Below are 143728 nucleotides of genomic sequence, written 5' to 3' on the forward strand. Positions count from 1 at the left end.
CCAATCCCACCCTTCTCCTGACATTGACGTGTTTGAGGGATGTCGAATGCTTGGCTCTCTGCACCTGTCTGGTCCTTTCTCCCGGTGTCCTTTACCAGATGCTCTATCCCTTCTTTTTCCTGTAACCTGGAAGTGAAGGCTACAGGCTTGGCCTTTGACTCAAGGGAAGTATTTACTGCAAGAACACAGCAACGGTGGTTTCGTGTGCTGGATTTTGCATCCCCTGATGTCAGGCTGGCCCCACACGGGTGATGCTGAGTTTGAATCCCCGTGAAGGCGCTGACAGATGTCTCCGATGGAAGTGGAGCGTGTTTTTTCTTTCCCAGGTAGCACTGTGTGATTGACATGCTTTCACACTGCCTCGTTGTTCCACTCGGTAATTTCACTGAGGAATCCAGAATGCAGAGCTCCAAATTCCCCCATTCCTTCTACATTTATGAGCTGGCATTCCCTGTAAAGAGCTTTCCCTCGTTAATTAGGGAGGCAGAGTGGGAGACTTATCCAGCAGACCCTTAGGGAGGCCTGGTTTTCTGGAGAGAAGTAGAGAGAGAATATGGTCTCTCAGGGCTGTGTGGGGGCCCAGAGGGCCCCCCAGTCAGGGTCCAGTGTCTGATCCTGATAGCCCAGGGAGGGAGGAGCAGGTGGGGCACCGCTTCAGTGAGAGAGGTGTGTGTGGGGAGAGCAATCAGGAGGGGAATCTTTGGGGGAAAGGAGTATTTTTGAAAAAGGATTTTTCGGAATGCCTCTATGTCAGATCCTCGTGTCTCCCTTGGGGCGCCTGCAATAAAAAGCCCCATTGTTTTTCAGGCTTTGGGAGTCCCGTTCTGAGGCTGGTTTTGGAGGCATCCCCAGACCTCAGGTTGTCCTGTTCAGTCTGGATTTCAGAACCTGCCCAGTGAATGGAGACGGGGTGCAATCATGGCAAGCTTCAGCCAATAACCAGTGATTTCATACAGTGCAAAGCAACTAGTTTAAAGAATTGCTGATGAACCAACTGACTGGTCGGGTGGAGACATGGAGGTCAGGACGCTGTACTGTCCCCTGGCTCTGGCAGGTGGCCAAAGCAGCAGGTTTCTCTTCTCCTTTGTTTGGCTTGAAGCTGGAGGAGGCGCGGTCGATCCCACTTACAATTTGGGACAGAAGTGGCTCCCCAGAGCTTGCACAAGACATGCTGAGTCCATTTGGAAGGCCACTGTGTCGATGGAACTTACAGCAGATATGGCCCACTGGATTAAGTGGCAGCAAGGACAGGGCAGGGGCAGCCTGCTCTGAGCCCCCAGGGCAGGCCAGAGCTCTGTGGCGCCCCCGCCCCATGTTCTCCAGGGCTCCAGTTTCTCTACGGGGAAAACACACAAGAGCAGCAAAGTGCAAAATATGCCAGGCGCCCATCAGGGCTCAAACTCCCCCTAAATAAGCATTTGCTCCCAGCTCTAGGGGAAGGTGGGACAGGCTTCCTTCTTTGGAAGCAGGAGGACTCCAGATCTGGGGCAGGTACCTGAGGGAGACCCTTCCCCCACATCCTCCCACCTGGCTCCTGGTACCCCTGCACCCCTATTCTGTCTGCCCAGGGAGGTGCACCCTTGCTGTGGGTAACAGGCCAGGGGTTCCCTCCTGCCTCTCTTTTTCTTCTTCCTCCCTCTCCCCACCATGCCCCAAAAGTTTCTAGGGTTGGTTGCTGTGTGCATTCACCTGGCCTTTACTTTCTTTCTCCAGTGGAAAATTCTGTAGTCTAGTCACCTCCGTGGGTATTCTTCTTTGGAAGCACTTTGTCAGGGCTATTTTATGCATCCATGCAAGAGGGTCCATCTCTGTGGGGACAGCAGCCCCAGAGATGGGCCCACAGGTCCAGGAGCTGGGCAGCCCTGTGTGGGGTGGGCCTGGGGGCCACAGCCAGCGCCCAAGCATGCTAACCCAGAACCAGTGGAAAGGCAATTTGAAAAGGAAATTATCAAGATCACTTCCACAGTAAGGATGATGATGATGATGATGATATCATCATCATCATCATCAGCCCAAACCCTTGCTAGGAGCTCGCCCAAGGGCGCAGGGTCAGAATGCCGGCCTGGGGCAGGGGCTTGGGAGCAGCTGAGGCCGGGGGACTGATGGGCCGGGAAGAGGAGTAGGAATGGTGAGGGGGGCGAGCGCAGGGGAAGGGAGAGGGAGGGGCGAGGAACGAGGAGGTGGGACCTGGGGCGGGGAGATGGGGGGGCGCGGAGAGACGGGGAGATGAGGAGGAGACGCGGGAGGTGAGAGGGGCCGCGGGGAGGAGGGTCGGGGAGGTGGAGATGGGGTAGGGGACTTGAGCGATTAGGGAGGTGGGCGTTCGGGAGCGCGGAGGAAGTAGGGAGGGGGCGCCGGGAGGGCGGGGAGCTGGGGGCGGTGGGGCGGAGCGCCGCCCCGCCCCTAAGGGCCTCTGGAAAAGTTTGCGCTCTGGCTTGCGCGCGCAGAGGCTGAGCCAGCCGGTCCTGGGGACACGCGACGGGAGCGCGGCGCCAGGAGGAGCCCGAGCGACAGCCCCGGGCCGGGACCGACTGCCCCCCTCTCCAGCCCCAAGACTCTCCCTGTGCCCCAGTCCCCGCCCCCTGAGCGGAGGAAGGGTCCCCAGGATGCGGGTGGCCCAAGTGCCCTTTCCAGACAGAGGTGAGTCGGTGGGGCAGGGGTTGCGAGTCCGGGGCGCCCAGCCTGGGTAGGTGGGGTGGGGGCCGCTGGGCCCACTTTTCTCACCAAATTCCAGCCTATCCCTGGCGTGACTGTACCTGGCCCAAGGAGACACCACGTCCCCATCAGCCCCTCATCCAGGCCATCCATTCCGGTGATGGCCCCAGCGGGGGAAAGGGAATGGTTCTTTTTTCCACTCTAGTGATGAGAGCCATTGACCAGCCAGAGCCAGGGGAGAGGGAATGGTTCCTTTTTAACTACAGTGGGAAGGTCCAGACTGAGCTGCACCTTCATGACCTGAAGGAGACATAAGTGGCTCTTCCCAGAGAAGTCCCCTCTGTCCTTTTCCTGGAATAACTGAAAAGTTAGGCAGCCTCACCCTCCCAGGATGAGGACCTGGGGGCTCTGGGAGTGTGTGGTTGTCGTCGTTCTCCTGAGAAAACCGTTCTTTTAAATGATATTCGCCACAAAATTCCACGGTTTTCTTCTGTTTCTTGAAGTAGGCAGTCAGGACTGTCAGAGTCAGGGCTGGAAGATAAAGCCCCTACTTTTGCAATCGTGAGGTTCCCACGTGCTGCATTCACAGCTGGATAAAGCCTGGAGAAGGGACGGGACATGTCCTTCTTTGGCCCGATGCTACTAGCTTTGCTGTTTCTAACCACCCCGGCTCCACACAGTCTGTGTCTCTCTCTTTCTCTCTCTTCTGGTGCTGGCCACTCCCGGTGACATATTTCTTTGTGGGTTTTTATATTTAGATGTAAGAGAGGAACTTGTTGGGGGTTTAAAGGGAACACATTTTGTTAGGAAGATAAAGCAAGGCGAGTGGCACGAACACGGGGCTCTCCTGGAGGATAATTTCAAAAGTGGAGGGTCCACCCTGCCCACGGTACCCACCCCCCCGGAGCCCTGACGACTTCCAGAATGAGGCATCTTTCTAAAGTCTGGAGGCCAGAGGCTGCAGACACTCGCTGTAGACACACACCTTCCTCATTCATCTTTGCAACATTCTTGGTCAGAAGTTGCAAACACTCAATGTAGTGGCATTCTTGCAGGCGTGGTTAAGAAAAACAGTTCCTAGAAGTACCGGGCAGGATTAGGTCCTGCGGGTGCATGATGGACACGGCGGACGGCCCTGCCTGTGGCTGGGGTGGTGGCGGGCATGTTGTCCTTGAGGAGTCGTGCAAGTGTCTGGCTCTGGAGGAGTTCTCAGGGAACTGATGCAGAGTTCCATCCAGAATGACTAATTCTGTGGCCATAGGAGGACCACCCAGTGGGTTTTCTCAGTCAGCAACCTTCACATCCTGCCGGTCTGCTTGTTCCGTCAACTGACACGAGAGACTGCACATCAGCCCTCAGGAGCCTCCTGTGAAGATGCGGCTGGGATGGATTCTCCCCCAGCCTCACCTTCGTAGATGCTGCTTTCCTCTTTAGGTTTCTGAATTTCGTAAAGTGCGTGGCTCTCCTAATTTTCTACCACGTGTGGATGGTAGAAACTGGCATCTCCTGAAGAAGGAGCCTCACACGTTGGCCTAACAATGTTCTCAAAATGCAGGGGCTGATTTCCTCCTTTCTCTGGAAATTACTGATGTAATTTCCTGCGGTGTCTTTTCCCTCCTCCTACACACACTTCGATACCTACAGTGTGTGCATGTGTTTCTGTGATGGAAAAATGAGAATTGGGGCATGCCGTCATCTTGCAGATCTGGGGCTTGCCCTACTGTGAAGCCCCCTCTCCTTCTGCAGGACTCGGCGCTGGAGCCGGGCGCTGACACCGCCGGCCGGGCCGAGGGCCGCCTGCGCTGGTAGTTGGAACCACTGCGCTGTGCTTCCCGGGGCCTTTCTGTTCCCCCCACGTGGCGTCCTCATTCCTGCCTTATCAGTCTGCAGCCACTTCTTATGATTCCTTTGCACCCATTTTCTGCTGAATTAATGAACTGCCTGAGGAGACGTTCCAGGAGCTTTCCGAGGTAACAGGACGTGCTCAGCGAACTCCATCCAGTGCCGAGACTCCGGCGCTCCGGTGACGGTGTGACCGTGCCAGGCACGGTCAGCCTCTGTTCTGTGTCGTTTTCCTCCTATCGCTGTGGCTGCGTCTGTAGGAGGCCCGGCGGCAGGCCAGCCCGGTGAGCCCCGTGCGCTGGAGCGAGGCCTGAGCCGGTCGGTGGGGCTCCTGGGCCTTGCAGATGCTGCTTCACGTCCCCAGCGTCAGGTTTCCGCTCGTGTCAGCAGTCCAGCACTTGGCGAGCCTGCTGGTGACACTCCTGTCACCGCCGTCTAGGTGAAGACCATGGCGGGGCGGGGGGCGGACGCTCTAGAAGAGTGAGCCCCTGCTGTGGCGCGTGGGAATCAGATGACCCAGCCATCCAGCCCAGCGCTGCCTCAGCTTCCCTCTGTGTACACTCAGAAGGCAGATGCCGCCATGGGGACAGACGGGGTGCCTGCAAGGGACATTGTGGGCCGTGTCACCGTGGCTCCAGGAACCGGCGGGAGGGACCCCACAGTTAGGACTTCTTGGGCCAGATGTCTCTTATTTGCATAGGCCCTTAGCTGCGGAGGAGCTCGTTCCCACACACCTTCGTTCATCCCACGGCAATCTGGGCAGGAGTCCAATCCCGTTACTAAGAACAGGCAGAGAAGGGAGAGTCTGAAAAGTCTGGTTGAAGAGCAGAGGGTAAGGCCTCTTGTGTCAAGATCGGTTGCCTTACAATGGACAAGCCCGGGCACCCAGGCGAGCGAGCACGGAGGCAGCCCCTGGGGCTTGTGCCTGGGCTCCTGCTGGCCACCCCACGTCCATGCGCTCGCGGGACTGCACCCGATCTGTGTTAACACCCGCACCTTCCCTGCCCGAGAGAGTCCCGTGCGGGAAAGCCGCCGGGGAGCGGGGAGCCCGCTCATCCCAGTGACCTCACCGGGGGCTCAGGGCCTAGGCTCCCAGCAGAGTGCAGGCGTGCGGGGCCGTGTGTGCGAGGCCTCTTGCTGGAAGCAACCTCTGAAAGCCCCGCTGGGTTGCTCAGAAATATGGGGCAAGGGGAAATATTCATTAGCAAAGGAATTTCCTGGGGCGTCGACATGGCCAGCGCGGCCTTTCTTTCCTAAATTCTTGTAAACAACAACAAAACACTGCTTTCCAGGAAATTTTGCTGGTTGGCAAATGCTTGGTGTTTCGGTTCAGTTTGGAGGATGGACTCGTTGGTTTCCCTGGGAAAACGTGCCTTTCACAAACAGCACCCTGTGTCTGATCGGGAGAAATTCCTCACTGTCCTCTCGTGCTTTTCTTGTTCGCTGTGACCGAGAGGGAGAGAGACCCCAGACTTTGTGGAAATATTTCCCTTTACTTTTTTCTTTTCCTTCTTTTTATAGTTTGTTTATTTTTCAAGTTGACATGTGTAGAGAAAGTAAGTTACTAGTGCAGAGAGCACATCTGGAACCCATCGGCCGCCCGGGCCGCCCCTCCCCGCGGACGCGCCTCCCTGGAACGGAGGGACGGCAGCCTCACCGGTGCGACGCGGTCTAACCTGGGTGACCACGGCGGGGACGCCTTCTAGAAGGTGCTTCTCCCAGTGCCCGTCCCACGCAGCAGCTTCTGGCTCAGGCCCGGCGCTCTGAGACGTACAAGACTACCGTCCTCAGCACTGGCCTCTATTTCTGACTTGTTCGGGGGAAATCAAGCAGTGATCAGACTCTTACAACAAAAAGTCAGATGGTGGTCCCTGACAGGCCCCCGATGCTTAACTTTTAAAATAAAGAAAAACGTGAGCATTTGTAATGTGTACGTCTTGCCCCCATGGGGACTTCTCCAGCTAGCCGAGTGCCGTTAGTCTCTGCGGGGACCCTCTGCACCAAAGCCCCTCCTAGACAGTAGCACGACGCTCAGAAACCCAAGGCAGCCCATGGATCCACAGACACGAGCTCACGAGGATGCCCCCACCCAGGCCCCGCAGCGCTTGTTAGGACAGCGACCTGTCGAAACCCCGTGTCCACAGACGGGAGCAGGAATTACCAGCATCCGAATGCACCTCCACCTAGGACTCGGGTGAGCATCACGTCGGCAGAAAGACGCCAGGCACGTTTGTAGGCTATGGGGCCCCACTTACGTGAAGGTCGGAAACAGGCTCCTGCCCTCGAGGGGGTGAGAAGCCAGCCAGCGGTCCCTTTGGGGGTCGGTGGTGGCTGGGACGGGTGGAACAGGCTGGCCTCCCAGGAGCTGTGCTCACAGTGCCCAGCACTCCTCAGGATGCATGTGGCCGAGAGCTGATGCCCCACCTGGTCCCAAGCCGGGCTGGCCGCTCCGAGCTGGGGGGCGGAGGGGCAGAGTGTTCTTTCCGCATATTCAGGTCCTGCTGCGCCCCTGAGAGGTGGGGGCAGAACTCCTTGATGCTTTTGACCACAAGTAACAGCACTCAGACACATCCAAAATCAACCTGGCCTTTGGCCCAGCACGTAACTCTTGGGGCGGAGTCTACGTTCTAATGTTGGTAATCCAAAGAAAATAAGCTCTTAGATTCTAAAAGAGCCAGATGTCTTCCAGTTACGAAAAATGCGGAGAGTAGCATTTAGCAAGAGATGTTCTGGAAAAAATGTGCTCTTTGAGTGATGAATATTTAATCAAGGGAAATGATAAATCAAGCGTTAGTAGGAAAAATACATTCACCCTCAAAATGCATGGTTTGGGTGGCTCTCCGGCGCATCTTACACTATTTTCATTGTGCTGGTTCTGCTGCTGGGTATCGCCTTCATTGTTTGCTTGTTTTCCTGCCCTGCTCAGTTCTTTCAAAGCCCTGCCTGTGCCGCGAAGAAAAGTCCTTCACTTGTCTGTCCTTGCTCTTTACGTCCAGGCGGTCCAGGTCCAGCGGGTTTATGGGCACACGCGTCCCTGTCCTTGCTCATGGCCCCAGCGCGGGGGTGGGGTGCGTGCAGAGGGAGGGATGTACGTGGCGGGGAGTTATCCTGGGGAAACAGGCACAGCCGAGAAGCCGAAGTTGTACTGTGGTTTCCAAACCTTTCGGATGTGGCTGCTTGGAGCGAATTCACGAACAATTCACATTCCTCGCCCTTTCAGGTAACACGCGTGTTTCTGCAATTCAGACCGTGTGGGTGCTCACTCACTCATGATCGCAAGTCATGCTCACCACATGCGTGTCGTCGTTGCTGGGACGGGAGCCCCTGGTGGGGGGGAACAGGACTAGTTGACAGAGTGGCCGCCGGCGCGTGGCACCGGGCTGCCTGGCGTGGGGCGTGTGGAGGCCTCGGGTCTGCGGCGTGGACCCAGCGCCGGCAGGGAAGTAGCCGTTCCCCGGCCGCTGCTCCCTCCGCTCTCGGTGGGGCTGGCTGTGCTCTGGGCTCTGCCCGGGGCCCGGACGGCAGAGTGAGGCCGTGGCGGCTCCATTCGCGGCTCACAGATAAAGACTCAGCTGACAAGCAGCAGGGAAGAGCAGGGCGTTCGTGGGGCACCCGTGAGCGGACGGGCGCGGTGCCCCCGATGCGGTGTGAGTGTGAAGCGGGCCCCCGCAGGCCGCAGGCTCAGAGGTGGTCAGCTGCGGCATTATTTACACTCCTGAAACGACAGCCTGCGATTTGTTGTAAAAAGTGGCGAGTGGGCTCAGGGAGGCCTGGAGGGGCTGGGCTGACTCCAGAATGTTGCAGAGCAGGAGGAATTTGACTCAGGGCGTGAAGGACAGGCCGGAGTTAGAGAAAGGCGCAGGAACGGCAGCAGGGGCCGGCGGGACAGTGGCCCACCGAGCCGACCCGTGCGTCTCCAGGGGCATCTACTGACCTGCGTGCAACGCGCAGGCGGCCCCCGGAGGCCAGGGCCCACGGGGTTTCTGGAACAGCCGCGCATGCAAGCTCCGGCACATTGGGAGAAGTCTCTGCAGCAAAGGAACAGAGCGGCTCTTTCTGACCTCAGAGAACCGAGCCCCCTGATGGAGGGGGGGATCTGACAGCCTCCCAGGCCCCACCAGTGCCCGCAGGGCCGGGAAACAGTGACCTAGAGGGAGTGGGGGACCCACGGAGTTTCTCTCCTTCTCGTCCGAGAGCAGCCACCCACGCTGTGCCCCTGAGTCCTTCCAGGACTGAGACCCTCTTGGGCCTTCTTGGTACCTAGCAAGATCCCACCACACCCCAAAATGCAGAGCCCATATCATTTGGGGAGCTGTCTGTCTCTGAACCCAACTTAGGGCTATGGCTTAAACGTTGTAAAAGTAAAAAAATACTCATCACTGGACACTCAGAGGGCTGTTTTAAGCTAATCTCATTTGATTGTAGCAGATATTGAAGCATATATTTCTAATTTAAAATCAGTGGGTCCACTGAACGCCACGTCCAGCTGTGACCTCACACGAGGTGATGAGCACGGCCCCAGGTGGGGGTGGGAAGTATCTGGAGGGGAGGGGAGATTAAATCCAAGGCCTTCGAGGGCCTGGCCCTTGGCTTCCCACCTTCACTGTGTCCCTAGACCCCCAGGTGGGTCGTTTCTTTCTGTTCGTTTGCACGGCTTCAGTTTTGGGGGTTCAGACAGTTTGATCTGAACTCTGAGTTTTCAGCCATGTCCAGAGCCCGAGTGCTCATCCCTGCCCTTCCTCCCATCACCCCTGTGGAGGTACGGGTTTGGGTTCTGCTCTGCCTCACACTGCCCTTCCTTCCGTGGCTGCGTGGCCCTGTCTCCGGCCTCTCCTGGGGGCCGTCGGGACCCGACTCTGTCCCCAGCCCTGGTCCCAGGGATGCTGTCAGGGCTGCAGGTGCTTCACCACGTGGCTTCAGGCTCACCAGGGGGGCTTCCTGGAGGCGTCATTCCGGTTCCATCCTATTGCATTGTCCTGGGATGATCCTGTCTGTCTCCTGGTCGCGGGGAATCATGGTTTGGCAGCTCCAGTGCGGTGGATCAAGGATGCACAGTTAGCACTCACGAGTGCCTTGGGATTCCCCGATGGATGTTTATTCGGTCTGTGTGTCGTTGTTACATGAGTGAACGACCGTGGCACTCACGCACTGATCTCCCTCCCGGGGGCTGCAGACACCAAGTGGCTTCCCGTGGCCGCCTCAGCCCCCGGGGAGCTCTGGGCCCCTGCGTGACCAGCCGTTTGCACACTTGCGGAGTTCGGGTGCCTTCCTCCAACTCTGCTGTGGCCGCTGCCCCTGGGTGGTCCCTGATCACCTTCATCGCTGGGCACCCCTCTTTTCTCTTTGCAGGCTCCTGCTGTGCACGCCCTGGCTGGGATCCGGCCCGGGCCACCCCTGAAGCCTGAGCCGGAGCCTGTTCTCCCGAGATGGACATGCCCAGGGCGCCCTCTGGTGGGATCCGGAGCTGAGCCTCTGTGCGCCTGAGCCATGGCCACGGTCCTGACGCCGCGCCCCAAGCCCGGGAACCAGACCCTGTACGAGCACTACAGCTATGTGGGCAAGCTGGAGGGCAGGCTGAAGGAGGCCCCCGAGGGCAGCATGCTCACCACCGTGCTGTTCCTGATCATCTGCAGCCTCATCGTGCTGGAGAACCTCATGGTTCTCATCGCCATCTGGAAGAACAATAAATTCCACAATCGCATGTACTTCTTCATCGGCAACCTGGCTCTCTGTGACCTGCTGGCCGGCATCGCCTACAAGGTCAACATTCTGATGTCAGGCAAGAGGACGCTGAGCCTGTCTCCAACGGTCTGGTTCCTGCGGGAAGGCAGCATGTTCGTGGCCCTCGGGGCGTCCACCTGCAGCTTGCTGGCCATCGCGATCGAGCGGCACTTGACTATGATCAAAATGAGGCCGTACGACGCCAACAAGAAGCACCGTGTCTTCCTTCTGATCGGGATGTGCTGGCTCATCGCCTTCTCGCTGGGCGCCTTGCCCATCCTGGGCTGGAACTGCCTGCACGACCTCCCCGACTGCTCCACCATCCTGCCCCTCTACTCCAAGAAGTACATCGCCTTCTGCATCAGCATCTTCACGGCCATCCTGGCCACCATCGTGGTCTTGTACGCACGCATCTACTTCCTGGTGAAGTCCAGCAGCCGCAGGGTGGCCAGCCCGCACAACTCGGAGCGCTCCATGGCCCTGCTGCGGACCGTGGTCATCGTGGTGAGCGTGTTCATCGCCTGCTGGTCCCCGCTCTTCATTCTCTTCCTCGTCGACGTGGCCTGCAGGGTGAAGCAGTGTGCCATCCTGTTCAAGGCCCAGTGGTTCATCGTGCTGGCCGTGCTGAACTCGGCCATGAACCCCGTCATCTACACGCTGGCCAGCAAGGAGATGCGGCGGGCCTTCTTCCGGCTGGTCTGCACCTGCCTGGTCCGGGGCTGGGGTGCCCGCTCCTCGCCTGCCCAGCCTGCTCTCGATCCCAGCAGAAGCAAGTCCAGCGGTAGCAACAACAGTAGCCCCTCGCCAAAGAGCAAGGAGGACTCTCTGCAGAGAGCCGCCTCATCCTGCGTGACCGATTGGAACAAAACGGTGCAGAATGGGACCCTCCGTAAGTGAGAGCAGCGGCCTCCAGGAACGGGGATCCTTACACATCCGCGGGACAAGGGGTGCTCTGCTCACAGCCACGGTCTTATTTATTGCATGCCTCAACCCGGGAGTTCCAGAGCTGGGGCTCGGGAAACCTATTTGCCAATAGCCTGCGTAGCATGGACGGTCACTAAGGGGGGGACCCGAGGACTCGCCAGCTTATTCCACGGTAGACAGCGTGCCTTGTCCGCTTCGGCTCCTGAGTCTTCCGAACGTCCCCGGCTGCTGATGTGATCTGCCTTCCCCCAAGTCCCAGCGGCCACTCTCCGTGGTGCCTGCAGAGGGGAGGTGGTGGTGGGCCACGCAACGTACGGCGTGCTTCCCCAGACGCCACAGTGATGTTTGGGAACTTCACACTACATTGTGCACAGCGTGGATGCTGGTGTATTCGTCACGTCTGGGCTACGGAGCACTTGGTTTCCAATGTCTGCCATCCATACATGGCTCCAGTGGGGGTACGTGGTGCAGTGTCCTGCTTGAACCACCAGGTGTAAGGACGTGGCTAGAAACCAGGTACACACTCCAGTCCCAGTCTCCTCAACTGACATGAAGTCTCGTGTTCAGCAGGCTTTGCCTGAATTCCCAGAAAGCGCTGCTCCCAGGTGGGGCTCAGGTGTGTGGGGCTGACCCAGAGAGGGCAGAGAACCAGAGAGCTTTGGGAGCGGCGTCCCTGCTTCTCCTCTGTCCTGTGTCCCTGTGGAGTCTTACACACATCCAAAGCCCCGTTCCTACAGATCCCAGAAAAGCCAGCCAGGGTCCTTCAGGAGGCTGTCCCTAGGCCAACCAGGAAAATAACCCATATGAGCAGAGGACAGACACCCTAGCCGGAAGCTGGAGGCTGCAGTCTCTTTAACGTGATGGAAAGTTTGTCCTGAATTAGGAGAGGTTTACTTGATCCTGTGTGGAGTCTGATTCACTTTGATCAGAGAAGCACCGAGTCAGTGACCCCATGCTGTCCCCGTGGAGAAGCTGGGGCGGTCGGCAGCCCCCGCCCCCGCAAAGCTGACCCTGACCGTGCTGTGTCAGGAGCGCGTCTGGGATCCGGCGGTTTGCGCATTCTTCAAGGAAATATAATGATGCCGTAACCCCCCTTTTCAGTATAGGTTGGCCATGCGTCCCCGTTGGTAGGGAGTTACTTAGAAGGCGTTTCGGTGCACGCCTTCCCCAAGGATTCCACCTGCAGGACAGACCGACGAGGAGAACGTGCACACGTCTGTAGAGATCTCATAACCACAGAGTTGACGTGCTCGGTACTTGGTAGAAGCAAAACAGAGCAACCTTCAGAAGGACTCCTACTTGGGCAAGCCCACATCAGAGCCCCTGAGGTTTTCTGATTTGCTGGATGTTTCAGCTGAGTCAAGACTCAAGAGACGGCTCGATATGTTAGCTCTCTCTCGAGAAGTTGGCTCCTGCATGCACGTCCCCCTGACGGAGGAACATTCCTGTGGGTCCTGGGGGGTCTCCACATACCCACCAAAGACTTCCCTCACTTTTGTTATTGGTGAGAGAAGTCCTGTTTGTCAGCAGACGCTTGGCGTCGGCTTCCTCCCATCACTGAAAAGAGCTTATTTTCTACTCCAGTAGCGTGTCTGGAGAGTAAAGCCTGGAGAAAGGGAGGCAGTGTTTCGGAGCCACGACCTTGGGCAGCGCGTGCTCACGTAGTGAGCAAAGTGGCCGCAGGATCCCTCCGCACTGGCCCTGAGGGGCGCCGGGGGCCCTGGGTCTCTGGTGTTAGTGTTAGTGACACTTGCCCCATAACCCAGCTTCCCGTTGCAAGAACGCAGAACTTTCAAGCAGTCTGAGTGAGAAATATGCCAAAAGAGTAATTGTGTTCGTTTGAGAGATGCAGAAGATGATCAGCCCTAATTCCGCTGTGTACGGTATCCTCAGCAGGTGGTTGGGGGCGTGTAGGAGTTTCCAGGCCACAGAGGACTCGTGCATTAGATACCACTCGGTCAGTAACCTTTCCCTGCCCCGTGTGTGTTTGTTAACAAAATAAAACCAAAAGCCTGCTTATAAACCTGTCGCTGGGGGTCGGTGTGGGGGATTGTTTGCACCAGAGCCCCTGGTGGTGTGCAGGGTGGCGGCCCAGGACGGAAGCCACTCTCGGAAGCCCACGACCGTCCCCGCTGCACGTCCCCCAGGCATAGCTGGTGTCCAGGGAAGCTTCGGTGGCCAGGTTTCGGTAGGCCGGGCCATTTTGAGGCGGTTGAACCCTTCAACAGGGAGAAAATGATGCGTCCTGGCTGAAAGAGACGGGCCGTTTGGTTCTGCTCCATTTGCAACAGGAGGGAAGAGGTCAGAACCGGCCTGCTGCCCAGCATCCTCGTCGACAGAGGGCAACTTCTAGTCTGTGTGTGTGTGCAGGTGTGTCCATGTGTGTGTGCACGTGTGTGCGTGTGCGTGTCCACGCTGCATGAGGCCTGCATTGGGCATAACTAGCCCAGGGCTGATGCTCACGGAGAGATCTCGCGGCACAGCCGAGGACCGCAGCCTGCAGCCACCGCCCCGCACTCTGCCCGACGCGACCAGGCAGACGCGACCGCGAAGCCCGCCAGGAAGGCTGCGGCCAGGCCATCACTCTGACCCCCCACCCTCGGCAGAAGGGCGAGGCTCGGCAGGCGACGGCGGTGCAACAGGTCTGGGGGTATCAGAGTACCTGCTCTCCATGGGAAGGGTCCAAACGCCCCCCTCCCTCGTGAGGCAACACAAGATCCAGCACCCAAGTGAGAGGCTTTTCACACAATCCTTTATTGCTCCCAGAGTTACACTGACAGTCGTCTGAACGGCTGACCGGAGGTTATTCCGCGCTGGTGAAGAGCCTTTCGCACACATGTAACTCGGTGCATTTTATAGAAAACGTCTAATTGAATTACCAAGTCCATGCTTTGAAATTGTATCCACGAGGACAAAACCTCAACACCCGAATGTTGTTAGTGTCTAAGTCAAAATATCAAAGGGTTTGCTACATAGTCAGAAATGCACACACCACTATCCCGAAAATGAAGGCACGTTTTCTGATAACCAGTGAGAAGGAGACGTGTGGCATGGCCCCAACGGGGTGACCCCGGGGGACGCCGCGCAGGGGTCTGTGCTCCGCGGTTGCCGGCGCGCAGGGCTCGGACCCGAAGCCACGTCACTTCCTAGGAGGGAGGGGGTGCACTGAGGGCAAGGGAGGCACGGGGGCCGCTCCCCTCCCTGCCGTGCTGGGGCCTCCCGTGTCCCCCACGCCGCTCAGGCGCTCCCAGCTTTCCCGGAACAGAGCTCAGAAAGCTCCAGATTGGTTTGGTAACTCCACTGCCCAGAATCCAAACGCCGTTGAGGCATCAAAGCAGAGAATGGTGAACTGGCGACACACCCAGACAGAGACCCTCACGGCAACCCTCGTTCGTTCCACAAAACTTAGTGGAAAACAAAACACAGAGCTCTCGGATAATATTTATCAATATATATAATTTGCTATCCAAATGCTTTTTAAAAAGTAATAAATATCTCATTATTACACATGAAATTTACATGGCGTTCTCTCCGAATCCTTGGATTTTCACATCAGATGTTTAATTCTTGTTTAATTCTGAATGCAAAGAAACATTCACATACTTAATTTTTTACAATATTTATTCTGGAACAAATTTTATTCAAAAGGCAAATGAATAGAGAACATTCCACTTGCCACCGACAGTCATTACAGAAAAAGGTAATTCAGTGTTCAAAGATGGATATGCCCATTTATTTCCGCTGTGTTGATTGCTGCTTGATTCGGTTGGACAGAAAATTTGGTGGTGGGAGAAAGATCCCAGGTGAGTGTGAGCTCCTTGGCTGTGACACGCAGGACCACACGTGCTCTCCTTACACACTGATCTCTACCTACAGCATTGCAAGGTGAGCTGCAACGTAATCTGGCACTTTGGTCCATGAGAATGGTCCTCCCAGCCCTCCAGGAGGAGCTCAAGGGTCTCCTTCATTCAGGGCATGGGGGAGGCAGGAGGAGGCCTGAGGGGGCACCGCCAGCCCCCAGTGTCCCTGCTGACACCAGCCACTGCATGTGAGGGTGTCCCGCCCCCCCGGGGCCCCCAGCCTGTCCGCCTGCTCTGGCATGCCCGCCCCACCTGCCTCCCACCTGTCTTCGAGCTCGTAAAGCCTTCACACTCTCCACATCCACCCGGGAGCCCCCGCCTCCACTGTCCTGTGGAACGTGACCATGTCAGCCATCAGGCTTGTCACACTCTCATGCCCCATGCGTGCTTGTTTCCCACGAGGAGCCAGCACTGTGCCTGCTAATAGGAACCAACGCACAGATGAGGCCAAGAGAAGTCTGGCTGGGAATCCTACAAGCCGGGCAGCGCATACAGCTGCGCTGGGCAGCCAGCTCACCCCCAGCACACCTGGGGGGGCAGCCTTGCCACACCTAACCCTTCTTGTCCTTCCGCCCTGGCCTCTGACAGACGCCGCACGCTGACGAAGGAAACCCTTCTTACCTCCATCCTCCTCCACTGTCTCCCTCCTGGCCTGTCACTTCCACAGTGCCCCCCCCCACCCCGGGGCCCTGCTCCCTTTGCACACGGGTCCCACGTCCTGCAGCATCCAGGACCCTCCCCCCATGTGTCTGCAGATGCCAAACTCTTCACATTTGCTTAACTTTCTGCTTGTCTTTGTTGGTTAAAACACCAAGACGCAGGGAGGAGTCTCGAGGTGCACGGCCAGCCTGCCCATACACACACACAGGTGTGCATCCATCCTAATCAGTGTGGGTTGACATTCAAAGTCCTGGTATAAAATTGCAGTTTTTCTGGCTGCTATAAAGTGTGCCAGTTTTAAAACTGTGCATTTGTTGCTTGCAAACTTATAAATATGTATAAACCCCATTATAAATAAATTGTGGCTGGCAGATGGCATTTTATCCTCCAGCAGTGATTGCATGGAGTTCTAAATGCTTATTAATCCTCCACTTTTAAAACTCCGAGCATGGGCTCTGGGATCTGTGACATGAGATGGTGGGAAAATAGAGTCATAAATCGGACGGGGAAAGCCCTCAGTAAGGGAGGGTTAAAGGCCGGCAGCTCACACCTGATGGTGGTTCTCCAAGTCCACGCTCCCCACCAGCATCGCTCAATTTATTAGAAATGCAAATTCTTGGTTCCTGTGCAGACCTCCAGGGGTGGGGCCCCGGGGGCACCTCGCTGCCCGTCTACTCTGGATCTGCGTAGCCCGGAGGCCTGTCGCCCTGCCGGATCCCCCGCCCCGGGAGTGTGCACAGGTGTGCACAGGGCCTGTTTTCTACCTGGGATGGGCCGGTGGCTAAATGCCGCTGGGTAAGCACTGATGTGTGTCTGGCCCCGTTTCCTGCTGTCCCTCGGCGCCATTAGTCTCCCACATCACGGTGACCTGCCCGATCATGCCCTCCTCCTCAGCTTCCTTTCCTTCCCCACCCCTGGGGTATCACCCACAGAATCGACATACAGTCAGACCCTCTTGAGGTCTGCTTCTGAAGGGCCTCAAACAGAAACACTTCCTTGTCGGTGTAAGACTCCCGTCTTTATGCCTTTTGCAAAAAGAATGAGCATAAATGCAAACCCAAGGAGGAGGGAAGAGCTATGTGCCATTTTCCATCAGGGGCTGAGCTTTATACCCAAACTGTAAAGGACCCTAATGAGTCCTGCGCTCTGTCCGAGATTCAGCCACTGTCACCACGCTCTAGCAAGTCACCTGGCCCCAGCTCCCGCACTAAAAAGGGGGTTCTGCAGCAGCACGATCCTAGAATGCTTCCTTGCTTGTTACCCTCTGGGGGGCCCTGGCACGCCCAGGCTTGCAACACCTTCCTGTAAAGTGGTTTTCCCAATTCATCTCTCTCAGGACCAATTTTTAAACTTTCACTACAGACCCAGATATTATTCTAAAACTCAGGACCGAGATTTGTCTGCGACGCACAGTGACCTAAGTGCAGTATTTCCACAATCCCCGTCCCCTTTGCTATCGGGCTGTCACCACCTGCAGAAAGGTGCAGATGGACCGCAGGTGTGTGAACACGGAGAGGGAGCCCATCACACGTGCTCATGAAGTGTCCCAGAAAGCAACTGTCCTTCCTGTTTCCGTATATTCACCAGCACCTCCGCTCCATCTCGTGGCGGGGGGGCGGGGTGCAGGGGGTGGGCCACCGCTCAGAGACACCCAGCAACAAGCGTGAGGCCACGCGGCTCTGGGGGAGGACGCCGGCGCTGCCAGGGGCAGCCTGTGATCTCGTGGGAATCGCCTTCACCTGGGGACTGATTCAGGGAAAGAAGGACCAGGACATTCGTCTCAATGTGTCACTTAAGAGAAGAAGCCACGCGGCATCTGGCAAGCCTGAAAGCAGCGCTCCATCCTTGCACCTGGGCCGTGGTCCACCCACCCATCCCAACACCCGAGATGTGAACACGGGTCACAGCCACGCGGCCGCTGGGCCCCGTGGCCTCTCGGGTATAAAAGCCTGGGAGAGGCCGCGTCCGCGCAGAGTTGGGGCGGGAGATGGTTGAATGTGTTACCAGAGAGGGACAGGGCAGTTCAGGGCCTCGAGCATCAGCGCTCGCTGAAACCACGGGTGGGCAGCCCCGCAGGGACCTGCAGGCTCCAGTGGGACGAGAAGGTCATTTGGAAGTCCCGCTCATTCACACGCCGTGGTGTGGGTGGGAGGGGCAGTGGGTGGGGGTCTCTGGGGCCACACCACAGCGGGGCCATCGTGGGCCTGTGGGACCTGCCACGCATGCCCAGCACGCCCAGAGGCCTGGGCAGGAGAGGCAGCAGGCCTCGTGCACCGAGGGCTCCGGGGGGCCGGGCACAGTGAGCAGCGAATGTACCCGGGGATTCGGGGGTCTGGGAACACAGCCCTGCCTGGCAGAGGTGCAGTCCAGGTCCAGGCAAAGGGGGGACCCAGGCTGGGCAGGGAGTAGCCAGTCTTTGCCTGGGAATCCTGAGCTCCAGGTGCAGCAGAGCCTACCTACTGCGTGGCTTAGAACGGAGGGGGGGGCACCGTGCCTCAGTTTCTCCCCCTGTGAGTGGGGCTCCCCATGATGCCCATCCCACGGCCTTGAAGGGGAGCTGCAGTGACCTGTGGAGGCCCAACACGCTTCACACAGCGGAGGGAGGAAGATGAGAGAATGGCAGCCATCTGCTGGGTCTGTTGGGTGCTCCAGCGGCTGCAGGGGTTCCCACTGGCCCTGTTGTGTTGTAAGCAATCCTGGAATCTGAACTTAAAAATACATATTTTGAATTAATATTGAAACAAATGTGATCTCCCCTCAATATTTCTAATTTTCTAAATTGATTCTCATGCAAAAAAACAGGATATATATTGCTTATCACCACTGAGATAATCACTGACTTCACAGCAGAGAGCTCTAAACCCTGCAGATGACTGTTTCTCATATCCCCAGGAGGGCAAAGAAAGCAGGTGAGCTGTCCAGGGGCTCAGGGTCCCTAACCAGCCTACTTGCCTTTAAACATTAGCATTTGGGGCGTGCCCTTAAGATTACCCAGCTGGGCCCTGCAGGCGGTCCAGAGAAAAGTAATTTTACCTATTTTTTTATATGTGTGGACACGGGCACACAGGGGTGGGACCTCTATGTATGTCTGCAGGGATGCAGGCCTTCAGAGGATGGGGCGCAGGGGGGTTCCCACAGCCGGCCCCCCACTGAACCAGCTGCTGCCCCAGCCCCGTTCAGCTCTCACTGCTTCTGGGTAACATGGAGTGGGGTATCCATACTGTGACTGAAACCAGAACCGCACCAGGAAGAGACAGTGGTCCTACATTAGTTCCAATCCATGGCAGAACATTCTGATTGAATGCCACTGTCTTCTTGGACTCACGGGATCCTCAAAGGATGAAAACTCCTAAGAAGTCCCCACACAGATCTTCGGACCTGCCCAACCCATCCTCACCCACGAGCTCCACCCCATCTACCATCCTGAACACACACCGACCCCTGAAAACAGAAATGGGGCTCATTTAACATTAGAACTTTGCAGAATCATTACTCATCAGAGTTTTCAAAATCCACCCTTAACTCCTCGTTCCTGAAGCATCGAATTTACTCCTGCCCCATGCCAGCGTGCAGAAAGTCCCGCTGCCCTGATCCAGGGCCGCCGCGGGCTGTGGGACGGCACGGGACGGGAGCCTGGGCTGTGGCCCCGCTGACAGGATGCCAACCAACAGGTAAGTCCTTCTCGCTTTTAAAAGGCGGCATCTGTTAAATCACGAGGTAACCTCAACCCAGGTGTTTTTTAAAAGTTGGGAAACACTGTCGACCTCCTGATACCAAATGACCCGGTGAGAAATCCTGGGCCCTTTCCAGGGAGCAACTGGGAAATCTGTTGCAGAGACAGCCACTTTACCCACCATCCACTCGAGAAGCAAAACCTCAAACCGATCCCCCAGACGCCCGAGTCCCCTGCCTGAGGCAAACGTGGAGCAGGAACAGCGGCCGGCGTGCGAATGTCTCGAGCGCGCACACGTGCATTTTTCTCTGCTGGACGTAACGGGGGGGCAATTTCCCGGCAGCTACCCCAGCAGCCTGCGGTCAGCCTACTGGCTAGCAGGACACAGAAACCAAGGCTTTGCCCCCACCAGCCGTCCGCACGTACCGGTTTGTCGTTACACAGATGAGAGCGAGGGAAGCATGCTCTTGGTCCCTGAGGCTCACTTTGTGCCACGTCTGGCCGTCAAACAGACCCCTGGACAACAGCGGCCAAGGCGGACAGCATTCCTGTGCTCGGCGCCACCCGAAGCAGCTGGGGCACCGCCTGCTCCCTAGCGCGGCCACACCGGCTGTCGGGCACCTTGAGCACACAGGTGCGAGGCCGACAGCGGGGGAGGCGGCATCACCGCGGAAGGGGCGCCGGCGACCAACCGTTCATGGAGCGATACGTGCAGAGCTAAACCGCTCTGGGGAGCATCCTGCCTTCTTCTGCTACAGCTCCACGGTGATTTCCAGCCCTCCTGCTTGCTTCTCTTCCCCGAGTGGGGCTTACCAGGTAAAACCTGCAGGTAACACCTTCCTAGTGGAATTTCTCAGTAGAATGGGTCAGCTGAATGAAATTTTTGCCCGGACAACTACAGTCAAGCTTTTTTTTTTCCATTAAAAACATACAGCACAGAACGTTAGTCTTACATCTTTCTTAGTCTTAAAAAATATAAATATAGAGGGATAATTTGTACAGGATGTATAGGTATGTACACCTTTAATATGCACATGAGAAAATCAGAACAAGTTTATGAAACTTGCACTTGACGGACACCTTCCTCCTGGGGATTTGGACGAGGCTCTGAGCCTGCGGGCAGTGGCCCGAGCTTCCGGAGTCCCCATGCCCGTCTCCCGGGAAGACCCAGGGCTCCTGAGCACTGGCGTGGGCTCAGGACAGGGTGGCTGGCGGGTCACAGGGTCTTCTCCACCGGCTGCTGGAGGCAGAGCTCGCTTCCGGCCGAGACGATGGGCAGGCTGTTCTCCAGGTGGTGGTTAATGAGGTGGCTGATGCTGTCAAAGACCTTGTCCTTCGTCCGGATCTGGGAGAGACACAGACAGCGGGAACGCGTGACACACAGGCAGACGAGAGAGAACACGTGTTCGGAGCCAGCCAGACCACGGGGACCCGAGCGGCGCCTCCCCGGGGCCCCCACACTCTCAGAGACACATCTGCCGGGTCCCACCACTTCCGTCTGTTCACTGGGCCTGTGCCCTGGTCCCTGAGCTGCTACACTCCCAGTGTAGACCACCCTTGAAGAAGGCAGATGAGGCCTGGCCCGGAGCAATCTCCCAGGCTGCTCTGGATACCATCCCCCTCGCGGCCGGTTCTTTTGGCGGGGGGTGAGAGATGGGGCAGGGGGCAGGTGCGTGGCTACACCTGCTGGCCCTCCAGGCCCTTAGATGACCCTCATGATGGCTCTGGGATGCCCTGGGGGCCTGGCCTCTCTCTCCAGCCTTATTGGTAGAGGCTATCCCTGCCCGGGGGCAATCAGCTCTCCCCACCTTTCCCTCGGGGACTCTGAGGGCGCTTCTGTTCTCCTCCTCCCTTATCTGTCCCAGTATTCTCACTCCCACCCTTAATGTGACCCTCTTGCCTCTCCCTCTCTACCAACCCACCAATGGGATGTCTATCTCTGGGCCTTCAGCCCTGACCTCATTCCCGCCCCCAGTCTATACTCCAGGTGGGCCCATCGAAGCCCCCAGGCCATCTGCTCTGGGCTCTACCAACAAAGGCAATAGCAGAAGCTTTGGAATGAGGATGTTTTCCTCTCCTGGGGTCCCACTCTGAGGCAGGCCCCCATTGCCACCAGTCTCTGTAAGCACCCAAGGGGCAGGGACCCTCTGGTCCATGGGGCTCCCAACTCCTGGGCATTGAGCCTCATGGAGGAGGCAACCTGATGGGCACGTTCAGAAAGAAATATTTTTGCAAGATTTTCAGGCAGTTTTTCATTGAGGTTCTTTAATCCTCCCAAGTTCCTTAGAATTCCCGTCCTAGAAAGACCCCGGGGTGACATGGGCAGGCCCCTTTCTTAGGGGTGAGGGACACTAAGAACTTAGCTTGAGACTACTGTTGGGGTGTTATCTTGATGTTGACTTCTTTTTCCCACTTTTTAGCAATTAATACTCATTTAAGTTCTGGGGCAACAGGGGTGAATGAGGATTTATGATGAGAAGTTGTCTGGGACCGTAGTGTCCACCTGGGCTCACATCCAGACCACCTGAGTGCGTTCAGTAAGCCCCAGGCCCAGGCCAACTCCCCCAGGAGCTCGGGGTGGGGCGCGGCCACCAGGGCGTTTCACAAAAACCCTGTGATTCCAACATGCCGCCCAAGCTGAGAGCTCACTGCTCAGCATCTTTGGAGTGTGTAGGCTGGAGCCATAAACACACACACATGCAAATAAAGGCACGCGGAAGAGGTAAGTGATATAAATTTGCTGCCTAAAGAAGTAGGCCAGTTTACTCTATTCCCATAAATACTTGCTGAAACTCCAGTCTGGCTCCTGTCCAGAGAACCTGCAGCCCACAGAGCTATCTGTATGGACGGAAACCCCTGCTATGTGGTTCAGAAAAGAAGAAAGATCTGAAATCAATAATCTAAGCTTTAACTTCGGAAACTAGAGAAAGAATAAAAAAAAAAAATTAGAGTGGAAACCAATGGCATTGGAAACAGGAATCAAGAGAGAAATCGATGATCTCAAAGCTGGTCCTTCAAAAAGATAAATAAAAATTAATAAGCCTCCGGCCAGGCTAAGAAAAAAATGAGAGAGGACACAAATTACTAATATCAGAAATGAAAGAAGGGCCATCACTATGGATCTTGTGGACATTAAAAGGATAATAAAGGAATATTAGAAACAATTCTAGGCCCACAAATTTGGCAACCCAGATAAAAATGGGTCCATTTCTTGAAAGACACGACCTCCTAAAACTCTTAGAAGAAGAAAGAGACGGTCTGAATAAGCCTAGGTGTATTTTAAAAACTGATCAGTCATTGATAATCTGCCAACACAGAAAGCACTAGGCTTAGATGGGTTCATTGGTGAATTCTACCGAACCCTTAAAGAAGAAATTGTACCAAGTCCCTACAATCTCACTCAGAAGACAGAAGCAGAAGGAATACTACTTAACTCACTCTTTGAGGCCAGTATTGCTCTAATATCAAAAGCAGACAAAGACACTACAGGAAAAGAGAACTACAGGCCAATATCTCTTATGAACACAGACGCAAAAATCCTCAACAAAAAACTAGCAAATTGAATCCAACAATGTACAGAAAGAATTACACACCATGACCGAGTGGGATGTGTCCTGGGTGTGCAAGGCTGCTTCCACATTCTGAAATCAATTAACGTACTCCATCACATCATTAGGCCTAAAGACAAAAAAACTGCACGATCAAATCAATAGATACAGAAAAGGCATTTAACAAAATTCAACCGATTCCTGGTAAAAACTCTCAATATACCAGGAATACAGGGGAAACTTCCTCTACTTGATAAAGACAGCTACAAAAATCCTACCACTAACATCCTCCTTCATGAAAAGAAACTTGAACAAGGCCAGGATGTCTGGTCTCACACTCCTTTTCAACACCACAGTGGAAGTCCTAGGTATACAATAAGACAAAAAAAGGAAATAAAAGCAAAGATAGCATTTTCAACAAATAGTGCTAGAATAACTGGACATCCACATGCAAAAAAAAAGAAAAGAAAAGAAAAAGAGCCTAGACCAGACCTTACACCCTTCACAAAAACGAACTCAAAATGGATCACAGACCTAAATGTAAAATGCAAAATTACAGAACTCCTGGGATGCCTGGGTGGCTCAGTCAGTTAAGCATCTGCCCTCAGCTCAGGTCATGATCCCAGTGTACTGGGATTGAGCCCCACATCGGACTCCTTGCCCTGCAGGGAGCCCGCTTCTCCCTCTCCTCCCCCCTTGTACTCTCTCACAGTCTCTCCTTCTCTCTCTCTCAAATAAGTAAATAAAATCTTTAAAAAAAACCCTACAGAACTCCTACAAGATAACACAGGAGAAAGTCTAGATGACCGTGGGTTTGGTGATGACCTTTTGGATATGGCATCAAAGGCCTGATTCATGAATGAAAGAAATAATAAGCTGAACTTTATTAAAATTAAAAACTTTTGCCCCACAAGTGACACAGTCAAGAGAGTGAGAAGACCACAGACTGAGAGAAGATATTCACAAAAGACACATCTCATGAGCTGGTATCCAAAACATACAAAGAAATCTTAACACTAACAATGAGAAAACAACCAGATCTCACCAAAGAAGATGTACAGATGGCAAATAAGCACATGGAAAGATGCTCTGCATCACCCGTCATCAGAGAAACACAAATTAAAGTGAGACACCACTACACACCTATTAGAATGGCCAAAATCCAGAACACTGACCACCCCACATGCTGGTGGGGATGTGCAGCAGGAGGAGCTCTCCTCACTGCTGGTGGGACTTGCCACTTTGGAAGATGGTTTGGTGGTTTCTTATAAAATTAAACATGTGTGAGGAGGAAGGTGTTGGTGGCTGAGGCTCGGGGGCAGGGCGAGCCATGGGAAGGAGTCTACAGGGCAGTGGGCAAGGGGGTGGAGCCCATACTTTCTGCTTTAGGCATGGTGGGCTCGAGTTGCCTGGGCAACATTTAAAGTAGGTGCCCGGCAGTTAGAAATACCATTTAGAGATTGTACATTAACAAGTACACTCCACCAACGACAGAATGATTATATCTGTTCTCTTCCAAAAGGTCACACCAGCTCAGGCAAAGCCATCTGACAGAGATGCTTCCTAATTAAAATCTGGTTCCATTGGAACAGGCTGCACACTCAGACCTGCTGCCCTTTGTCCAGTGTCTCAGCTTGGGCTGGATCCACCGGTAGACCCTCCACCCCCAGAGGATCCAGCCCAAATACAACTAGCCCAAGTGGGATATAGACCCACCTAGCCACATTGCCTGGCCTCCCCCAGATTTGAAATTAAGGTGAAGTTCAGGTCCTTCCTAGACCCAGTGGACACAGTGCCAGAGAATGCCAGGCTCACATCAGCCCGCAGGGGCTGCAATGTCAAGAATCAACCTTGCAACCTTGTATGCCAATGCTTACATCCTTCCAATCAATACCTCATCCCACATGAGCACTCATTTTCCCCAACAGCAGGAGGAAAATTTAGAAACTCACAAATAACTTAACCTCCCTTAAGACACTAAAAAAAGGAAGCACATTAACCCTGAAGCAAGCAGGAAAAAGGACACCATAAAGATTAAAGCAGAGATAAACAGAGAATAGGAATCACAGGAAATCATTGAAACCCAAAGCTGGTTCTTTGAAAAGACCAACAAATTTGACAAAGTTGGAGGACCCACACTTCCTGATTCCAAAACTGATTACAAAGCTACAGTCATCAAAGCAGTGTGGAATGGATATAAAGATTGGCATATAAGCCAGTGGAAAAGAACAGAGAGGCTTAGAAATGAACGCTGGCATATACGGTCAAGTGATTTTTGACTGCAGTGCCAGGATCATTCAATAGGAAAGGGACAATCTTTTCAACAAATGGAGCTGGGAAGACTAGATCCACATACGAAAGAATGAAGTACCCAGAGCTAATGCCACATGCAAAAATTAACTCAAAATGGATCAAAAACCTAAATGTAAGACCTAATATTCTTAGAAGAAAACACGGGGCAAAAGCTTCAAGACACTGAATTTCCAGTGGTTTCTTAGATATGGTACCAAACACATAGGAAGCAAAAGAAAAGCCAGACAAATTGGGTATCATGAAAATCATAAAGTTTTGTGCATTAAAAGACCTATCAACAGAATAAAAAGGCAACCCACAGAATGGGGGGATAAATTTGTAAATTGTGCATCTCGTCTAATAAAGGATTAATATCCAGAATATATAAAGTTCTCCTAAAACTCAACAAGGAAAAACAACCTGATTCAAAAATGGGCAAAGAACTTGAATTGACATTTCTTCAAAGAAGATCTACATATGATCAACAAGCACATGAAAAGATGTTCAACATCACTCATCACCAGGGAAATGCAAATCGAAGCTACAATGAGATACCACCTCACACCTGTTAGGATGGCTACTGTCCCCAAACCAGAAAACAGCAAGTGTTGGCGAGGATGAGGAGAAATTGGAACCCTCGCGTACGTACTGTTGGTGAAAATGGTGCAGCCACTGTAAACTGATGGTTTCTCAAAAAACGTTTGTTAATGGATTATCATATGACTCAGCAATTCCACTTCTAGGTGGCTACCTGAAAAGTTGAAAGCAGAGTCTCAAAGACATGTCTGTATATTGTGTTAACAGCAGCGTTTTCCACATTAGTTAAAATGTGGAAGCACCACAGGTGTCCATCAAATGATGAATGGGTAAGCAACACGTGGTCCATCCACACGATGCAACCATACGCAGTCTTGAAAAGGAAGGAGATCTGACACCTACTACAGTGAGGATGAACCCTGAGGACACAATGCTGAGTGAAATGGGCCAGGCACCAAAGGACAGATACTGTGTGATTCCACTCACGTGAGGTCCTTAGAGGAGTCAAATTCATAGAGATGGAAAGTAGGACAGAGGATGCCTGGTGCGGGGGGTGGAGAGAACAGGGAGTTATCTAATGGGGACAGAGCTTCGGTTTTGCAAGATGAAGAGCGTTCTGGAGACGGCTGGTGGGGCTGGTTGTATCCCACAGGCACACACTCCATACCACTGATCTCTACACTCAGCACTGGTTTCGGTGGTAAATTCTATGTTTTATGTATTTTACCACAGTAAAAAAAATCTGAAAAGAAGGAAGAAAAAAAATTGCCAAAGGATTTGAATAGACGTGTCTCCAAAGAAGATACATAAAAAGCCAATACACACCTGAAAAGATGCGTGACATTATTAGTCATCACGGAAACACAAGTCAAAATCACGATGGTGTCCCACCTCCCACCCACAAGGACGGCCAGAATCGAAACGGTGGACAATGACAAGGGTAGGAGCAGTGTGGAGAAATCGGAGCCCTTGCACGCCGTGAGTTGGAACAGAGACTGGTGCAGCTGCTTTGAAAAACCGTCTGACGGTTCCTCAAGTGACAGATTATAGAGTTAGCCTACAACCCAACAAATCCACTCCGAGGTACAGGTCCAAGAGAAATGGACACATACGTCCCCACAGAAACGTGGACATGATATTTGCAGCAACATTGCTCCTAACAGCCTAATGTTCATCGGCAGACCCGTCACAAGTAAATGTGGTCCGTCCGTAGGTGGCACGTTATTTGGCCACAGGAAGGAACGAGCTGCTGACCCACGCTACGACATGGACGGACCTGGAAAACACCGCACTCGGGAAAAGAGGTTAGTCACAAAAGTCTACATAGTCACGTGATTCTATTCCGAGGGAAGTCCAGAAGGGAGAACCCGGAGATGCTAAGGGACTAGGGGCTGCGAGGCTGGCAAGGTGACGGACGGACGCTGTCGCGTTCCTCTCGCAGGTGATAATCGTGTTCCAAGTCGACTTTGGTGATGGATGCACACATCTGTGAGTATACTGAGGAGCACTGAATCATACACTTGAAACGGGTGTGCGTGTGCATCATATCCCACTGAGGCTGTTTTTAAAGCCTCTGTGTCTATCAGTTTATAGAAAATCTGGGGGTCAGAGAAGCAGGGAAATGAAGCCACAGGGAGACACAACAACCCAAATCATAATGTGGGATATTCTATAGACAAATACATGTCTAGTCACTCAAACAAACCACTGGTGTCGGGGGAAACGGAAAGAAAATAGAATAAGATGCACCACGTGGACCACGTTTGAATTCTGATTCCAACACACGTACTATACAAAGAACGTCTTTGAGATACTCAGGGGAATTTGAATATGTGAAGTCACTATCTTTAGCTTCGTCGGCTATAACAATGCTGTCGTGTTGTTGTGGTAGGAGACCACGCTGAAGTACTCGTGAGAGGGACGGCAGGCCGCCTGGATACGCTGTCGAAAGCTCTGAGGATCTCCTCCCTCCCCTCGCTCTCCATCGCCTCTCCTTCCTGAATGAACAATCAGTCCAAACGCCAAGGAAGACAGATGACTGTGCTTTGGGTGGGGGCGCCCCCAGGGCCCCCCACGGGAGACCGGAGTCCAGGCCGAGTCAGGAGCGAGCACGCGGCAGGTGCGGGCTGTCAGAGGCCCGATGGGCATCAGGGCTGGGAGGGGGTGGTCAGAGCATGCTCAGGGGGACAGGGAGCCCACGGGGAATGGCTGCGCCGAGACGCTGCCGTCCCACAGGGTGAGGGTGGCATCCGCGAGGGGAGGGGCAGCGGCTGTGGTGGGGGGGGCATGTCGTGCAGGTGAGTTAACCAAAGAGAGGTGAAAATACTAAGGCTAAGGGGTCAGGCTTCTCGCTGTTGGAGAAGAGAGTTACAAATGTAGGAAAAGAAAAAAGTAGGATGAACTCTGCGATATCAGAGTGGAATTGGAAGAATTATTGTGAACATACGATTTCTAACACACGGAGACACAGAAATGCACACAGTTATGCACATGTGTATGCATGCCCGGGTCTGCACCAATCTGTCCATCTTGAGCTGCAGGTGCTCCACACCCCCAAGTGCAGATCTTGGTCTCCCTATGAAAAAGAGCCAGGCCGGGGTTCCTTCGGAGAAGTGGCTGATCACAGGACTGCAGCAGAGGCCATTGCGTATTTGAAGGAAGAAGGTACAAAAGAATGAGGCCACATCAGAGGAGCACTGAAACCCGCTCGAAGGAGCAGGAAGCAGATAGGGCAGCTGGTGCTAACCCCCTGAACCACACAGGGAGCCGTCAATCCACACGGGTGAAAACGAATTCATTAGCAGGGTGAAAGTTTGGTTGGATAGAGGGTGTATACGAAGCTTCACTGTGCCTCCCCCCCCCCCAAATATTTTATAATTACAAGGGAAGGAGAGAGTCTGCAGAGGAGAAGCCGGCCCAAGGTCCCTTCGTCCAGCCTCCAGGTGAACGCTCACGAACACCACTTCCTGGGGCAGCTGGGCGGAGGGGTGCAGGAAGGCAGAGCAGGTGGCGGCCCCTCGGGGTGGAGAGCCGATTCTGGTAGCTGAACGGGACCCCGGCTGTGAGTGCACGACACTCCCATTTGTACCCGAGGCAATGGCGCATTGGAGCAAGGTAGCCTCAGATCATTCCGGAAAAGAGAGCTGTCCTCTCAGAAAATATCCTCCCCACAAGTGGATGGGGTGAAGCGAGATCAGAACAACACTAGTAAACTTTGCAGCGAGTAATAGGTACATAGGAGTTCAATACTCTTGTCTCTACGTCTGTGCATTCAGAAAACACAGAAGGTGGGGATGACAGAGCGGGAGGATGGGGAGGCGGGACGGAAGGGACGGACGCTGCTGGACCAGCACAGTCTCTGTATGTTTACATGCACAGAGACGACCTGGAAAAATGGAAACACTTGTCAAAAACTGAAAAAGAGGCTAACCTTTCATTTTTTCAGAGGGAACATCAAGAAATGACACCGTAAGATATGAAATCTCTGAAGAGCCTCTTGAGCACCAAGAGGGCACCTGCAGACAGAACTTGGTGCACCTGCCGCTCGGGATCGGGGTCGGATGGGGTGAGCGGCCCGGGCTGTCGCTTCCCATCAAAGTCTCGAACGTCTTGCTCAGTTATACTTTGCAGGTGTTAGTTACATGATACAAAGTTACAAGACACGACGGCCCTACCCACCTGCTGCACCTTGCACGGCTCTCGTGTCCCCTGCAGTCAGGTCCGTGTGGGCCGAAGAGTCCCCGGCGAGGCCACCGACAGCCCTGCTCTCTCCACCCCTCTCTCCTCCCTGGAGACCCCGGGTTAACAAGGCAGACCCGGGAGACAGAGGCCCCCCAGGACCCGAGTCACCCAGCCAAGGACCTGGGGGGAAGAAGGGCCTCCTGACACACACCCGGCTCAAACCAGTCATTTGTCGATTCAGCATAGCCTAGTTGGCCTGAGACAAAGGGAATTTTAAAATAACAAGGCTTTTTTAAGCGGAGGGATAGGGCAGATTTGTTTTCTTAATTACTCTCAGAATAAAATAAAATCCTAATAAACGTGGGGTGTTGGACGGTTGGCATTGTTTTGTGATTTCCCAAATGCAAAGCCAGCTTGTGCTTTTCTAAGGTGCCACGCCCCGAGACCACATTCGGGAAGCCCACGGAACACCAGCCACGGTGCAGGTGCCTCTCATTCGAACGCAAGCACATGCCTGCCCCGCTCTGCTGGCCCTTCCCGCCAAAGGGACGAATCCAGGACGGGGGCCTCAGGGAATATCTTAGGCTCAAGAGGGCTGACTGAATGATGGTGAAGATGTTGCAGAAGAAACCCGCGCTCCAGACTCCACCTCTGGAGCCGCTCCTGCAGAGCCTGGTGCCGGCGTCGGCCCAGCTGCGGCCCCACACCTGCCCGGGACTCAGGAGCCCTGCCACTGCCCTCCTCGTGCCCCGAGGTTCCAGCGACCCCAGGAGCCCCCGTCTTGCACGACCAGTGTGCAGTGGGAAGGCGCACAGGTTGGTGTACTCTGCAGTAAATTTAGACTCAGAACTGTTTTGCATCCTTCTTTCTCTGAGTAATCTGTTCTGCCAAGTTTCCCCCTTTATAGTCAGGGACCAACCAATTACCATGAAAATCAGATGAATAAATATTGAAGAGAATGTGTTCATCGTCTATTTTGGTGTCCTAACAGCAAGGAAGCGACATTACATTTGTGATTAAGTCTTTCTCAGCTGAAGCCCTCTTCCACTGGATCAATTAAACTAGATCAGCAGATCCAGCAAAAAGCCTCCCAAAAGAACAGTTATTAGGAGGTGGGACTTACAGTTTTTCTCAGCGGCACTACAGACTTCTCCTCCGAAATTAAAGCTGCGTGGACAGCACAGCCTGGGGTCGGGGCTCGCTCCAGCACCTGGTGTGAGCTCACGGCCGCAGCCTGGCCCCCCCCACCTGCGGCGCTTTCCTGCCCCGCGTGCGCGTGTGAATGGTAGTGGTCATACCTGTCCTTCCTTAATCATCCTTGTGTCCGTAAGGACTGAGTAAATAAAACATTAACTGTCTTCGCTCTATGAGACGGTACAATTTAGGTAAACTATGAACTTCTCATCCTTAAAAAATACCTGAAGTTTCGATTACAATTTTTATCTTTTCACAGATTTGCTTGGGTGTTTTCTTTCAGAAAACAGAGATGCATTAGTAGCAGCCCTTGCAAATGGAAATCGCTCTGCACGGATTCTGTTTAGAAAAGCTTATCTGTGATGACATCCCCATCAGTAGCTTGGGCCCCTCAGCACCATGTGGACTCTGGGGCTCTCAGCTCCCGCGAAAGCCCCATGTCCCTCTGCGCCTCCTTCACCTGCCACATGCCTGTCGAGCACCCGCTCTTCTAGGTGCTGGGGTAGCACGTTGACTAGGGCTGCTCGCCTCACAGAGATGACAATCCAGGGGGGAAAACCACTTAATAAGCAGGTTAGCAAATAAATGAGCACCCGTTTGTGATAAGGGTTTCAAGGTGAAAATAAATCACGGTGCATAAATAGGGGCCCTCCAGGGGATTCTATGTGAGATGCGACGGGGAGGGAAGGCTTCTCTGATCCGGGGTGAGCCTAGCTTGTTGTAAGAGGTGAACATGACCCTATAATGTTGACACCCCAACCAGATGAGTAACACAAGCAAAAGGCAGCAAAGACCATGAAGACCAACCTCACTTAGGAAGCACAGCTGGAAACACCCTAAAGTTAGTGTTAGATCCCCAAATCCAGCAACGCAGCTCGTGAAGACTATGTCAGGACCCAGCAGGGCTCATGCCAGGACGTAGCATCAGAAAAACCTGCCTGTGCAAATCCCCATGTTCACAGACTCAAGAAAAGACATCATTATTACATTATTTCAGGCGATGCTGAAGAAGCATTTGATAAAATCCAATATCACAAAAGTAATTAAGAAATTAATACGTACAAATTCCACACAAGCGGAGGGTGCGTTTTGTAACAGGTTCTTGGCCATAGCCCAGGTGTCAAAACCAATGCCTGGATTTGGTAGCTATTCGGTGCACCATTGTGCAGTGAGCGAATGAATGAGGGAATGACATCCTTTGGGCTGATGAAGACAATCTACCCAAAGCTTGCATCATTCTTAATGGAACAAAGCCTCCAACAGCCCCTTACAGGCTGGGAACAAGACAAGGGCGCCCTCTCCCGGTCAACGCCCAAGGGCGCCCGGTGAGCGCGGTGGGGCGAGACCATCCCGCAGGGTGGGAGGCAGGAAGGCAGGAGACATGGCTGTTGGTGTTTGCCATGGCACGACCACTGTTCTGGAAAAACCTCTGCAATCAGCAAAATTTCTGGGCATGAGATCACACCACATTCCTCTCCCTGCAGCAATCATCGTTGGGAAAACGTAACCAAAATAACACACCACTTACAAAATTAAAACCAGACACTCTAGGAAGGAACCAAACAGAGGAAGCACAAGAACTTCCTGGAGAGAATTTTTAAATTCTAACAAAGGACATCTTAACACTAAATAAGTAGAGATCATGCCATGTTCGTGGACGTGATGATTTAATGCTAAAAACTATCAGCACTCCCCTGAAACTCATCTGTAAATTCAACGCCAGTCCTACCAAAATCATGCACTTTCAGTGCCTGGATAAACTGACTCTGAAACCAGAACAAAGAGGAATAAAGGTCTGAGAAAGCTACACTGGAGAACACAAAAAGGACTTTCAAGAGGAAGGTGTTAAGCCAGATGTTTCAAAGCCATAATGACCAAACGGCGTGGTACTTGTACCAGGACTGAATGGTCAGCTGGACAGAACAGGGCAGACACTTGAGAAACAGCTGGACATGCAGAGCGCAGAGTGCGTAACACAAGGACCATCCGTAATGACCCAACGTTGGCTCACTGCCTGGAGATCTAAGCAACGTGGGGTCCCTATCTTAGGTCATCTTCGAAGTACCTCTAGTGAGAATTAAAGCATAAATGTGAAAAATAAAGCTTTCAAAGCCAAACGAAGAAAACATAGAACACAGTATGTTTGTGACTGCAGGTGAGGAAATCTTCTAAAACTCAAGACCGTAAGCCTTTATAAAAGGGAATCTTCTATTTGGTGGAGAACATCACGGACAAAATGATCAGATATGTGAAAAAGTGGGAGCATTCATATGGAAATTCTATGTCTGAGAAACTCAGCAGAAGGGTCCAGGGAGACGATCAGAAGAGAAGCATGGTGGAAAGGTGGGAATGTGACGTTTCCAGGAGGAACCTGTGGACGCGGGGTCGAAGGACGACACAGCCAACAACGGAGACACGCTTTCCTCCTTGCCACATGCCCCAGATGCGCCATGCTGGGAGGACGACATGAGGAGGAGGAGGAGGAGGGAAGCCTGTGTTCGGCTGCCTCGCCCCCAGTAGTCCAGCCATTCCGGAAGCAAACACAAGCCCCTGGTAACACCATACGCACATCCTGTGAGCAAGAACCCCAGTCCTAGGATGTGCCCCAGAAAGACCATCGTGGGGAAACACGCAGGAGGCTTCCTAGTGCCTTCAGCCCTTCCCGAGACATTTCCACAAGTGACGCGTGGCCGCGGACAGGGGACGCCCGGCAGCCCAGCCAAGTGACGATTCCGCGTGTGGAAAGCACCACAGACAGATCTCAAAAACACGTGTGGAGGGAAAAACGAACGAAATGAAATGGGACTTGGGGGGCACTATCATGGTTGCAAACTTCTAAGATGCACAGACACACAGTATCTATTTTCCCCGACGTATATCTGTGGGAAAAATCCCCACGACCACCAAAGAAGGTGGGTTGGAAGGATTCACATTACGTTCCCAGGGAGGGGTCGTCCAGGTGCAGAGGGGAGAGGGGGCACAGAGCCAAGGTGCAGACACCTGAAGCCGTAAATTAGGTCCGGTCCCCCGCCACCAAATTAAATTAAATTGTGTTCAAGTCCAACCAAAGACTGAGGCTTCGTCCCTACCTGTCAATCAGGACAGGCAACGTTCTTAGCTACTATTTGATCACGTTACCTGCCTCTTTGTTTTCACTGGATAACGGGTTTTAAACAACAATCCTGGAATTTATTTAACGGTTCAGTTAATGTCATTATATTTATTCAAGCTAATAATTCTTGGACTGTGCCAAGATCAAGTCGAATCCCTTTATTGGCTGGAGGATGGGAAATGCAGGCAAACCCACAGAGCTCTTACACGCGACCGTGCTGCCAGGAAAGGCCAAACTCATTGTCACGCGGTGTGCCTTCCCCGAGTGGGAAAGCAAGAGGCTAATTAATAGGGGCTTTATGTAGGGCCTCATCACGGCGTGCACTCTAGGAACACAAACTCCGTGACTCAACTTCTAGAGATACTTGAGGTAAATACTGAAAGCCCAGGACCCCTGCCCTTCCGCATCCACTAAGAATGTATTGGACAGGAAGACTTTCTCAGTATTTGTATTTATTTATTGTAAAGGACATCAGCGTTAAAGCTGGAAACTCACGCCTCGTGATTTTCCAAGCGCGAGCCCGGTGCTGGCCTGAATTCACAAGCCCTCTGCGCCTGGGCTCCCGGGTCCCGGAGGAGTGGCCGCCAAGACCTCAGCCGGCCCGCATGGGTAGTGGAGGGAAAGTGTGGTCACCCAGCACAGAGACCAAGGGGAGACTGTTGTCAGGAGGCAGGTCGTGTCCCGCCCCGTGCTCACCGTGCCTTCCGGGTCCACGAGCAGCAGGTGCTTGGCCTGGCCGTTGTGCATTCCCGTGAGGACGAAGGAACCTGGGTTGGTGGCGCTCTTCCTGACCAGGAAGTCCCCATCGTTCTTCAGCAGCCCCTCGGCCTCCTTCCGGCTCATCTCCCCTTGGTACCAAGGCTCCCCTTCCAGCTCCACCAGCATCTTGGCATCTGGGGCTCTGGGGGTGACGGGGCTGATGCACTCCACCGAGGCTGCTTTGCTCAGCGCAGGCCCCAAGGATTGGTTCCTGAGAGCATCTTCAAAAGGTTCTGTCAACAACAATCACCAGAAACAAGTGAACCCCAAGAAGAACAAATGACAGACTGCTCAACATGATCATTGGAAATGCCAAGGCAACTTGCCCCAGAAACAAACCTACAGAAAAATGACTGGCTGGTAATATTAACCACAGCCCAAACCTTGGCATGATTTTCTGACGAGTCTGCCTTCCCAAGACAGCAGGGCGCTGTGCCTCGCACCAGGGATTCAAGCACACCCTCTGTCTAGCCAGCCAGAATGACTTCACTTCTGCACACATCACCAGGCCACGCGTATTGCAGGCCATCTACTTCTTCTGGAGCGTCAGCCAGCCTTTTAATAAATCTGTTTTCTTCTGAGTGAAAACCTGCCAATGCTAACGGAAATACACGAACAGGAAGATAATCTGCAAAGTTAGATTTAGTGCAAAACCTATACCCAACCATCAGGTGTTTGTTTCAAAATTCTCGCATCAGGCCGATTTTTAAAAGAGAAGAAAACTGACATTTTTCGGGGCCCTTTTGTGTGACTTGCCCCAGGTCAGGAGTGCCACCTCCCCTTGGCCTTTGCTTGTTCCTCTGTGGAAAAAGGCTCCGTGTGAGTGTCTGAGCTCGAGCATGACTGCCCGCCCTTCAGGACACACTTCCCACCGAGGGCAACAGACAACAGCAGCACAAAAAGTCCCCAGGGACACCTGATGAAACCCCAGTTCTCCACTTTCAAATGAGGTAATATGTACAAAAGCACTCGAAAACGCACACGGTGCCGCAGAGCGTAAGGTGTGAGGATGGAGACACGTTGCCAAGCAGCACAGTGCCTGTGCCCCGGGAATGGGTTGGCTCTCTCCTGGGCACAACTACGTCCCCAGATCCAACACTGCTCCTGGGATGGAGTCCATACCCACAAATATTCAACGAATGCTCTAAAGGAGACCAGTTGTTAGTAGAGGACGGGCAGGGGTCAGGTGAATAAATGAAACCCAAATCAGGGCATTTTGATACTTGTTAAATTGTTCACAAATCTGGGAATAAAAGCAGGTTAAAACTATTGCCTAAAATTAGATTTTCTCTTTTTATCCTATTTCTTCCTGATTACCTGGAGTAGTTGAAAAGTTTTGTTGTAACATTTCTATACCATCACCACCACCACCATCACCACGAAGACCATCACCATTGTCACCATCATCACCCTCATCATCCCATCACCACCATCATCGTGACCACCATCACCACCACCATCACCATAACCATCACCATCATCATCACCACCACCATGATCACCATCACCTTCATCATCACCACCATCACCCTCATCACCACCATCACCACCATCACCCTCATCACCATCACCACCATCACCACCATCACCATAATCATCACCATCATCATCACCACCATGACCACCATCACCTTCATCATCACCACCATCACCCTCATCACCACCATCCTCACCACCATCACTACTATCACCTTTATCACCACCATCACCACCATCACCCTCATCACCATCATCATCACCACCACCTTCATCACCATCATCATCACCACCAGCACCCTCATCACCATCACCACCATCACCACCATCACCATAACCATCACCATCATTATCACCACCATGACCACCATCACCTTCATCATCACCACCACCACCTTCATCACCATCATCATCACCACCACCACCTGCATCACCATGATCATCACCACCATCACCATCATCATCACCATCCTCACCACCATCACCCTCATCACCATCATCATCACCACCACCTTCATCACCATCATCATCACCACCATCACCCTCATCACCACCATCACCACCATCACCACCATCACCCTCATCACCATCATCCTCACCACCATCACCCTCATCACCATCACCACCATCACCTTCATCATCCCATCACCACCATCATCGTGACCACCATCAACATCACCTTGCCACCACCATCACCACCACCATCACCATAACCATCACCATCATCATCACCACCACCATGACCACCATCACCTTCATCATCATCACCATCCTCACCACCATCACTACTATCACCTTTATCACCACCATCACCCTCATCACCATCATCACCACCACCTTCATCACCATCATCATCACCACCAGCACCATCATCATCACCATCCTCACCACCATCACCCTCATCACCATCATCATCACCACCACCATGACCACCATCACCCTCATCACCACCATCCTCACCACCATCACCCTCATCACCCTCACCACCATCACCCTCATCACCCTCATCACCATCACCCTCATCACCACCATCATCACCACCATCCTCATCATCACCATCATCACTGTCATCAATGCTGTCATTACCATCATCCTCACCACCATCACCCTCATCACCATCATCACCATCATCCTCACCACCATCACCCTCATCACCATCATCATCACCACCACCATGACCACCATCACCCTCATCACCACCATCCTCACCACCATCACCCTCATCACCCTCACCACCATCACCCTCATCACCCTCATCACCATCACCCTCATCACCACCATCATCACCACCATCCTCATCATCACCATCATCACTGTCATCAATGCTGTCATTACCATCATCCTCACCACCATCACCCTCATCACCATCATCACCATCACCCTCATCACCATCATCCTCACCACCATCACCCTCATCACCACCATCATCACCATCCTCATCATCACCACTGCTACCATCAGCACCAGGAGCAGCACCATCATTATTTAGCTCTGGTGGGTTTAAGAGAAACAACACAGCGTGCTGGCATAATTCTTTTTCCAGACTTTTCAATAGAAACTAGCTTCTCTAGGCCCTTTCTTCTTCTTGTCTCCCCTTCTCTGGTTTGGGAGCAGGTGGAAATGGATGGATGACAAAGGGTGGCTCTAGTTCCCACTTTTCCATCTCAAACCCTCGTCTTATCTACCTCTCCTCAGGCTCTGGGGCCAAGAGCCACTGGCAAATTGACTAAATTAAACAGTGAAAATTGACCATAAATATTGCTTCTAAACTGCTGTTGGGAAACCTCATTAGAGCTGGAATGGACGCTCAGAGAGCCGCCGCTTTGCTCCGTGTCTTGGGAAAGTCGCTTCATACTTCTGAGACCATTCCCACATTTTTTAAGAGACGGGATTTGATCTGATGACGGTTAAGGTGCCTCCAAGCCCCGAGAGTCCCCAGTTCTTCTGTCGGTGGTGATTTTTGCCAGTCAGAATGGGAATCCACTGCGTGGGAAACCAAAGCGTCCAAGGAGAAAGAGACTTTTGTGGTCAGGAGGCTGCCTGATGTTAGCAGCACTCAAGCACGTCCTCACTCACACACGGCACCATGGAGAGCGCGCGCCGCGCCCGCAAGCCTGCCCTGACCAGCCTCTAGGAGCCTGCATTTTCTCCTCCGTGACAGCGCGACAATAATGGTAGTTACCTACAGGACTGTTGCAGAAATTAAAGTAGCAGGTGCCTAGCACATGGTAGACACTTGTTAAATTCTCAAGGGATTTCTCCAGCCTGTAAAATTCTCAGGGAGCTGACAAAACAATATGGAGATGTAAAGCTCTTTGTGAACTCGGGAAGCTCCCTCAAAATTCCTAGCAACAATTCCTACTTCCATTACCAAGTTCATGGATGATTTACGCGTCTCAGTCCACACGACAAACTGAAGGTCCATAGCGTATCTCTGCACTGCTGAGAAGCTTCCTGTCACACTCCTCACCCTGTTTTGGGGTTCCCCGGGGCACTTGTTGCTACCCGTGAACACACCATGGTTACTTACGCTCCACGAGACCCTCTGTTTGGCTTTCCCGCAGACCCCAGTAAGCAGAATGGTATGTGAATACCAGGAACACGGGAGAGCGAGCGAGTGTGTGCATGTGAGGTGTATCGCCCTTTCTTGCGTACGTGTTGGTCCTGCTCAACAGACCGAGGGCTCTGTGAAGCACGGGCATGCATTTCACCTTGGCATCCTTGGCAACTGATACAGTATTTGGCACATAACAGCTGACTAATATTTAAGTGAATAAGCGAGTGCTTTGTGTATCATTTGCCTCGATGCATGGGCAGCTCTTCAAGAGGAACGTCCGTTCCAAAAAGAGGGGAGTTTACTCTGCCTCCGGACCTCAGAGAGGGCTGTCATCCCAAAGCAGAGGTCAGCCGAGTTCAAAGCCCTGAAAAGCCCAATCACAACCCAGGAAAGTGCAGACGGTCATCCCTGTTCATCAGAACCCTGCTAGCAGGAAGCTAACTGCAGAGGTTTCAACAGAAGGCAGAAAGCACCCTCAGAAGACAGGAAACCCAGACGAATGGCAACCCACTCATGTCGAAGAGGTCCTTCCGCGGGCTGCTCTCTGCGCTGCTGCCTGAGGCCGGCGTGGCCTGCGGCGGGAGGTGCTGCGCGTTCACGTAGGTGGGGGCTTCTCCAGGGGCCGCGGGAGCTCTCCCCTCCGGCATGCCGTAGATGTCCAAGGACCCTGCAACAAGAAAACGAGCCCCCTCTTCTCTTACAACGGAAAGGCTGGTCAGGGGTGCATCTGCCCGTAAACTGCCCCACCCCACACGGAGACGATCCTATGGGCTGTTAGGTAATTCCTCTTGCGGGTCTGATGCCCGTCTTCGGACCCTGAAACCGCTGTTGTGTTCTGGCCCAGACGATTTCCCAGCCTTCATGTCAAAATGCGACCGGGCAGCCCGCGAGGGTGGACACGTGATCTCTAGGGCCTGGCCCAGACTCTGGCCCTGACCTGGGTGGGGGAGCGGAGCAGGCACAGTGGGGAGGCTGCCCGGGTCCCCTTATCCCCTTTACAGAGGCCCCAAAGCAAGGAACGGAGCAGAAGAGCCACAGCCTCATTTAAATTGCCCTGTTTTGGGGTGCCTGGGTGGCTCAGTCGTTAAGTGTCTGCCTTCAGCTCAGGTCATGATCCCAGGGTCCTGGGATCGAGCCCCACATCGGGCTCCCTGTTCCGCGGGAAGCCTGCTTCTCCCTCTCCCACTCCCCCTGCTTGTGTTCCCTCTATCGCTGTGTCTCTCTCTGTCAAATAAATAAATAAAATCTTTAAAAAAAAATAAAAATAAAAAATAAATAAATTGCCCTGTTTTGCCTTTAAGCCTAAATGGGTGCTTTGTAAATCGACTCCATTCTAGCAATGCAATGCCAGGTACCCTTCCTCACAAACAGAGCAGACCTTCGTGCCCCGGGCTCCGCGCAGGAGGCCCAGGGTGAGCGCTTGATCGAGGACCCCTACCCACAGGCAGTGCCTCCAGGGGACCTCCTAGCTGGGCCAAGGATGCCCCGAGGCCAGCCCGCCTCACCCTGCCTCTCACCTTGCCTGACAGGTGTTTGCTGCCAGTCTTCGCCAAACGGGTCTCCTAAGTGTCTCCCCTGGTAGTACGTTTGCTCTTTTCCTGCAAACTATAGACACATGTAAATACATAAAGAGAAAAAGCATCCTCGTCCCCTTCCCCGTCTCTAAAAGCCACAGCGCAGTACAAGGGCCCCAACGGAGGGTCGGGTGCTTCCCCAATTACTCCCACTTTTCCCTTCATGCCTCACGGTCAGCATTAGGATTTGGGAAATAGGTTTGCGTGGGTGTGAGGAAGAGGCTGCTTCGCATCAGAACTACACGCGCCCATCCTGTTTTCATTTGCCACCACCAACCCTCCCTCCGTGTGGCCGAAATGGAGCCCTCTTAACGCAGCGCCGTCACTCGTAAAGTCAGCTTCGGCTGGTGCGTTTCTCTGTGCCAGATCATGCCTCCCACAACCAGACGCACCTGGCCAGGCCCGCCCCGTCCATCTCTGCGTCAGAGCTCCTGACTCTTGAAGTCACTGTTATTTTGCCACTTTTATTAGTGTCATTGTTATTCGCACAAAGTAGGTGACATCAAAAAACTCTCCGTAATGAAACAGAGATACTGTAACTCTAAAAAGCAATTGCCTTACTGGAAGTTGATTTGGAGGAAAAATCAGGGAAATGCGTACAAGAGAAGGCTCATAAAATTCTCATCATTTTAAGGGGCCACATCCACTCTCCTTTCGGGGAACGCAAAGCGTCCCCAAGCCTCTTTAAGTCTTGAACTCTTTCTTCTTCTCATTGGGCTCCCAGTATAATGGGATTTGTCCCAGGATGGAGAGGAGACCCCCAGACTCGTACCTCCAGAATCATAATATAGTTCCAAGACATCTGATTAACACCTTGGGATGTTAAAACAAAAGCCTCCCCTACTTGTCTGCTTTGTGTCATCCCAGGGGAGAAAACAGGTGAGTTATTCTGTCAAAGACTGGACAGAACACAGCCTGTCAATCGAGTGGAAGATGAAAGGAAATAAAGCTCAGGTGGCCACGACCCAGGCAGAAGTACACGACTTACCTGGGCTGTGTCGGGGGCGTGGGGTCTGGCGTGCAGCCGCACGTCCACGAAGCCCCCTGGAGGAGGGGTCTTGCTTGGGATGCTGTTGTAGTATGGATGGTCTGAGCCGTCCCCCTCCTCTTCCGTCCAAGGCTCATCCAGACTCTGCATTCTGTTAGAAGAGGATTTTTCAGAGCTTTAGCCAAAAGCTGAGCTTGTCGTCAAAACCAACAAACCTAATGTGAGGAGGTGCTACCCCAGAAAAGGGAATTAGTCACTGTTCCCTCACTATCTAGATCTCAACCCTAAAAAGCAGATGAATGGTTTGGCCAAATACTTCTACCTTATTTGCAGTTCTACCTCCTGGAAAATTCCAACCATATTTGAAACAGGGAAGAACTCCTTTTTCAAAAGGACATTTAATTAGGAAAGAAAGGATTTATATCTAGAGACAGATCCTCAAGGCACATTCATTTCCCTAAGTCAAAGCATAATCAACTAAAAAGTAGAGACTTTAGTGACATCAGAGAAAATGACAGAGTAAAAAATCTCTGAAAATTCTCTCTTCCATAAAACAAACAAGAAAACTAGAAAAAAAAAAGTTTTTCAAAATCAACTTTTTCAGAACCCTGGATATTAATCAGAAGCTTACAGCAAACTAATGTTTGTGGTTTTTTTTTTTTTTTTTTTAAAGCAAACAGCTGTAAGAACAGTGGCTTGTGGCATTTTAACTTGCCCTATTCCTGTCTCCATGGTAGCCGTGAAAACCAACAGCCCACAATCACAGTGAAAACCAGCAGCCTGACAGCCATAGGAGGGGGCAAAACGGCTCTGAGACCCTTTCAATGTACAATATTCTTACATGTTTTTGTACTCTTCATACACACGCATTTATCCCTAAATGCGATTTTACACGCACAATTTTATTTATTGGTCTTAAAACTTCCATAAGTGTTTCCTATCCTTTTCCATTTAAGATTTTTGAGATTTATTCTGGTAATACACCTACACCAATCTAGTCTTTTTAATGACTATGTCCCATTATATATGAAACTTAAAAGGGGCAGGAGACTAGTAAACAAACTTTCAAATTTTACATACGGTGTATACATTGTTCGGATAAATGGGTGTGTATAAAGAGTACAAAAGCCCTCCCACACTGTAGCTAACTGCGCTTCCCGCGTCTGAGCTCGGGGAAGCTTCTACCGGCTGGGAAAAGTGGGGTCTTCCCAGGCACCTCCCAAACGGATGTCTTAAAAGCCATTTCCTGGGAGATGAGAGAATGGGCTAAAAGCCTCAGTCACGAAAGGGGCAGAGCTCAGAGGGGTGAGAGACTCCTTCGTAAGAATGAAGGTGAAGGCAGACACTGCCTTCACGTGGAAGCCACAGAACGTGGCTGCGGCAGCTGGAGCAAGAGTGGAAAGCAAATTCAGGAGAAATAAGGTTTCATCGACAGCGAACACACTGTCGGAAGAGGCTTTCGTGATGTGAGCCCGAGCAAGGACAGACTATTGACGTGCCCCCTGTGACTTTCTCTGGGGGCTTTGTGCTGCGCAGAATGCTCTTCTGTCCTGAGGAAACTCGGTGCGACATCCTGAAGGTTTCCTACAATTCCTACTCGTATTTACTCTTTCATTAGACACTTGAAGGACCAATGAGCTGGAGCTGCTGGGGCTCATCCTGGTTACGGGCATGCGTGCCCAGGGCGCAGGAGGCTCGGTGTCCCCAGGCCACCCAGCTCAGGGCCTCGCGGCGGGGCCCCGCGTCACGGCCGTGCTAACCACGACGGCGAGGACAAGGAGCGCGTCGCACCTGCGCCCATGCAGACCCAAGGAGGAGACCTGCACCTGGTTGCAGAGGAAACGGCACCAAACATATTACAGTGCATTCTTGTAACCTTGGCTACCGTCTCTATAGTTTCTAGAAAACGTTCTCCTCAACATTCACTGCATCGCCCATATGTCGGCCTCCATCTGTGGGGCTCCTGAGCCTCAGCCCGGCCCCACCAGGTGCCTCCGAGCCCGGCGCCCTGTGATCGAGCACATCTGTCCAGACCACACCCCGTGGAGGCCGTTTCGTGATTTTCTCCTCTCGAGTGGCTTTAAGAGGAAAGACTGTAAAGTACAGAAAGGCCACCGCAAAGAGTGTCACAATTGCTACTCACCGGTCGTGGAACGTGGGCACCTTGGAAGGACACTGCAAATATTGCTTAAACCGGAGTTCGAAGGCCTGTCCGATGGAGCCGATGACATCCTGGGCCAGCCCGTCGCAGCACTCCAGAATGTGACAAGCTGTGAGTGCAAGCGGCAGGGCCCATCAGAGACACTGGGGCTGCCAGGCTCCGCCACGGGAGGGGCGCGTGTCCCTCATGGACTGTCCCTGCAGCGCCACCCACAGCCTGCTCCCTGCGCCACTGCGGTAGAACATCACCGCGGGGACGCATCTCTTAACGGCTCTGCTCTCTAAACTACCGTTCTATTTGTAAATACATTTAGACATTTGTGATTTCCAGTTGATCGCTCTTAGGAACTTCTTAACAGTCTATAAAGTACCAACACCGAGCCCAGCAGAGCGAACCAGGGTTTGGAAGGAAATGTTGATGGGACAGAGAGCCTGATCGTAACAAGAAGTGAGCCCCGCGAAGGCCCCGTGGGCCCGGGAACAGACCTAACCCAGTTCTCGAGGGGCAAGGACTGAGCTACTCCGTGGATGGGAGCGGCTTGTTCGCTGACCTCCCAGTGGGAGTCCAGTGTCCTCACTGAATGTGGCAACTCCAACAAATTAAAGATGAGTTTGAAGGGGTATTAATTCACGGGTCCCTCCCACTGCACGCCACTTGCACCTGCTCCAATGTGAGCCCAGATATTCGTGCAGCTTCTCAGAAAAGCAGCTTGTGCTAAATAGTAAATCAAAGTTGGGGTGGCAGTGGCCAGAAGAGGGCTCCTCGGGGGGCCTGGAGCACCTCTTAGCCGATTTGCAAGGGCACCCGCCGGCCCAGTGGGAAGGTAAGATGTCTCCTCCCAGACACACGTCCGCGGGGGCCACGGGGGTCCCAGCCCTCCCTGTGTGACCCGCAGGGTCATGTCACTAATGGGGTGAAGAATTCTCCCCAGAGAAAAGGACCAGTGTGGATGCCACACTCCACCTGGCTCCCGCCAATGGTTAGGACGTCACCGTACTTCAGGAGGGTTCCCTAGAGGCATTGCAGGGGCGGGTGGCAGGAGGGGGCATTCCACAGGGGAGCTGTCCCTGCACCTGCAACACCACCAAACCGTCCTCTTGCAGCCGGCCGGGCACGGTGCAGCTCCCTCCGACGGCCACTGCCAGGCCCGGGGTCCTCAGGCGTCTTGCCCACCCCCCTAGACTGGACGGGGGGTGCACTGAGGACACAGGATATCCCGAGAAGAGCAGAGTGACTGTATAGCAGCTCCCGATCGCAGTGCAAGCCCTTTGGGAACACTAGGGATGGCCAAGAGGTGTGTCCCAAAGACACGGATGCCCAGCTGTATTTTTGTTACTGATTACTGCTATTACTTTATTTTATTGTTGGTATTGTTTTTTATTAAACATCAACCCGGGAGCCACAGAGCAAGCCCATATTACGTAGCTGTTAGAGGTGCATGGTTGTGCATGACGCAGTAGGAGTGGAGGTCTCCCTCCAGCCCGTAAGGAGGCAGGAGCCTGGGCGGGAGGGAGGGGGACACCCGGTCCCCACCTGCCTGTTTCCAGCCACGCACACCCACCCCTGCATCCCCTCCCGCCAGGGGAGCTGCCTGGTTGATACTTCGGAGAAGAGTAGGCTGGGGAAGAGTCAAAAACGAGCAGTTTCCCTCCCTTCTGAAAAGCAGAACAGCAGAACAACACGGTTTCTGCAGAGGGGGCTGCAGGATCCATCCTCGGGGCTGCTAGTCTACACGGCAGGGAGCCGGAAGCCTGGTCCAGGCCCTCTTTAAGTGGGTTCCTGGGACATCTGCAAGAGGCAGGGCTGCAGGGGGAGCTCCCTGTTGGCTGAGGGCCGAGCCCGTTGGTCAGATAGAGAGGGCAGCAGAGCCTGCAGATGCAGACGTAAGCCACGTCTCCAGGCTCCGGTACCTCGCGGTGTTGCCTGGAAGGAGCACTTACACAGGAATGCAAATTTTTACAGCCAGACTGGGTGATGATTTGGAAGGTCCACTGACCTATCTACCATCTAATCCCTCTGCAAATGCCTCTGGGAGGGGCCGCACAACATCGTGGGGAAGAGCAGGGAAGGAGTCTGTACGCAGACCCGCGGGGGTCGGAGCACCTGGCGGACGCATCTCATCACGTGGCGTCACCTCACGGACTGTAACCTGTTCTCCGTGGGCTGTCTTGGAAACGTGTCCAAGAGGCAGTATGGGGGAGGGGGCCGAAACAGAACGCTAGGCTCTCCTTTGCATTGGAATTTTAACAGAAGAGAATATATGTGTATGTATGTAGATAAAAGTCCTGTAAAGCAAACTGGAAAATGTTAACAGGTGGTACCTGGGGTGGAGGGTGGGGGGGAGGGGAACCAGCGGCTGAGGCAGAAGGGCTGCGTTGCATTGCTAGAATCCCAGCCGCGATCTTCGGCGGCGAGTTCTACGCTGGGGCTGTGGGATGACCCATATTCGAGGGTAGCGCACTGTACTCAGCCTGCCCCCATCCAGGCTATTAGCACCCATGGGTGGGGCTTGGGTTTTGCACATGATCAAAGGAATGGGGTTGTGGGTGTGGAGGTCGGGTCTAGGAATAAAGGGTCTGGGAGGGTGGAGAGTGCTCCAGTGCCTCAGAGCCCCCATCCAGCCTGCGTCTGAGGCCCTGGCAGCATTGTGGGGTGTGGGGGGACGGTGCGAGAGCTTGGCCCCCGCGCTCCAGGGCTGTGCTGGGCAGCAGAGGCTTCTGGGGTGGTGGAGCTGGCCTCGGAGCTGGAGCTGGGCAGGAGGACAGGCGGGCTGCGGAGGGTCCAGGTGTCACCGAGGCCACGTTCAGGGCCTGCGTGGGATCTGTGATGTGCAGGCCAGGTGCACGGAGCTACAGCCATCTGCACGCAGGTGCGTGTTTGACGCTCAGGGTCGCCAGCGTCTCCCAACCCGGCCAAGGATGCTGTCACACTTGCCTGCCCACAAACCCCCACAGTCACTAACTGTGCGCCAGGACACACGCTCGGGTCGGCCAGGGGGGCGGAGATAATGAGGAACGTCTGGAGCCTGGCGTGAAGCCTGGCTGCATGTGGCTGAGAGACCGCAGGAGTCAAGCACTGCTTACCTCTGCGGTTAACGGGGTCCTTCGCCACGTACGCCACGTAGTCCGTCGTGTCCTGTAAGGAGACATGCACGTCACTAATCACAGCTGGACGCGTGGCGCACAGCCCGGCCCCGGACTCCGACGGCCCGGTGTTCCTCCGACCTCTGCGGGCAGGGATCCCCCGGCCTCGTGAAATGGGGACTCTGGCTCGGCAGGCGCGGGCCGGGGCCTGAGCTCTGCGTCCGCCCCAGCTCGCACTGACCCTGCTGTCTGTGCCCGCGCCCGGCAGCAGGAACGTGACGGGCACCCCGTCCTCTGCGTGTCGGACCCCCCGGGGGCTCTGACAACACTGATGCTCGAGGCCTGACTCCCAGATAACCTGACCTAGCTGGACTGGCAGGGAGGGAGGTCTGGGGCTCCCCAGACGGCTCTGCTATGATGGAGGATGAGGCGCCCTGCCCTCGGCTCTGCCGTGGTCCTCATCAGAGCGGGCTGAGGCCTCCCTCGCGGGGCTTATGGAAACAGATTGTGGGCCCCCACCTCGGGGTTTCTGATTCTGTGGGTCTGAGATGAGGCCCCAAATGTGCGTTTCCGAGAAGTTTCCCACTGATGCTGGTGCTGCTGGTCTAGAGGCCGAGAGGAAACCAGAAGCTGGGTGGCAAACGCCTTCCTGGGTGGATGAGATGTGATGGTGCTTTTCCTCTCGGACAGAAGCGGTAATTTTAATCCTCTTAAGACATTTCCAACACATGAGCTCCGTGGAGTAGTCTGGCTGTAACAGGGGACACACGAGTCCGCTTGGCCACACGGAGGAAACTCTGTCCTCAGAAGTGGGATGGGGTCGCCACGTGGGTTTTAGTTTCTAAACCGGCAGAGGAAACATAATTCTCCTCGTTGTTGAAAGCAGAAAAGACATCCCTGCAAAGTTGACATTTGCAACATTCAAAAAAGTCTCCGGGGGGCAACTGGTAAAGGCACATCCCATTGTTGCAGATACTTCCCAAATGTCACTGCTTCGAAGGCTCCAGAGTTACAGATGGGCTCCCCCTGCATTCAGCATCTGACAGACTCTGTGTCATGAGTTCCTCCATTACTTCTCTCCATGGGCAGGACACCACCCCTTCTCTCTCTGCTCCAGGAAGACGCTCCGACAGGAAGAGGAGGATGGTGCATGTGGGGGCGTGCAGGGGTCACAAGCACCCACTGCTGTGGTGCCAGGTGCCAGGCGCTTGTCCGTACGCCGTTTCCCAAGTCCACGGCGAGGGCTCTCCTGGCAGCTTCTGACATGACAGGCTGTTACCCGGGTCCCTCTGGCGGGCAGCCCGCCTACGCTGTTCCATCCTCCTGCTCAGGCCACTGCCCACTGGTATATTCATAGACTGAGCTGGGAAGGGTGTGGACCCGGCTTCCAGTCATTTCCATCAGGGAAGATCTGTCGGGATCTGAAGCCATCTGCAGCTTGGAGTCAACAGATGGAGTCAACATCAACAGATGTTCTTCATGGGTTCAGGGGCTAACAGCATCGGAAGGGTCCTAGGACAGCACTCGTGTCTCTCAGTCTGTGATCCGTGGAAGCCTGGGGCTGGGCAAGTATAGTCCCCATTGTTTGAGATGTCATCAGAATTTTTTTAAATTTGTGTTTTCATATCCATGATAATCTTAAAAATTAATACAAGAATATCCGGGACCACCCGAATGACCACTGTGGTGTCAGTTCTGTATGTGCTGTCAGCACCAGGGTTGTCTGTTGGGTTTCTGGTATTATGGGTGCCAGGTTTGTGAAGAATTAGAGAAAAAAGAACACTCAGACTAGATGATTTTGCCCCAACTCAAGCAATGAATGTCACATTTGTACATAATGATGTATCCCTGAAGGGCTTGCTTGAATAGAATAAATTAGTGGAAGGACTGAGTCATCCAGGCACCCAAGGTAGTAGAGAGAGGCCGACCTTGAAGGATCCTGCACCGTGGTGGCAGGTTCCAGAGGCACGCTGAGAGCAGAGACCCAAAACCATCCATCACAGCAAATTAATGTAGCTTTGAATGCTGTCAGCTTTCCCGTGTTTATCAGTATTAAATTTCTGACCTGGATTGGGGTTTAGTGTTCAATAAGAAGTTGAAACAGGAGGAGTCAATACTTGATTTATGTTTGTGCATATCTGGGTAACAAAATCAATTTGAGTCAGCATGAGTGGAAAGTGCAAGGAAATTCTTCTTTTTAAACTCTTACTCCAGCCTGAGAAACACTGCTCTGGGAAAGGAAGGCCAAGGAAGGAGCCGTGACATGTGTCCCATCCCCCAGATGGACCCAGAGCTGAGCTCTTCTAATGTCAATATTGATCATTTTCTGGCACACTGTGGGGTGGGGGTGTATTGCTATTCAGAACATTGTTCTAGACATCACACAGCCACACACTGAACACCCCAAGTTCTGAGATGGGGCTTCCAGGTGCCTGTCCAGTGCCCATCCCATCCCTGTTCCCACTCTCCGAGACCTTCTGAGCCTGGCCAGCATTCCAGCGCTCCCTGGGGGCCTTGGAACACTGTTAATTACAGTAGATTAGAATAATAGCACCTTTGGGGGAGTTGGGTTAACAGTGTTTTTCACTGTCTTATTTGATATTTCAAAATGCCATTTTCTTACTGGGTAAACCAAAGCACAAAGCAGTAAATAGATACAAACTCAGTGGCAGAACCAGGAATACAACCTGGAATTGTTAGTTTTATTTAAACATCCACCAATTATAGTGGCGACAAACCAGCTTGGAATGGGAACTCATGCACAACGTGAACACATATTTGAGTGGTTAAAATGGAAAGTAACTGGGTTTCCTGTCCTCCTAGTGACATTTTCAGCATCAGAAAAAGAAAATCAGAAGAAAATATAAACAGGTTATGAATTACTTTAAGGGTCACTGAATGCTTCCTTTTTTTTTTTTTTTTTAAATGATGAGATGAGGAAATTTGAAAGCAGCTCACAGACCTGTGTGCATCCTGGAGAGTAACATAATTTTAACACTAGCCAATGTATTTGGCTTCCAGAATTTTCCATCTCTGTACGTCCACTCCTAAAATCAGCATTAGATGAGGTTTGAGACAAGTTCTTGGAAGAATCTGTTGCCTGCAGGTGTGTCCTTTTCTTCCTTTTACTCTTCAGGCTGGGTTACCTCCCAGATTTCAGAAACTATGGCTCCAAGCATCATATCGGGTCAGCAGTTAGAGACCCTGCAAGTCGATTAGAGCCGATGCAGACACAGGGGAAGGTGTGAGGACAGTTAGGTGTGCAGGTGCAGCACAGGTGGAGAATGGCGCACCTGTCCCTCCACATAGCATCCTCAGAGACGCCCTTCAGATGGCTTTGATGTGGCCGACTCCCACTGTCTAGATGTGTGTCTCAATGAGGTCTTTCACTTTACAATTAAACGTAAGAAATGAAGGGACTGGAAAGAAAGTAGAAGGGAGGGGCGCCTGGGTGGCTCAGCTGTTAAGCGTCTGCCTTCGGCTCAGGTCATGATCCCAGGGTCCTGGGATCGAGTCCCACATTGGGCCCCCTGCTCAGCGGGAAGCCTGCTTCTCCCTCTCCCACTCCCCCTGCTTGTGTTCCCTCTCTCGCTGTGTCTCTCTCTGTCAAATAAATAAATAAAATCTTAAAAAAAAAAGAAAAAGTAGAAGGGAGGGGAGGGGAAAGAGGAGACCATGGTGGGAGACTTTTGAGGATAAGACCCTGAGTGTGGGAGACAGCATGAGTCAGTGGAAGTACTGAGGGGGGCTTGGATGGTGCCCTGTCATCCTCTGTCAATTAGGTGGGGATTTGAGGGCAAAGAACCACGTGCAGGGTGGCAAATCCCTCTCCTGCCAGCGCCCTGGGCCCCATGATGCCTCTCAGGGGGCTGCAGCAGCTGGGGTGGGGGTGGCGGGCGCAGGCTGTCTGCAGCCCGGACACCCGGGCCCGGACGGTACTGTCCTTTGGAAACGTGGAGACCAGACCAGCAGTGGAAACTGCCCCCTCGATTTCACCTTCAGGCTGGAGGCAGGTTCCCCAGGTAAAGGGAGCAGGGGAGGAAGAGCGTGTGGGATCAACACAGACCCTGGGAAATACCGCCCCCCCCCACCCCGGCCAGACCCAGACACAACCTCAGCACCAGTCACGCGGGCTGCCTTGGACCGTAAACTTCTACAGAACAAAACACCACTTCTAAACCTCCATTCTGCGATTATAGAAGACTATTTAACAGCGAAGGGACGTCTTGCCAGGATACAGAACAATTCTTCTTTTTGAGTCAATTTAGGTCCAAGAAAATACGCACCCCGTTGTTGTCCTAATTTTTAAATATTTCCCCAGATGGGTGAAAATGTTACTGGGGCCAATGAGAAATGGTGTGATAACAGTCTTGGGGGGAGGCGTGCTTTCCTCCCTTTGCTGCGGGGAGGGCTGACAGGCTCTCCTTCCCTGGAGACGATTTGCTGCCTGCGTGGTGGGCGACAGGGAGCAGCTGTGAGTGGGTGGGGGAGGAGGAGGAGGGAGGAGGAGGAGGAGGAGGAGCGGGGAGGCTTTCTGGTGACCCTGAAACTGAGCACCGACACCACCTCATAGTGCTTCTGACCGATGCAGGAGCAAATCCCTTTGTGACCCCACCTTCTTAACGAAAGAGGCAATACAAAAATAGAACATTCCCATTCTGCACGCTCTCTCGCTCTCTCTCTCTGCACTCCTTCCCTGCTGGCAAAGCAAACCAGTAAGACAACAGCATTAAATCTGGGGAGAAGAATTCTAATTCCAAACATCTATGAATAAAGCAGACTAAGTAAATTCACAGCCTTCCAGTTGACTTCAAATAGGAAATCAGAGGGCCCTCGTGGAGGCCCAACAGAAAAAAGGAACGAGGCGGGACTCGCAGTCTCCAGACGGTGACCCTGACGACTCTGAGACTGGGGATGGCCCCAGGAGCTCCTCAGAAGCCACCACTTGAAGGATTTTGGACAGTTTGGGCTGAGGAACTGAAAATTAATGGTCATCGAGAAGAGCATGTGGCATCGGGAGGGGGCAGCCGGCATCCCGGTTACCTTTCCCGGTTGTGAAGCTAGGCCCCTTCTCGGGGACTCCCAGGGAGCAAGGAACACAAGCCGCGGGCACTTACCGGGTCTCCCCCAGACGCGAAGGAGATGGACTGCATGTGGTGGTTCGCGATGATCTGCCCAGAACAAGAAACGAGACAGGTCGTCAGTACGCGGCCCTCAGCTCTGAAAACCAACTGCTTGGTGGCAGGTGGGAGGAACCCGCCAGGTGTCCTGAAGATGGGTCAAGCGGGTACCCGACGAACACGACAGTGATCAGTTATGACGGCCGCCCACCGTTAATGGGCTTTTCCCAACACGGGCCCTGCTGGTCTAGCCGCTCAGCCCGAGCCATGCCACGTGGGTCTGACGGCAGCCGTCGGGGGAGGAAGGAGGGGAGCCCGAGGCCCAGGGGCGACAGCGGGCCGTGGGCAGCACTGTGACCACACGCGGGGCTCTCTGACAAGGAAAGCGTCTCAGCCCCAAGCCGAGAAATGTCCACGGTGCGGTGTCCGTCTCCAGAGACAGCACAGGCCCGCAGCGAGCACCGAGGGGTGTCACCCACTTGAACCCCGGGCACGTACAAATCAGAAAGCCCGCATCAGACGTGGGCCATCTCGGGCACTCTTGTAATCAATGGGATCAACTTAAAGGCGGAGGACATCCCAAGTTAATTTTAAACTGGGAAATTTCCATTAGCATTGTAGACGGCTGCCTGCGGTGGGAGTCAGGAGACCCTGAGTAAATTAGGAGCTGCCCTAAATTTAAAAAGCTACGTAAGTTTTCCCCGCTATTTGTATCATTTTGAAGACAATGTAAGGACACTGAAGTAAACTCCAGGGATGAAAACAGCGGTCCTGCGCCTACCCCAATACAGCCAGTGTGGGGTTATCTCTGCACGGCCCCTCAGGCCCTCGGCAACAGGCAGGGGGAAATTATGGAGGCGACACCCCACCATCCTAGGGGCCTCCCAGCCACGCTCCCGTAACCTTCAAAGCAAGACTATGGCTGAGCTGTAAAAGAAAATCAGACAGTTAAAATGCCTACTTGGGCTGTTGACACTTGCAAACCGCTCGGGATCTAGAAAGACCTGAGCGTGTAACTGGATAAAAACAAGGAGGCCAGCTCCGGAGCCCACGCGGACCCTGCCGGATCAACCACCTGCAGCCGCGTGCAGCCTTCCGGAACCCTCCTGCCTCCCATCCCGGGCCAGGAGGCCCCCAGCATGGCAGCGAGCACCAGCAATCCCCAAGTGAGGATAAACTTCTAAAAGGTGTTGATTTTTGCTTAGTTTTTGCTCGTAAGGCAGCTCTCATACTGGGGTTTGGAAACTGAAGCGGATGTTATGACTTGGGGGATACAATGGAAATCGTATTTGGTCTCCACAATCATGCCTGAAGTTAGTGTGTGGTTGTTCTCAGCCCTTTGGCTAAGATGGAAATTAAATGGAGAGCAAGAGGTCTGGAGATGGTGAACCGAAAGCAGGTGTTTCCGTCCCTGGGAGGCTGATAGTGCTTCTCCTCCCTGAGCGCTCTGCAGAGGGGGGTGGCCGGGCCCTTTCATGGTCGCTCTGCGTGGGGCGGGGAGCGTCCAGCCGGGCCTGCTCCTAAATTGATTGCAACAGGCTGCCCGTGTACACGCCGCCTCGGGAGAGCCAGGGGATGTGGCCGGGACACGCACCAACCATCCCGGGCTGTACTCCTGTGTCTGGGAGGGTGCCCCGCCCCTGAGCCCAGCCCCACACCCATCCTCCACAGACAGTGAGGACCGGACACAGCCAACCAGCCCCCAATCCCAGCACGGCCGCATCCCTTCCCCTCTTCCTGTTTGCTGTTTTAAGGGAGAATGAGGGAGAAGGGGGGACTAGGAGGTGTAGCCCACAGAACCGAGGGTCACCCTGAGGATCTCCAGAAACGGGAGCACCATACATCGTGTGAGTGTGGATAGGGGTGTGTGGTTTGGGGCCGAGGGGACCTGCCTCCTTCGCCCGCTGGGCAGGGTGAGGGCCTTTGCAGCCTGGGCCGCAGGTGCTCAGCCCTGAGACAGCCCCGGAGCAAGGCTGAGCCCGCTGAACCCCCCCAACCCACCACCTAAATGACAGTCCCCCCACCCGTCCGTGGACCAATGTGAAAAGATGATGATTATCTATTGGGTGGGCAAGGGAAAAGGAGGGAGTGTGAGGCGTCGAAACAAACCCAGACGTTGCCTCTCGTTTCTACGCTGGATCTAGAATTTATTTCAACACTCAGGTAGGGGTTGCCTTGGACCGTATGAACAAGTGAAGCTGGGGTGCTGCTTGCTTACTTGGGAAACACTGAAATCAGTAAATATGAAGATATGTGTAGTGACATAAAGGTAACCCCGGGCATCCCTGGGAACACACGGCCAGAGTCAGGGAGGGTCGTTCGGAGGCCTGGGGCTGGCCCATCTCTGGCCGTGTGGATGCGTCCGATGTCCAGCTCACACTGCCCGGAGGCCCGGACGGAGCAGGACTCATGCCCCTGTGTGTCTATGAGCGTTTGCACCTGTGGGCACCCAGGACAGCCCCTGAGCTCTACCCACTGTTCCAGCTGAAGGAACTGAGGTCAGAGACGCCTACGACAGACGCTGCCGAGGGGCCGGCCCTCCCCCACTGACTTCACCCCTCGGTCGCTACTACTGTGTGGCCTCGGCCGGCGGCAGACCTCCCACTCCAGCCGGGCCATGTCCGCCAACCGCCGGAGGCTCCAGACGAGGAACCACGGAGACAGAAAAGACAGGGCTCATTAAGCCGCCACGTGCCATCCACTTCTGAGATGACCGAATGTGGAAGTAAGACGTGGGCTGCAGAGCCAAGGAAACGGGATTTCAAAAGCAATGAAACCCCTGGCAGCCACACGCACCTCTCCTTACACTGCGAGTAAGTCCATGACTTCAGAACTATTCTCAAGGGAAAGGTCATTTATAGCAGAATTAAAGAAAACCAGTTCCATCTATATTCTGTTGGCGACCCTTCAGAGGAGCTCAAGTTTGCAGATGAGTGGAGATTTTAGATGAACGTGCTCTGCCGCGCACACCCGTCGTGGGGGCCGTGGGCGGGCGGGGTGCCCGAGTGCCTACAGACCTGTTTGGAGTCGGGCGTCCGAAGGTTCAGGCTGGCGGTGGATATGGTCAGGGAGATGCTCATCCCCGCAAACTGGAGGTTGCTCTTGCCCAAGATGCTGGACAGCATTTTGCTGGGAGGCTGTGAAATCAAGCAGCGTGATTTTAGCTTTGGATTCCCACTGTCGCAGCCTCTCCGTGGTTCCTGTCTGCCACGCCCCCAAACCTCCACCTTCCCGCCCTCCCGGGGCTCGGGAAGGAGACTGTGGCACGAAGGAGCTGGGAGGCGGGGCCCGACGCTAACACACAAGTTCTGCAGCACGCACAGGCGCAGGGATCCGTTCCTGCGCACACGCTGCACTCTAGGATGGACACTTGCGGGACGTCGGCGCCCAGTCCGGGTCCCTCCTAAGCCTGGGGCACGTGCACAGACCAGTGCGCACAACTGTGAGCCCCAGAAACCGGTTTCCTTAAAGGACTCAGGGCCAGAGTAGGAGCGTCCAGCTCACGGGGCCAAGAGCATCCTGCGGAGTCTCGAGACTGCTCACTGCTGAGGGGTATGGAGCACAAACCCTCTGGCGGGAACATCATCCAGGCCAGAGCTCACAGACTTAGAACCTGCTGGGCCCGCACGAGGACGGACGACCCGGTTCGGCTTAACTAAAGGTCCTTCACACGGGCCCGACGGACTGCGTTTTCCCACCACACACCTTCCCCCAGGCACTGCCAAACCCGCCTCCCGTCCAGGGCCCACCACCACGCTTCCCTTTCAGATGAGAATGTGCCCTCTTTAGATATGCCAATTAACACTAGTTCTTAACCAGGCATGCACTGCTTTTTAATCTCCTGACAGAGCTATTTAAAAATAGAGACGCCCCCCCCTTCTGATTAAGTCACACCTGGGGTGGAGCCCGGAAACGCACCTTACTTCCACCACCTTCGCCTGGCTCTGAAAGAGGAGCTTCCCTAGCTCTGTGCTCACGCTCCCGCCTAGCTACTGCATGCGAGATTCAAGATCCAAAGTTCTCTGCCTGAAACCTGGCTGCCCTGTGGCTTCACCAATGTCCACAGGCCATGAAGACGAAACCCACCTGCAGCCCGGGAAGTGACAGGGGCAAACACGCAACCTGCCTGCAAACCTCAGCCTCAGGACAGACTCCGAGACACCAGAGATGCTCCCCCTGATAGAGTCTGGGCATAGACAGGCCTGATGGTGAGCACTTCGTTACGTACCTGCTGGACTTCTACCCAGAGAGTTTTTCTGAGCTTTCTTTCAATCTATATTTTCCCCTACCGACCTAACCACCTCAGAGTGAAAAGGTGGAGTGACCTGGGCTTGAGCTCAGCCCACCACCTACGCACACTGTGCCTTCTCTCTCTATGCCTCAGTTTATGCCATCTGTAAAACGGGAATATCCGTGGCATCCTGGAGCAGGCTATACCAGCTAATGAGAGACAATTATTACATTTGCAGGAATTTTATGAGCTGGGCTTTAAAAGCAGCTGCTGTGAAAAACTAATTTATGTAAACTTGCAATTAAATAAATTACATTTAAAAAACAAAAAAACATGGGGCGCCTGGGTGGCTCAGTTGGTTAAGCGACTGCCTTCGGCTCAGGTCATGATCCTGGAGTCCCTGGATCAAGTCCCCACATCGGGCTCCCTGCTTGGCAGGGAGTCTGCTTCGTCCTCTGACCCTCCCCCCTCTCCTGTGCTCTCTCTCTCTCATTCTCTCTCTCTCAAATAAATAAATAAAATCTTTAAAAAAAACAAAAACAAAAACAAAAAACAAGAAAACAATACTCAAAACTTGTCACTTTCTAGCTGTTTCTGCTACATTAACGGTCATGTGCTGTTCGGGCCACGCGCGTCTACTGCACCTGGGCACCAGGTGGGGACCCATGCAACGATGTGCCACTGCACGTCTTCAGGGATGTCACACTAGAGCTTGAAATCGGCCAGGCGGAGGACACACACCACGGAAACTGGCAAACGCTACAGATCTGGTGCTTCTTACTCCGGCCCCCGAGAGCCGCTGGTTAAATCTACCAGCACAGCAGTGGCACGTCTGTCCCAAATGCTGCTCCAGTGAAGTGAGTTCACGCCCGTAAAGGCTGAGTGGAGCTCGGGCCCTGTCTCACGTGTCTGTTCTCATCACTGACTGTAGGTTTTGGCCCCTGGGGTGCAACGGGGGTGCTGACTTGGGTCGGCCAGTGACAGCCAACTGTCCTGCCGAGCGCATGGCAGGGGGACCCTGACGGGGCCCTGACGGGTGGGGTGTGACTGAAGGTGCCGCGTGGGGAGAAGACACAGGGGACAGTACCTTTCTCTTCCTGAAGGCTCCCTTGGTGCCAGGGACGGCTTCACACACACGGCTGATGGCTTCCCTTAAGGAGGCAGGAAGAGAGATCCATTTGTCACGTTAATCAGGATTCTGCAGCCCAGAGACCACACGTGCACATCCCCAGGGAAAGCATCTGCTGTGCATTCAGTGTAGACAGCAGTCCCCTCGCCCCGCGGGGGTCACCCAGCTCCCTTTGAACAAACAGGTCATCGTGAACCTCTGACGGGCAGCGCCCTGGTTCTTCCTGGTGCTGGGGATGCATCCTGACCGTGTGACAGGTATTGATGCCACACTCCTCTGTTGTATGTTTGGTTAGGATGCCATCTAATAAACCAGTACCCGGACATGTGGCCTCCTGGTGTTCCCTTCAAGGTCACGGTCCTGGCACAGGCCCAGACCAGATCAAGTACTGCTACGGGTCAGCATCCCTCCAAAGTGGGTCAGAATGTTATCAAAAGAAACTTGGTCCTCTGAGTGTTATTCTCGGCTTCTGCAGTTGGGAAGCGTCATCAAACCAAGAGGGCTCCGAGGGAGGGGAGGCACTCCGGCGGGACACGGCTGAGCCAGACATGAGGTCTGTGCAGGGCAGCTCCCCCGAGCGCGCATTTACTGAGCAGCTACTATGTGCTGGGCGCTGCCCTGAGGAATGGAGGCAAGGAGACTTTTCGGTATGGGCGTGTGATGGGAGGCCCGGCTGCAGAGGGTCCCGCAGGCAGGAGACCTCGGGAGGTGAGGAGCATGGGGACCAGACCACATGGAGGCTGCTCTGGTCCAGATACTGGAGGCAGGGGGTGGGAAGGATGTGGCTGGCGGCAGGTGCCTGGAAGCAAACAGGTCACTCTGTGAGCTGGCCTCAGTGGGAAGTGACAGGGACAGGCCAGAGGTGGTTCTAAAGTCAGGAGCCCAGAAAGGAGCTGGGTGAACATGAATATCTCACCTCGCTCGTGGGGAAAGGACAAAATAGTAAGAGAACACAGAAAGAAAGAAACGGGGGTCTGGACACGCCAAATGACAACACAATGGCTCCTCAGAAACATTCTGCAAGTTTTCTATGCTAAATACTTCTTGAAATTATTTTCTATCGCCTAGAAAAACAATTGCCACCACAAGACAATGGTCTTGAGAGAAATCTGTCCTTGTTAAATTAGGTAAGAGACTATTCAGGTAAGCCTCGTCTTTGCTGCTGAATTCACCGCAGGCAGTGGGCAAAGACTATTCTAGAAGTTCAGATGCCATGAAGACTGTAGACTGATTCACTGTGACTCAGAAAAAGTTCATTTAAAAAGAATGAGTGTGTTTGATGTTTATGCTTCGTCATTTATTTTATAATAATGTTCCAACTGTGGTTCTATCAAAATGATCACCCAAGTACCTTCTAAAAGTAAATTCCTATTGAAAAAGGTCAAGCTGTCTCTTTAGAGAACTATATAAACCTCAGCGTCTATATTTTATCTGTTTAATTAAAAAAAAAGTTCAGTGCATCTCTGCACTGTGCTTGTTATATCAAGTGACAGATTAGGGTGAGCAAAGCCAGCCAAGTCTCTGATAGTCCCAGCAGGCCAGAAAGATATCACCCGACAGGAAGCTTCCCGTAAGTTTCTCCTTAAATATCCATAATAAGCTTCGGATCTCTTTCCTGATCTGCCAACATGGACAATGAGAGAAAGAAATCAGCCTTGGGTGACAGTTTCCCAAGAGGATAACTGTCAAGTGTCTAACTTGTATGACTTCTGCGTCTGAGTTGGTGGGCCATGAAGCTCGGGCCACAGGCCTCCCTCCCGCCTGTGTGCGGTTCGTGGGAACCACCCATGGACATTAGAATGGGTTGGGGACAGGCAGTGCAAATAATAAACCCATCTGTCAAGCAAGTCCTCCCACTGAGAGTCAGCCAGCATCCCAGGGCACATTCAGAGACTCAATCTTTTGTCCTTAAGATTTGCAAATGTCAGAAATTCCAGAAATTTCTCAGAACTTGAGCACGCAATTAAGTCCAAAGGATCCCCTTGTGAGCTTTAGAATCCCCCTACATGGTTGCAAATCAGCCTGCTCTTGGGAAAAATGTCCTCTCTCCATCACCGGCACATACTTGCTTCTGATGCTCATGGGCTAACCTGTGTGCATGTGAATGGTCTCTGCACCCAGGCTGATGGCATCCATTTCCACTTGAAATAGGGTTGTGATGCAACGTAGTAACTGCCACCCTCAGATGCCTGCTAACTCCACGGTCTAACCACAGAGGTCACGATTCTCCTCATCCCTCCTTATTGTCTAGCACAGTGCATTTGCGTGAGTGGTCCTATCTCAGTATGTTCATTTAGCAATAATTACTTCGCTTTGTGTAATCCCACTGAATTCTGGTTTGAGTCTCAGGTGGCAGTAACAGGTGGTCCCCTGTCATTAATAACAGAGATTGCGCCTCGACCACCTGTTCAGCATGACCCCACCTCAGTGAGCCAAGCCATGACCTCGGAGCTCAGCTAACAGGAATCTCTGGCACCTGTTCAGTCACCTGAAAGTAACTGATGCCTCCCTTTGTCATGGTCCCGCCACCTCCCCTCATTCAGCATGAAGTTCTCATGAGAGTCAGCACCCCCTCCCCTTATTTCATAACTGCTGCACAGAGTGTAACAGGATTTGAGAACTGGGTCCTTTGGACTCATAGAGCACCACCTTTGTCCCCATTCATCCATCTAGTGCTGCCCACTCCCCCCGCCACACACTCATTTTACAGACTAAAATCATAAAAAAATATAGGTGTCCCAAATGGTGATTTTGCAGTCATGGGGTCGTATTCTAGCAGATGGAGGGTCATCAAACACATGTGATGGCAAAGTGCCATCCATTCCATGAAGAAACAAAAAGGAGAGATAAACATGGTGAAGGGGAGCAGAACATGCCCCCCACACAGATCACGCAGGCCACGCAGGCCATGCAGGCATTGGGATTATTCTGAGCTGAAGGCAGCCAAGAAGCAGCAGGTTAAAATGTTAAAAGATACCAACAAAGAGTTCACAAGAAATAGCTCTGTTCTTCCCCCCATTTGCCTAAAAGCAGGACATAAATTTGTAGAGACAGCCCCATTCCCCTGTCTGCAGGAAGGATGGAGGTGAATCACCAGGCAGCCCTGCCCCTGCAGCCCCCACAGCCCCCACAACCCCACAACCCAGTACAGAAGTTGACACTGCAGCTAGCTCTCCTCGTTTGTGGATTTCCTCATGTACTTGCCTCCCCACAATTTGCCACCCCGGGAAACCCAAAATTCTTTTCCTGGGCTTTGTCACTTCTGTCTGGATTTCTTGTTCTTTGTTAAGATGTGCTATAAGCCCAAGTTCTAACCACTTCTTTGAGTTACTCATCACTGAGTTTCCCTGTGTGTGTGTGTACTGCATGCACTGATCACCTGCTTTTCTCCTGTTAGTCTGCCTTTTGTCTGCAGGGCCTTAGCCAGAGAACACAGGAGGGCAGATTGAAGAGTGTTTTCCTCCCCTGGAGTGACAAATACAGTAATTCATACCCAAGGGGGACAGAGTTACATGAGTGGTGTTTCAGTGTCTGGGCAGCTATCCAGGAAAAAGAATCAAACTGGGTTTCTGTCTTGTGCCTTATATACAAATAAATCCTAAATGGATTGCAAGCTTAATTTCATCATAATGAAGCCATAAAATACTTAAAAAAAAAAGAAAAGGAAAGGAAAAAGCTGGGAGGAATTTTTTAAATTTATTTGAGTGGAAGGATGATAAAAATCCAGAACATAAAGAAAATACTGACACACTCAAGAGCATAAAAATAAGACTTTATGCAGAAGAAAAAATGGTAACATCTCATACTCAAAAAGATAATTAATATAACTCAATAAGGAAAATATCAAAAGCCCAATGTAAAAATGTTAAAAGATACCAACAAAGAGTTCACAGAAAAAGAAATACAAGCGGCTCTTGGATGTATGAAAAGATTCTCGGCTTTACTCAAAATAAGAAGAATAAAGCCTCTGTTAAAATGCCATCTTACGGCCAAAGATCAGAGCTTGACGAGACATCGTAAGAAAGCCCTTCACGTGGCGAGAAGCAGCGCAGCACAGCCTTCGAGGGGCAGACTGGTGGCATCAAGCAGGACGGGCTGTGTGCAGACCCCTTGGTCCAACAGATCCACTTCTGGGCATGCACTCCCTAGCACACTGGGAGATGGCCTGGGGATATGTGTACCCACCACTCACTGCAGCCAGCTTGTAATAGGGTGGGAAACCCTCCATGGCTGTCATAAGAGCCAGCTCAATAAGTGATGGCACCGCCTCAAAGTGGACCGCCAACACCGTGCTGGAAATGGTGCCCTCTGTGCCCTCACCCCCCTTCCTCCAAGCCAGCTCTTGTTCCCACGAGCTGCCCCTGCAAATTTGCCCACACCGGCCATGGCCCCAAATGTGGTGGGCAACCTGCTTGCATGCATCTGCCCCCAGCAGACCTTTTGCTCCCTTGCCACACTCCCTTTCCTTGACACACGCTGCTCTGACATCCTTGCCCTCCTGGTGTTCTTTGCCATTGTCTTGCCTTCTCTGTGACTCAGCCTCAGGGCTCTATCCTGCCCACCTCCTCTCTGTCCTCTGTGCAATTCGGATGAGTGGATGAGCAGGGGACAATCCGAGAACCAGCTCACTGCACCCAACTCTTGTCTCTGTGCACACGGGGGGTCCCCCTCCCTGGCTCTGGATGAAACCCCAGACACACCCCATATCTAACCCACCCACTTTCAGCCAAGAAAGTGTCCCCAGGCACTTACAAGTCACTCCATTTTCCTAGTTCCAGTAATAAAGATGTCCAGCCTAGGTAACAGTAAATACCCTGAACATCACTTAAAACTAGAGCCATCCTCCCCCGCTTAGAGCTGCCTGGAGTTGAGACTCCAGAAAGCAAAGGACAGCAGGTGCCTCCCTGTAGCTTCTGACAACATGGCTGGGTGGGAACGCATGCAGAGAGGAGGTCGGGCACATGCAGCAACCCCACCAGTCCCAGGACAGGGTCCCCCAACAGGGCCGAGGGTTGCATCTGGCTCCTTGCTCCTTTGGAGGCTCCTCTCCCCAGAAATATCTGGGTGCCCATGCTGTGAAATGGATGGTGCTGGTCCTTCATCCACGCACACATCTGTCCTCTGCAGCGTCCACACCCATAGGGCAGCTGGAGCCCTCTTCCCGCCGTGGATCCAGTGGGCTCAGGGCCCACATGAGGTGTCCCCTGTCTCCAGCCCCGAGCCTGGTCATCAACAGGAGGCCGTCAGCAACAGCCATGCCTGGAATGGAGATCAACAGTGCCCCAGGCGCCCCTCACTCTAGTGACACATATGCGGAAGTCCACATCATCCCTTTGAAGACCCTCACTCTGTTTGAAGCAGGAAGGAACCACCCGGTCCCTCCCCACTGCAGGGCGGGGGGAGATCACAGGGCTCTCACCAAAGAAATAAGCTCCATAACCCCCCTCATCCTGTGAGTCCTCCCAGCTGGGTGCTGGGCAAATAGCAGCAAACTACATCTCCAGCCCATCTGGCCTTCCCAAGCCCTATCCAGTGGACTTTGCCTGTCAGGACTGCTGGAGCTGAGCCCCTGAGGCCTCTGTGCTGCCCTCCACCCACTCCTGCCCTAAGCGGTCCTACTGTCTCTGCTCTGAATGCATCCTTAGTCTTTATCTCAAGCCCCCACATCTCCTCCAGGGCCAGGATTTTGAAGACAATTCCCACACCCAACCGATAGCTCCACCCCATTGTCTCAAATCTTCTCAGACGTCCTTTAAACCAAGCCTTGCCTGGCCCCACCATGGGCTTTCCGCCCCTGGTCTTCCCGGGGGGGAAAACGGGACCGGCCTCCAAAGGGTCGCCCCCACCCCACATCTATAAGCTGTCCTTGATCCCCCATGGCCACCCCCACGCCAAACCCATCCCCACCCTGACCACCGAGGAGAAGTGTGCAAGATAGTGTGTTTTCGGGAAACCTGTGGAGGAGACCAGTGATACGTGGAATGGTCCGGAGAAGACGATGGCTGTTGTCGGACGTTGGGCACTGGTAACTACTGGACTGCTGTCCTGTCTTTCAGAGAAACTAGAGGCCAAGGACGCCCGTCGGCAAACAGGCCTCATGCAAAGGGGGCTGGAGACCAAAGGGCAGAAGAGGGAGATGTCATGAGACAATACAAACTGGATCTGGGCCCAGAGAGGAGCGTGGCTTGTGGGGGTGGGAGGTGCAGCCGCGCAGTGTGGGCTGGATTTGCAGAGCCGCGGGCGGAGGGTTCAGACCTGGGGGTGGCTGAGGAGGGACATACCACAGAGGCCCTCCACGCAGGCTGACAAGACAGACGTGGAGCTGAATGGACATCAGCCGCCGTGTGCAGGACAAGGAGGTGGCAAGAAGGGGGCAGGGAGGCCAGCCAGACATCGGTGGCAGAAGTGGCGAAGCCGACCATCAGGGAGGAAACCTGCAGGTGCCTAGCCACGGCGAGTGACCTCCCACGTGTTCGTGTCACGGGTTGGCCTCTCTCCCTTCCCAAGGACACATGAAAGCTGGTCAGCATGTCCGCCCAAAAGCCACAAGACACCGGTGGGTGATGTCGCAGAGCCAGACACCCAGCCACGCGGCGGGGACAGAGCCAGGAGCCTGCACCCCGGGGTCAAGGGGTAGAGCGACCGGCTCTCGCTCAGTGCCATCCACAGGCAAAGCGAGCCGCGTTCCCCGGTGCCTGCTGCCCAAACATCCAAATATAACTGAACCATCGGGTACACGCAGAGACACACAGTAATCTTGGCCGTCAAAAGCACTTCAGACTTAATTTCTAAAAAGCAATTCCACTGGAACGGGTTGAAACTGCCTAAATCTTCCCAACGATTAGTATGTCGCAGGTGTAAGCGGCGCCGTGCGTTTGAAGATCTGTGCAGCTCTTGGGAAGTCAGTGGGGCACCAAAGCGACCACACTGATGGCTCGTAACTTCCTGGACTCGCCCCTCCATCATGATCCCTACGTTCTCAGCGTTTGTGGTCCGCCCCCCGCACACACACACAGTAGGTGCAAATAAATACTGGCTGATGATTACCAGACACGGGCAAACACAACAGATCCTGTAAGTCCCCGTAAGAACCCCACAGGAAACTAGGAATGAGGATCCTTATTACCCAGGCAGACCGGTATCCCACAAAATGAAAGATGAACCCCCGGGAAGGACAGGAAGGTACGGACCCACGACTAAAGCCCACCTGCGGTACTACTGAAGCTAATATTCCGTTCGGTTAGAAGAACTAAGGTTAAAGTTCACTCAAGGTCACAGGGAGGTCACAGACGTCTTCGACAGATGGGGGGCTTGCTTTAGTCTTACCAACGCTTTCCCTGAATCTTCCTTTCCCCTTTAAAATTCTCACCATTGGGTTGGAAAAAGTCTTCCACTTCCAACCCAACTGCTTTGCGACTTTGCTGATGAGCCAAATCCAAGCGAGAGAAGCCCACCTTGGCTGCTCTTTTAGGCAGATGTGACTTTATAAAGGAGTCACGTCCTCAGGCGGTGGGATGGGTCCGTAGTGCTGCCCTGCGGGTCACACCGGGTGTGACGGCCACCCGACCAGAGACAAATCCAGAGACCCGTGGAAACCCAGCCATAATGCCACCGCCCCCCACCAGATTTTAGGAGCCACTTACCCGTTTGGAGAGATGCATCTTCTGAGATCAAATCTCACAAATGGAAACTAATTCTATTGAAATCTGCTTCCTGCTAGGAATGAGCAGGAATACCAGAGATGCAAAAGCAAACCTAACCCCAAAGTCTCTGGCCCTTTGGATACACACCCCAATAACAGCAGGGCACACCCTGTCAGGCCTTGTTCCCCGTGCTCTCGACCTACAGCCTCATTTAATCCACACACACCTGGAAGATAGGACCATTCATGCTGGTGTTACAGTTGGGGAAATGGAGGCAGGCGAGCTAAGCCATACAGCCTAGAGCATTCAATCAGCAACTGCCTGTCCCTCAGAGCCCAGGGAGTGGGACACTGAGACCATGAATCCACAAAGCCCGACTGCATGGGAGGTGCACAGAGATGGTTCTTCTTCTGAATTCCAGCCCGTGGACCTCCAGGCACCCTCCAACTTGTTCCCCAGGAAGACCATGCACAACGGACTTAGAATCCCGTGGTCCTCACAGAATCATGAGATCTTTGACACCCTAGATGCCATTATAATCTACCAGGAGGCTGGGGTATAGGGACCAGAAACCAGAATCTGTCCTGGGGGATAAAGAAGCCACGTGAATCTGTGCTCAATGGCAAAAGGAGCAGGCCACGGATACGCCCTGCGAAGCTCGGGGCAGGCCTCTATCCCAGTCCTCCGTGCCACCGCCTCCACCAAACACTGGTCTCCGATGTTCCTGTGTCTGTAAAACGGTGGCTCAGTCGTCACCCGGCCGTGCCTGTCCTGTCCCACTCACCAGCGCACAGGGGACAAAGGGCCACCCCCATGAAGTCCTCCCCTTGAGCTCCCGCAGCTGCAAGGGTGCAGGTCTGAGGGCCACAGCTAAAGCCAGGCGCAGGCAATGGGAGGACGCCGAATGCAGCCCTGTTCAGCAGTCACGTGCCACTCAGACATGGCCTCTGGGTCGTTTTCTGTATATTATGAAGTTTGGACATCTTAAAAAACCTTCCTGGCTGGGGAGAGATGTCCCTCTGGGCTGGCCAGTTCTCAGCCAAGGGCCTTGCCCCCAGCACACCTGTGATGTGCAAACCAACCCACCCAGAGTCAGCCCTCCTCTGTCTGGCCCATCCACGCACCCAGAACGCAACATTCCTCTTCCCGAATTGTCCGGGGGCCAGAGGCCAGGCAACCAGGGACATTGCATAGCTCGCTCTGAGCCCACTGAGATTATTCACGCTGGCTAGCCATATGCCGGTCACCTTGCCCTGCCCTTCCCGTGGAAACTGTCCCAACACACGGAGGCCTCCTCAGGGCCCATGTTTTCTTCTGACTTCTGAAGCTAAGAAGTCCTTGATCACGGCACCAACCTGCTCCCACCTCTCCATTAAGAGAAGGTTTGAAGGACTGGGTTTGAGAAGCCGCCAGGCAGCAAGCTGGGGTGGAGAGGGGCTGGGGGCCTGCAGGCGGGCGGGCGGGTGGGCCGGCAGCTCTCGCTCAGCTCCGATTGGCTTCCCACGAGGCTTTCCCAGGGACACAAGCCCACGGAAGGTAACACAGAACCCACCTCCCGAAGACACACACTCACTTTCCAAAACAGGTATGCATGGCTCCATCAACCCTCAAGGTTGTTAGCGATAGAAAAGCCTACCGAGTCCCTGCACCATCCGTGCCGGCAAGGAATAGACGTGTGTTTCTTAGCCAATAAGACCCTGTGGATCCCTGCACCCAAGGAGATTTACAGGCAGAGGTTAGGGCGCAGGTGTGAGTTCTGCCCCCGCCACCCCAGCCGCGTGAGATCATCCACGAGCCCACGGAGCATCTTCACATTCACAGTGCCTGGCATGGGCCAAACACAGCATGCCTGTCAATGTTGCCATCGGCAGTATTCATGTCAAAGCTCCAAGGACGCATCTTCCTTCAGAACCGAGAGAGGAGCTTGAACTGCTGGAGGCACGTGAACTGATCCTAAAATTGATTATACGGTTGACCCCTGGAGTTGCACAGGTTCATCGTGTGTGGATTTTTTAAACAAATACGGCACAGTCCCGTAAATGTATCCTCTCTTCCTTACGATCTTCCCAGTGACATTTTATCTTCTCTAGCTCGCTTTATTCTAAGAATATGGTATATGATATATATAACATATAAAATATGTGCTAATTGACTGTTTATGTTTTTGGTAAGGCTTCCAATCAACAGGCTATTAGCGTTATGTTTTTGAGAAATCAAAAGTTGTACATGGATTTTTGACTGTGCAGGGGATCCGTGCCCAACACCCCCGTGTTGTTCAAGGTCAACTGTCTACACATAATCACATACATGTGCACATGTAGACAGAGCGTCAGAGACAGAGAGAGAAGGAGACAACTGTAAAGTCCCAGCAGCCAATTTTGGCTCCAAACACGACGCACGTTCACGTTGACCATAATCTGATTCATTTGCAGACATATGGTCCCTAGAAACATATGGTCTCTAGAAAACTACAAGAAAATAAGTAGACCCGTGTGTAAGCATGAGCTACTGAAGAGTCCACTCTTGGAACTGTACTAACATCTTATCCTTAGTCTCCCGCGCCTAGATGGCATGGAGGGCGGGTGGGGTGGCGGGTCCCCTCCGGCAGTGTGGGTCCACTGTGCATGCGCATGCCCCTCCATGCACACGGACACACGTGTATCCAGTGGCTCCATTCTTGCCTGAGCTGCACAATTCCGCAGGAAGTTAATAATGGAACCAGAAACTAATCTTCCTGTTTTCCAGTCGAGGAGACTTGGACCCACATAATAGTAATGGGGTTGTCAGCACAGAAAATGCCAGAGGCTCTTTCCCCAAAGGAAGGAAATCGTGTTTCCCTGAGTCCTGTGGGAAAAGACCTCCCCACTTGGGCACGATTTCCCCGCCCTGGCCCCTCATGTCCGGAGGACCGTGTGCAGATACTCTGACACGGAGCAGAACAAAACACTCCCGACAGCAAATGGCACTCATGCCTCGAGGCAACTTGGGGTCCTGGCCAGCTCCCCACTCAGGGCAACTGGAGGTCAGGGGGGCCCCTGGAGTGTGGAGCCAGGCCACACCCCATACTCCCGCCTCTTCTGGGGGTGCTGCTGGTTGCCACGTTATTAATGACAACCACAGGTTATCATACACGCTAACTCTGGAAGACAAGAGACGTGAAATTTAAAAAGCCACAGAACAAAGCCCTAGGCATAAGCACTGGGCGCAATGGGATCGTCATCAAAACTGCGTTTACTCTCAGGCGAAGAGCTGCAGGGCCATCAGGCAAAGGACGATGGACGGGCAGAGCCGGCACCAAGGTGTGCATGGCCGGGAGAACCACAGACTTCGGGGTCAGGGGCCCTGGGGCAAGGCACGGGGCTCCTGGAAGCGCCCGCCCAAGTCCTGCGGGAAGCGCCCTGCAGGGAGAGAGCCCCCCTGCAAGGCAAGAAATAAAAGGCTGGTCTGACTGTTCCTCATTGAACAACGTGTTAATCGTATCCCTTGGGGCGCCTGGGTGGCTCAGTCGGTTAAACGTCTGCCTTCAGCTCAGGTCATGATCCCGGGGTCCTGGGATGGAGCCCCACATCAGGCTTCCTGCCCCGCGGGAATTCTGCTTCTTCCTCTGCCCCTCCCCCTGCTTGTGCTCTCTCACACTCTCTCTCAATTAAATAAACAAAATCTTTAAAAAAATTGTACCCCTCGTGTGGGTGGCCCGCACTCCTGGAGTATTTACTGAGGAAAGCCTACCTCCCTCTCCTGCTCACCGCAGTCTGCTCATTACAGACGGCTCTATCTGGAGAGGGGCGTCGGACGTTCTGTCCATACCTGCTTCCACGAAGATGTGAGAACAGAGCCCTCTGACTGGAGAACAGGAGGGGCCCCAGCGAAGCACAGGAGTCACCGGTCAGCCTTCGGAGAATGTGTCTGGCAGTCGCTGGGGGTAAAGGTGTCCTCGATTGAAAGGCAGCGCCGGGGGGCGTCTGGGGCCGGAGGGCAGTGTCCAGGCTCACTAAGACGGACTCCGCCGTGTAGGGGGGCAGCTCGCACACACACACGCACACACACGCATACACACACGTCACGAAGAGCCAGCACCCCGAGGGTGGGGAAGGTTGACCTCCGTCTTCATGCCCCTCATCAACCTGAGCCACTACCCCTGAGATGTAGGAGCCATTCTTCCCATTTAGAAAAAAAAAAGAATAACTAAGATAAAAGGAATTAAGTTCAGAGAAGGTGTGTAAGTCTTCCCAGACCACACTGTATTAGAGGAGTCAAAATCTGGGACGCTGAGGACGCTGTCGCAAACGCACACCATCTGACCGTGCATGAGGTGGGGACGCCCGGCCCGGATGAGCCAGGCCGGTGAGGACCTCGGACGCAGCATCTCCCCCAGACGACAAGATACAGCTGAGCACAGAATCGTCCCCGTCCATCTCGCTCTCCTCCTTCGGCCAAGACCACGGAGCCAGCACTGCCTTGGGGTCGGCCGGGTCCTTCTCTCCGTGGGGCTGGAGCATGTGCGGAGCAACCCAGACCCGCGTGCAGGGGGACGCGCGAGGAGAGGAGCCAGCCCCGCCCGTGGGCTTGGAGCTGACGAGAGAAGGCAGGTGACACCGAATGTGTGGAGTGAGGAGGAGGAGGGAGGACCAGGCAGCGGCACCGGGAGTGCTGGGAGAGGTTATGTTGTGGCAGAGACGCGGGGGAGAGACGCGGGGGAGAGACACGGGGGAAAGCCGCCGGGATGGGTGTGAGGCCTTGGGGCGCAGAGAGAAGCAGGGAAGACGCTGTGCAGGAGCAGTGGGCGCTGACGGGGCGACGGGGTGAAGGGGGTCCCGTGCATGGGGAGGCCCAAAGCACGGCCGCCGCGCCAGGCAAGGCGTGCCCGCGAGAAGCCGGCGGGAAGCAGGCTCAAGGACGAATTGGGACCCAGACAAACGGAAACGCACGCCTCATCCTGGACCTGAAGTCATGACTTCATGGAGCGAGAATTTTCCCCACTACTGACCTCTGCTAATCCCATCATAACTGTAAGCCTCAGGACAGCTTTTGGCATGAACGTGACGAAGGATTAGTTTTAGCTGATGGGAGGCCCGGCCTCGGCACCACCGGGGTCGGAACCGCAGACCGTCAGCAGGCTGACGTGAGTCCAGAGGTACGGCTGCGTGCCCGGGGGAATCGAAGGGACGATATGGCAGCATTTCAACGCCACGGGGATTCCGGGCTGGGCCCACGGCCGTCTGATCGCACAGGGAACATCCGATGTAAAAAGTAAAGGAAATAAAAATATTAGATCATCAGCATCATCCTACCATGAGGGAGCTACGCAAGACAGGAAAACGCATCTTGAGTAAACGCGCTCTAATTCAGACCTTTAATCGTAAGGCAGACGATTTCCAGCACACATCCGATGTGAGGAAGGCGCCCACGAGTTGATAAGGAAATAAAAGGAACCCAACAGAAAGCGGACAAGTGATGTCACCAGGGAGGTCGTTTCGGAGGAGATGAGACTGGCCGGCGAGTGTTGGGGAGGAGGTGCCAGACACCGAAAACAATAGCTGCAACGGTGTTTGACCATAAAACTGGTTACAGCGCAAGACGTGAAGGCCCAGCGCCGCAGACCTGTGAAGAAGGGGCCGCTCGTGCTGGGGGGAACGTCAGCAGCGGCCACGGCGGGAGCCCCGCGGGACCCAGTGCCGCGCACACGGGGACGGAGGCCCGCAGGTCCCCGCGGCGGAGCTCTCCCAGCGAAGCAACACAGGAAGGGGCAGGCGGCGGCGAGGCAGAGGCTTCGGGATTCGGAGCTGCCACAAAACGAGTCAGACCCAAACCTCCTGACCTGCTCACCAAGAAGGACACCCGGGGGGTGATGGGTCTGGTGCCGTTCCCGTTGTTAACAAAGGGGGGGTCCCTGTGTGTGTGTGATGTGTGTGTGTATGTGGGATGTGTTTGTGGGGTGACTTTATCTTTCGTTCTGTACGTCTGCGTTGTTCGACTTGTTGCAAGTTTTAATTACATTTTTTAAAAGGAAAAATATTTTTAGAATAGACCACGAGCCTCGTCCGTGTTGTCACACGCATCATCGAGTCATTCTGTTTTATTGCTGAGTGTATCACAGCCACAGGAGCAGAATGTGTTTGCCTCCAGCTCGGGTGCCGCGGGGGCGCTGACGTCCCTGGCGTGTGTCATCGGGCGGGGCTGTACGTAAACGCACGGTTAGCTTTGTAAGAAACCGCGTAGCCGCGTCCCACCCGCCCGCAGTCTCACACACGACACGCGGGACCCCTCGAGGCGCTGAGCTGCGTGAAGTTGGGGCGGCCGCTGACCGCCAACGGCACAAGGGAATTTGGAGGGGAAGGGCGTGTTCTGTGTCGCTTTGCTGTGGTGATTAGTGCCTATCTATACGCAACTGCTCACACTCATCACACGGCACACTTACGATGCTGGATTTTATTTATGTAAATCGGACCTCAGTGACGCTAAGGGGAGGTCACTGTCACAAAAAAACTTTTAATGAGACAAGAAGCATAGCCTACCCTTTGCCCATCAGTGCACCCGAGGGCCACGTCCAGGAGAAACGCGCGCACGTGGTCCCCGGAAGATATGCGCAAGAGTGAGCATGGCGCTCTGTGGCCTCGCCCTCACTGGGTGCCCGAGCCGCAGGGAAGAACACGCTGGTGGGCAGCCAGGAGCAGGACTGAAGGTCGCACACAGAAGGATGAGGGAGAGGGAAGAGGCAGGCCCCAGGGCACATGGCAACCCCCCGATTATGAGCGGTTCAAGGCGGGCCTGGGGAGGTGTGGGGTGCGTTCTGGGGCAGGGAACCGTCTGAGTCCTGGGCTGGCTGACGGCTACCAGGGAGCTGTACCCCTGAGATCTGTGCACTCGGCCACAAGAGCAGAATGTGTTTGCCTCCAGCTCGGGCGCCGCGGGGGCGCTGACGTCCGTCAGGGCATGTCGAGGCATGTCGTACCTCAGCAAGCTCATGTGTAAACACAAAACAAGCGTAGAAAGGAGAAGAAAACCAGCCCGTGGGATCGGGATAGGACCTGCTGTCCCGAGGAGCTTCTGAGGCTCCAGGAAAACATGTGGGGAGTGATTTGGGATCAGAAACGTGGTATTTTTAGGGGAGACCTGGAGGAGGGAGGGCTTGCTGGGCACATCCTCGGGGGGCTGATGTGAACGTGAGCCCCTGAGGTGGAGAGTCCCAGGAAGCCCTGGGCGGGGGAGGCGGAAGGAGGAAGGGACCCAAGAGGCAGTTCCAAGCAGAGCACACAGCATTTTAGGCGATGACTCTGTGCCCGGCGAGGGGTGACGTCCTTGCCACGGGAGAGAGGACCGTAGAACTCACACTGAAGCCACAACCAACGCTTCCGGAGTATCGACCATGTGGCCCTGCTCTACCACCGTGAGGGGGTGCATCTTCTCCTGCGGAAGGGGTCAGTGTGACCTCCATTTTGCAGGTGCAAACCTGGGACCAGGTGGCCTGCCTGGGGCCCTACAGGTGGATGGGGGAGGGGGCGTGTGGGTCGATCTGCAGCATAAGCCCTGTGTGCGGTGGAAAGCTGCAGAGTTCAGACCGGGACTCCTGGCACGCGAGTCACCCACAAACACCCACCCCCTACAGCCCCAGGTGTGAAATCAGGTGCAGCGGAGCTCTGGATAAAACGGTGAATGCTATCCACATGCAAATGATGATTTTGTTAAAACCACAAGGAGACACCCTGTCACATCCATTAGAGGTATTTGCATACCCACGTTCACGGCAGCCGAACAGTGGCAAGAGCCCAAGTGTCCACTGACCAGAAGGATGGATAAAAACGTGGTCCGTCCACACAGAGAAACACTACTCATCCTTAGGAAGGAAGAAAATCCCAACCCTTGCTCTGTCAAGGACAAACCTGGAGGATATTATGCTAAACGTAACAAGCCAGTCACAAAAAGACAAATACACTTGACCCTTGAGCAACCCAGGGGTTAGGATCCAACCCACACAGTTGAGAATCTGTGTATTCTCAACTGACTCCCCCCAGAACTTAACTATTAACGGCCAACTGTGGACTCAAAGCCTTATCAGTAATGTAACAGTGGATGCACATGAATCTTGTAGGTCACATGTATTATCCACTGTCTTCTTACAATAAAGTAAGCGAGGGAAAACAAAAGGTCATTAAAATCATAAGGGAGAGAAAGTACGTTTACAGGACTGGGCTGTATTCATTGAAAAAATCCACATCGACACAAACCCGTGTTCAAACCGATGTTCAAGGGTCAACCGTGTACTGCATGATTCCAGCCACTCAGGGTCCCTGGAGTCATCGAGATCACGGGCCCGGAACGTGGGTGGTGGACGCCGGGGACTGGGGTCGGGGGGAGTTGGTTTGGAATGGGGACAGGGTTTTAATTTGGGAAGATGAGAAAGTTCTGGAGTTGGACAGTGGGGATGGCTGCACAACGGTGTGAACGTACCGAATGCCACTGAACTATATACTTAAAAATGGTTAAAATGGTAAAATTTTAAAAAGTGGCAATTAAGTAGAAGCCAGCACAGAGTCGTTGCGGTCCAAGCCCGATGCCACAGGCTGGGTGCCCGAGCCCGGCAGGAGGCCGACCACGGGGCCCGGACGGCCGGCGGACGTGCGAACAAATGTTAATCTCTTCCTCTATTCTGGGCATGATTAAATCTTCAGTACTTCCCGTCAAGTGCATCCCCGTGTTTTCGATGCACTTTCATGCCCTATAATGACAGAACTCTTGCCTGAGGCTCTAAATAATTGAGCTAAGGCCCTTTCAAACTTACACGATAATACGCTTCTGCGGGACATCCCTCAGCACATCCTGTGCTCAGCCGCTATGAAAAGGCTCTGTGGGCGTCTGGCCACACGTCAGAATGCGCTGCCTCAGATGTAAACAAACCCCAGCTAAGAAATCATAAATAACATATGTCTGGGCACGTACATTTCAGAGGACCGGGTTCTACTCCACTACATGCAATGATGTCGAATGTGGACGAGAGTCACAGTCAGGTGAAAACAAGAACTTCACCGAGCATACAAAATGGGACCTGCTAATAAGTGGGCATAAGAGGACTCTTGCTTCCCGGAGAACCGGGACATCATTATTTGCTTGTGTCCTGGATTCGGGGAGCCGGGTGGAGTCTGCAAGGCCAGCCCCACTCCTCCCACCCCTTAGAGAGGTCTGTGCCGGACTTGGCCCCCCCAGATGTGGAGGCTTGAGTTCCTCCCCATCACCAAGAAGTGAATCCACTGGACGGGGTAACCCAGAGATCACATGTCCACACGACACACAACTCAGTTACTCTGGGAGCCCGATGACTCATTAGTACCCGTTGGATCAAAGGAAGAGCACAGAACTTTGCCTAAAACATGCTCGCGAAACGTGAAAGAAAACTGCCTCTTCTCTTTTTTTGTACTTTTGCTTTCTAACATTCTCCAGTGGACGCACACGATGTTTATCATGACACAGAATTCAGTTTGGGGGAATGCAGGTTAGTGGAATGCAGTGGTTTTAACCTGGGGACACCGGGCAAAGTCTGAAGACATCGGGGGCACATCTAGCGGGTGGAGGTCGGTGGGGGGAGTTGCTGAATGTCCTAAAATGCAGGGGAGAGCCCCCACAACAGAGCATGACCCACCCCCAAATGTCAGTGATGCCGAGGCCAAGGAGCCCTGGCGTGGAGCTCAGTTTTCATCTCTTGTCCAGGGCCCTGACCCCCAGGGCCCAGCTCCCACACCACCAGCATCAACAGGGATGGCCCATGATGCGCCATTCACACAAAAGAAGGGTGTCTCTGGAAGGCAGGCTGCGGGGACAGCCCCACCTTCACCGTCAGCTGGCTGTCCTGCAGGCCCCAGGGGTCCACAAAGGATGTGGTCACAGGCAGCTGTGCCTTAAAAGAACACCAGCCACAAAGCAGGACCTCCGAAGGCAGGGTCGGACCCACTGCGCAGCAACACGTGTCTCTCATCTGATATTTTAGCCCATTTGAATAAAAGGAAGCAACTTACAGATTGGCTCGTGGAACTTCCTCCCCAGCAGTTAAAGGCTGTAATTCAAAAGCAGTTCTAAACGGCTAATCCGGAAATCACCCACATCTTCATTCTTCCAGGTTGTAAGCAGTAAATAAAAACTTGAAGAGAAAGGACATTATGCTACCATGTCACCCTCAAAGAAAGCTGTGTTTTCTGTAATAAATTACTTTCATGCTGCTCATCACATGCAGCCACGCTAATTTTCCAAGAAAAGGCCCTGGGGGGCAGAAAGGAAGGAGAAATGATTTAATAACACATTTTCCACACAGAGTTTGTCTCACTAATCACATCCTCTGTGCTGCCACTATTAACAATCTGCTTTTTCTGATGCTTCATTTTTAGCCATTTCCCCAGACTCCTGCAAGTTTAAGATTTCAACAAATATTGATTGACCACTGACAATGTGCCGGGCCATGAGCTCCTAGAGTGCCCTTCTGTGAGTCCCGTCGCCTCAGTGGGTTCTGACAGCACCTCACCCAGACCTCATCAAGGAAACTCAAACCCTGTGTTTATTTTCTTTTATTTTTTAAAATATTTATTTATTCATTTGAGAGAGAGAGAGAAAGCCCATGTGGGAGCGCAATGGAGAGGGGCAGAGGGAGATGGAGAAAGAAACTCAAGCAGACTCTGTGCTGAATGAATATGGAACCCGACATGGGGCTCAGTCTCCTGACCCTGAGATCACATCCTGAGCTGAAAGCAAGGGTCAGATGCTTAAGCAACTGTGCCACCCAGGTGTCCCTTTTTTTATTTTTATTTTTTAAAATTTTATTTATTTATTTGAGAGAGAAGGAGAAAGAGAGAGAGCATGAGTAGGGGGAGGGGCAGAGGGACAAGCAGACTCCCTGCTGAGTGGGGAGCCCGACACGGGGCTCGATCCCAGAACTCCAAGATCATGACCTAAGCCAAAGTCAGATGCTCCACCGACTGAGCCACCCAGGCGCCCCAAACCCTGTGTTTCAAAGGCAACGTGGCTCAATCCCCCTGCTCCACTGCATTCAGACACTTTAGACTTTGCCCTTTCTCAACAATGACCAACAAATATGAAAAGATTTTGATGATGGGAAAATGCTTATGACTCTAAGGGAGGATCCATGAATATAAGCTTTTTTATGCAGTCTGAACATTATATCAAGAACACATATGAAAAATATACCTTAACTAAATCATCAAAAGTGACATCATCGCTACTGAGACAAGGTGACATCATGCACCTCCTAACAAGTGCTGAGAAGGACACAATTTCTATACAGCCAGAAATACACAACCTAAAGGCAACAGACAAATTAAAATTGAGGGAGATTCTACAAAATACCTAGTGTGTACTTTTTATAAATGTCAAGAAAGACAAAGAAAGGTTGACCATTGTGCCAGTAGAAGGGAGCCCAGAGCCATGACAACTAAATACAATGCGCGATTCTGGCTGGAGCATTACCTTGATACCTAACGAGACAAGGACACCACGAGAAAATTACAGGCCAACGTCCCCGGTGAACACAGATGCAAAGATCCTCACCAGCCAACCCAGCTCAACAGGACCTTAAAAGGATCATTCACCAAGATCAAATGGGATTTATTCCAGGGATGCAAGGATAGTCTGCAAATCAAGCAACGTGATACACCATGATTCACAAAATGAACGATAAAAGCCATACAATCATCTCAATAAATTCAGAAAAATCACTTGACAGAATTCAGCATACAGTCCTGGTAAGAACTCTCAACAAATGGGTGTGCAGGGAACGCACCTCAGCATAATTAAGGACATATGGGGCAAGCCCAATATTACACTCAAAGGTGAAAAACTGAAAACTTTTCCTCTAAAGTCAGGAACAAGATGAGGATGCCCATTCTCATCACTTTTATTCAACATACTATTGTTTTTTCAAAATTATTTTGGTTATTCTAGGTTCTTGGCTAGTCTATGTACATTGAAGAAACACCTGATTGATTTCTACAAAAAGCTGAGTGGGACTTTGATTAGAATTGTATTAAATGGGGGCGCCTGGGTGGCTCAGTCGTTAAGCGTCTGCCTTCAGCTCAGGTCATGGTCCCAGGGTCCTGGGATCGAGCCCCGCATTGGGCTCCCTGCTCGGCGGGAAGCCTGCTTCTCCCACTCCCGCTGCTTGTGTTCCCTCTCTCGCTGTATCTCTCTCTGTCAAATAAATAAAAAATATTTAAAAAAAAAAAGAATTGTATTAAATGTATAGATCAGTTTTTAAAGATTTTACATTTTTACAATGTGGAGTTTTCTAGTCTGTGAACACAGTATATATATACACACACACACATATATATATCTCCATTAATTTAGACCTTTCTCTCATCAATGTTTAGTAGTTTGTTGCATATAAATCTCACATGTTTTGTTAAAATTAACACTAATTCATGTTTTTATGCTATCTCATATGGTCCTTTTAAAATTTCATTTTGCAGTTCCTTTCTGCAACCTTGCTAAACTCACTTACTAGTTCTAGAAGCTTTTATGTAGATTCTTCAGGATTTTCTGTATAGATGGCCTCTGTGTCATATGTAAATAGAGACCATTTCAATTCTTCCTGTCAAATTTGTATGACTTTTATATTTCTCTTGTCTTATCACACTAAGATCTCTAGTACAGTGTTAAAAAAGAGCTGCTAACAATGATGTTGGCTGTAGGGTTTTGTGGATGTCCTGTTATCAGATTAAGGCCTTCTATTCCTAGTGGGGGAGTTATTATCATAAATGTCTGTTGAATTTTGTCAAAACCTTTCCTTCATATATTAAGATTTTCATATATTTTTTTCTTTTTTAATCTGCTGATATGGGGAATGACATTGATTAAATTGTTAATGTTGAGCCAACCTTACAGTCTTTGGATAACCCCTCCAGTATATGATGTATTACTATCTTTTTGATAAATTGCTGGATCCAATTTGCTACCATATTGTTAGGGTTCTGTGTCTATTTCACAAGGGTTTTTTTTTGTTTTTGTTTTTCTTTTAATGCCTTTGTCTGGTTTTGATATCAGATAATGCTGGCCTCATAGAATGAACTGGGAAGTTTCCCTCATATTTTCGGGAAAAAACTGTGAAGAATAGGTGTTATTTCTTCCTAAATGTCTGGTAGATTCTACCAGTGGAACCATGTGGCTCTAGAGCTTTCTCCATGGGAAATTTTGCTTGTTTGTTTTATGATGAATTTAATTTCTTTAATAGATATAGGTCCATTCAGGTTATTTTTTTCCTTAAGCCACTCTGGTAGTTCTAACTTTCAAGGAATTTGTCCACTTCATCTAAGTTATTCAATTTATTGGCATAAGGTTGTTCGTGATGTTCTGTTATTATCCTCTCATGTCTATAGTACCTGTGGGAATGGCCCCTCCTTCATTCCCGTTGTTGGTGATCCAATTTTTCTCCCTTTCCATGACTGATGTAATAGTTTATCAATTTTAGTGTTGTTGTTTTTTTTTAAAAAAACACCTTTTGGTTTCGAATATTTTCTCTATTCTTTTACTAATTTCAATTTCACCGATTTCCAATGCTCTTGAAATGGCTTAAAGAACAATAAAACTTAGAGAAAACATAGCCATGATTCTGAGTCAAGAAATGGTTCATGAAATTCAGACTTGAGTTGGAAAAAAGTTTTAGGGATACCTTTATCATATTGCTTATATTTTCCTTTTAACAGATGCACAAGAGTTATAATGACAGAAATCTGTGCCTTCAAAAATACAAAATAGCTTTTTCAATATATGTAAAAATTGATATGATTTTTAATATATATAAAAATTGAAGCAGTGTGTCATATTTTAATATTTTTAATATTTTCTTTTAGTGGTTTTAAAATAATGAGTTTTTTTTTTTAAACAGGAAATGGTATTTTGGGTAGATGAAATACGGTCTATGTCCTCAGAAGTCTACCACAATGTCCAATGAGGTAAGAGCAATTCAAACAGTGTGATCTTACAGCTCAGGGCTAAAGTGGACACTTCTGTAGCTGAATGTTTGGCCTTGAGGCATGTACCACGGGCCAGGAGAATGAGGTGGTAGCAGGTCAGCGTGGTTGTGCAAAGGAAGCCTAAGGGGGCGTCATGACAAATACATTTGGAAAGGTAGCTGGACAGGTCAAGCTGCTAAATTAACAATTTTCCACTGGATTCTGCAGGTAATGGATAAACAGTGAAGATTAATGGGGAGTAGTATGTCTCAGGCACACTAACCCATGAACGGGTGTCCAGGGACTTGAAGGAGAGGGCAGAAGGAAGGAAAGTACTAGGGAGGCTGCCCAGGGAGAACCAACAAGCGCTAGTGTTTGAACAAGGGAGAAAGATAAGGTAGAACAGTCCTGGTTTCTACTCTGGGAGAAGGTGTGGGCTGTAGTTACAGAAGCTGTGAGCTGGGCCCGATGGTACTGCAGGTGAGGTGGTGGGAAGTGAGAACAGGAGGCAGAGATTGAAAGCACGGGACCTGGCCCAGGAAGACACAGGTCTGTTTGGCCGCTCTCAGTGCAGGACTCAGAAGATTCAGGGGTGTGGACACAGGTTCGTGGCTTACACACCTGTATTATTTAAGGCAATGAGACGGCCAACCTGGACAGAATATCATGAATGTGGAAATGTCGATATCCGCAAACATGTCTCGAGCTCTTCCATGCACTAGACGGCGTGTTAGGTGCTTTTCAGATATTAACTCAATCACTTCTCGACCCTATGAAGGAGGGACCACAGTGGTTCCCATTTTAAAGATGGAGAAACAGAGATGCAGAGAATTTAAGTCACTAGCATGGTGGCACAGCTGGAAAGTGGTTCAGTGCACACAGAAGCCCAGATCGTCTGACTCCAGAACCTGTAACACGAGACTGTTCTCCACAAGGGCAAGGAGATCCTTATGGAAGGATATATTTGCGGGGCAAGTGAACCCAGAGAAAGAGACAGAAAAGGAGCAATCAGAGAGGTACATCCTGACACAAATGTGCTTCTGGCACGAGGATTATAAATATACACCACACCAGATGGTCCTTAAGGAGAGCATAGAGTGAATGCCATATACTCATCTCATAGGTTCTATTTAAACCATGCTAAGCCACCAAGTCAACTATGCTCTCCATTTTTAAAATTTCTGGATGAGTGGGATCACTTGAAAAAAAATAAATGGACTCATTTTCAAAGCTGTGGTTTCATAGATGGGAGTTGCAAATGGTTCGGAAGTTAAAGATAGAACTCTGCAGCACCGCGTCTCCAAGGCTGGTACCTGGCCCGGGCGCAGCAGCCTCCCCTGAAGACTTGTTGCAAATGCAAATTCTCGGCCCCCACTCCAGACCGGCTCAATCGGAAACTCTGGGGGCGGGGCCCGGCCACCTGCCGGAACAAGCTGTCCACGTGATTTCAGTGTACGCCCGAATTTGAGAACAACTGCTCCAGAAAATAAGATGATCCATGCCTGTGCATCAAATCTCTGGAGCTCCGGCCCCGGGTCGGAGCTCGGACAGAACAGAGACCGTGCCTACGGCCCCTCTGTCTAGCCTGCTGGGTTCTGAAAGGAATCAGACTCCAGGGGAGCCCAGGTCAGGTGGGGCGGTCCCCTCCTTCTGGTGCACTATGGTAGAGAAAACATAAACGTCCTCCATGCCCGCTGCCTTCACCCAGAGATCTTAGCAGGATCACCTGCACCCAGGTCTCACCCCAACCCGCCGGCCAGAATTCCACGGGAGGACATCATGGCCATTAAGAAAGCCCCTGCGTCCTCAGCATGCAAAGTGTGACATGCCTACCACGAAGAAAATTCTATCAGGAGCTAGCTTAGTAGGCTGCCAAAGAAGTAAGCTAACAAACAAATCCTGAGGCTTGCACCGGAGGCTCTGCGAAGTCCTCAACCTGCTTTGCTAACACTCAGACACCGTGTCTAACCCTTCTCTGCGTTTCCGTGTCACCTGGGCTTATCCTAGTCACCTGCCCGTCCTTGCCACACATCCTTCGAGAGCCTGGCTCACCCGTGCGGCCCAGTGGCTGCCTGCACCCGTCCATGCTGGTCCAGCTGGCCCTGACCCTCCCGGCCAGGAGCCAGGCCCCTGGCTGGACATGCTCACGCCCACGGGCGGTGACTGCAGTCCAACATGTATCCCTGCTCTGCAGCCGCTTACCAGAGCGTTAGCACGGCAAGGCCGGCCTGACGTGCTGTTGGCCAGGCCTTGAGAGGACAGGGGACACATGGAAGTAGAAGGATGTCTGGATTGTCCAGGTGGGGAGAAAACGAGAGCCAGCCTGGTTTACGCAGGTGTTCAGGGCAAGAAGAGGAAGACACCTGTCCCGGGACCTCCTGGAGACAACGATGGCGTGGCCCTCTGCCCACCTCCCCTAGCCGGGCCCAGCCCACCCACCCAGCTCACCCTTCCTCACCTGCTCTGACCCTGCACCCCCATCCCGCCCCACCCCACCGCGCCCCATGCCGCCCCCCACTCACTTCGAGCTAGCTGAGGTGGTGAGGGTCTCACTTTCTCTAAACCATCCACATGAAATTTTTTGTTAAGAACACTTTCATTACATTTCCTCCTATTATGTGGAGAAAGCTAACGAGGGTGGCTGAAGCACAGGATGAACAGCCCCGGGAGGGCAGAGTAAGCAGAGCAGGGGCAGAGCCCCAGTTGCAAGTCCACGCTGCCTCCAAATGGACCCGCATGCTCACGGACCGTGGGGCCTCCCACAGACCCGGCGCTCTGGGTCCTTGCCCTCTGAGTCGGCTCAGGCCATGGTTCCATGGCGGCCAGGAGGGGCGTTTGCCATCTGCGGCGCGTCCCCTCTCCCGGCAGCGCCTCGGGGGCTCTCCCGGGCGATCGCGTGCTTCCCAAAGGACACACCCGTCCCCATCCCTCGTCCCTCGATGGGGCTGCAGCTCTGCTGGGGGCACACGGTCTGCTGCCACCGCTCTGGCTCAGATCTCCGCGGCCACTCCCCAGCTTGCACAGCTCGGTCCGCGAGAACTTTCCAATCCCGCTTCCTCATGTCGGGGAGCACACAGCCCGCCCCACGTCTCCTGCACAAAGCCCTGCACGTAGACGCCGCTCTCTGAGATCACTCGTGGACACTTGACCGTGCTCACCTTTTCATCGACAAAAACGGCAAAGTCGTGTGGTGAAGGCGAGCTCTTTCCCCGTGCTTTGTTCTCAATATCCAAACAGCGGCCAGACGTGGCATGTGATCGACACGTTTGTTGAACGAATGAATGACGCACTCAGCGCAAGGCCAGGCATGCAGTCAGTATTCAGTACAAGAGCCATGATTAGTATTATTATCAATTACTATTAGTGGTTGACAAAGCAGGGACACAGAACAAAATACTAGACAATATTGGCTCAAGTGAAAATAAAGCCACATTACTAAATATTTCACCCTTTTCAGTAACTTACGGTCTTTCTCTTCAGCTAGAAAAAATACCCTGGATTGAATTGATACTGGTAATTACTAATAATATCAACCAGCAAATAATATTACAGACTAATCACTGTATCAATTATAATTACAATAATTATATTATCAGTGTTAATACCACACAGAAAATTGGAGAGAGGAACCCGAGCCCAGAGAGGTAGCAACTGGGTGGGAGGCGGTGCTCGGCTGGTGCCCAAGGGTCCCTCGACTCGCCCACTGGGTTAGGAGCCTCATCTGGTATATGCAGGGTTCTGCTAGGAGGGATCAGGACCAGCACAGCTGTTCAGAGGGGTTACAACTGAAAAGTCTGATTCAGATGGACAGGCCAGGAGCCATCATCCTGATGCCCCGAGCCCACTCTGGGGTCCATGGGCGGTGCCCGTGGCCCCATCCTGCTGCCTCAGGGGTCCACTCTGGCAAGGCTGCTCTGATGGAGGCTCCTGAGGCATCCTCAGCCCGGCCAGGGTGCCCTTGTCCTTTGCCCAGGACAATCCTCAATTTCACTTAACTTAGTGGGAGGCAGTCGGTGGGCAAATGTGCCAGAGTCCCCATCCCTCCGTGGGAGAAGGAGGCCGGCCAGTGATGGGGCCTCTGTCAATGACCCCTTCCCCTGCTCCTACCGGCCTCCCTAGAACGCCCTCCAAAATAACTCCCTACACCGTGTCTCAGGATCCGCCCAGGGCACAGAATAAGGTACGAGCACGTGCGGGTCTGGTCAAGGGAACGATCTTGGGCACCTTCACTGTGCACGGCCTAGGCCAGATGTGTCCAGAAGTAATGTCTCATTTAATGCTCACCAAGTGAGTGAATTCATTAGCATTATGGATGCAGACTGAACACACAAATGAGTCCTATAGGAAAGTAGACCCCATGACCCTTTGCTCAGCCCGTGGCACGTGCTGGGAACAAGTCAATTTAGAACGAAGGGGTCAGGCTAAAGTCACAAGGGAGCGGCTCTGCGTTCCCCAAATACGTAGGGACAGGTGGGCAGACTGTCACACCCGCCGTCGCCTTTCTATTTCTGACAGTCATCCCGCCCCGGGGAAGAGCATTACGGATTTGCTCCTCTTCTGGCTCGCTGAGCTCCAGTCAACATTAGAGGTGTTTATCGAGTAGTGAGAAAGGAGCCCGGGAGTGCCATCATTGAGTGTTTCCAACTGGGAAGATGAGGCAGTCCCAAGGTGCCCGAGCAAAAGCCAGCCTTGCTTTCTGTGTCGCGAGCCGTCTTAACACCGCGGGTAGAGTGGATTTTCAAATACAGGACCTTCCGAGTTACTCCCTCTGGGTTTGCAAAGTGAGAAAGCAACAGAAGCAAGTCCCACCCACTTGGCACGGTGTGCGGGGATCACACCACCGTTCTCAGACCTGAGCAGATGTCCGGAGCCCACGGCCCCGGTGTCTCCGTCATTCTACCCCGCGGGGTGAGTCAGTCCCTGGACCACAGGCGGCTGCCCCAGCAGCCGGCAGCCCCGCGCCTTCCTCCGTGTCCATCTCCGGCCGCCGCTGCTCAGAGCCTGATAGCCCGTTAGCAGGTGCAGCCCTGCCCCACACCGCACAGTATGCTTGCTCCAATCAGGAAATGCACACGGGTGACGGAAGGCGGGGGCTGGTTTTTCCCCTGGACTTGGTTTTCTGAGGGCATGTAGAGAACGCCGGAGCCGGAGGTGCCTGGAGAAGCCAGCATTGCCAGGCCTCCCAGGTCGACTTGGAGAAGAGACGGTGGACAGAGTCTCGAGGCCAGGCTGCGGGCATCTGGCTTGACTTTGGGGTCACCGATGGGCCCCTCCATGTACAGGACGGGCGAGAGACCACTCTGCAAGCCAGGCGGCATCCTCCGCTATCATGAGCCCCCATCACAGTACTGCGTCCCCGGGCTTCTGCCCCCGGTCATCACGTCACCGGGGCGAGCCCACCACTCTGTTCAAATTCAAGCCCTTGCAGTCACCAACAGACTGCCCAGCAGAGAGAAAACCTCAGACAGAAAAGACGGCCACGTCACGGCATTCCCAGCGGCAGGCTGACGGCCAGTCCCGCATTCACTACCCTCCGCCCGGCGCTGACAATGTGAGGAGCACGTGGCCGGGAAGCAATGGACTCCAGCACCACGACAGACCGCATCAGCCACGAACACTTCCTGAGCCCCCACTCTTCCTGAGCCCCCACTCGGATGCTGGAGGAGAACGAAAGGGAAATACCTTCCCAAAAGAGAGGTGTTTCCCTTACCCAGGTTTTGATTTTGATTTTCACACTAAAGGGGCTTTATGCATGTTTCTGGAGAATCTTCCAGACACGGTGATTCTGGAGCAGACCGTTGGGTGTGCGCGCCAGGGGGCACGCTGGGGAGGGGGTCACATCCACGTGGTGGTGCTGGAGAAGGTCTGGGCCTAACCAGGGTCTTTGGGGCCCATGGAGGCTACAGCAGCTCCTAAAACAAGGGAAACAAAATAACGAAACTAGAAAACACTGCTGACTCTACAATTTGGAAGAATGAGTTTATTTTAGGATCTGGACAATGTGTGGAACATCCACGGGAGCTCACGGGGAAGAGTGGCAAAGTCGCACATGGCTGAGTCCGCCTGTCTACGTGACCGTCATCTGGCAAGTTCAAGCAGTGCAGGAGGTCAGCTGGGGTCATTTAGAGCCAACAATACGTGTCAGATGTTTGCATTGATGGCTGGAGAAGGGCCACCTCGCTGAGTACTCTGGGCTTAACTGTGTATGTATTTATAGCCTTCCATGCCCTAAAAATGGCTTAAGATGACTTCCAATAATAGATACAATTTAACATGATAAATAACATAAAAATGAGCAGATGAGGAAATCAGAGGGAAGAAGGAAAGACTCGCTGGTCCAGTGACCAAAGGCACATGGACAGCCTCCCATCACCGTCCGTAGGGCAGGCCCGACCGGCAGAGCGCACGTTCTCCCCCAAGTTCTCTCCATCTGACGTGGCTCGTCCCTCCGTAACACAGTCCAGCCCCCCACCCCCACCCCCGGCCGCAGAGGAGAGCAGTCCGGAGAGAGGACGTCTCAGGGAGGGTCACGGTGTGGTCCACTCGGATGGGCAACCACTCTCGGGGGCACTGTTGGCCACCAGTGCCTCGTTTGGAAACCCAGCTCGGTCCTCCCTGCCTAAGCCTCTCTCCCCAACACCCTGCCCATCGCCAACTGGAGACCCTCCCTCACGCCCCTCTGGGGCGATGCAGCTTTGCAGGCCCCGCCCCATGGGCGTCAGGTTTCCCACAACCACCACTGAGGTGGGCATTATCCTTGCACCCGGTTCACAGGTGTGCAAGCTGGGGCCAAGCCTACACAGGTGGAAAATGGCAGAGCAGGGCCCCCCACACAGGACGTCCCTCCACGCGGTGGGCAGCCCCTAAGCTGCTCTGCTCCAAGTGTTAGGGGTGCAAGGTGATTAACTGCCACCACCGCGACGAAGTATATGGTCGCTGGCAGCTTCCCGGGCGGTTGTGGGTTATCTGCTAGTAAGCGGTCGGTAATCCACAGGGGGCTCCATGGAAAGGCTGACAGTCAACCCAAGCTCAGACCCAAGAACAGCACAACACTAACCTGACCCCACGAAAGGACACGTGAGTAGCCCCCAAAAGACACATCTACAGCGTGAAACCGTCTAACAGATGAGTAGGCGCTGGTTACCTGCTTACAGAAATATACATATGTTTTTATGGACAGTACGGCTGGGGAGCCTTTGGAAACACATTTTCCCAGAGCCTGTTTACTACAAATTAATCACATTGAATGTACCCACCTCCCACTTCCCGGCAAACTTTAGCGTAAGGAGTAAGGGCAGGGCGGGCTTGGTTAGCGCGGGGAGACCACAGCGGCCTCGGCAGCTCCCCCACGTGCCCCCCTGCAGTGCTGGGCTTTCTTCTCCTCGAGCCAAAGGCTTCTTTCGACCTTGGTGTGTCAAACTGTTTCCGACGAGCGGACTCCAGCTATTACCTAAAATAAGGACCGTGTCACGTGATAGAAACAAGGCAAGAAGCAGAAAGCATGCGGAGACAAGCACAGAGTTTTCAAAAAGCCTAACAAAGCCCGAACTCAACACCAAGTTTCCTGAGTCCGAGAACGGCGCTCCCCCACAGCCCATTACGTTGGCCACCTTTGCTGGAGCCTGCATGGAACGGGATGGACACCGAGACCGCCTAATCCACCACTGTCTGTCCCACGGCTTCCTTCTACAATGTCATCGCTACTTCCGCCCCCGAGAGCACCGGGACCCTGATCAAGGGAGCACCGGGATTGTTCGCGCCCCCTGCCCACGACTGCTCCCCAGGCGTGGGCCCCTCCCGCGCCCCTCCGTCATTTGCCTATGCGTCTGTCTCCCTAGGAGCAGGGGCCCGGCAAAGCAGGACAGCCCACGCGGGCCAGCATGTGCACAGGAGGCATTAAACGTTCGACGGGTACATCAGGAGAATGTAAGTGAAATGAAACCATCTCCGAAGTGACAGGAGCTATTAAGGGAATTCAGCAGAAACAGCCGACAATTCTCTTTAACGAAACCACTGGCACACTCAAGAAGGTAAACAGTCATGCAGTCCCCGTGCCCCCAGACATGGGGCCCAGCGCTCTGCCCACCGACACCGCCCTGCACCTGCCACCTCATGCCCAGGGCAAACAACTGGCTGCACAAACCTTCCCACTTCCCTTTGGAATGCTCTCTGTTCAGAATACCGTTCCTTTGCCTTGGCAACTTCCGTAAACCATTTTGTACAAATCGGTGGAGATGGATTCTTCCCTTAGCGCGGATTATAACATTGGTGCATTCCCACCATGTGCGCCTGGGGTCGCTTCAGAGAGAAGAGAAACAGCGCTTCTTCTGAACACAGATCTCTTCAGCGAGGAAGACGTAGCACTGCAGTGTTTACCACAATTAAAGTGTGTACATTATTTAGGAGCTCATTACCACAAATAATTGCTTTCTAAAGTTCGATCATTAGACTTTGGCTTGCTAACCCAAAGATATACAACAGGCCGATGTGAATGCCCCAAGTACGAGGCATTTTCTGAGGTCACTATTTAGACCAAATAATTCCACAAACGCAAAAGCAAGCGAAGCACGTGGCCCGCAGAAATGAGCTATTTCACGAACCCCTCCTGGCTTTCCAGTTCTCCTCTTCCAGGTGACCTGAAATGGGAGTTTTTCTAAAGGTTTAAGCCCTACAAGGCTATGACTTTATTGAAAACTATGCTTAACTACAGAACTAGCCCTCAAGGAGTTTAGAATCTGGTTGATGGTGGAGGATCTATACACACCTGCTCAACATCACTGACCCCTTAAACAACTGGTTGCTTCCTAAATTACTACGGCCATGAATATCTCTGCCTGCAATCCATGCATTTTATTCTCTGTGCATGTCTCTCCTGACACCTTCCTTTTCTCTTTAGAAAGAAATCGCACAGTTCAGTGCATTTTGAAACACCAATCTGGTATTAGAGTTTGCGTATAAAGAAACAACCAGCACTACACGTGTCTGCAGCTTCATTATAAAGAGAACTTGGAAGCAGGAGCGTCCCCAAGGTTCTTATGTCAGAGACGCGCATCATGGACATGGACGAACACGTGGAAACCCTGAATACACCAGGTTCTGACTCCCTGTCACCGTCACCAGTGCTCAAGACTTCCCCTCTGGAAATTTCTAGGCTGCTAACTCTGCAATCATTCCTTTCCGAAGTAAAACCACAGGAGTCCATGTTCAAGAGGGCTTACCTGGTAATCTGTGTTCTTGTGCTGAAGTCAAGAGACCTCATTGAGCGGAGAACTTCAATGCACCCCAAGTACTGCAAGGGGAAAAAAACGTAAATCATGAGCCCTGGGGGCAGAGATGAAGAGACAATTCCTAACTGCATCAAGGGCATTCCTGGAAACCACACACGTTTCTTAAATCACATTTTAACTTTACGTACATTGTGAGGCTTTGTTCTCTTTCCGTAAAAGCAGTAACTCACACCCATGAGTAAGTATCCTCAGTGCCTACGTGGCACCAGACTTGACTCTTCTGAGATCCACGAGTATTTGCATTTCATTCAGAAGTACATTTTTAAAAACTTTTGTTGAGGTATAACATGTACCATAAAGTGCAGAAATCTTAAGTGCATAATTCAATAATTGCTTAAACATGTACTTGCGTGTAACCACCCCAACATCCCAACATCGTATTTCTATTCCTTTACAAGGGTCTAGAGGTTTATAATTTCTAAAGAAAGAATGAAAACCCTCTAATACCAACATTTTGACCAAATATTCATTATTTAACCAATATATTTAGTTTCAACAAACTATATATCCATTACCCTCATAGTTGCTTTATTTTGGTTTACCAGAAAACCCTCTTCTGCATTATGTAACACAAACTTTCAGAAGTTTCCATTTACACATCTAAATTTGTAGCTAAATCTTTAACCCGTTTCACACCTCTAAGTGTGTGTGCCTGTGTAAATACACGGACATAACGAGAGCTGTAGATAAAAACTAGAACGGTAGAGATACGATATTTGTGTGCCAAAGCCCTTGGGAGCTTGAAGGACAGATGTTTTATACCAATGCCTTTAAATTTAGACTTTGCAGGAAGAGGCCTCATGCTGTGGTACAGAAGAGCCTGCGTTTGAATTATTCAGAAAACCTGAATTGGAGCCTGACTCTGCCGTATCTTGTTATGTAACTTTAAGCCAAGCTTTAACGTTCTCTGGACCGAAGCCTCTACACCCACACACCGTGACTACCGCTCTAACACTCGTGCAGCTACGCAACACCACCACCACGGCCACGTGGACGCGATGAACCACATCGCAGGGGTACACAGATCAGACGACCACTGACACCGCAGAGTCCCGTGATCACAGGGACCAACATCACAGACTTCCGTGTCTACCGGGACGAGCATCGCAGGGCTATTCAACTCCCAGCGCCACCAGCATCACACGGCTACGCACATACTGCATCCACCACCACAGGGTTCCATGAACGATCCCACTGATCACCCACAGTGATGCCACAAGTCCTGTGAGAAGTCGGAACAACAGTGTGGGGGTGGGGGCGCCGCTGCTATTACGGTGGTGTGGACGTCATCACCACCACGGCAGGGGCGTATGAATCCCACCACCACTGTCACTCGGCTATGTGAAGACCACAACCAACCTTGCAGAGTGATGGGATGGCCGCATCCATCGTTGCCACAGCATGGGGACATCACGACAATATTCCAGAACTATGTGAATTCCGCCACCAGCAGCGTTACAAGTGAAGTAATTAGCATGACCAAAGTGGCAGAATGGTGTCAACAACAACACCACTACTCCTCAAAGTTCTGTGAACACATCACCCCCACCACGCCGTTATGCAATTTCACATCCACAACTGCAGACTTACGGGAATACCCCACGACCACCATTGCAGATGTGTGACTATGACAAGAAGCACTGCAGATATCTGAATATTACTCCACTCATCAGAGAGCTGTTGGATACCACAACCAAAGTTGTGGTTATGTGAACACAACTATTCTCCATCACAGAGAAATGGGAATACTGTGAACACCACCATAGCTATGTGAATACCACCAGCAACACTGCAGTGATATTGAAGTGATCAAAGTCATCACAGAATTATCTGAATGCCGGGCGCCTGGGTGGCTCAGTTGGTTAAGCGACTGCCTTCGGCTCAGGTCATGATCCTGGAGTCCCGGGATCGAGTCCCGCATCCGGCTCCCTGCTCGGCGGGGAGTCTGCTTCTCCCTCTGACCCTCCTCCCTCTCATGTGCTCTCTCTCATTCTCTCTCTCTCAAATAAATAAATAAAATCTTTAAAAAAAAAAAAAAGAATTATCTGAATGCCACATCCGGTCTCACAGTTGTGCACTACCATGACTAACGTTGCAGAGCTATGGGAATACCAAATCCACCAACACTGCAGAGTTACATGAATACCATGATGATCATCACAGAGTTTTATGGATAACCCTCCTGGCTGCACATCAATAAACATATCCCCACACCACCACTGCAGTTATGGAAATATAGCACCACCACCACTGTAGAGTTATGTCAACTACCCAACACCACAAATATCCCCACAAGCACCACTGCAGTTATTTGAACACACCACCAAGAGCATCTCAGATTCATGGGAAGACGATCAAAGTAATTGAAGAGGTCTGTGTATACTGTCACCGACATCAGAATTATGTGACTACAACCAACAGGCTCACAGTTATGTGGATACCATGACCACCAACAGGGGGTTATGTGAAGGTCACACCAGCCCTGAAAAATTGTGTGAACACCATGACCACCATTTCTGAGTCCTGTGAAGACCATGAATGACTTTGCAGAGATATTGGATTAGCACATCCAACACCGTCTCAGAGCTATGTGAAGATCACCACTACGGCCGTGTAGACTTATCGGAATGCCACAACCACCCTGGCAGAACTAGGAGAATACCACCACATGGCCATCCCAGAGACACATGAACCCCACAACCATCATCACTGCCACCACCACTGTTGCAGAGACTTATGAATACCATGACCACCAACCAGGAGAGTTATGTGACTCTCCTGACCAAAGTCACAGATTTACATGAATACCACCACCTTGCAGGGATGCATTAATGCCAACACCACCATCGTCACAGAGTTGTGTAGACACCATGACTACGTCACAGGGTTGTCTGAATCATACCATCAGCACAGTCACAAGATACATGACTAGCACCATCAGTTTCGCTCAGTCTCGCCAATGCCATGACAAATGCTGCAGGGTGGTAGGAACACCACGATGAGCTTCACAGACCATGTGAACACAACCTCCACCAACATCGCAAGGTCGTGGGAATACAAGACCACCATCACATTGTTATTTGACTACCACCTCCACCATCATCCTCGTGGTATGTGAATACTATGACCAACCTCACAGAGTCATCAGAACAACACCAGCAACAACATCACAGAGTCACAGAAATACCACCACCACAGTTGAAGATGATGTGCACAAACACCAGCACCATGACAGGGCTGTGTGGATCCATGACCAGCTCATAGAGCTATGTGAATAGATAGCCAATGATGCAATTATGGGAATACTACCACCAAACTAACCATAGAGTTATGTGACTACTATGACCAACAAAATGCTGTTATGGGGACACCATGACCAACATGACCATAGGGTTACATGACTACCATGACCAACAAAATGGGGTTATGGAGACATCACAACCAACACAGCCATAGAGTTGTGTGATTACCATGACCAACACCACAGGGTTATGGAGACACCATAACCAACCTGACCATAGAGTTTTGTGACTACCATGACCAACACCGAAGAGTTATGGAGACACCATGACCAACACCACAGTGACATCACCACCACACAATTGCAGGTATGGAACATCATGACCACCACAGCAGGCTTATGTGACTACCATGACAAATTACACAGTTCTGTGGATACCACCACATGGTAGGAGAATTACATGAACACCACCACCACCAAGGTTGCAGAGTTATGTGGATACTGTCACCCCACTACAGGATTATGTCAACACCATGGCAAATGTGCATACCTCCACCACCACCACAGTCATGCGGACACTACAATGTCATAGAATTACGTGAACACACCAACACCATCACAGTTTCATATGTACCACCACCACCAGTATGGAATTCCGTGATCTCTGTGACCGGCACACTTACATAACTACCACCACGACCTCTGCAGTGGTGTGTAAACTGACTTCTCAGAGTTATGTAGGTACTGCCACCCCCACGAGCCATGTCATTATCCCCATTGCTGAGAGAGTTGTGTGAATACAGCCACCACCGCTGTCCCAGAGTTACACGAAGACCATGACGAGCTCCAGGGAGTCATATGAATACCACCACCGCCACCCTCGAGTGCTAGGTGAGTGCCACTTCTAACGTCACAGACTTGAATCACACCCCCAAGGTCTGCAGCCATTTGCCCTCTTACCATCAATATCTAAGCTAATTTCTATCTTTTATAACACTATATGGCACTCATCTCTGAATCTTTGACTCTCATGGGCGAAAGTATTTCTTTTTCTTTTTAATTTGCATTTCCCTGATATCTATAAAGATATGTGATTTTTCTCGCATGTGTATTCGCCATTTTCACTCCTTTTTCTGTTAGCTAACTGTTGTTACCTTTAGCCCGGATTCCTATTATATTCCTTATCTTTTTTTGTAGATTAATGGGATGATAATCTATTCAATCATTTTTCTTTTGATGATTTCTACATTTTACCTGATGCAAGTTGTTACTGCAGGAACATTGTAGTAATTCCTGTAATCACATGTCTATCATGTTCTGTATGGCTCTGGAGGGTGCTGTGTTGCTCAAGAAGGTCACAATATTCTCCTAAATTGTATTTAACAATATTTTATTACTTACGTATGCATTAACTTCTTTACATGTTTTTTTTACTTTATTTGAGGGGAGGCATGCACGGGCACGAGGGGGGGAAGGGGGCAGAGGGAGAGAGAGAATCCTCAAGCAGACTCCCCACTGAGTGCAGAGCCTCATGTGGGGCTCAATCTCACAACCCTGAGATCCTGACCTGAGCCAAAATCAAGACGCTTAACCAACTAAGTCACCCAGGTGCCCCACTTCTTTACGTGTTTTGTTTAATGTTTTTTATTTGGCTTTTTAACCTATTTGGAGTTCATCTGCTTGTACAGGACATGGCATGAGTTAACAAAGTCAGGCTCCAGATGGACTCTATTTAAGTCCATGCCACTGATCCATGTCTTCCTGCAGTGACACGCCAACATCGTGGTATATTAAATTGTTTTCTGTATGGACCTTTACCTGAGCTCGATCTTATTACACCTCCTGAGTCAATTCCACGTCTCTTGTGCGTATTTCCTCTTAAGAATTTAAAAATCATGTTGTGAAGTTCCTCCAACCCTCAAAAACTGGATTCTAATGGAGATTTCCTCTTACCTTGTGAAGAACTTATATTTGCTATTAAATTTTTTATCCCTAATCATGAGTATTGTCTCCATTTTAGATATTTATTGTCTTTAGTAAGACTCTGTGGCTTTATGACATATGTCCCATGCTTTTCTTCTCCAATGTATTCTAAGGCATTTATTTTTTTTATTTTGGTTACCATTAGGTATGACATTTTGATTTTTTCCTTTGCACGTCTATCTGGCTTTCACCAGCAGAGAGAAAGTCTATTGATTCAGGATGTACACAGAAAATTCAATCAATAGGCCCAAGAGATGTACAAAGAACTATGGAAACTGGACAATGGGACCCAGAAAACATCCCAGCGGGGCTAGAAGACCAACATTCAAAAGAAACTGTAAAGTCTTGGGGTTTGGATCCAAAAGTTCCTGCACCTGCCTCATACGAATTCCAAAAAAAAAGAAAGAAAGAAACAGAGGAGAAGAAATATTCAAGAACAAAGGGAATAAAATGTTGAGTGTTGGACGAAACAGGAGTGTCTATATTTTTAAGGCAGGCAGAAGAAATATAAAAAGACCCACTTGTGAACACATAGCAGCTCTGTTTCAGGACAAAAGGATCCAGAGAGAAACATCCTGCAAGTGTTCCGTGAGGGGAAGGGACACGGGTTACTCACAGAGCAAGTTCTCTTGCACACTCAGTACGAGAAGACAAACACCACCGTTGGAAGTCTGAAGAAGAGCATATTGAGCCAAGAATCTTAGATCCACCCAAACTGGCATTCAGGTGGGAGGACAAAGCGAGGACTCAGAAAGTTAACCACCCACAGGCACTCCCTGAAAGAATTATTCCAGAAGAACAATGAATATAAAAAACAGGAGGATGTGGGCTAGGAGAAAAATAATAAGGAACAAATCAACAAAAGTCACCGGTACGCCTGGTGCTTCATACTTTCTGATGCATAAGTTTAAATATTTTTTTTACAGTGACAGGGAGCTACATCTCAGAAGACCTCAACGCGGCTGGTCGGGGCAGACCGAAAGAAGAGGTTGGAGCTGGGGAAGCACGAGCTGGGGGGACACGCTGCGTTTTTGGAGGCCGCACAGAAGTGATTAACTGCAGCAGCAAAGACAATGTTCAATCACATACCTGTAAAAAGGCTGTAAAACTCATAAGCAATAAGAATAGGATGACTGACCTTCAAACTGCTAGAGAACAGGAGGAGGAAACAAATAAAGACAGTCCAGCCGACAGAAAGAAGGGGGAAAGCCGGAAATGCACAAATAAAAGACATGGGAAAAATAGAAATCAAAACAACAGGAACGGGTCCAAACATCTTAGTAATCATAATAATCGTGAATTGATCAAACCCACCAATTAAAAGTCAAAGCTTTCACCCTGGTTAAAAATAAGGTGCATTACATGGAATGACAAAGACAAGGCTGACAAGACAGAGCAGATTCTTGACCAGGCAAAGGCCAGCAAAAGAAACCAGGAATCGAAGGGGGTCATCGTCTTGTTTCCGATTGTAGGAAACACAACATGAATTAAGTTTAAGAAACGTGCGAGATCAAATTGAAAAAAACCTTTAATGAAGGATAAATAAATTAAAGAAAACCTGCATCTGTGGAAAGATGTGTCATGATTTCTGGACTGCAAGATTTAATACTAAACAAATGTCAATTCTCCCCCAAATCAATCTATGATTTTACTGTGATGCCACCTGAAGTCTCAACAGGATTTTTTCCTAGAGCTTGGAAAATTAATTCCAAAGTTTAATGATACAGGAAGATTCTGAAGAACATGAGTACTCACGTGACGGGCCACACATCCAGACCACACGGCTGAGGGAGGCCGGGTGAGGCGTGTGCCGTGCCCACCGCAGCATAGGATTGGCACGGCCTCTATGACATGCTCACCTTACCCCATCCCCAAAAATAAATCCCGAAAGGATTAAAGAGTGAAGGCTGAGGAACAAACGTACAAAAGCATTATAAGAAAACATAAAATACTATTTCCGTACCAAGGCCTAAAACTCAAAGGCCATAAGGTAACTCATGAAAATTAATAATTTTTGTTAGCAAAGACAAGTGATATAAATACCATAAAAAGACAAATGAAAGATTAAGAAAAAGGCAATCAATTTAACAGGGAAAAAATTAATGACCAGGCCACTCCAAGAGTTTCTGTGAGTCATTAAGTAAGCCCATCAACTCAAGAGAAAACAATGGGCAAGAGATCAGAGCAATTAAACCCAAACAGAGAGATCATTTTTCACCCAGCTGAATGGTCAAACTGCATGAGGAAGCAGGAAAAAGGGCCCTCCTTATGTTCCTATAATTTGGTGAAAACTTTTTGGAAGACTCTTTGGGAGTATCTATGGAAATGGAAAAAGCACTTGTCTTTGACCCAGCAGCATCATTTGTAGACATTTATTCATGTGTGAGTGCGTGAAATTGTACGTACAAAACATTCATTGCATCACTGCCTGCATAGTTACAATGTGAACCCCCTACTCGAATGTTCATCCATAAATGCTTGGCTAAACACTTAGGGCACATCCAAACTATGATTCCAAATGCGGCCATTTTTAAATGATTGAAGCTCTCAGAGTCTCCAGGAGACACTGTCACTTCCTCCACATTGTACTGGTTAAAGTAAGTCACAGGGTCAGCCCAGATTCAAGGGGAGGGGCTTGGTCCGCTGGGTCCACCTCTGGAGACAGGAGAGCAGAGACGAAGAGGGAGCTGGTGGTCCACGAGGAGCCGTGGGAAGGAGGCCCTACCTCTGATGCTGCTGCGTTGCTTACCCTTTTTATGACAAGAACATATACATCCATCACTTGTACAATCACAAAATGATGAAAAATTGTAAATACTTTCTACCAAAACAAAAAAAGACCATGCTTATAAACATGGACCTCGATGCGATGATGCAGGATTGGTCACAAAGCGTCCCCCATGGACATCTGGAGACTCTAACTACAGGGACCTGGGACCTCCCTCCTGGGCCTCTGGGGCCTCCCTCCTGGGCCTCTGGGGCGTCACCTCGCTCGGATGTGCCAGGGGAAGGGAGGTGCTCAATGAAACCAGCCACGCCTCTCAGATGGGCCTCACTGAACTCCATCCCCCAGCCTCAGCTATAGTCAGGGATGGGTGTGGGATCCCAGCCAGGCCAACGAGTCACAGTCCCAGGGTTCTGGCAGGAACTGCCTGGACCATCTACCATCCAGGAGCGGCAAGTTCCAGCGCAGCTTCTGAGAACTGACAGTTAACGGGAACTGCTCCTGAGCCACCAAACCTTCCCAGCTGGAGAACCTTAGGAGACTTTATGAATCATTAACCCCGGTGACTATTAGAGGCATCTTTAAAAAGACAATAGAGTCATAGCTTCCAAATTTTGAGGGAGAATAATTTCCTGAGTGAGACTTCAATGCCCACCTAACTATACAGTAGGAGGGAAGGAAGAGTAGAGAATACTCAGATATGCTCAGATTCAGACGGTGTACCACGCAGGAACTCTCTCTGAAGGAATTCCTTGAGGTTGTGCTCAAGCAGGAATGAAAATGAAGCCAAGACAAAGAAATGGGAAGCAAGAAGCTACGTGTAATTACCAATGAAATGATTAAGTCTACGCTAAGTCTTGGGTTGTGACATGTGACGTGTGACATTAATATGACAATTATCTGAATCTAAAGCCCCATGTTGGTCTGGCGGGTGGGCCACGCCTGTAGGAGGGAGGATGGTGATGGTGGGGAATGGAAGGACCGGAGCCTCTTGTCTCCTTTGGGTGAGGACACTGACTAGCTGCAGACCTCAGAGCTGGTATTACAGAAACACTAGTGGTTCAAGTTGTGTGTTATGTTTTAAGGTAATTTCGAGTGACAGATACACAGAGGAAAGGCAACTCCTGTCGTCAGCGGCAGGGTGAGTGCACGTGCTGGCCCAAGGGAAGATGGGGGCAAACTCTTGGGGAACCGTGTGGCCTCTCCTCCCGAAGCCAAATGTGTGCCTCCCCTGTGACCCAGCACCTCCACTCTGAGAGCGATGAGTCCATCTGCCCTCCAAACAAATGTGCAAGCACACTCATGTAGCACTGCCCGTGAAACCCCAACACCGGAGACACAACCCAGTATCCATCCGCAGCGTGATGAAGAAGCCAAGAGCAATATAGTCACGCGAGGTGGTGGTGACACAGCAATGAGGACAGAAGAGCCACCACTGCATACCACAGCTCTCTCCGCAGCTGGCTCACTCCGACCACGTCATGTGGACCGAGCCCCCACCCGTGGCCGACGCTCATCCAGGCACCAGCTGGACGCCAGCGGACAGGGTCAGTGAGCTTGTGCACTGACTGAGGATCCGTTCTAGTGGGGAGAGCAGGTGAATTGATGTGAAGAAAGGGTCGGGCTGCTGTTCCCCTGCCGTTTGGGCTTCACATGCCACGTCCCCACCCACGCTCCGGCCACACCAAGCTTTTCATGGGTCGCACGGCCTGTGTCCACATATGCGATTTCCCCTGCCTGCAAACTCGTCTCCTCTCCCATCCCCTCCTCTGCTCCCCTTCTCGAACCCTGCCCATCCCTAATGATTCCCACCGAAGATCAGACCCCGAGAAAGGGCCCCTCGCCGCCTCGAGCAGTAGCGTTCCGGAGCCCGTGAGCGCACTGTGTTGTGCGTCCACAGAACCCACGTCCGTGACCGCGGTGCCTCCTCACCGTTTGACAACTCACAGTGCTCAGTGGAGACAATGTCGGGACTCAAAACCGAGAAAAGTTAAACCTGTCATCCCTCCCTTCTTGTCAATTCCCTAAGACCCCAGCTCGCCTCCAAAATGTGGAGTTAATGCCCTGTGCCATCATCCGCAAATCCACTGTGGGCTCTAGCACCCACTTACATAATGTCATCCAGGGGATGCTGCCGGGCCGTGTCTTTACCCCTGTCCACTTTCCTAGTGCCTCACACGTAATAGGTACAAATAAATGTTTGTTGAATGCATTCACCATGGGCTAACCAAGTTAGAGTTGCTTTGCACATCCTCCAGTGACCAGAAATAGATGGCTTATAATACTTATTCGATCATGCAGGAATCTCGTGAACCATAGCTTTCTATTAACTTTTTGTTTCACTTATTAGCACTAATTTGTGCTGCTTTGTGATACGTAATGTATCTGAACATTCTCTGCGTCTCTGGAATTCAGACATCTGACTGTTCTGTGGACCTTTCCCCCTAGTGAACTAGTCCAAGTGACTGATCAAGGGTGTGCATCTGCAGGTCATTAGCAGTGACAGAAAAATGGGGGATGCTGATCTCAGCAAAGGAAGAGAGAAGCAAAAGTACATTATATTTGCAATAAGTAGGTCTGTAATTATCTCAAAAAAAAGTTTAAAAAGATTTTTTTCAGGGAAAAAAACGTAGACTGTAACACTACTGCTATAAAATTCAACATTTGCTCTCAGTTTACCGAGGTGCCTATTTTCCCCATCTAGAGTAGCAACCTGCAAATGACTGCAGGTCACCCTCAGTTGGGGCTATAGGCGTATTCCCTAAAAGATCAGCAAGTTGACATCTTCCCAATTAAATCATACGCTTAGAGTTTCCCAACGATTCTTTATCATTTTTTTTTATTTTTATTTATTTGATAGAGAGAGACACAGTGAGAGAAGGAACACAAGCCGGGGGAGTGGGAGAGGGAAAGCAGGCTTCCCGCTGAGCAGGGGGCCCGATGTGGGGCTCGATCCCAGGACCCTGGGATCATGACCTGAGCCGAAGGCAGACACTTAACGACTGAGCCACCCAGGCGCCCCGATTCTCTATCATTTTAAGATGAATATATATTCTGTGAGTTAACTACGTAATCTTTAAATCTGCATGTTAACTGGCCTGTGGCTTTGAAACCAAGTATACCATAATTCCACAATTCAACACTTATCCAGTGCTTTTATGTGCCAAGCATGGGGTATACACATGGACAAGAAAGACCCCTGGCTTCCAATTTCACGCCTGTCTTCTGTTCAGTGAAAAGCATGAGACAACAGTTGCTGGTCTGGCAAATGACAAAGTCCCGAAGAACATGCACGTATTTGTGCATTTTGCTGGCTAGTCTGGCAAGAGCGAACTTTGGACGCACACAGCCCTAGGTTACAGAGCCACTTCATGGCTGACCACCTGTGTGAGCCTCAGCAAATCCTTGGACATTTCTGAGTCCCTGTTTCTCCATCTGTAGAATGGGATGACTGTGAGATATACCCAAGACGGCATGGGTTTTAAACAAGCAGCATTACGCCATAGATCATCAACACAAGCACTGGACTCCATACTCCGAGCATTGACTCTTCATCCACAGCACATTCCTGCGATAAGCATTTCCAACTGGCTTTTCATAAAACTTGCGCCAACGCGCACATCAGCTCACGTTTCCCCTCTGTCTTTGCCAACTCTGCAGGATGCCATTATGGGTGATTTATTTTCATTTTGTTATTTATCTGAATATCATAATTTTTACAATAAACTTGACTGCTTCAGAAATGAGATTTTGCTGACAGGTCAATGCCCCATCTCTTTCGTCTAATCCAGGGCAACGATGAGGGGTGCAGTCGGAACAGGGGCTGCCCCTCTGCCCTCCCCAGACCCTTCTGTTATCCAGAGCACCTTCCTCCCTCCTCTTCCAGACAACTGCCGCTTACATTCGGGCCTCAGATCCTCCACGAAGTCACTTACCTCTGGCTCATTTTATTTAGCATGGCTGCATTTTTTGTGATTATGTTTTATTGAAATATAATTCACATGCCATCAGAATTCATCATTTTGAAGTGTTCAACCCCGTCATTTTCAGGATATTCACAGTACGGTCCAACCACCACGACTATTTAATTCCAGAACATCATCATCACCCTAGAAAGAAGCCTGGATAGGGACCCCTCAGGAGTCGCTCCCCACGCCCAACTCCTGGCAACCCCTAATCCACTTCCTATCTCTGCAGAGTTTGGTGGTTGTGGACGTTATAAGAGGAATCAGGCGGTATGTGCGTGTCTTTTTGTGTCTGGCTTCCTCACCCGTCACAGCTTTTCAGGGTCCATCCATGCTATAGCGGGCGTCAGCCTTTCACTTCTTTTTATAGCTGAATACTAATCCATTGTATGGACAGACCACATTCTGCTTCTCCGTTCACAGCTGGTGGACACCTGGTTGTTTCCACGTCAGGGCATTATGAGCAATGGTGCTGTGAGCATCCACGAAGGAGTCTCCCTGTGAACATGGGTCCTCAGTTCTCTTGGGCATTCCCCCGTGAGTGGAATCGGGGGTCACGTGGCAACTCTGTTTAGCCTTTCCAGGAGCAGCGGCAATGTTCTACGTCCCTGTCACCGGTGGAGGAGTCCCAGTTTCCCACAGCCTTGTTATCGCCCATCGTTTTTATTTTAGTTGACCTAGTGGGCGTGAGGTGGGACTTCACGGTGGTTTCGATTTGCAATTCCCTGATGACGCTGAGCATCTTCTCACATGTTTATGAGCCATCTGTATGTCTTTTTCAGAAAGATGTCTATTCAAATCCTTTGCTTATTTTTCAATAAGGTTATTTTTATTTTTATTGTTGAGGTGAAATAATTCTTCATATATTCTGGATGCCAGTCCCTCATCAGACACACGACTTGCAAATATTTTCTCCCATTCTTTGGTTGTCTCTTTACTTTCTTGGTGGTGCCCTTGGAAGCACGAACGTTTTTCATCTTGGTAAGTTCAATTCATCTATTTTTGTTGTTGCCTGTGTCTTTGGGGTCATATTTAAGAAACCATTGCCTAATCCGAGGTCACAAATATTTCCCCTTGTGTGTTTTCCATGAGTTTTATGGTTTTAGCTCTCACAATTAGGGCTTTCATCCATTTGGAGTTCATTTTTTATGTGATGTGAGAAAGGCTCCAACTTCATTCTTTCCCATGTGAACATCTAGTTGTCCCACACCATCTACTGAAGACAATTCTCCATCGAATGGCCTTGGCTCTTTTGTCAAAAATCAACTGACCAAAAAATGTATGGGCTTACTTCTGGTCTCTCAATTCTGTTTCATTGATCTAAGTGCCTATACTTAGGCCCATAATACAGTTCTTTAAATCAGAAAATGCGAGTCCTCTAACTTTGTTCCTCTTCATCAAGATGGTTTTGGCTATTTGGGGCATTGATGTATTTTATAAACTATTTGATTAGTGGTTTAATCAAGTCTCTGTTTGATTAGTTTATTTATTTGGTGAGTCTGACTTCTTCACCAGAACATAAGTTGAAGGACAGCAGAGACCACATCTCCTTTTTTTATTCCCAAATGTGCCATCATTACCTATATGGGGCCTAACACATAATATAAACTCAGTGCAATTTGTTAAATGAATGAATGATCAAACACTCAATTTTTATAATGATAAATAGAAACAGCCTAAATATGCAAAAATAGGACAATGTTGGGGCGCCTGGGTGGCTCAGTCGTTAAGCGTCTGCCTTCGGCTCGGGTCATGGTCCCAGGGTCCTGGGATCGAGTCCCACATCAGGCTCCCTGCTCCTTGGGAGCCTGCTTCTCCCTCTCCCACTCCCCCTGCTTGTGTTCCCTCTCCTGCTGTGTCTCTCTCTGTCCAATAAATAAATAAATAATCTTTAAAAAAACAAAAATAGGACAATGTTTAAGTAAGTTATAAAAATTAATGGGATAGAATATCATGCAACTATTAAAAACCATGCCTTCCAATAATATTTAATGATTTGGAGAATCACTGAGCCTGACCTCAATTTTGCATAAGTGAAAATAAAGGACGAAAAAAGTCACGGAAATTTTGATAGAAGTCATCACGGAAGTCTGGGATTACAGTTAATTTTAATTTCTTCTTTTGCTTTTCACTATTTTCGACTTTTTTCTGTAATTAGCATGTATCACTTCCATAAAAGAAAGCTAAGCATGGTTAACTAAAAGTATCCACAGACATCCAATTGTTGCATGGACATCTGGGTTTGCAGTCATAGTGATCCCCTGCTGGGATTTTGTTGTTCATGAAGCTGACCCCTAGTGACTTGAATGGTTTCTAATTCTTTTTTTTTTAAAGATTTTACTTATTTATTAGACAGAGAGAGACACAGTGAGAGCAGGAACACAAGCAGGGGAAGTGGGAGAGGGAGAAGCAGGCTTCCCGCGGAGCAGGGAGCCCGATGTGGGGCTCGATCCCAGGACCCTGGGATCATGACCTGAGCCGAAGGCAGACGCTTAACTGACTGAGCCACCCAGGCGCCCCTTGAATGGTTTCATATTCTATCGTGGAGGGGGCCACATGTGAAATCAGGGTTGAAGCCGTGGGTTGTAAAATCAGTATAGACGAGCCTCTGGCCCTGTCTCATCCATGACGTGGTGAATCGTCACTCAACAACCTGTGAGAACCCAAGGCCAGGGAGGGTTGTGAACTTCGCCTCTTCCAAACCCCCAGTGGGGACCAGTGAGCCTGAGCATGTGCAAATGCTACCACCCACCCAATCAGAGTTCAAATGTCATCAACCTACAGTGTGGCAACTTTAAATTCAAGTAAAATTCTGTCTGCAATCGCTATTGAAAAATCAGAGACTCCAAAATGACTTGATTTAGGGATACTTATTTTGTTATGACTGTTAATATATATTTGAGAATAGGCTAACTCTAGATTTCACTAATTTGCCTCATCTACTTTATATAGGATTACAGATCACTAAAGGTATATACTTAACAAAATTTCCTACAAAAACAGCCTTAAATTTGTCGAGAAGTTACTATTCATGTTAAAGGAATGGCCATACCTAACAGCCCCAGTTTGGCCAATATTGCTAAGTATTTTTTTCATTTAACAGGTCAGGGACATAAACTAATCCAGAATACTGGACCCCCGCACTGACTGGCTGGGCAATGAAGGAGCCCAGCAGGGCCTGGGAATACGGTCAGGAGTCTGCGTGGGCGTCACATGCATATACATGTGCTCACTGACCTGAACGTTTAAGGTGGCATGGTTTGCTACACACGGACCAAAAAAATATTTTGAAAAAGATCATTGCTTTTAAGAGAGTCTTTGAAATGATTTTATTTTTAATGCTCATCTTTTTCTGATAAATAACGTGTGTTCGTTCTACAAAACTTTGGAAAATACTATCAGCCTCAAAAAATTAAAATCGTTTCTAATCCACCCTCCACAACAACTTGGCATGATGATAAATGCCGCTTGAAGCCTTGGGACAGCTCAGCTCTGCTCACCTCCTTATAGGGTGGATGTCAAGCTCTCTACCAACACCGGTCAACTTGGACCCCGAGGCACCAGCTGCGGCCGCACAGACCTGCCCACCCTGACCACGTCTGCCTCCACCATTCAGGCTGCTTCCTCCCACCAGCTGCAGGTTACTACCCAGCCATTCGCTGCCCCCCCAAGATAGGCCTGTGCCCCCTCCTGCTGTGGCCCAAGACCCTCTGCAGAAGCTGTGAAGCTGAGAACCCGAGGCAGGGGCCAGGAAGGCCATCGGTCCCCTCCACCGTCCCCCCCACCCCAGGCTGGACCTCCACACCTGCCCCGTGGAGCAGGTTCACCTGAGTCAGGAGGTGGGCTGACCAGTCTTGTCACAGGACAGAACTCTTCCTCCAGTAATGGAGTCACCGATCTCGCTCACACAGAGAAGGCAGAGGTCGGCCCTGACCCCTGGAGCTCTGGAGAGCTGAGCCCCGACCTCAGGTTCAAGGGCCACGGGCGGCCCAAACAGCCAGCATTCACGTGCCACCCACCAGGCCTGGTACCAGCCGCCCTTCCGCCGTGCTCTGCCCCACGTCAGACGAGGGACTTGAGGCTCAGAGGCGCCCCCGGGAAGCGGAAGGCGAAGAGCTAAGTAAAGCCGTCCTCCTGTCCAGGGGCCCGGGGCACCCAGAGCCAGACACGCGCTCCGCCGGTGGGCACGGCACCGCAGGACAGCCTCGGGGGACACGAGGGCTGGTCACCGAAACAGGTGACGACCCGCTTTCGGCTTGCCCGTGTTCTTTGTTGGGTTTCCTCCCACTCCCAGACAGGGAGGAAGCTGGCCATTTGGGTTCAGCAAACCCTGCATCCAAGCTTCCTTCTCTCTCCGTCTTTCATCTCACGGAGAAGATTATATTAACACAAGTGCCATCTCAGCTTTCATCAAAGCAACCAGGAAGCCTTTGTGAGTGCTGGCTGGTGGCGTGTGTCATCCGCCTCACGTATGGCGGGGACGCTGAGTCAGAGGGAGGAAGGACGGCCAGGGCTCGGGTAAAAGGAAACCACTGAGCTCCGTTTCAACCAAAAATCACAGCAGTACAAGAGGCCGCATCTGTTCTTCAAAGTCAAAGGGGGCGAGCGGAGAAGCACATACTGGAGCTGCTGCTAAAGCCCCGTCACCGCTGATGTGCAAAGGACGCAAAGCTAGCCGGCCCTTTCTATTCGGGCGTGTCCCCATTTACCACCAGGGTCCCCACTCGGACCCCGCACTAGCTGCTTGGTCTTAGAAAATGCCATCTGTCCCCTTGAGCACTGCTTTTCTTCAGCCCTCCTTCCCTCTAAAATAAGCTGGCCTGGGCCCCGCTCGCTCGCAGTCCTGGATCTCTGCCACACTGGAGCATGCTCTGCACCACAGGCCCTTTGCACGGAGCCGGCCGGGCTCTCCTCGCCCCGAAGAAGCAGCCGTGGGCCATGCCTGCTCTGGAGAGCACGGGGCCGGCCGGGAGCCGTGGCGGGATCTGCGAGACAGCCCCCATCCCAATCCTGCCGCGCTGATCTCTGTCTTCTCTCTTTTCATCTTGCTGGGTTTATCCATCTCATTGATTTTTTTCCTATTGATTTTCTGTTTTTCATTTCATTGCTTTCTGCCTTTACCTTTGTGATTTCCTTCCTGCTGCTTTCTTTCCATGTATTTTGTTCTTCTTTTTTAGCGTCTTGAGAGAGACACTTAGATTATTGGTGGGAGAAATGTTCTCTTCTCCCGTGCAAGCACCTGGTGCCGCGAATGTCCCTCCCTGCTCTGTTCCATCGCATCCCACATACTTTGATATGTGGTGCCTTCATGTTCATTCAGTTCTGTGTATTTTTAAATTTCCTTTGAGATGTCGCCTTTGTCCTTTGTTATTTATAGGCATGTTGTCTAATTTCCAAGTGTTTGGAGATTTTCCCGTTGTCTTTCTTCATGAATTTCTAATTTGAATCCATTTTGAGTTTCGATCATTCTGCTTAGACTCGTTCTTCGGCTCCAGCTAGGGTCTATCTTGTCGGCCGCCGCACGGGCACCAGATAAACCCACTTCCTCTGCTTTGGCTTCACTGAGTACTCTATGCGTGGCCCTGGCTAGTGGGGTTGAGTGTCGCTCGGTCCCGTGTGGCCCTGCTGATTTTCTGCACGGAGCCCGGCGGCAGCTCAGGGTAGGCTGCCGGAGGCTCCCACCAGCACTGTGCTTGTCCCCGTCTTGAGACACACATCATTGCATCATGCTCTCTGCTCACCTGACTATCCCTCGTGAAGATCTCTTCCAGTCAACCATGGCAGGACTCTCAGGCTCGGTCTTAAATGGCTGCACGTGGCCGCAGGGTGTGGACGCATCAGAACTCGCTGCCTACCCCACCCCCACCCTGTCTGTGACGGGGCATTCGCTTTGCTGGACAGGCAGCACAATCCCCAGGGGCCACTGCACTGGCCTTCTCCATTGCAATTCTGAGCCCCGATGGCAGAGGCTGTGGCTGGAGGCCCGTAGGAGTCCCGTGTCCTGCAGCAGGCAGTGGGCGTGGAGGGTGGGTGGCAGAGGTGAGTGTGCATTGAGCCTTTTAATAAAAGGAAGTGTGACTCCGAGAATCATGAATAATGCTGCTTGGAGATCACAAGGAACCAGCTGTAAGGGAAGCCCTACCCCCCTTTCCTGGATCTCAGGCAAAGATGAACTCACCCCCCGTTGTGTGGGCATATCAGCTAAGGCCCAGATTATCCTCAGGACAGGGCAAAACTCTAAGAATAGTCTGAATGGCAATTGGACCAGGTTCCTTCTATGGGTAGAATCTTACATGGGAATCTACAGGCTGGGATGTGAGCAGATCAGAGAAGCCAAGAAACAGTGAGGTCGAGTCTGTGGGCGGTGGAGTAAGAAACATTAGCTTAGAGAAACAGAGGAGCGGACACATACCTCGGGGACCTCGCCTGGTGAGGAAGGAGATCCGCCCTACCAACGCCGGCAATCCCGCGGGGACAGAAGCACACAGGCCCCTCCAGTAAATGGGGAGCATCCCCCCGACTCTGAGGCGCAGCAGCCTGAGCCACTGACACGTGGAGGCTGAAGCCTTGCTGCCCTCTGACCTGGGCCAGCCCGGTGGAAGGTCAGCCCCATCCGAGCAAACGCCGGGCTGCTCGCTCCTCCAGTGGGTTTCCTGCACTGACTCCCCGGCCTGGAGCATCCGCCAGCCCCCCGCCCGCACGGACCTGACGGTCTCCCAGGACCTGCACCCGCCCCGGCCCCCCGTGAAGCCTTCCTGCCAGTTCCAAGCCCCCTCCACCCTCCCAGGCCACCAGCAGCTTACTGGACATGAACCTGCTTGTGTGTTTCCAATGGAGCATCGTTCCCTGCTCAACGGGATCGTGCACTCCTTTTGGAAAATAGTCCTGACCCTCCTTCACAACCTAGAATCCCCTCCACGGGGGACTGATGGCCCTCGCGAAACACTTCCTGCATCCACTCACCCTCCCTCATCTTTTTCATAAATCCGGTGCTTTCCTTGGAGGTGGGGGCACCAGGAAGTGCTCAGGAGGTTAGCTTTCTGGGTGGAAATGTCCTGGTGAAATCTGGCTATACAATATTTAACTTCATAATGACCACTCACGGCTCTCATTAAAGCTGATTCTCTTACCGAAACCTTCCCATAATGAGCTTTAAAGAGAATTCGTGGGTCTGCTAATCATGCTTCCCATCTACAGAACAGCCTGTGAGGACTCTGGCTGGACCCTGCACACATGTCTGTTCATATAAAGAGTAATTATCGAGCAATCTTTTAATAGAAAAGAATCCAAAATGTGCCTCTTTGGAGTTAAATTCTTAACAGCCACGTACATGTAAGTAGGCCCCAGGTCACCCCCCTGACTGGTCCCCTCTGCTCTGTCTGGATCCCCCCTGGCCCTCAGCCGCCTCTCTCCCCAGTCTCTGCCACTGTCTGCCTACCCGAGGCTCTGTGCCCAGAGGGGTCTTGGGAATACCTGGAGGACCACCGTCCCCACAGCTCCTGGCCTCATCACACATGGAACCCTCCCAATGAGTGACTTCCCCCATAGGGAGTGACTTCCTTGAGAGCAGGGGCCATTTGATTTCTCTTGGGTTCTCAGGGGCCCCAGGGGTAGGCACCTGCTGGGGATGGAAGTGATGACTACAAAGGCAAACTGGGAGCCTAGGGCCCTTATGGAGAGATCCTTAGCTCACAGAGCTTTATTAGAATAAAGGCCAAGATGGGGCAGAGAGAAGGGCCCAGATGGGGAGAATGTGAGTGAAGGCCAGAGGTGCAGCAGGTCTGGGGGGAACCAGCTCTTTCCTGTGGCCACAGTGTTGGGGCTCAGAGGACAAGACAAGGGCCAGACCATGAACGACTGTGTCTCCTGACGAGGAGCCGGACAGACCTCTGCCTGCAAAGGCCAGCAGCAGAGAGCATTCAAACAGGAAGCCAAGACACGTATGTCACAAAGATAAATGATTCACCACATTAACAGAAGAAGGTGAAAAATACCTATTTATCTCGCTAGATGCTGAAAAAGCCCTTGAAGAAATTCAACAACCATTTCAGATTTTTTTTTTTTTTTTTGAAAACTAGGGTTATAGGAATTATTTCTTGACGTGGGTTCCACCTGTCCTCGTGCTGGGAGGGGCAGGCTGGGCACATCGGTGGGCCGCGGTCCCAGCCCTGGGGTGGGTGGGGGGCAGGTGAAACCACACGGGCACGGCTTGGTCTGTGGGGGTTTTAGCGCAATTGAAAATCGGTACCCACGTGAGGCCCACCCACTCAGGAGGCCACCCCCATGCTCAGTGCCCCCACCATAAAGACACTCCTCATCCACTGCATACTGTAGATCTTCTATGCTAAAGTCAAATTTTTCTTTCTGTTCTTTACCAATATGCATGACTGGCCATTTCTTTCCATATCATCTGAAACCATCTCACTTCTGAATTGAACAATTCTGTTTGACTTCATCAGTCCTTGACGATTTTCATTTAACAGGCTGGGTCCTCACCGTACTTCCTCTGAACCCACCGAACATCGCGGGCAGGAGCGCCGTGCAGTCTGGCCCTGACCCTGAGCGGCATGGCCCGGGCACGGCGGAGCAGGCCCCTCTCCACCAGCCCCGGGGGGCTGTTGGGAGCACGAGGTGTCCCGCCATGACACCAGCCACCACCAGAGACAGGCCACCCTGCTGGGCCACGTCCCTGTGCCGAGGCGCCACATCCAGGCGAGGGCTGTGGGCTTTGCACACCTTTGGGACGAGCCTATTGGCTGGAAAGCCAGCCTCTCACGTGGGTTTGCACGTTCGCTGCCCGCATTCTCCGTTACCAGGACTTTGCTGAAATAACATGTATCATGCCTTCCTCACCAATAAGACATAATCAAAGATAAAACACAGCGGGAAAATAGAGAAGAAAGAAGTCTATGCTTTGCAGGATTAAAGTGTGGTCAAGAGCTTATCTTTCCCAGAATGATTTTCTCTTAAACATGAATATGAAAAGATGAATGAGATAATCAGGTATTTCTGTAAATATGACGTTTAGTATTTTCTTTTCTTTTTTTTTTTTTTTAAAGATTTATTTGACAGAGAGAGACACAGCGAGAGAGGGAACACAAGCAGGGCGAGTGGGAGAGGGAGAAGCAGGCTTTGTGCTGAACAGAGAGCCCGATGTGGGGCTCGATCCCAGGACCCTGGGATCATGACCTGAGCCGAAGGCAGACACTTAACAACTGAGCCACCCATGTGCCCCAACGTTTAGTATTTTCTAACACGAAAGAAAATCACCCCTGTCCAAAGTCATCACAAGTTGTCTACCTGTTTGGTGTGCGTATCTGTGTGTACGTGTGCGTGTGTTTGTGCATGTGTGTGGTGTGTGTGTTGTGTGTTGTGTGTGTTGTGTGTTGTGTGTGTTGTGTGTTGTGTGGTGTGTGTTGTGTGTTGTGTGTTGTGTGTGTTGTGTGTGTTGTGTGTTGTGTGTGTTGTGTGTTGTGTGTTGTGTGTGTTGTGTGTTGTGTGTTGTGTGTTGTGTGGTGTGTGTTGTGTGTGTTGTGTGGTGTGTGTTGTGTGGTGTGTGTTGTGTGTGTTGTGTGTTGTGTGGTGTGTGTGTTGTGTGTTGTGTGTGTTGTGTGGTGTGTGGTGTGTGTGTTGTGTGGTGTGTGTGTTGTGTGTTGTGTGTGTTGTGTGTTGTGTGTGTTGTGTGTGTTGTGTGTTGTGTGTTGTGTGTTGTGTGTGTTGTGTGTTGTGTGTGTTGTGTGTTGTGTGGTGTGTGTGTTGTGTGTTGTGTGTGTTGTGTGTTGTGTGTGTTGTGTGTTGTGTGTGTTGTGTGTGGTGTGTGTGGTGTGTGTTGTGTGTTGTGTGTTGTGTGTGTTGTGTGGTGTGTGTTTGTGTGTACAGGGCACACACATTTAACACACTTGCTATACGGTGTCACATAAAAAGAGAGCTGATACACTTTCCAGATTAAACTAATAATTTTGTCTATTGATCTCAAAAGAATTTCCTAAACTTTTTCAAACCATTTAGATAATATTTACACGTAAGCCACCCACGAGATTTTTCAAAAAAAAATTTAAATCAACTTTGCAAGTTCTACTCCACATCAAAGAACAGTTTTTTTCACCCAGAACAAAAACAAAATTCAATCAATCCCATCATGATAACGTCTCATGGCGAAATAAGCCTGCAATGACCTTTGCTCATGGTGTCACAGGAAGACAACACTAAGACACGGAAGATCGAAGGTATTTTTAACGAACCTGAGGCAAGCGGATAAAATACCAATTTAAAATAATTTTTAGAGTAAGTGCAGTTTATAAAGACCATCTATAAAGAGCAATAGAACATTTATAAATAAAACGAATAATTTATACCACCCCAAATATCATCAGATTCACAAATGGGAGAAACAAAATAATTTTTAAAAGAGTTTTTGTAAAAAGAAGGCTTCATTCCCAAAGAAAAACAGTCCAGCGTATCGGGAGAAAAGTCCGTAGCTCTCTGATAGAATCTCCTGCAAATAGCCCCTAACCGAGACTGCGGTTAAGAGCAGACGGCCATCTGCAGATGTCCAAAGGGGCCACCACAGTACTTAGCAGCAGGTCACCACCCCTGTCTGTGTTGAGAGGGACCAGTGAGCACCCGAGGTCACCGCTCCTCACTCGGTTCCCAATTCTTGCTGTGGGCACTGGGGTCAGCCCTAAATGAGGTCACCTCCTTGCCGGTTTTGAGTCTGTGGTGTAATGTGCTCTAGGAGAAGCCCTTCCTCTGGGGACCCCGGGGCCAGCAGTGGGACCCCGAGCAGTCCCCACACTACTGCGCCCATCCGTCGGGGTCAGGGCTGAACCTCAAGGCCATGCCGGCCTTCAGATGACCCTCCTCCCTCGGCCAGTGGCATGTCCATGCCTGTCTCTCCTTCCTAAGCTGTTCACTCTGTGGGCCTGTGTGCGGAGCACCCCAACATCGCCCTTAAAACCCGCCGAAGACTGGTCGTAGCCCCCATGGACACTCAGGTGTAGTCGCCTTGGACTCTGAGGCAAAAGAATTTCAAGGTGGACAGCAGTATAATCAAAACAATTTCTACGCACCTTCCAGGTCCAAATGTGGTTTTGAGATGGAATTGTCATGGAAATATTCATCGTTCTTCGCGGTTGTGTTACCAAAAGAGAAAAACGAGGGTCAAGCATACCTGGTGAGTAAGGGACAGGCGGGCTGGGTGGCGAGAGATGGGTAATGGACGAGGGGACCAGGCTCCCAGAAATCCCTGATGTGGAGAAATGCCAGAGACAAGGGAACATAAGGAGACCCCCTCCTTGGTCTTAAATGTCACAGACAAGATATTTTCATGATAGTTACAAATTGACCACTGAAAGTAACCAAAGGAGACAGTGATCATGGTGTTACCGGTGGTGACCTCAAGAAGACTTAAGTTCCTGGGCGCCTGGGTGGCTCAGTTGGTTAAGCGACTGCCTTCGGCTCAGGTCATGATCCTGGAGTCCCGGGGTCGAGTCCCGCATCGGGCTCCCTGCTCGGCAGGGAGTCTGCTTCTCCCTCTGACCCTCCCCCCTCTCATGTGCTCTCTCTCATTCTCTCTCTCTCAAATAAATAAATAAAATCTTTAAAAAAAAAAAAAAAAAAAAGAAGACTTAAGTTCCCTAGTTAGTTTTCTGTAAAAGACCAGCCCTAAAACCCCACAGTGGCCACCCATTCGGGACCCCGCTCACTCTAGAGAGCTTTTTTCTTTCCTTTCTGTTCTAACCTTCACTTAATAAACTTTCACTTCACTTCATCCTTATGTGCCAGCGAGATTCATTCTTCGGCTCCATGAGACAAGAACCCTGCAATCCCACAACACTAGGCGGGTACAAAAGTCCCGCCAGGAAGGGCTCCTGACGTTCATCCAGCCCTGGAATCTGCATCTGGGGGAGCCCAGGGCCCTGGTGCCCTATCAGAGCAGACTTGCTGGTGGCACGTGGGATGAGTCAAACCCGCTGAGCTCAGAATTCTCCTGTTGCTCAAGAGCCTTCTCCGTCTCTAGACTTCATATCCTTCGTTAATTAAGATTACAACCTGCTGTTCAAATAGTTTGATGCTTCCTAGGTGAGCAAACCCCACCAGACTCCTGCACTTCACAGTTTCTACTCCCATGGAAGCAGATGGAGTTGAAATAATTTTCAATAAAAATCTTGCAGACGGCGTCCTCATAGTGCCATAGCAGGTATTTCTACGAGGGGGAAAACCTATAATTATACAGCATATGAATTTAGAAATAGGAAAACATTGTGGGGGGCTCCTTAGTTTAGAAATAAATTTAAGGGGCGCCTGGGTGGCTCAGTCGTTGGGCGTCTGCCTTCATCTCGGGTCATGATCTCAGGATCCTGGGATCGAGCCCCGCATCAGGCTTCCCCGCTCAGTGGGAGGCCTGCTTCTCCCTCTCCTGCTCCCCCTGCTTGTGTTCCCTCTATCGCTGTGTCTCTCTCTGTCAAATAAATAAAAAAACCTTAAAAAAAAAAAGAATAGAAATAAATTTAAATCCAAGGCAATAATTAGTTCTTCCCCAAACCCTCAGCCTTTAGATTGACAGCTGATGTACAGTCATGTAATAAACATTGCCTCTTTCTCTCTACCAGAGAAAAAAAAGCCAAGATACTAGTAAAACTATTCACAGATCAGCAAATAATACCAAGTTAAGAGGTTTCTTGTTTTTTTTTTTTTTTTCAGTTTTGTGATTTTCCCAGAGAATAAGTCCATGATGTTCAACTCCACATGGGCAACGCGGAAATGCACACCAACAGAGCGCCGTGTGATCTGGGGAATCAAGCGTGTGCACGAGACCTTGTCCTCAGTGTCCGACCTCCTTGCTAAGTGCTTCCACACTTCTCTGGGGAAGCCTGAGCTGATGTTCACCTGATCACCATTCATGGCACCGAACGCTAAGCAGGCACGCTAGGTGCCCCCCGGGCACTGCGACCATTTACTGGAGGCATGATCATGTGACCCCCAGACCCAGAGGCTCAGGCAGACCCAGCTTCTGCCCTCATGAGTTCTGTTGTTGCCCGGGTTCACAACCTTACACCAACAGGGTGGCCCCGCAGTGCTGACTCGCTTTGCTCTGCTCTGAATCCAACCCAACTGACCTTTAAACTGGATCGCTCTTCGAAAAGCAACAGCAAAGCTCTAAGCCAAGGGAGGGATGTTTCTTCTAAAGGAAAACTTTAAAGGTGTAAGTTTGAGAATTCTCCCTCCATTTGAAAACTACCTCCTATGTTCAACATGACAGGCATAGAGAGTGAGCTTTGCCAAGGTCTGTCTATTTTAAACGTAGGCTCTTTTTCTGGTTTTTTTTTTTTTTTTTTTTTTTGAGATAGCAATTATATTAGCACACTAGACGTCATCGACTCCAGTGCCACGATCTCACCTCAAAGTTGTCAGGGTTTTTGCTTGGTTTTGGTTTTTCTTTTTTTCTTTCTGTTTTGGCTCCTGGTTATATAATTTAAAGCAGGACCACAGGAAGGATATTCACTTTCTTTTATAAAAAAAACTCAAGCAGACGTGCATGTTTTATGCCCATCTCCGTCCCTTCTGTAAAACAAATGAATCCATTTTCGGAAGGTAAGATGAAGATTCAATTAGAAAGCAGCCTCCATCGGATGAGAGGCCCCATTTTTAACAGTGAGGATCACATTCCTTTGTCAGTCCTGTTTAGACAGTTACAGATAATCCACAGTTAACTGCTTCTTTTAATATTTTGGACCCCACACTGCCAAGATACAACATTTCACCTGAGGATGTGTCTGCTGAATTTCTAAACTGAACCTGTAGCCAATCGGTGGAGGCTAGATGCCCTGCAGGCTTCTCAGCGTGCCTGACGGCACAGTGGGGATACTGTGTGCGTCTCATCTCTTTTTAAACACAGCCATGCCTTGGAGTGACCTGACAAATAATAGAGCTCCCCCCGCTTCCCCCTGTCTGGCACATGTCTGCCCGGCCGCAGGGCCCAGGGACAGCTCACTACTGTCCAACAGGCAGGAAGACAGGAGTGTGAGGCAGGCCCGTGGACGGGAGCTGCGTGCTGGCTCTTTAAACATCATGAAATATTGGTATAAGGGAGGAATTTTATGGACCACACTGGGCACGATTGTATAATTCTTTGTGTTGGAGGAAAAACCTCCTTTCCAGCCGGCAGCTCCAGGCCCGTGTGCTCAGCCCCTTTCAGCCTACTTAAAGGGAAGGCTACAGCCCCAGGGAAAAACAGTCCTAAATTCTCCTCTGCTGCTGCGAACCAAAACCCTCAGGTAGGGAAGGAAAGGCAGACACACCAGAGAAAACCTTGCTGGGTAGGAAGTACAAGCGGCTTCCGTAAAGCAAGGCAGCGTTTGGCCTGCAAGCTAGAAGCCGCGGGAACCGAACCACCCACCCTGCCTCTTGGGGCAGACACAGCAGAAGTAGTCGCACCGCCTGCATCTCTCGGGGCAGGGCTTTCCGGTCCTTCCAAGTGTGTTCACTGCGCCGGCCTGATGCCCACTTCCCAGGGACAGCGGCCCGTGCCCAGAGGGCCACTGGCCGGACGCACGGCACAGCCAGCGGCCAGGCGAGTGGAGCCAAGGAGAAAGCAGGCCAGAGCGAGGTCACCCACGGCAAAGCTCTTCCCCACGGGTGCGCGGCGGGCGCGTCCGCAGAGCCCCGGCCCGCGGCCCCGCGAGCCGGCCGGGAAGGAGCGCGCGCCTCCGGCCTCCGCGGCGACCCGCCCTTCGGCCCGCGCCCGCGCCCGCACCCACCTTGACGACGTAGGTGACTCCGGCCCCCAGCACCTGCTCGCTGGCGTGCGGGGCGCGCGGCGGCGGCTGATCGCCGGGCCGGCCCTTCCTGGCGGCGCGCATGGCCGGGGCGCCGGGGCCGGGGGGCGCGCTGCCGTCCGGGGCGGCCAGGCTGGGCGCGCTGCAGCTGCCCGAGAGCCGCGCGCCCGCCCGCGCCCTGGCCGCCGAGCGCCCGCGGAGGCCCGAGCTGGAGAGTTTCAGGTGGGACACCCTGTGGAGCAGATGGCCCAGGCTGCCCGGCCCATCGTCGGGCGCCCTGCGCAGCGCGTCTCCGGACAGCAGGTAGGGGGCCGCCGCCGGGGCCGCGCGCGCCGCCGAGACCTGGCCGCCGCCGCCGCTCACCGACAGGCTGTGCAGAAGGTCGTCGACCGATGTCACCGAGTCGTTCCTGAAGCGGTTGTACTTGGTGCGGGGAAGCATGCCCCTCCGCGGGCTGGCCGCATCCGCCCGGGCGCTGCAGGGGCGAGCGCGGCCCGGCGGGACGCGGCGGCCGGGGCGGCGGGGGCGGCGGGGGGCAGCGGCGCCGCCTCCCGCTAGCGGCCCGCGCCGCCGCGGCCGCGCAGCCCCGGCCCCGCGCTCGGCTGCGGAGGGCTGCACGCTCGCGCCGCTCCGGGCATCGCTTCCGAAGGGGAGCGCCCGCGGCTCGGGCCGCGCACGGCGAGAGCGTGACTCACTCCAGGAGACCCTTCTCAACAAAGGCCCGGGGAGCACTGCAGATCACTTCCTGTAGCGAACACACGCGCGCACACACACACACGCACGCACACGAAAGAAAGAAAGAAGAAGAAAGAAAGAAAGAAGAAAGAAGACATACACCCACTGACAGCCCGCCAGAGCCAATCAGTTCTGCAACTGCCTTTTTCTACCTTCCGACCTTTGGTGGCTCGCCCCCCCATCCCCCGACTCGGCATCCGTGCCAGAGGTCAGTCCAGTCCCTTCGGACGGTCACAGGAACTTTCTGAAACCCCTTCTTCTGTGCTAGGGCTTCCTGTCCCCCCGCTCAGCCCTCCGGGGGAGCCCCTAACTGTCTCATAGCCATGCGTTAAAATGTGACGGAGGCTTTTTAAGAATAAGATCTCAGCGGATCCTCATGAATTCTGATTTGGAAAGCAACAGAAATTGGTAAACAGCCAAAAGCAGGAAAAAAGAAAAGAATATTTACTCCCGGGGAACATAAAATACCAATTTCCTGGGTTTTTCTATGTTTTTTTTTTTCAAGGCAAAAGAGCAGCCATGACAAGTGTCCTTGTGGCAATGCAGTTCCTCCAAAAAAATAAATAAATAAAGAGAAGAAGAAGAAAGAAAGAAAGAAAGAAAGATCTGCACAGAGCCAGTGAGGATGTGTTCCCTGCTAAGGACAACAGCCTTCCTCAGTCGGGGTTAGGTTGAAAACCTACTTCCAAAAAAGAAGAGGACTTCTCTGAGGAATGGCAGCCGGCTCCAGAAATCCATTCCAAAAAGGGGGCTGGGCTTGAAGCTTTATCCCAACTGAATGTGCTCAAGGTCTGGAAAAGTGCCTACCAAACGTCACAAATACATTTCAGTGTCCCTTCTGTTGCTGCTTTTCAACCCTGCATTAAGGAGGAAAAACATGCCGCTGCTCTGGTTACACAGCAGATCCGTTTCAGGAGTCAGACTCGGCTGCGGGGGACGGGCGGAGGCCTCCTTCCTCTCAGCCAGGGGCACGGGCGTTGGCGGCCCCCAGAAGGTCGGCAGAGACTCAAACCCGCTGAGCCCTGGCATGGTGGGCCGTGCATAGAGATAACCCACCTGACACAGAGAAACCTCCCTGTGCAAATGGCCAGGCAACTCTGTGCAAGCAAGTGAATTTACCCCTAGCACCCTGCCTTCTCCCTCCCACGACTAGGCATGTGCCCCAGGGGGCACGGCGCCTGGCAGAGCTTTATGGACCAGGTGCCCGGAGGGCGGCTCCTGGCCGGCAGGTGAGGCCGGCCGCCCGGATGCAGGAGCGCAGGGCCGCGGCGGCCCTCCCTGGGCGCAGGCACCCATTCTCGCCCTTCCCCTTGCTCGCTTAGCAACAGCAAGTGCACGTCCCATCGACGATGGTGATGGTGAGCGGAACTCCCCCCAGATCTGAAGCAAAAACGCCCTATCATTCCCCAACCCCACTCTTCATTAGAAGCAGACAAAAACAGCGAAATGTGAATGAGAGGCTGTTTGTGTGAATGGAAGGGCTAGCAGCGAGCCAGCGATTCTGTGAATGAAGCCGGGCCCTGCAAGCCAGTGCCAGGCAATCCCCTGGCTCCAGCAGCCTCAGCCAATGAGCAGCCGCCCCGATGACTCATTGAAGAAGGCTTGCTCAATAGTGGAAGATTCCATTTCAATCAAAGGCGGGATCTTTATTCCAACGGCAGTGTGGGAAAAAAAAAAAAAAAAAAAAAGCCGGCCTGATTACAAAATGCAAGGAGGAAGGCACCGCCGTCATGGAGAGCAGAAAAACTAGTTTTTCAAGAAAATTCAAAAACCGTTGGTCAGCTCCCAGTATGAACAGGTCGGCCTCTGTTGGAGGTGAGCTGTGCCCCAAAACTTTCATTCAGCGGTTCATTTACAAGCAAGAAGCAGCCATGAATGTGGCATTTGGTTCAGCATTTATCATGAATGTACAGCAAACGCACATTCAAGCCCTAGGCATCTCGCCCTTGATTCTCTCTGTGAAAGGATCATCAAAGATGCGTGCAAGTTGAGTCTCCAAGGAGGAAAAAAAAAAAAAAAATTCAAGCTCCACAGTTAACCCTTTAGCCAACAGGAGATTTTTTATTCCTCTTATCATGAGCTGAGGGGAGGGAAATTGGCCATTTTAAACTATCACAGTAATATAAATGTACTGCATGTGAGATCTGTAATCAAAGAACTCCTTAAGCCCAGCAGGAAACCCATGCCCTCCCTCCCAGATCATGCCCAGGGCCCTCACCCAGGGCCGGTCTTGCCTAGTTTAGGCACTCTCAGACCGTAATGGTGTAGAGATCGATGCCCGATGAGATTTTCGTAGTCTGGTAGCACAGAAGGAAAGCGAAGGAAGGAAACCACTATAAAATCAGGCTTCAGACTCAAGAATGCCTGGGGTCATCGACAGTAGCTTTTCCAGAATATCGTGGTTTCCAGAATACTGTGGTTTCCCTTTTTAAATCTATGAACTTGAAAGTGGATTGGTTTTCTATTGATGTCATAATTCCAAGATTAGTGGTTTAAAATGACCCAACTGGGTTATCTGCCAATGTTGCAGGCACAAGTCTGGCATGGGTCACCCGGGGATAGAGCCCAGGGTGGGTGGCAGCCAGTTCCTTCTGGGGTTTCTAGGGGAGAACCCCTCTCCTCGCCTTTTCCTGCTTCTAGAGGCTACTGCCTCGAGTGCCTGAAGATGGGCCCTGGGGACGGTGGCTTTGCTCCCGAGAAGGTTTCATTCTACCCCGAGAAGCAGAAAATCTGACATTATCACAATAACCCAGTATGCTATGCAACAATTTAAATATATGTGGGATATAAAACCCTGCACAGGGGAGTCTACTGACCTTGGCCTAAGGATGTCACCTCAGCAGGGGTGACTCCGAAGCAGAGTTTTGAGGGATTTCTGGGATCTTCCAGTTACATGGAGGCGAAGAGACACCTCAGGAAGAGGGGTTATGTGAGGAGCAGTGTTTCCAGAGCCCCGTGTAGATGGTCCCAATGTTGGGAGACCAGGTCACTAAGACAGCTGGAAGTGGAGGGTGTCTCCCTCGTGATGTGGGATTTGAGACTGCATAGTGTGGGCAGGTTTGTATTTTATGTGGACACCTTGAACAGTAACATGGGGTGTTCTGGGGATTTGAGAGGGTAGCAGATAACAGTACAAGGGAAACATGATGGGGTCTAGAAGGAAGGCAAGGGCAGTGGGCTGGAAAGGAGGGGGTGGGCTCAAGATACGGTGAGAAGGTTAAATGATCTACATGTCAAGGGTCGATGAGGGCAAGTGAGCAGGTCGGCTTGTGTGGAGGCCGAGCTGAGATAGAGTTTGGGGTGCCAGATGCCCCGTGGTAAGCAGGAGAGGCCACAGGATTGGGCAGAGGGAGAGGTGGGCCTGCAGAGCTCCCTCCTGGCTTCCTGGATCCTCACTCATCCTCACTCAGCAGCTCCGAGACCGTGGCCCTCCAACCAAGCCCCTCTGTAGCTGAGCTCCGGAGGGAGGGGGCCATGGAGACCCCCACACCCCTGCGGTGGGGAGGAGGACTGCTGTGGAGGAGCCTGGGCAGGGTCCTCTGCATCCCTCAGGGAGAGGGATGCAGAACAAAGGCCATGCTTCTGACTGGACGGTGAGGCTGAGTGAGTCTCATCCGTTGGGACGCAGAGCGCAGGTGGAGGAAGGAAGGTGAGGGCTGGGTTCTGGGTGTGCGGGAGTGGTAGCATATCCGTGGAGAGCCACTCAACGCTGAGGAGTGGACCTTGAAGGCCGCTGGCGTGCAAGTGGCGCTGAGCTCTTCGGTGACTGATGCACATTTAGGAAGGAAGAGGGACGAGGAGGAATCCCAAGGAAATGCCAGGCGTCCAGGATGGGAGCTGAGAAAAAATGACCAGGAGCTGGAGGCACATGTGGAAGCCTGGTTGGATGGACGCCGGTGTCTTAGCTCAGCTGCTATAACACAATGCTATAGACCAGGCAGCTTCAGCAGCATGTATTCCTCCCAGTTCAGGGGCCTGGAAGCCCAAGATCAAGGCTCCAGCAGATTGGGAGTCTGGAGAAAGTCCACTCCTGGTTCCTAGGGGACTGTCTTCTCATGTGGGGCCAGGGGGCTCTCAGAGGTCCTTTTAGAAGGGCACTAATCCCATTTCTGGGTGGACCCTCCTGACCTACTCACCTGCCAAAGGCTCTGCCTGCAAGCACCATCACACTGGGGGCTAGGTTTCAACATATGAATTGGGGGGTCGGGGGGACCCACCCTGGTTTCAAGAGAAGATCAGTCATGGTTAATATGAGCACCAGTGGCAACTGTAACTACTTGAAGCGTCCCGTGTTGAGCAATGTACACCTGTCATGCCCTTCAGTTCCCGTGGCCTGTGAGATAGCACCTCCATCCCGTTCTGCACGGAGAGAACCTGGGGATCAGAGGGGTTTATGAAGTGAGCCAGGGCCACACAGGGTTAGGAACTGGCCAGGGTGCCTGACTCCAAATCCACGTTTATGGCCAGAACCTCACCTAATTCAGAGAGCTTGAGTCAGGTGTATACTGAGAACCATGACACTTTAGCAAGGAGAATGTAGGTCACAGGATGGTGCCAACCACACAAGAGATGAGAAAATGGATGGAAAAAAATCATGCTTTCCGGGAGGTGGAGTGAAATGCAAGGGAGGGTCTGAGGCCATGGCTGGAGGTACAGCACGGAGGGTAGAGCGGGTGATGGAAGAATGAAGGGTGCGTTGAGGGGAAAACAGGACGGGACAGACGGAGACCCAGGGAAGGGGGAGGGCCAGGAGGGTGGGCAGAACTGTCACCCCAGAGCGGGGAGGGGAAGGAGGGAGGAACTGGGGAGCTGATCATCGGGGTTGAGTAGGAGACAGGTATTCTAAGGAAGAGACCTGGGTAAACAGATACTTCCAGAGACAGGGTTGACGGAGTCCAAAGAACGGTGAGCACCGGGATTCCTTCCCTTCACCTTACTTTCTCACCAAGGGTTCTTACCATCCCCACCTTTGGGACTGATGGAGGACAATGGAATCTCTGGAGCCAGTGGAATTCTAGCTGGAATTTTGGAGGAGAGCTGATGGGAAGGCAGAACCAGTGATAGGAAGGAGCGGGGAGGAAATGCCCCGTCTCTGTATCCCACTCTCCCATCTCCTGTAGGTGCCCCCTCTTGGCCAAACCCACGGGAAGCCAGAGGTGCAGAAGTCTGGCAATGGTGAGCTGGGCAGAGCAAGAGGAGCTGGACCCAAGATAAATCTCTCTGTGGCCACGGTAAGAAGCCAGAAGATCTTTATGCCTGATTTGGTTATTACGCCTGATTTTCTGTACAACATGAAAGTGAAGTTTGTACTTAAAACATGAGAAGAGGGGACGCCTGGGTGGCTCAGTCAGTTAAGCGTCTGTCTTTGGCTCAGGTCATGATCCCAGGGTCCTGGGATCGAGTCCTGCATAGGGCTTATTGCTCGGCGGGGAGCTTGCTTCTTCTGCCTGCCACTCCCCCTGCTTGCAAGCTCTCTCTCTGACAAATAAATAAAAAAATCTTAAAAAAAAACAAACAAAAAGCTGTAGTGTCCCTAAGGGCAGAGGGCTGGTCTTCTCTGATAGTGTACATCTGCCTACACATGAGCTGGACACAAAGTGAATTGTTGGACGGAGACTCATCCAAGGATGCAGGTGGGGGAGGGAGGGCAAGAGGAAGGCAGGCTAACAGGGGTGGGCAGGAGGCTGGAGAGAGGAAGGACAGAAATGGAAATGGCCACCGAAGGAGGAGAAAATGCAGGCCTGGTGGCCTTAAACGCCTGAGGAGGCGGCAGCCCGGATTCTTAGGGATGCATAGCCCAGGGAGGTGGATGGAAGCAGGTCCCCCGGTGGTGCCCCTGAGGCATGGGTAGGGAGAGGAAGCAGCCACACCAGAGGGCAGGGGAGGGGGTGGGTCTCAGCTTCACTAAAGCCAGAGGTTGGGGTCATCCTGTGAGGAGGCTGGAAACGGAAGGGAGTTTATTGCTGATGACAATGTGGAAAGGGGTGGATAGCCAGACACTAGGGAAAGGGGGAATGAGTGCACGGGATGCTCAGTTGGCAAGATATGCAAGCCACACCTAGAAGTAGTAGAAGCACTGGGCGCCAGAGCCTGGGGAGGGTCCCTGAGGTGACAGACGTGCTCTCTGCAGGGACCCTCAGGTGCACACCCTCCACCTGCTGGGTGTAGGAATGTCTATGGTAGGAGAGTACTCTGTAACAGGTCCCCAGAGGGTGGAAACCCGGTGCCCAAACTGTCGAACCCAATAGTTCAGCACTACGGACAGTTCCCCCCAGCTTGGCCACGGCTCCTGTCCCAGAGGCTCCCGTCCCAGAGGCAGGCCTGCATGATGGCCAGCTCCCGAAAAGCTCTCAGGGCGTCAGCTCCTCTCCACAAGTGCTATCTCTTCACTTCTAAGCCCCAAATGTTGCCCCTCCATCCAGGCTGCTCCAGCCGCCCACACCCGTGGGAGCAAGGGGGTGAGGGCCACTCAGCGGATGCAGCAGGCCTTGGACCGAGGGCCCTTTATGTAGGTCCGTCCAATCCTGATGACCCTGTCCCGTAGATCTGACTATTGCCCCATTTGACAGGTGAGGACCCTGAAACCAGGAGAGGTTGCATGACTTTACGGGGTGACCTGGCTAGTGGGAGGCGAGCAGGGAGGCCTGTCTGACCCCAGCACCCCACAAACACAATCCCACAATGAGGCAAGGGGATCCTAATTCCAGCCCTGCCACTGCTCAGTCCCTCTCTGTGGGAGGAGCACAGGAACACAGTGCACCGTTGCCATGGTGACCGGCAGCAAACCACAAGTCCACGCAGGGCTAGATCAAGGTGTTTTATTACTGCCGAGGTAAGAATGGCAGGTCACCATCTACTGCACATGCAGCGAGGGGAAGAAGCAAACTTCTCCTTCGGTGGGAAAGCCGTGGAAGTGCTGGCCCAGGTGGGGGAGATGGGGCAGGAACGGGAAGGCTTCAGTGCATGCTGAAAATGGACCCCGCAGAAAGCAAACCAGTTCTCACTTCAGAGAGAGGAGTCTGGGGGCCGAGCCTCGGGGAAAGGGGGAGAGAGAGGGCTTCCGGTACTGGCATGCGAAGGGATGGCTGGGAGGCCACTGCAGGCTGGAGAGAGTCGCTCAATTAAAATATGTGAGAGCCTTACTTCACTTGTAGAATAAATTGTAGCTTTTCCTGGAGAATTCATTCATTCAAAAAATTTCAGTGGATTCTGTATTCCCATCAATTCCTTGACCATATGCATGTCAGGTTTTACGTGGAAACTATTTCGTGCTCATGTCTCCTCAAAAGAATGTATTTTTATTTTTTTAAAGAGTTTATTTATTTATTTGTTTACTTATTTATTTATTTGAGAGAGAGAGAGATAGCAAAGGTGGGGTTAGGTGCAGAGGGAGAGGGACAAGCAGATTCCCCGTGGAGCAGGGAGCCCAATGCGGGGCTCGATCCCAGGACCCTGAGATCATGACCTGAGCCGAAGGCAGACACTTAACTGAGTCACCCAGGTGCCCAAAAGAATGTATTTTTAGAGACATCTCATTTTATCACACGATCTCCACAAATGCATTTCATGGCTGAATAATGTTCCATGGAATCGAGAAGATGTAATTCCCTCAGGGTCCCCCATCCATGGACTCTGGTTGTTTCTAGTTTAGGAATGTTGTGAACAGTGCCATGATGGGAGACTTTGGACCTCCAGCTCCTTTTGTTTCCCTGAATTATATCCCAGTAGAAATCACAAGGGAATGCAGACTTCTGAGCTCTTGACTGGTACTGCCAAGTGGCTTCCTGGGGATCCCTGATGGGTTTTCACTGCCAGCTGCGATCAGTAAGAGCACACCAGGTTCACAGCAGCCTCACCGGTGTTGGGTTTTGGTACTTTGCAAACGGCTCCTCGAGGATCTGGGTCTAGATTGGTGGAGAGCATACCAGACTTTTGCCTTCAATCTGATTGGTTGGCTCCACACCGAAAGTGGTGAGACTTGCCCAGACCTCAGTGGGGGTGGTCTGCCTGCGGACTTGAGCCTGAGCAGAACTTGGCCCATGCCTCTACCTCAGAGGCTCACTTGGAACCTCAGACTCATCCTTCAGGGCTCACATGATAGTTTTGGCTATTTTTAACTTAGATTTTTTTTCTGCCAGACTCTGTGTGGGTTTCACTGTACCAGTCAAATGTCTACCATCTTAACCGTTTTCAAAAATATTTTAGCATATATAAAATTATGTAGGATATTATATTATGTTATGTAATTATTTACATATTATCTACTATATTATGCATTGTGATTTACACATAATTATATATACTAATATACTTCTATAACCTTTATTAGTATAATATTGATATATGTTAATTATAAGTACTGTTCCTTTCATATGGGTATGTGTTGATTTATACATAAATAGGCAGCCTGTATTTTTTTATTCTTATGTTAATCCCCATATATTACATCATTAGTTTTAGATGAAGTGTTCCATGATTCATTGTTTGTGCATAACACCCAGTGCTCCATGCAGAATGTGCCCTCCTCAATACCCATCACCAGGCTAACCCATCCTCCCACCCCCCTCCCCTCTAGAACCCTGTTTGTTTTTCAGAGTCCATCGTCTCTCATGGTTCAGCTACCCCTCCGATTTCCCCCCCTTCATTCTTCCCCTCCTGCTACCTTCTTCTTTTTTTTTTCTTAACATATATTGCATTATTTGTTTCAGAGGTACAGATCTGCGATCCAACAGTCTTGCACAATTCACAGCGCTTACCAAAGCACATACCCTCCCCAGTGTCTATCACCCAGTCACCCCATCCCTCCCACCCCACCCCCCACTCCAGCAACCCTGTTTGTTTCCTGAGATTAAGAATTCCTCATATCAGTGAGATCATATGATACATGTCTTTCTCTGTTTGACTTATTTCACTCAACATAATACCCTCCAGTTCCATCCACGTCGTTGCAAATGGCAAGATCTCATTCCTTTTGATGGCTGCATAATATTCCATTGTATATATATACCACCTCTTCTTTATCCATTCATCTGTCGATGGACATCTTGGCTCTTTCCATAGTTTGGCTATTGTGGACATTGCTGCTATAAACATTGGGGTGCACGTACCCTTTCGGATCCCTTAGGTAGCCTGTATTTGTATAATGTTTATATATGTTAATTATATGTATTATTGCTCTTTCAAATGGATGCATTATGTCTTGTGATTTGTACATAATTAGATATACTGACAACTCATCCAATCTATGTTGGTGCAGTATTTATGCACATGAATTCTATGTATTGCTTCTCCCTCATGTGGAGACTCGGTGACAACACAGGGACATCGATATGAAGACAACTAGAACCCCAAAATGGCCTCCAATCTCTCAAGGCTGAGAAGCAAAGCCACCAGTGGCCACACCATGTCTGTCCAGGGGTCTCAGACTCCAGGATCCTCTGGTGGACTTGTCACCATGCAGAGGGCCAGTGTCACCGCCCAGAGTTTCTGCCCTGGTGAGTGAGGGGCAGCTCCCGGGAGACCTCAGTGCTGCCCTGTCAGAACAGAGCTGCATCACGGCAAGGGACAGAAGAGGCACAGCAGGTTCTGGGGCGAGTCTGGTTGGGTTCCAGCACGACAAATGTCCCATGGAGATGCCGTGGAGGTGGCTGGGTATGAGTGAGTCTGGACTGTATGGGAAGGTTTGGAAAGGACAAATGAATGTGAGTCAGGATGTTTCGATGTCTAAAGCCACAACACTAATGAGGTGACTCAGCAAGGGGATGAGATGCTAAGGAAGGAAGGTGGTCCCACGACCAAATCCTGGGTCACAACTGATGTTGGGAGGTTTGGGAGAAAAACAGAACAGGAAAGGCCAGTGGGGCCAGAAGATTACACACACAGCAACAAAACCGAAGCATACGACTGTAAACACAGTAGAGTGCATTGCTCTGGAAACAAAGTGATGGACGTATTCCAATGAGAGACGGGCAGACTGCGTCCAATGGAGCCCACATGGGAAACACGGGGGGATCTTTTCACTGCAATAGAATTGTTCCAAGATGGAACTGTTACTGAGACACAACTCTGTACAAAGGAAAGGATCAAAGAACATATACTAAGTACGTGGACTGATGAACATAGGGGAAGGGAAGGAAAAAATAAAATAAGACAAAATCAGAGAGGGAGACAAGCCATGAGAGACTCTCGACGCTGGGAAACAAACTGAGGGTCCCTGGGGGGGGTCACTGGGGGATGGGCTTTGAGGAGGGCATGTGATGGAATGTGCACTGGGTGTTATATGCAACTGATGCATCACTAAATTCTACCTCTGCAACTAAAAATGAAAACAAAAACAAACAAAAAAACAGGTTGCCAGGGCCCAGCCTGGTCACACTTCAATTGAAATCTTACAGAGGGCTCTTTTCTGTGTTAATGAATATAGTTTGTATATTGATAGAGGTTTTGGAAATTGTAAGGGGTTATACATTTCAAAAATTTGTCAAGTCATACGCTTAAGTTGCGGGTTTTCACTATATTTTAATTTTATATTGATGCACAAACATAGACAAAGAGGTGAAGAAGAATTGTCTCTGCATCATAATGGGATGACCACATTTATTTGTAGATCTCTACCAGATGACTGACCTATCGGCGATGCCAGTTGCCAGTTGGGCTCTGGGTGGAATGTTGGGTGTTCTGCGGGGTGTATGGAGGCTGCTGGCTCCACGGCGACCGGGCAGAGCCTGTGTGGGGCCATGCCACCGAGGAGCTGCTGTCCTCCATGGAGCGTGGCTTGGGGCTGCTCCTTGGGCAGCTGGATGAGGGGGTGGTAGAGCTGCTGCCAGGGACCTGAGTGTACAACTCACTTTGCTTCCAGTGGGAGACTGGGATGTGTCCGCCTGTCATGGGCTTGTGGTTGGGTCTTCTATTTATGCTCAGACTCATTCAGTCCGTTAGAAGTCGCCTTTACGTAAGACGTGAAAAGCAGCTTGCAAAAACCCTGGCTGCACAGATCGCGGAGAAATGCCAACTCATCGACAAGCTTTGTGCGGCCAAGAAGGAGTATGCGGGGCTGAGATGTCTCTAGGGAATGCCAGAGGCGGGAAAGGGCCATTAAATACACCCAGTCTTGCAGATGCTTACAGAAAGGTGGGGAGGGCCAACTCGATGCAGGAGGAATTAACTTCTGTGGTTCAAGAACAGAATGAAGAGAGAGCCCAACACTCCCAGCCAGAGATAGATGACGAAAGATGCCGGAAGTGTGAAGTCCCTGGAAGAGGTCCTGAGAACCGCCACACCCCACGGAGCTTTTCCTAACCTGCCCGGTCCCTTCCCTCCCCCCGACTCGGGCTCCTGGCTGCCAGGCTGCCTCAGCCACCCCCACCCGCACCTGACCGTCCCTGAGGCCAGTGGGTGCAGGGGAGCCCCTCCCTGCGCTGGCGTTCCTCGAGCTCCGTGTGCTGGGCTCCGCAGTGAGCTCCTTCGTGGACCACTTCTCCAAATCTAAGCAATATTAGGCTTCCCAGGACACACCAAGAAATGGGAGACTTTTGTTATATTCACAGAATGTTTGGATTTTCTCTTATTAGCGGCAAGAGAAAGGTACTGAAGAGACTAATCATTTACTGAATTTGAGTCATTAAACCACATTTTTCAAAGCAGTTTTGGTGAATATTATTTATATATTAATCTTACAAGTGAACCATTTACATTTTGTTCTCTGTTTAAATATTGCATTAAAATTTGAAAATATACGCAGTCTATCGATAAAGACATTTAGCTGGCAATTGCGATGTTTTCTCTAGAGTGGACTTCCCGGCCATCGTCATAAGCCGCGAGTCAAAGCAACTTTGTTCCTGAACATGTATCATTGAAAAAGAAAATATAATTGATCTCTTTTGAGATGGAGTTAAGTGGTACGCTCAGAAATTGTTATCATTTAATATTTATACTCTAATACAACAATGGCTAATTTTTTTTAAGATTTTATTTATTTATTTGAGAGAGAGAGAATGAGAGAGAGAGAAAGCACATGAGAGGGGGGAGGGTCAGAGGGAGAAGCAGACTCCCTGACAAGCAGGGAGCCCGATGCGGGACTCGATCCCGGGACTCCAAGATCATGACCTGAGCCGAAGGCAGTCGCTTAACCAGCTGAGCCACCCAGGCGCCCCCAACAATGGCTAATTTTTAAAAATAAATTTAATACATTACAGAGACATTGTTTTCTTTCCCCGCAAGAATGCTCCAGTAAGGTTCTCTGGCCAAGAGGAAACCAGGGGGACAATTCTGGGGACCCTGCATACTGCCGCCTCTCTCCCTCTCTCCTTCACCAGCTAATGCTCCCCTGGAAAGCCAGGGGAGAAACTTTTCCCATGCAATTAAGCCTGAGCCCTACAGTTAGTATCATCATGATCATAGGGTGAGGATCTGAGCCACCACAGACTCTAAGAAGCCCCACCAGCTTTCCTTTGTGCAAGATTGTCCTGGAATCTGGGTCCTTACCAACCTTGGGGCTGGGGTCAGGGGTGGAGCCTGGCAGCCAGACAAGGGCAAGGGCAGGGATGCTGGGGGCAGGGACTGAACCACGTGCCTGCTACTGGTCATGGGTCAGGGACGGAGGCCACCTCCCTTCCAGGCCCAAGACCTCAGGGTGGGAGCCTGCTGCCGGGCTCAGGGTGTAGCGATCAGCAGAGGGGAGGTCACAACTCCGCACCCCCCACAGCAAGAGTGGAGCATTTCTGGCAAAGACAGGACTCTCTGTTCCAGGCTCAAGACTGAGGGGGGCTGCTCCCCAAGTTCTCCATCTCAGTACCAGGCCAGGAGCTGGTGGGGAGCAAGAGAAGGGGGTCTGTTGAACTGCATCATGGAAACAGGTCCATCCATGAGGCAGGGGCGAGGTGTAGAAGCCTCAAGACCCTATCAGGCCTTGAGGAGAGATGTGTCTGAAGGCAGAGCTCAGCGGGAGCCCACGAGAGGGAAAAGGAAAGGCAGGATAAGGGGGGGGTGGACAGTGAAATGGGATCGAAACAAACAGGAAAAACAACTTGGAGAAGCAGGCTCTGCAGAGAAAAGAAAACATTACCCCCAAAAATCTATTAAAAATATCCTCAAAGGGATAAGGTTTGCAACTGTGAAATAAGACAAGATACCAAGAAAGGAAGGGAGGGAGGGGGTGGAGGGGGCCCCCGTTGTTGTTGAGGTGTGGGCAGCAGGAAGAGGGAGGGGGGCTGCCGTGTCTCCCAACGTGCCTTCCAGAGCTTCGTGCCCACGGAACTTCGCCCGCAGGTTTGCAGAACGAGTGTCGCGATCAGAAACCCCACTGGGAAAAAAACGTATGCACCCCGAAGCCTCTGATTTTGAGAGTTTTGTAACTTCATGGTCCTGCCAAGAGGACCTGGCTGCGAAATAGGCCTCCAGTGATAGAAGCGAATGGACCATGGGACGAAATTTCCTGTGACTGTGGGTGTCCACCAGGGCGGATGGCTGGTTTCAGGGCACTTGGTACCAAGTAGTTCTGCCAGTCACCGGCTTGGCTCATCTTTGGGCCACTCCTGGGGTAGCCTGCACGGTGCCCGTCCATCCTCAGGGCCCGTCCATTGTCGTTTGCTGAGGCAGGAGGGCACACAGCGCACCCATATGGAAATGTAATCAGGCAGGAGGAATGCAAGCCGGCTGGTTTCCTACAAGGTTACCTGCAGCTTATTCGCCAAGCCAGCAAGCCCACTCCTCAGAACCCACCCCAGAGAAATGAAGTCATATGTTCACAGATGTTCACAGCATCACTATTCATAACAGCCAAAACAGTGGATATCTAGCAAAGGAAAGGATCTGCAGTTTTAGCAAAAGAGAATTTTGCTTGTTTTCAAAATGGGGCATACTGTACGTTGTTTCCTCCTAAGAGTTGTGCCCGCGACATTAAGTCTCGCCATGAAAGAACTTAGGGCACTTGTCAACATCGAAGGTCAGTCAAGGGCAGTGACCCTGAGTCTCATCTAGAGGGGCTGCTGGGGCCCACGAACGTGGAACGACCTTCACAAAGGTGTAAAGTTGAGAGAAGTAATTCGCTCCACAATTAGTGAGCACTGGCGCCCAATATCAATCTACTATGACCTACTATAAAGTCATTTCTAAGAATCTGTTTAAAAAACTGCATCATTTTTGTGTAAACATCTCAGAATTACAAACTGATTCTGTTTGTCTTTCTTCACGGGTTTCATGAAACCAGCAAAGCACACAGCGTTCAGGGAAGGTGGTGAGGCCTCCCCGAAGGGGCCGAGGGTGGGACCGGAGGTGAGGTGCATCCTCAGGGCAGCGACTGTCCGCCCCTCGCCCCTCACCTCTGCCTCCGCCCCCGCCCCCGCCAGGGAGCACAGTTCCCAGCCGAAGTGAGAGCTGGTCCCATGAGTGAAGCCACACTGCTGATTGGGTCCCTGCTCCAATGACCCGGTAGGGTAAGTCACACCCATTAGGACAGCCGTTATCAACAAAAAAATATTTTAAAAGGAAAATGACAAGGTTGGTGACGATGTAGAGCATTTGGAAACCTCATGCATCACTGGGGGGACATAAGTAGGTGATTCCTCAAAAAACTAAGCAAAATTTACTATTTTGGTCCCACACTTGCGCTGCTGGGTGTATATACCCCCAAAGATGGGAGCAGATGTTTGTATGCCCATGTTCACAGCAGCATTATTCGCTCTAGCCAGAGGGTAGAAGCAACCCAGCTGTGCATCCATGGGGGAATGGATAAAGAGAATGTGGCATATCCATATAATGGAATATTACTCAGCCTTAAAAAGGATGGACATTCTGACACCTACTACAACATGCATGCACCTTGAGGACATTCTGCTAAGTGAAGTAAGCCAGCCACAAAAAGATAAATATTCTATAATTCCACTTACATGTGGTCCCTAGAGGAGTCACATTCATACAAACAGAGAATAGACTGGTGGGTGCCAGGGGCTGGGAGGAGAGGAGAGTGAGGACTTCGTTTTAATGGATTAGAGGTTATGTTTGGGATGATAAAAGTGTTCTGGACATGGATGGTGCCGATGGATACATGACATTGTGGATATACTTACTGCCACTTTAACTGTACACTTAAAAATGGATAAAATGACAGATTTTATGTTAGGTATATTTTACCACAATAAAAAAGTACATATTTCCGTTCCTCCCTTGTCTTGTTGCTGGTAAGCATGGGACAAGAATAGATGTGGCCAGAACACTTTGCTTGTGGCACATAGTGGCTTAAATGATTTCCCCAAGAAAATGTCATAGCAATGCAACCCACTTCCAATGTTTCTTCAAAGAAAAAGGACCCCAAGCTCTTATTAATGTAGTGATGGTTCATCATTACCTGATTTGTGGGGCTCTCTCCTAGGCCTTGGTTTCTAGATTGGGGTCTCCTTATTTTGTGTTCTGAGGTCTGTATTCTGATGACAGAGCCCATAGAAGCCAGTGGACATGACACCCTCAGCCTCTGGTATGCCTACTGCTCAGCATCCGCCGCCAATTAGCCGTGCTCTGGTCAGTGCAATGAACAAAAGCCCCACACCCAGCATCCCTAGATGAGGGAGGAATTCGATCCAATGGTATTTTCTGCATAGAGTGTAAATGACGCTATTATTACAGGGGGTTACCTTGTTACATGCTTTACTCACTACTGTCTTCATAGAATGTATTGGTTCTAAGGTCCTCTGCCTTAGAAAAATCTGGACTTTTGCACATCAAAACAGATGAAAACTATAAGTCAGTAAGTGAGCACAGAGATGTGTCAGGGCTCCTGGCTCAGTGCCAACCCCGGCGTGGCAGAAAGGGAACCCGCCCCAGCCAACTGAGCCCAGCTCAGCCTGCAACCGCCTCCCCGGGCACAGGGGCCCTGCAAAATCGCCTTCGGAAGTTAACATGACAGCCAGCATCGATTTTAAAATAGTGTTTCCATAGTGAACGCTCTAATTAATTTCTCCATGGAGTACCATCTTCCTCCAGTAAAGAATGAACCTCTCTGTATGTCAAGTAACCTGCATGGTTTGTGCTTTAGGTTTTCTTCTCAGCTGAGGAGCTTAGCATTTTTTGCTTTGTAGGTTGAATGCATGTCTCCTAAATACTGTCCTGACTACAATCGCTAAACTGAAAAACAACCCAAAACGCCTAAAAATAAAGACTTCAAGGAAGGATGCCAAACCTTGATGATGAGTCTCTCTCAGAGGCGAGATTTCTGGAGAATCTATTTGTCTCTGGGCTTTTCTATAATTTTTTCCCTATAATTTCTAACAGTTCTATCAGGAACACAGAGCTATTTTTCACCAGAATAAAAGGCTACTTTTTAAAATAAAAGTCAGGTCCTCACTACAAAGAATCATTGAGAACGATTTACCAGTTCTGGTTCAGAGAAGCACATTATGTGTTCTAAATAGAAACAGAATCTCTAATAGCAGCCCTAGAAATTTCCCAAAAGATCAGACATTTAGAAGGCTCAGTACTGGTTATAGTGCTGATCCGATCCAACCCAAATAAATGATAATTCATTATAAATAATATTGGACAAAAGCGTGAATGGCACATAATCATTCAGTTAACACAAAATCAGGTCAAATCTGTTATGACCCTGTTATTAAAATGGGTTGTGCCCATACCCTTTCTGCCCCTCACATACATAAGCCCCTCCATGGCATTTTCACGTCTGGACAAACACTTAAATGCATACGAAATTCCGTACCCTAAAACAAATAACTGACCACCAAGTGCCTCCCAAAGATGGCTTTAAAAAAAAAAAAGAAATATTATATAAGATTTAAAATAACAAGCATTTGAGCTGAACTCTTTAGATGCAAGACTTGTCACAAACATGCTTTGAAAAGGAAAATGAAAAAAAAAGTCACGGCGCATTCATTTCTTAAACACACTGAGAACTACTGTAATTATTTCAATGAGAAATTCCTGCAAACTCCTCCAACTCTTGTTTGCTCCCTCTCAGCGAGTGACAATGTGTTTCCATGGCAACCCAGTTGCTAAGGGGGACCCGTGAGCATCAGCGAGTTATCTGCACTTTGAGATGCGGTTAGCCTGAGTGGTGGGGCTGGCTGGAATATTGAGATTTAATTTAGGGCCATTTCCCTCCTATCCTCACAATGAATTCAGCAGAAAGTGTTAGAGGCCGTCCCCATGGGAGGGAGAAGAGTAGGTATTTCCTAGGGTCGCCTCTGAGCTTCTGTGCTCTCTGGATCACATTGGCCTTCCTTTTCACCACCCTCCTGTGACTTAAACCCCAGAATTCTAAGGAAAAACAATAATAGCAATTACCAGTGCCACATGAGACTGGTTTTGTTGAATGTTTATAAACGCCAAATATAAACCAAACATAAGTTGTAGGAAATAAACATTATTTTGAATCAATAATCTGAAAGATTTTAAACATTAAATATTTAGAAAGCCCCAAATGAAGCAAATCAAAATATTTTTGAAGTTTCCTTTTCAATGTCTGTGAAATTATATTCTGGCAGATTGTAACATTTCATCAGAATCCTGATCAGAATCCAGAATCTTCCATCAAGCCAATTTTGATTGAATGTTTTATTTGTGGGGGTAAGTTTTATTGTTGTAAGTGATAATTCCTTGAAGTGGTCCAAGTTTCTTGATTCCCTTTTCTTTAGCTCTTGAGCTCTGCATGCGAGGAGGACCTTTCTGATGGCACCAAGGTGGCTGTCCTTGGCTAAAACGGGGTTGAGAACCTCACGCAGCATGGGCCTGGCACAACTGGAAGAACTCAGGAGCTGGTCCAGGCCACCTGGCACCCCCCATTCGGAATGGCCGTGCTGAACCCCAGCCTCTAAGTCCCCACCGCTTCCTCGGGCAGCAGGCGGTGTGCTAACCAGGCTCCAGGTGCAACACTCTGCACCAGCCAAATCACACCCCGGCTGGACTGGGGAAGCCCAGGACAGGCGGCCATGCTGGTCGGGGCAAGGCCGGGTGGCTGGGGACATACCAGCAGGGTGTGAGTACGGGGTCTCCTGAGGTCCCATAGGAACCCCTTTCCCAGCTACTTCCGGACCTCTTGGTCAGCGCGGACATGGGCATTCATCTCTCATTGGAGGCCAGCGTGGCGGGGACCCGGTGAGAGCTCATCCCACTTGCAGACAGGACCCCTCGCCGTGTCCTCACGTGGTGGAGCCGGGGGCGGGGGCAGGCTCTGGTGTCTCTGGTGTCTCTTCCCCCATCATGGCCCCAGCCTCATGACCTCATCTTACCCTAATTATCCCGCAAAGGTCCCCTGCAGACACCCAGCCCACTGGCATTCAGCCCACACCCGGACCACGCCTACACCCTCCACACATGGCAGGGAAGCAAGGTTTGGAGAAGAGCGGCTTTGGCCCTCAGGTGACCAAGCATCCCAGTCTGCGCGAGAGCCGCCGTCCTGGGACGCTCCGCTCCTCCTGGGGGCTGCTACGTGTGCCTGCGGAGCTGAGAATCCCTCGTCAGCCCGCTCTGCGCTCCGTCTGTGCCCTGGGTCCTCTGTGCCACTCAGAAGTCACCTCAGGACGTGCATCCAACCTGATAAACTCAGACTTCACGAGGGAAGAGAACCAGGTACGCACGACACGGGACAGCCTGTGTCTCCCTTCTAAGTCGTGGCCCTTCCACATGTGAAAGGAAGGGATTTCCAGTTCCCCGTTTTACTCAGCGCGGCCGGGGACCGTCCACACGCGGAGCTGCCGTGTGCGGGGCGGGCGCGGGACCTCGGGCCTCCGGCTCCAGCTGGTGCTCGGAGAGAGGCGAGTGGTGCTGACGTTAGTTAGCAGGTCAAGACGCGCTGGTCACTCTATAGTTCCTTGTTCATTGTTCTGTTTTCAAACTTCCTTTTATTTTATTTAAATGTATTAATTGTAGTTACTCTGTATCCTGTGTCTAAAAATTCCAATACTGGAGGACTTCGGGGACCTATTTCTGTCCCACCCAAGGTAGCTTCTTTCTTTCTCTACGTGAGCTCTAGCTGAGGACCGCTCCCCTTCTTTCCTTAACTTCACGTAGGAGAGTGTTCTGATGTTCGGGATAGGGTTTAGGTTTCTCTAGAAAGGATGTGAGTTTATTCCCACAAGTGGCCTGGGAGGCGCTGTCAGTTAGAGACCCAGTCAAAAATAAATTCCAGGCATTTCGTGTCATCCCAGTAGGACTTCAAGCTGAATGTCTATGTGAACACTGGCTTGTAGTTCAAATGTTTGGGGAGGTTTTTTCCTCATCTAAGGGAATGCCGGCCATTCTCTTTGTATTCACCAAGCGCTAGGGAAGGTTTATTCCCACGCCGCCCCTGCGCTGATGGAGCAGACTTTCAGGATCCCAGCTCCACGTGGGAGGCTCTCTTATTAGCCCTTACACCTGGTCCAGCAAACGCCCTCAGGGAGAGAGCGAGTTTCAGTAACCAGCTTCCCTCTTTGGAGTCCTCATTTCAACTCCCTCTTGTCCTTACAATTCCTTACTTTGTGTTATCAGAGTTCTCCAGAACACCCGAACCAAGAGGTATACATCTACAATATGTATATACAGCTATACAATATATCTAGCTAGGTAGATACATAGAAACACACTGTAAGGAACGGGCTCGTGCAATCATGGGGGCTGGTGAGTCTGCAGTCTGTAGGGAATGATGGAAACTCAGAGAGGAGCTGACACTGCAGTCTTGAGGCAGAATTCTTCTTTTGCAGGAAATGTTTCCGCTCTTAAGGCCATCAACTGATTGGATGAGGCCCACCCACGTCATCAAAGGTAATGTCCATTACTCACAGTCAACCAACCGTAAATGTTAATCCTATCTGCAAAATACCTTCACAGCAGCATCTAGAGTAGGGGTTGACCAAACACCTGTATACCACAGCCTCATCAGGCTGAGATAAAATTAACCACATTTTGTTTCCAGATCATTGATTGATTTAAGAATGTTGTATTATTAATCATTACTTTTAGCTGTTTTCACTGACAGAGTCAAGAAGACTTTCTGGTCCACCATATTGTCAGAGCAGTCCATCTTACTCTTTATACCAGCAGTTGACAAGCTATAGTTCTTAGGCCAAAATCAGCTCGTCATCTGTTCTTATATATCCATAAGCTAAAAATGTTGTTCTTTAATAAATGTTATATTTTAAAACAGTTTCTGATTTACAAAAGAAATTGCAAAGGCAAGGCAGAGTCCCCATACACCCCACACCACTCTTGTTATTAACATCTCACATTAGCATGGTATATTTGTCACAATTAATGAACCGATATTGATACTTTATTATTAACCAAAGTCCACACTTTATTCAGATTTCCTCAGTTTTTCCCTAATGTCCTTTTTCTGTCCCGGGACCCCATCCAGGCTGCCGTATTCGGTTTAGTCGTCGTGTCTCCTTGGGCTCTTCTTTTTTTTTTTTTTTTAAGATTTTATTTATTTATTTGACAGAGAGAGACACAGTGAGAGAGGGAACACAAGCAGGGGGAGTGGGAGAGGGAGAAGCAGGCTTCCCGCTGAGCAGGGAGCCCGTCATGGGGCTCGATCCCAGGACCCGGGGATCATGACCCGAGCCGAAGGCAGACGCTTAACGCCTGAGCCACCCAGGCGCCCCTCCTTGGGCTCTTCTTGATGTCACAGAACGGTTTTCACATTTTTAAATGATTGGGGGGGGGGCGCCTGGGTGGCTCAGTTGTTAGGCGTCTGCCTTCGGCTCAGGTCATGATCCCGGGGTCCTGGGATCGAGTCTTGCATCGGGCTCCTTGCTCAGCGGGAAGCCTGCTTCTCCCTCTCCCACTCCCCCTGCTTGTGTTCCCTCTCTCATTGTGTCTCTCTCTGTCAAAATAAATAAAATCTTTAAAAAAAATAAAAATAAATGATTAGGGGGGAAAAAACCAAAAGAAGAATACCATTTCATGACACATACAAATTAAATCCAAATGTCATTGTCCACAAATAAAGTTTTATTGGAACGCAGCCATGCCCACTTGCTGATGTGTTGCCCATGGCCGCTTTCCTAGCGACACCAGCCCGGGTGGCCCGCGACACCTGCAATACTCACTATCTGGCCCCTCACAGAGAAAGCTTGCCAACACCTGCTCCACACCAAGCAAATGTGGTAGACAGTTTTGAGGACACAGTTCAGTGCCCAGCACCCCTTCTGCAGGCAGGGGCCCTCTTGCTGTCAGCCAGCGGTCAGAGCCATTGTGTCCCTAGCCAGTCAGCCCCGCTGCTCTTAAGAGCAATATAGGGTCTTCATGAAAGGTTTATTGTATGTTTAGTCTGCTAATGGAATCTCTTTAAGAGCAACCCAGCCGAGACCCCACCCCCTCTGGTACAATGGTTGTGTTTCACATTATCGATATTCATCAGGAGTTGCTCAGTTATAAGTGACAGAAACCCAATTCAAATTAACTTTTTTTTTTTTTAAATAGAGGGATGCGTTGGCTCGGGTGCCTGGGAAGTCCTCAGCAGGTGGGGTGTTTCCAACATCAGGCAAGGCTGGATCCAGGTGTTCAAATGATACCACTACTCCATCTCCCTCTCTCTCTCTCTCTCAACCTGCTGTTCTTGCCCTTATCCTGGGGCAGACTCTCTCCTTTGGCTCCTAACTCAAGGGGTCCTTTCGACCATCTTCCTCCAGAAAGAATGACAGGTTTTCCCAGTTTACCTTCCAGAGAAGATGATGATTGGTCCGGTATGAGGGATGGCCAGACTCTAAGCCAATCACTGTGGCCAGAGGGCGGGCACTCTGCCCAGGTGGGACCAGTGCCACACTAACCCCATGGATAGAGTAGGATGGTTATAGAATGGCAGAAAAGTGACATTGGGTGTTCTACTCTTCCAGCACAGCGCTCTCTAGGACGTCACCTCTGTAAGGACAAGTCCACATTCTCACACTAGCTGGACATTCCTAACAGGTTCCTGGGAACTTTACTGCTGTAGGCTCTCATATTTTCAGCAGAAAATGGACTCTTTTTTCATGTATCCAAAAAGAGCTATATAACGGGGGGAAATGTTTCCAGTGTGAATAATGGACCTACCTACTTTGTCCTTCATCTTTGAGGATGCAAATCTTTCTAAAATATATAAAGGGGGAAACCATCTTCTGTAACAGTATGGGGAACACACAGTAAAAACCCTCTGATGTCTCCAGCTGCTGCCCCTCTTCCTCCTTTGCAATCCTCGCAGCCTGCGACCCTCTCAGTTACCAGCCTGGACTTCTCTGCATGTTGAATCCACGGCCCAAAAGAAAGACCAAGGGGCTGCCCCTATAGCACAGAACACTGAAGAGAGTTTAGGCACGTTATCTCTCTCTTCTCTGGGTCATCTCTGTCCAGAGGTGGGCAGGTCCACGGGGCTGGAGGAGCCCTGGTCCCACTGCTGGCTGTCTGGGTGGTCATGTGCAGTGACCTGCCCAGGCTGACTCCACATCCATAATGAGGATGCAGTCCCACCTTGCTGGGGGGCTTTTTGCCTCAAGGGGACATGAATGCAATGTGAGTGGGCAGACTCCCAGCCTGTCCCCCCTCACCTCAATGCAAGAAACACAAGACAAGTGAGCCAAGATGGCTTCCAGAACTCTCCGCCCACCACCTACACAACATCCCCCAACCCACCACCTGCACCACAAACCCCCCAGTCCACAACCTCCACCTACAAGTCTGCACCAGGGAGTCCCCTACCTCCCTGTCCTGTCTCCCCCAGGCTTCCTGCATCATCCCCTTCTGAGGGGCTTGGAACCAGGGTGCTCTTCTCCTGATACCATTCATTTCATCTGCTTGGAGTTTATCAAATCCTAAGACTCTTAGTATCAGGGGGTCTGTTGCCAGGGAGACTTCCCTGATGCCTGCTTAACCCAGCCCACGGCTCAGCTCTGGCTCTCATCATCCTTGAGGTCCTGAAAGTGGACCTTTCCTCCTCCTCACCCGCCATTCGCCTCTGCTTCTCTCCGAAGCCTGCTGACCTGCGGGCCTTTCTCTGGGTCTGCGAAGTGACCCTTTCTGAGTTAACTTTTGGACGATCTTCCCTTCCGTCAACACAGTGAATCCCCTTCTGGTATATTCCTCCTGGCTGGACGGGCCCCAAATCTCTCACAGTGTTTGAGTCCAGTTAAGTCAGTTCCCTGCCTTTCTAACCAATGGAAGTTACCGAAATCTGACCTCTCAACACACAGGCTGTTACTGTAAAAGTCAAAAACTGCTAAGAATAGAAGGAAAGGTTAAAAATAAAGGAGCTGCAAGTGTGTGTATTCACTTGCTGCCTCTTTTTCTTGAAAGGAGAAAAGCCTATCCCGTACACGCCATCAGAGTGTCAGGAAGCTGGGGAGCGCAGCTTCCAGAACCAGAGCCCCACGCCCACCAGGAGGGACTCCCGGGGGCTCTAGGTGCCACGCCGACCTGCCCTCTGGCCCACCTCAAGCCTAGGGGTCAGCCGGGGAAGCCATGCAGAGAAATCCACTCTTCTGAAAGGTTGTTTTTCCAGGGGAAAAAAAACGCACCTCATTAAATGGCAACACATAGTAGACGTATTATTGAAATCTATCATCCAGGTTCTAAAAACGCCGCGCATCTGCGTTTCTCTCCCCTGTGTGCCAGGCGGGGCGCTCGGGGCGTCAGCGGGGCCGGAACGAAAACAAGGAAAGCCCACTCTGTGGCCAACAGGAAAGGAGCAGCTCAACAAAGGCCAGGTAGGGACCCCAACGGGGCCTTGTGCGAGGATGACCCGCAAGCCCACGAAATGTTCCGTGTCAGCAAAAACGACAGCAGGGGAGCGGCGCCCCGGACGGAAGAGACCGGGCAACAGCAGCAGGCTGGGACCTTCAGTAATGAAAAAGGAGCAACAGAACAGCTAAAAATAGAGCTGTGCCCAACAGACCATGGCTCACCTCACGGGTTTCTGTACTTCGAGTTTGTGCTGAAGCAGAGCACCATCTGATGTGGTGCTCGGTGCGTGCAGGGGGACCGTCAAGGTAAGTATATACTCAGAGCTGGGGAGGGTGAGCAGCACCTGCCCCCCCCCCCCGAGCAGCCCCTGCCACCTCAGTCCCCCCTGTGGGCCCTTCTGTTCTCATCTCCCACCTTCCCGCCGTGGCTTCCTTCCTATCTGCCGATGGCGTGGGGACAGGATGGGGTAAGGAGCGCGAGGTCGACAGCCAGCTTCAGGCAATGCAGACAGGAGGGCCCATAGGGAGCTCCACGAGACTCATGATCAGGGACAGAGGCATTAGGACCCTGGGCCAGGGCTCTTCCTAAAACCTGGCTCTCTGGGTGGGCAGGGCAAGGCACGCAGAGTCCAACTCCACCCACCTCTCCTTCAGCCAGGTGCCCTTGTGCAGTGAACAACCTACCCGACAGCACATGGTGGCTGTGTCCTGAGGAAGATCCAGGCTCCTGTGCATATCATCACTTTATGTCCAGAGAAACCGCAGCTAAAGACTGCATCCTGAGGCAAGGACCACCCCTGCTGCCTGCCTCCTCACCTTTTCTTCTCCAGAAGACAGACTTTGCAGGGCCTTATGCAGCCGGAACACCTGCCTGCCAGCCGCCTCCATTCCCGAGGCTTTAAGCCTCTCAGTGACTACATCAGCACCTGCCACCGTCTCTGAAATTTCAAGGTGAAAAAAAGCCCTCTGCGCATGGAGTCCCCAGTGCGGAATCTACATCCTCTTCATTGAATCTGTAACTAGATATCCAATTCTTCGTTGCGCTCTTGAGATCACTACGCACTTGAAATGTATTGGTTTGCATCTATCATGCGAATATTCTTCTCAATTAGTCGAATATTAGGTTTCCATATTGCTAAAGGCCACAGGGTACATATATCCCTGCGTGAAACGTTGCTGGAACCAGGACAATAAGACAAAGGAGAAGCTAGCACCCCCAACAACTCGTAGACTAGGTTCTTACATTTCATCACTTTTATTGTGCCTGGTGATCTTTAAATTATTTCCCCTGACCTGCCTTACATCTCACTTAAGCATCTTCTTGGGAGGGGGCAGACAAATCATCCCCTCCTAGTTAGGTTCTGCTCTGTGCAGGTGCTAAGAGCCCTGGGCCACGGCTCCTGCAGGACTGGAAACGCCTCGACATCTCCACACATAGTGTTAGTTTCCAGAAGCACTCTAATTAAAATTTGAACCAATCCCAGAAAGGCAAGTGTTGGATGTCAAGAATTTGTACTTTGTTTTTAATAAATAATTTTGTAAAATCTGTGCTTTGTCTCTGTTTTTAACAATGACCTGATTATGTGCAAGAAAAAGTGTCTGCACACAGAAAGGTGGATTGCAAAGAAAATGGGCCATTTGGGGAAGGCGGGGCCAGGGGAGTAGTGGGAGACGAGAGTGACTACATTTTCCCATATCCTACTTTCGAAATGTTTCTCTCCAAACTTTAGAAAATGATCTTTTGTCTTATTTAAAAGATTTGTGTGATATAAAGAATTTTTAAATCATCTCAACTTGTGAATGAGCAGGTGTGGGGAAACGGCCACAAAAATTAAGAGGAAAGAATGGAAATTTGCACCTGGTAGAGACAAATCCTAAACATAGATTAAGGGACCAAGCAACGGAAGTCACGTGGTTTTTATAGTCTACCTACGCAGGCTGAATTTTATGTGGATTATGCTTATTTTTAATATATCACTTATTTTGTTCCAAAACCACACACTAACCTCAGGCTTAAACTGAAAATGTTTTTTCAAAACTACAAATCATTCAGAAAGCTGTTTGTTGCAATGTATTTTAACACTGTTACATGGCGCATGTTTTTTAAATACCTTGACAAAACAATTTGTCTTAGTTTTTTAAAGCATTGTTGAAAATGGTTTTACTAATGTTCTCATTAGGGGGGAAAAAACCCCCTGAGCCTGCAAAGCAGTGCAATTACTGGCCAGAAGTTTGGACTGTTTAGCCTGCTCAGAGCAGGATTGCACCTATGTACACATGCATGGTGATTTTAGGACGCTAATCACATTTTGGTAGAAGGAGAAATGCGGGGGCTGGGGGTACCCATTCTTCCGTCTGTGCTGCTTTTTCTAAGCCTTGTCAATATGCACCACCCGCTGGCAGCAATTAAGGCCATATTTCACTGAGATCTGACTGCCTTTTTCTTTTCATTAGTGCGCCTTTATCTTCTTGAAACGTCACTGCTCATGTCACCGAGCAAAGCGGGCTGGGAGACGTGTGGGCAGGAGCCCCCTTCTGAAGGTGTGATGGGCTTGCATCCCTCCGTGCCCTTCCCGGGAAGTGGGCAGTGCACGCACAGTGCTTTTCCACTTCATGCACCTTTTTAGCAGCTCTGACGTAGTGCGGCTCGTTCACTCACACATTGCTGGTGCTGCACATCTGAAATAAAGTAAGTGCCCCCGGGTCACATGGCACCTGGGTGGAAGGGCACTCTCACCTGGTCACACAGACTCTCCAGGGGTGCTGAAGACAAAGGCAGGGGCTGCTCCCTGGCCACCTTTGGTGGGGCGGGGGGTCACAGTGCTTGGCTTGCTCCCAGCAGACTGCTCGCAAGGCACGAGAATAAAAGGCAAATTCCCCCGCTGGCGTCTTCCTTCCATGGAAACACAAGGTTTGCACGCTCACTTATCGGGCATGTCGTTCGAGACTTCTGTTACAAGATCACAGAAGAGTTCCTGGCAGCCGCACGCTGCACCATGCCACATCGCAGTCAGGAGGGTGGCGTTCCTGACACAGATCCTCCAGGGCGCGTCCTCCCCTGTGGCTGGACATGTGCTCAGCTTTCTCACCCTCCCACGCATGCAGGAGGGGCGCCAGCGCAGTAGAGTTCCGTGCAGGGGCTGGCGAACTGCAGCCCACGGGCCAAATGCAGTCACCTGCCTGGTCCTGGTAAATAGAGGCTTATTGGAACACAGCTCTGCCCTCATGCGCATACTGTCTGTCTGGCACCATGACAGCAGAGTTGAGTGGTTGGACAGAGACCCAACAGATGCCCTCTCTGGCCCTTTACCGCAGCAGTTTGCCAAGCTCGGGTCTTGCAGAGAAGAGCTTGGACTCTGGTGTCAGACCACCTCAGATCCCAGCTCTGCCCCTTGCTAGCTGAGTGATCCTGCCCGGTCCCTCAGCTCCTCCCTGCCTCCGTTTCCTATGTTCTGAGTTAGTGGGAGTCAGTCACACAAAGCGCTCAGGATGCTGCCTGGCACCCAGTAAAGCCCCCGCAAGTGTCCATTGGAAGGAACCCGGTAGAGGGTGTGTGGGATCTCGCTCTATTATTTCTCACAACCGTATGTGAATATGCAATTATCTTAAAATGAAACGTTTAGTAATACTCCCATGTTTAGAGCAGCATTATTCACAATAGCCTAAAGGATCATTCACAGTGCTCATCAATAGATGGCTGGATACATTAAGTATGGTATACACATACAATGAAATACTATGCAGCCTTAAAAGGCAAGGGAATTCTGACACCTGCTACAGCATGGATGAAACTTGAGGACATGATGCTCCATGAAATAAGCCAGACACAAAGGGACAAGTCCTATAAGTCCACTTGTATGAGGTCCCTAGAGTCATCAGATTCATCGAGACAGGAAGTGGAACGGTGGATTCCAGAGGATGGTGGAGGAGGGTCAGGGAGTTAGTGTTTATCGGGGACAGAGTTTCAGTTTGGGAAGTCGGGAAAGTTCTGGGGATGGACGTGCTGACGGTTACACAGTGCTGTGAAGGTCCTTAACTGACCCAGGGCTTCACACAGGGCATCAGGATGGACCCACTCCGCCTGGGTCTGCCAGCCTCCCTGTCACATCTGTCTCGGGTTCGCCCACCTGCTGCCTCCAGCTGAGAGCAGCTGGCCAGCGACACCTCTAGGCTGGTGCTGTTTACAGTAACAACGTCCAGAGAGAAGACTGGAACCCTGTCTCCCCCTGTCGCTGCCAGCCCGGTCTCAGGCTGCATCCCAGTGGGGAGAGGGGGGCCGGCGACTGACGCCCCCTGCCCAGTATCACTGGGAAGGAAGGTCAGCAGGTGCACCCACCCCAGTGAGGACACGAAATCCATCACATTGAAATTGTACTTCACTATGATGGCATCTTCGTCGCCTGGGACTTCTCCCAGAACAGATAAATCCTGGAGCATCCAGATACGAGCGAAACTACAATTTTATACAATGCTTTGGTGACAACTGAATCACTAGGATTATGTAGGATTAGGGTCATATATTATGAGGAGAGTGAAGACTTATAATCGGCAGAGGTTAAGAAAGTGTCTTGGAGGGCGCCTGGGTGGCTCAGTTGGTTAAGCGACTGCCTTCAGCTCAGGTCATGATCCTGGAGTCCCGGGGTCGAGTCCGCATCGGGCTCCCTGCTCGGCGGGGGGTCTGCTTCTCCCTCTGCCCCTCCCCCATCTCATGCTCTATCTCATTCTCTCTCTCAAATAAATGAATAAAATCTTTAAAAAAAAAAAAAGAAAGTGTCTTGGAATTAGAATAAAATTTTTCCTTGCTTTAATAGCACATATTTCTGCTGCATTTGGGCAGGAGGCTTCATTTCTATTAAGATTCTCCCTGTAGTTTTTCTAGAAGGCCTCCCTGAAACAGGCTGCAGGGATCGATGGGCTAGGACACGGGGATGCACGGGGGGACACCATTCCCCATCCTCTTTCCAAGTGCAGCAAAGGTGCCTCTCTTGACCAGAAAGGACCCGCGTGGAG

At 51.5% G+C, this 143728-nt stretch overlaps 2 protein-coding genes across 3 annotated transcripts; one reads left to right on the top strand and one right to left on the bottom strand.

Annotated features, from left to right (window-relative positions):
- The first annotated feature begins 2422 nt into the window (after nucleotides 1–2422).
- Nucleotides 2423–14637, top strand: S1PR3 (sphingosine-1-phosphate receptor 3). Of its 2 annotated transcripts, XM_064580120.1 has the most exons (3): nucleotides 2423–2640; nucleotides 6459–6691; nucleotides 9847–14637. In XM_064580120.1, exon 3 carries the CDS (start codon nucleotides 9985–9987, stop codon nucleotides 11113–11115), a length of 1131 nt encoding a protein of 376 aa, XP_064436190.1. In that variant the 5' UTR covers nucleotides 2423–2640; nucleotides 6459–6691; nucleotides 9847–9984; the 3' UTR covers nucleotides 11116–14637. The 2 variants fall into 2 exon arrangements, with proteins under 2 accessions (XP_064436190.1, XP_045738077.1); XM_045882121.2 differs by lacking the exon at nucleotides 6459–6691.
- Nucleotides 14638–19925: 5288 nt separating this feature from the next.
- On the bottom strand, nucleotides 19926–114819 carry SHC3 (SHC adaptor protein 3). Its single transcript, XM_064579183.1, has 12 exons — nucleotides 114330–114819; nucleotides 87588–87658; nucleotides 56736–56799; nucleotides 54435–54554; nucleotides 51415–51468; nucleotides 46298–46349; nucleotides 43197–43323; nucleotides 41054–41204; nucleotides 40009–40096; nucleotides 39003–39158; nucleotides 34396–34691; nucleotides 19926–20680 (listed from the first exon to the last, which is right to left on the bottom strand). The coding sequence occupies exons 1-12, from the start codon at nucleotides 114786–114788 to the stop codon at nucleotides 20552–20554; spliced, it is 1767 nt and encodes a 588-aa protein (XP_064435253.1). The 5' UTR covers nucleotides 114789–114819; the 3' UTR covers nucleotides 19926–20551.
- Between the last annotated feature and the right edge of the window lie 28909 nt (nucleotides 114820–143728).

This window comes from Mirounga angustirostris, unplaced genomic scaffold (genome assembly GCF_029215605.1).
Source record: "Mirounga angustirostris isolate CCGP_5_RB_7025 unplaced genomic scaffold, mMirAng1.0.hap1 SCAF_15, whole genome shotgun sequence".
NCBI lineage: Eukaryota > Metazoa > Chordata > Mammalia > Carnivora > Phocidae > Mirounga > Mirounga angustirostris.

What these genes read in the sequence shown, in the direction of transcription:
- SHC3 (XM_064579183.1), bottom strand. Translation starts at nt 114,788, where the DNA reads ATGCTTCCCCGCACCAAGTACAACCGCTTCAGGAACGACTCGGTGACA. An exon ending in GAGTCACCTACGTCGTCAAG is followed by an intron (nt 87,659 to 114,329) that starts GTGGGTGCGGGC and finishes TTCCCCTTGCAG; the next exon opens with TACTTGGGGTGCATTGAAGT. An exon ending in ACGCCCCCGACACAGCCCAG is followed by an intron (nt 40,097 to 41,053) that starts GTAAGTCGTGTA and finishes ATGTGTCTATAG; the next exon opens with TTTGCAGGAAAAGAGCAAAC.
- S1PR3 (XM_064580120.1), top strand. Translation starts at nt 9,985, where the DNA reads ATGGCCACGGTCCTGACGCCGCGCCCCAAGCCCGGGAACCAGACCCTG.